We start from the raw sequence: 141,596 nt of genomic DNA on the forward strand, positions 1-141,596 counted from the left end.
AGGCTATTAAGATTTGGGGAACTACTCTTCCTAGCATATTTCCCTTTGTAGATTTCAGAGGTGTTACACACACACACACCCTTCCCCCCAATAGAAAGGCTGGGAGGTCTCCAAGTTCAAAAAGAAAGACAAAAAGAAACAAAACATTATTAAGATTATAAGGGGTTGGATCTCTGCACCTCTCGGTCTTTGGATTCACCTGGAGTAGGAACCGTAGTTGCAGTTTAGGAACCAGGTAACGCAATAGATGGTCCAGCACGTTGGGCTAGCAGGCTTTTCAGGTATAGGGAGACGAGTGAAGGCTGCATAGCCTGTCGACGTTGTGATTCATTCCCCAGAGGGGATCAGTGCTGGGATCCTGGCAGTCAGTCTCTCTGAGGCTACATCTACACGGGCAGACTTACAGAGCTCAAAGAGCACTAAAGGGAAACTGCTATTGTGTACTCACACTGTCAGCTGCCTGCGCAATAGTGTGTTCACACTTGCGGCACTTACAGCGGTACTTGGAGCGGTGCACTCTGGGCGGCTATCCCACTGAGCACCTCTTTCTCTTCTGCCGCTAAGAGTTGTGGGAAGGTGGAGGGAGGTGTTTCCTGAGCCCAAAAGCGGCATTCCACTGTGGTCAGCACCTCCGTGAATGCCCCGTGATGCATTGCTTCCCATCTCAGCAATCCCTGTGCTTCCGTCCACATTTGGTGCCACCTTTCAATGATTTGTGTACTGCACGCTCTGCAGGAATGGATCCCGAACTTACTAACACGTCACGACTGGCAGAGGAGTTATTCCTTAAACTACAAAGGTAGAGGAGTTAGACATTGATATTGCCATCCGTAGTAACTATGATAAAAGATTCCTTGTGGCATTCATGGAGGTGTTGACCACAGTGGAACGCCGCTTTTGGGCTCGGGAAACAAGCACAGAGTGGTGGGATCACATCGTGATGCACATCTGGGATGACGAGCCGTGGCTGCAGAGCTTTCGGATGAGGAAAGCCACATTCACGGGACTGTGTGATGAGCCTGCCCCAGCCCTGCAGTGCAAGGACACGAGAATGAGAGCTGCCCTGTCATTGGAGAAGCGCGTGGCAACTGCACCGTGGAAGCTGGCTACTCCAGACTCCCACCAATTGGTTGCTGTCAGGGTTCCTTCCCCACTCTGAACTCTAGGGTACAGATGTGGGGACCCACATGAAAGACCCCCTAAGCTTATTCTTACCAGCTTAGCTTAAAAACTTCCCCAAGGTACAAACTTTGCCTTGTCCTTGAACAGTATGCTGCCACCACCAGGTGTTTTAAACAAAGAACAGGGAAAGAGACCACTGGGAGATGTCTTCCCCCAAAATATCCCCACAAGCCCTACACCCCCTTTCCTGGGGAGGCTTGAGAATAATATCCTAACCAATTTGTTACAAAATCATCAAAGACCCAAACCCGTGGATCTTGGAACAATGGAAAAATCAGGCAGGTTCTTAAAAGAAGGATTTTATTTAAAAAAAGAAAAAAGAAAAAAAAGAAAGGTAAAAATCATCTCTGTAAAATCAGGATGGAAAATACTTTACAGGGTATTCAGATTCAAAACACAGAGGATCCCCCTCTGGGCAAAACCTGAAAGTTACAGAAAACAGGAATAAACCTCCCTCTTAACACAGGGAAAATTCACATAAAACAAAAGATAAACTAATCGCTTTGCCTGGCTTACCTATACTGATTGCAATATTGGAGACTTGGATTAGGATGGGTTGGAGAAGATGGATTTCTGTCTGGCCTCTCTCAGTCCCGAGTGAGAACAAAATGTAAACAAAGAGCACAAAACAAAAGCCTTTCCACCCTCCCACCCCCAAGATTTGAAAGTATCTTCTCCCCTTATTGGTCCTTTGGGTCAAGTGCCAGCCAGGTTAGCTGAGCTTCTTAACCCTTTACAGGTAACAGGATGTTGCCTCTGGCCAGGAGGGATTTTATAGCACTGTATACAGAAAGGTGGTTACCTTTCCCTTCATATTTATGACAGTTGCTAACCAGTTTTGGAGTCAGAAAGTTGACCATTGGATGCATATTGACGAGTGTGCAGGGCAATTAATTGCATCCTGCTCTGAAAGACTGAGGCTCTGGGCAACGTGCATGACATTGTGGATGACTCTGCACAAATATGATTCCCTACCTCCATAGGGGGATAGATGGCATGCATATTCCAATTCTGGCATCTAACTACCTGGCCACCAAGTACATTAATCACAAGGGGTATTTTTGTATGGTTCTCCAGGCACTTGTGGATGACTGTGGGTGTTTCACGGACATTAACGCAGACTGATCTGGAAAGGGGCAAGACACACGTATCTTTCAGGACACTGGCCTATTCAGGAAGCTGAAAGCAGGGACTTTCTTCCCAGACCAGAAGATCACTGTAGGGGAAGTTGAAATACCCATTGTGATCCTGGGAGACCCTGCTTACCCCTTAATGCTGTGGGCAGAGACAGCATTGTAGAAAGAGCCTTATAATCATTCCTGTGCCCACATTTTCCACAAGCTGTGTTCATTATGGAAGATATCTTGCTGCTGAGGGTGAGCAGGGAATCAAGGGAGGATCTTCTCCAAGACTGCGGCGTCCACCCTGGCCCTGAAGTAGCTCGCCTGTGTGAAGCAATTGTCTCCCCCACTCCTTCCCAGTGAAGGCAGTGTTGCACGGGAAAGTTACCCTGATGGGGGAAGAGACAAAGCAGTTCTGCCAAAAAAGCTGTGGCAATGGGTTGTCCAATATCTTCAGGAGAGATTCATGGAGGTCTCTGGGGCAGATTCCAGTGAAGCGAGGGAGTCAATAATCACCCTGTTCCGCCGCTCAGACTAGGCATATGCTGGTACACACATCATACAGACACAAGCCTGCTTTCTGCAACCCTCCTGCCCCGAAGAACTCACTTCAGTGGATTCCCAAAATCGAAGTCACTTACCAGGGGCCTCCTCTCCTGTTTGCACTTCACCAAGCTCCAACAGCTGTGACTGGCTAGCTTCCTCCGGGATAGAGAAGAACTCCTTTCTGCATGCATCTCTGACCCCTGACTCATCATCTGCCTCTGGGTCTCCCTCCCCCTCCTCATCCAAGATTTCCTCCTCCTGGCTCAGTCCACTCTCAACTGGCAAGTGAGCCACCGAAGTATTCACACTGGACTTCGCATTGGAGGTGGGGTCACCACAAAGTATCACATCCAGCTCTTTGTAGAACTGGGAGGTCATGGGTGCAGCACCAGAGTGGTGGTTTGCCTCCCGCGCCATGGAGTAGGCCTTCCACAGCTCCTTCACTTTCACCCTGGATTGCAGTGTGTCCCAGTGATGGCCCCTTTCTCTCATGCATCGTGAAATCTGTCCATACGTACCATAATTCCTATGGCTGGAGCACAGCTGGAAGGAGACAGCCTCCTCTCCCTAAATGCTGATGAGGTCCAGCAGCTCAACATTGCCTCAAGATGGGGATCGCCTGATGCGTGGAGCAGGCGTGGTCATCTGGAAAGATGCACTGAGACCACTGCATGCGTCACTGAGCCAACAGGAAGGGGATTTTCAAAATTCCCAAGGAATTTAAGGTGTGGGGTTCACAGTTGGTCACCTGCGGTCAGTGCAGTAGAGTTCAAACCGATGACCAGAGAGGCGAGAACAGGCATTGTGGGACACCTCCTGGAGGCCAATCGCAGCGCTGTGATCGACCCGGGTGTTTACACTTGCACCACGATGCTGTAGCCTTTGCACAGAAAGCTCTAGGCCTCTCATTGGGGTGGTATTTTTACAGCACTGCAACTTCACAGTTTCTGCTCACTAAGTGGCTTGGCTGTGTGTACACCTTGGGACTTACACCGCAGAAAGCTGCTTTACTGCGCAGAAACTTGCCAGTGTAGACAAGGCCCTAGATGGCTTACATAAGAACGCAAGACTGGCCATACTGGGTCAGACCAATGATCCATCTAGCCCAGCGTGCTGCATGAGAGTGACCAGTGCCAGATGCGTCGGAGGGAACGAACAGAACAGGCTTGTTAACCTGCAAGGTGAAGGTCTGTCACCCTTACCTTTAACATTATTAAATTGTTGATTCCTACTTATCCTATCTTACCACACCTCCCCTGAGGTCTCTGGACAAATCAGGTGTGAACCACTCCTTTGATACAGACGTGTCCCAATCCAACTGAATTGAGGCAGACTTTGGGCCAATGTCAGTTTGGAAAAGGCCTGCTTCACCCAGCAGGTTCCTCAAAGTACCTGTTGCTGTGAACCGCATGTAGTGTGAATGTGTGAACCCCAAAGATATCAAACATAAAAGACACACAAGGCCAGCTTTGGGGAGGTTTCCAAAGTCAGGCCTGAGGGTTTAACAGTTGTGCTCAACACCTATAAAAATAACTCGTTGAAAAATTTAAATTAAAAAATGAAACCAAAAAAAAAAATCCACCCTGCAGAAAAGCTCCCATCACATGCCCATCACCATTGTAGATTTCGACATCTCCTGCCTGATGTGACATCTTTGCTTTGCAAACAAGAGCCCTGGGGAACTCTGTGGCTGTTACACTCTAACTCGGTAAAAGGCTCCACATCTTGCCTCAAGTAATTTTCTTCTTCAGGGAAGATTTATTTTAAAATGTATTATAATAAATTCCATTTTAAATAGAAATAATTACAGTCTATACTGGGACTCTATTCTCATACATACTATTTCTCTCACATATTCCCCCACTCTAATTCCTTTGGAGTGAGGTTTTAATTTCAGGATTAGCCATCATTTCCTATGTAGTAGAAGGGGGCAGGGAGAGAACAAGAAGGAAAATTGAATTATATTGTAACTCTGAAAGTTATCACATGATCAGCTTCTTCCATTACACTAAATTACTTCATGTTTAATTTCATTGTCGCTGGTAACAACTTATTCACCAATTACAAAATATAAACAGATAGGGCAGTGTTCTCTTAATTCCCATTTCCACCCAGTCAGCTTTGTGTGAAGTCACATTCTACAATAACCTAGGAGCCTTCCATTTCTGTGAGTTCATTTCTCCCTGGGTCTTCTCCCATGAGTGTGGGTGGAAGGGGTCTCACACTACGCAGGAAGATCGCATCATGAGAAAAACCACCAGTGCTCTATTTTCACACTTTCTAATCTTTCAAAGTAGCAGCAGGAGAAGAAGTGATACAGATGCATTAGACTTAACAGCAAAACTAAGAGACCAAACCACAGATTCTGGACTTAGCATTCATGTATCCTGCAGTCTGAACTGGGAATCCGATACATTCCCTCATTGGCTACCATCATTTGCCCAGCATGGAAGTGCTTCTTGTCCAACAAGGCAGCCAGATTGGGACCAATAAGCATGGAATGGCTCTGAAGGAATCAGCTGTTTCTTTCTGTGCTTCATGAAACTTTGGATCCAAATGGTAAAAGACAGCTGTGCCCAGTGTAATGATGGCATCCTGTAGGAGTGTGATCAGTGCCACTTAACTAGGGAGCAGCGTTCTAAAAATAGTTTACCTGGGCCACAGGTCACCATAGCGTCCATCTCTGGGGTGAAAATCAACCACTAGCACGTGCAATTTCTACCTGAGTTCCTGTCAAATCCTTGACCTTCCTTGGAGTAATTTTACACTTCTCTGGTGCAGAATTCTTCACCAACCACACAACATATCAGTAGCGATAGTGAGGTATAACTCCCCGAAATATGTCCTTTTATTCCTTTAATCTGGTGGCACAGACTTAAATTAGGGACTAAATTTAGGTGCTACTTAGAATCCCTGTAAGACACCAAATGTCAGGTATCTATTAACAATAGGTGTCTTTCTGCAGGTATATCCCATTCAACATGGATTTCATTTTCTACACATTTGCAGGATCTCCCAGGGGTGAGCTGAACAGAAACGTCACTTCCATTTTTCCCATCCCGACCTAGATAGGGATTGCATTTCCCAAATAATAGGCAACATGCATCTGATTAGGAAGGAGATAGCTTCAGGAGCAACCTCCTGCAGGACCTGGGCCACAACTGCTTTAGGAGCCAAGTGCATGGGTATTTTGCTTAGTTACAAGTCATTTTTACTAGGGAATCCTCTTCCCAGCCCTTTAGAAAAGAAATTAACTTAAGCAATTGAACAACAGGGGGGATTGGGATGGTGATGGGGAATAAGGGAATCCCTCTGACTGACCCTATCTGTTGTTACAGAGGGGAAATGACATTTTCCCCTATCCCTGCCCTGTTCCTTTTTTATTATTTTATATATATATTATATTTTCTTTATTATAGTTCAATATATTTTAAGGGAGGAAAAAAAAATCTGCTCTCCAACACAACCTGAAGCAACATCAGAGCAACTGGGAATGAAATCATTTGTTCCCGAAGGGGGAACTTGATGACTAACAATTGCTTTGAAATGGGGGAACAGTATAACTGTGATGCTCAGAGTTTGTTTATACTAGGAAAAGTGATGGAGTTTAGGTCAGGTCAAGGGGAAAGCTAATGCCAAACACTGCACCTGAGCTGCATCTGCTCTACCACTAGAATTGTCCTTTTACACCAAGATCACGCACTTGAGGAGCCAAAGCCATGTACAGACCTAGTGGATGTAAGGCATGGGTAGTTTTTTGACTCAGTGAAGCTTGTTGGGATCAAACCTCTCTCCCCATCTGGGAGCTGTTGAATGTTCCTGGCTAGAGGGACACACATTCCTATGACTCAAAAGGAAAGCAGTTGAAAAGATCACAGGACTGACCCCAAAGAAGGGTGAGCTGCAAAAGGCAGACGCAGGCAACTGATCTCAGGGAGCTGATAGACCACAGTGAAGATGGTGCACAGATCACTATGTGAGAATTAGCAAATGTGATTTAAAAAAAAAATCTTTGCCCAGCCCTAATCAAGGCATTTGTCACAGTTCTCTCTCACGTGGATTTTCTGATGTCTAATAAGGTATGAGCTGTTTTTGAAGCTTTTCCCGCACTCAGAGCATGTGTAGGGCCTCTCTCCTGTGTGGATTCGCGGATGTGTGACGAGGGTTGAGCTCTGAATGAAGCATTTCCCACGCTCAGAGCATCCATAAGGTTTCTCATGCATGTGGATTCTCCGATGTGTAATCAGGTCAGAGCTCCGACTGAAGCTTTTCCCACACTCAGAGCATATGTAGGGCCTCTCTCTTGTGTGGATTCGTTGATGTATGATGAGGGTTGAGCTCTGAATGAAGCATTTCCCACACTCAGAGCATCCATAAGGTTTCTCACCCGTGTGAATTCTCCCATGTATAATTAGCTTAGAGCTCCGACTGAAGGTTTTCCCACACTCAGAGCACGTGTAGGGTGTCTCTCCTGTTTGGATTCTACGATGTCTGCTAAACTGTGATTGCTGACTAAAGCTTTTCCCACACTCAGAGTATGTGAAGGGCGTCTCTCCTGTGTGCTTTTTAAAATGTAAGATAAGGTGTGAGTGCTGACTAAAGCTTTTCCCACACTCAGAGCATGTGTAGGGCTTCTCTCCTGTGTGGATTCTACGATGTCTGATAAGGTTTGAGCTCTGATTGAAGCTTTTCCCGCAGTCAGAGCATGTGTAGGGCGTCTCTCCTGTGTGGATTCTCTCATGTGTGATAAGGTTTGAGCTCCGATTGAAGCTTTTCCCACACTCAGAGCATGTGTAGGGTTTCTCTCCAGTGTGGGTTCTCCAATGTGTGATAAGGGTTGAGCGCTGACTAAAGCTTTTTCCACATTCAGAGCACGTGTAGGGTTTCTCTCCAGAGTGGGTTCTCCAATGTGTGAGAAGGTCTGAGCTCCGGTTTAAGCTTTTCCCACATTCATGGCAAGTGTAGCGTGTCTCTTCCAAGTTGATTCTCTCACATGTAATAAGGTCTGAGTGGCTACTCAAGTTTTCCTCTGGCCTCTGCCGAGCCTCACAGGCTTTTGCTTTTTCTGGGAGTGCACAACTCCTGGAACCATTCCCTTTGGATCTTCCTGATAACGTTCCATGTGGTTCTACTTCCTCAGCATCTTCCTGCTGGGGTGTCTCCTCCTCATTCTCACTCAACATCCCATCACTTGATAGGAGACAGAGAGAATCCAGCCATAGGTCACTCCCTGCACCGGAAAGAAAGGAAATCTCAGAGAGAGGAATGGAAAAAGGGATGAACAAACCAAAATATGTGTGGGAGAGATCAAACCTATCAGGAGCTGATTTTCCCCAAACCCTTTCCTAGAGGAGAGAAGAAGGGATCAGTTTTGGTCTGCATCTCCCCAGAACACTCAGGGGAAAGCGAGATCGGGGAGGGACCTGCTGCCAGTCGGCAGTCAGAATAGGTGGGAGGCCATGAGTGACATCTGCCATAATGATTCCATTCTGCAGGGAACTATCCTGAAGTTGGAGAGCTCACAAGGTCTTTGTAGGGCATCCCATATGTTTCCTGCATTCCCAAACAGTTTTTGAGTTGGTTTAACCAATTCCTCACCTGCGCAGGCAGCTCTCAGGAGCACTTCTTTCTCAGAGCCCTGGAGGTCTGGGACCCATGGCTCTTCCCCTCGTTCCAGCTGCGAGATCACATCAGGTTTGGGAACTGGAAACCCTACTCCAGGGAAAGAAAACAAGGGAGGTCAGTGGAATTTGTGGGATACCTGTTGCAAAGAATATTCCATGGTTTTAATCCCAACTTATTTTTAAGCAGTAACATTCCAAGGCCATCTTCTTTGGCTCAAAGTGGCAGGATAGTTATTATTCTAAATCCTTAGTGCCTAAGGAGCGACTAACAGTGGGTCCCCATTGTTCTAGGCAAAGTACAAATAGACAATAGTAGATGGCCCATGGCCTGAAGAATTTACCATCTAAATAGACAAGACAGACACAGAAGGGGGGTAGAACCTACTGTTAGAATATAGGTATTCAGGACTGCCTGTAAAGCTTATACTTTAAGAACTTAGGTGTATTTTTATCACTTAGCTACTGAAAAGGGGTATAAAAACAAAGAATCAAAATCACAGTCCACCTGTGTGTGGGCATTCTCTCACGAGGATAGTCTTAGGCCTTATTATTAGGCTAAGGCCTTTGGCTAAGCAGCAGGGGCAGCCATAAGCTGGGAAGCATAGGGTCACATCCTCATATCCCAAACCAGTCACACTGACATAAGGTGTTACTGGGCTGTTAGGAACACGATCCTGTCCGGATAGTGCCCATCACCACCAGATAAAGAAACAGATCTTAAGATGGTTAAAGAAAACATAGTTTGATAGCATCCTGTCTGGCAATAAATCACTTATCAATGGTTGTGGTTGTGAAACCCTCATTTCTGTATTGTTTTATCTTTATGGCCACCACTTTTACCTTGTTAATCAGTCTGGTTCTCAAATTGTTTCTGTCTCCTATATAATTAATTTTGCCAGGTGTACGTTAATTAGGGTAATGGGATATAATTGGTTAGAGATTTGTGTTACAACATGTTCAGATTGGTTAGTTAAATTTCAGTACAATGCTTGGTTAAGGTATAGCTGAGAATATTATAAAGTATATATTATATTATAAAGTATAATATTTATATTATATAGTATAAACCTGTGAGCTCTGCCAGCAGGTCCAGCTGAACGACACTCCTCTTCAGAGACTATTCCTCATTAATGCTTCAATGCACCTCATAAGGCACACTGTCATGGATCTGTGCAATGCCTGGGCTTTTAAACAGCCCTTGGGAAGCCTCTGGCTTCAACACTCCTATTTCAACCTGTGAGCTCTCCCAGCAGGTCCAGCTGAACGACACTCCTCTTCAGAGACTGTTCCTTAGTCAATGCACAGAGCAAGTTTGTGCTGTGACACTGGGCAGACTTTTAAAACACAGCAGGGTTTATTAGTCAACTGAAACACAGCACTGGAAAGCCCTTAGATTAGGACAGGCAAGCGAAGAAGACAATATAATCCATACTGGCCAATGCCCTTGAGCCATGCTGCTGAAGAAAACAGTTTGGTTTCTTTTCACTGTGCCTGTCCATTAGTCTTCGCTCCGGCAGAGCTCCCTGTGTCTGCGAGCCCAGTTCTTCCTGCTCCCAAAAACATAACGCGTCCATGTATGCTTCACTCAGCCAAGCAGAGATCCTCCCATGGACAGGTGACAATTATTCCCTTGTCTGTGTCGGGTATTCCATTGATGTAGGTTAGTCCCAGCCAGTCCTTAGTGACCCATTCATATCACCCCATGACAGCTACATGACAAAAAACCTCATGTCTCCTGCTCTTTATAATCATAGCAATACCAATCACAGAGGGAAACTGAGGTGTGTATTGGCATCATACATGTATCACTAAAATACCCACCTCTATCACACACACACACACAGCTCACTGCCCTTGGAGAGAAAGCAAAGCACAGGAGCTGGAGGTTAGTCCAGTGAACACAGTGGAGGACAAGCTGCAATCCCCAAACCCTGGTCAAAAAGGAGAGGCATGTGGGTCCCGACCCATAGAGAAGGGCTGGCTAGAGGCCTGATACCTGAGAGGGCATTCCTTGAGCAGATCATGGAGGCGGGTCAAAGGCTTAGCTACCCCAGAACTGTGACATCGCAAAAGCACATTCTGGGGAATGAGGAAATCTAGTGACTCAGGTGTAATGGGAGGGAGAATGAAACTCTCCCAGTGTGTGGAGAAGGCTGGGGAATTAAACACAAAATTTTGGGAGCAACAGCCTCTAATTCTTCCAGAAAAGGAGAATGTAAGAAACAAGAACTGGGACACGCAAACTCAGGAGGACCAGGTTCAAAAATCCAAGGAGCCTGGAGGGAAGACAGCTTGTGGCTGCTGCAGATGGGGAGAGGGGGGAAAAGACTCTCCAAACTCTCACTCCTGTTGACCCCAACCTGATTTTATGATCTATGACGTAGTCTCTTGTCTTGTGGGCAATTTTATACTCGCTAGAGGTAAAATGTCATGATCAGAGTGTTGCTTATTAGCTTGGAACATGGGTGGAGGGGCAAGGAGGTGAACAGAAATAAATGGAAAAGGAGTACTTGTGGCACCTTAGAGACTAACCAATTTATTTGAGCATGAGCTTTCGTGAGCTACAGCTCACTTCATCAGATGTTTACCGTGGAAACTGCAGCAGACTTTATATACACACAGAAATCATGAAACAATACCTCCTCCCACCCCACTGTCCTGCTGGTAATAGCTTATCTAAAGTGATCAACAGGTGGGCCATTTCCAGCACAAATCCAGGTTTTCTCACCCTCCACCCCCCCACACAAATTCACTCTCCTGCTGGTGCTAGCCCATCCAAAGTGACAACTCTTTACATAATCAAGTCGGGCTATTTCCTGCATAGATCAAGGTTTTCTCACATCCCCCCCACCCCCATACACACACAAACTCACTCTCCTGCTGGTAATAGCTCATCTAAACTGACCATTCTCCAGGTTTAAATCCAAGTTAAACCAGAACATCTGGGGGGGGGGGTAGGAAAAAACAAGAGGAAACAGGCTACCTTGCATAATGACTTAGCCACTCCCAGTCTCTATTTAAGCCTAAATTAATAGTATCCAATTTGCAAATGAATTCCAATTCAGCAGTTTCTCGCTGGAGTCTGGATTTGAAGTTTTTTTGTTTTAAGATAGCGACCTTCATGTCTGTGATTGCGTGACCAGAGAGATTGAAGTGTTCTCCGACTGGTTTATGAATGTTATAATTCTTGACATCTGATTTGTGTCCATTTATTCTTTTACGTAGAGACTGTCCAGTTTGACCAATGTACATGGCAGAGGGGCATTGCTGGCACATGATGGCATAGATCACATTGGTGGATGTGCAGGTGAACGAGCCTCTGATAGTGTGGCTGATGTTATTAGGCCCTGTGATGGTGTCCCCTGAATAGATATGTGGGCACAATTGGCAACGGGCTTTGTTGCAAGGATAAGTTCCTGGGTTAGTGGTTCTGTTGTGTGGTATGTGGTTGTTGGTGAGTATTTGCTTCAGGTTGCGGGGCTGTCTGTAGGCAAGGACTGGCCTGTCTCCCAAGACTTGTGAGAGTGTTGGGTCATCCTTCAGGATAGGTTGTAGATCCTTAATAATGCGTTGGAGGGGTTTTAGTTGGGGGCTGAAGGTGACGGCTGGTGGCGTTCTGTTATTTTCTTTGTTAGGCCTGTCCTGTAGTAGGTGACTTCTGGGAACTCTTCTGGCTCTATCAATCTGTTTCTTTACTTCCGCAGGTGGGTATTGTAGTTGTAAGAAAGCTTGACAGAGATCTTGTAGGTGTTTGTCTCTGTCTGAGGGGTTGGAGCAAATGCGGTTGTATCGCAGAGCTTGGCTGTAGACGATGGATCGTGTGGTGTGGTCAGGGTGAAAGCTGGAGGCATGCAGGTAGGAATAGCGGTCAGTAGGTTTACGGTATAGGGTGGTGTTTATGTGGCCATTGTTTATTAGCACTGTAGTGTCCAGGAAGTGGATCTCTTGTGTGGACTGGACCAGGCTGAGGTTGGTGGTGGGATGGAAATTGTTGAAATCATGGTGGAATTCCTCAAGGGCTTCTTTTCCATGGGTCCAGATGATGAAGATGTCATCAATATAGCGCAAGTAGAGTAGGGGCTTTAGGGGACGAGAGCTGAGGAAGCGTTGTTCTAAATCAGCCATAAAAATGTTGGCATACTGTGGGGCCATGCGGGTACCCATAGCAGTGCCGCTGATCTGAAGGTATACATTGTCCCCAAATGTGAAATAGTTATGGGTAAGGACAAAGTCACAAAGTTCAGCCACCAGGTTAGCCGTGACATTATCGGGGATAGTGTTCTTGACGGCTTGTAGTCCATCTTTGTGTGGAATGTTGGTGTAGAGGGCTTCAAGATCACCTACAAGATCTCTGTCAAGCTTTCTTACAACTACAATACCCACCTGCAGAAGTAAAGAAACAGATTGATAGAGCCAGAAGAGTTCCCAGAAGTTACCTACTACAGGACAGGCCTAACAAAGAAAATAACAGAACGCCACTAGCCGTCACCTTCAGCCCCCAACTAAAACCCCTCCAACGCATTATTAAGGATCTACAACCTATCCTAAAGGATGACCCAACACTCTCACAAGTCTTGGGAGACAGGCCAGTCCTTGCCTACAGACAGCCCCGCAACCTGAAGCAAATACTCACCAACAACCACATACCACACAACAGAACCACTAACCCAGGAACTTATCCTTGCAACAAAGCCCGTTGCCAATTGTGCCCACATATCTATTCAGGGGACACCATCACAGGGCCTAATAACATCAGCCACACTATCAGAGGCTCGTTCACCTGCACATCCACCAATGTGATCTATGCCATCATGTGCCAGCAATGCCCCTCTGCCATGTACATTGGTCAAACTGGACAGTCTCTACGTAAAAGAATAAATGGACACAAATCAGATGTCAAGAATTATAACATTCATAAACCAGTCGGAGAACACTTCAATCTCTCTGGTCACGCAATCACAGACATGAAGGTCGCTATCTTAAAACAAAAAAACTTCAAATCCAGACTCCAGCGAGAAACTGCTGAATTGGAATTCATTTGCAAATTGGATACTATTAATTTAGGCTTAAATAGAGACTGGGAGTGGCTAAGTCATTATGCAAGGTAGCCTGTGTCCTCTTGTTTTTTCCTACCCCCCCCCCCAGATGTTCTGGTTTAACTTGGATTTAAACCTGGAGAATGGTCAGTTTAGATGAGCTATTACCAGCAGGAGAGTGAGTTTGTGTGTGTATGGGGGTGGGGGGGATGTGAGAAAACCTTGATCTATGCAGGAAATAGCCCGACTTGATTATGTAAAGAGTTGTCACTTTGGATGGGCTAGCACCAGCAGGAGAGTGAATTTGTGTGGGGGGGTGGAGGGTGAGAAAACCTGGATTTGTGCTGGAAATGTCCCACCTGTTGATCACTTTAGATAAGCTATTACCAGCAGGACAGTGGGGTGGGAGGAGGTATTGTTTCATGATTTCTGTGTGTATATAAAGTCTGCTGCAGTTTCCACGGTAAACATCTGATGAAGTGAGCTGTAGCTCACGAAAGCTCATGCTCAAATAAATTGGTTAGTCTCTAAGGTGCCACAAGTACTCCTTTTCTTTTTGCGAATACAGACTAACACGGCTGTTCCTCTGAAACCAGAAATAAATGGGTTATTAAGGGCAGGGACTACACTACAGCCGAGATCAAAGTTCGGAGATCGATCCACCGATGGTCGATGTAGAGGGTCTAGTAAAGACCCACCAAAACATCTGCAGAACGCTCTCCAGTCGACCCCTGTACTCTACCCCTGACGAGAAGAGTAAGGTAAGTAGACCCTGCGGCAACTCGACCTAAGGTACATCGACTGCAGCTACATTATTCACGTAGCTGGAGTTGCACAGCGTAGGTCGACTTACCGTGGAAGTGTAGACATAGCCTAAGCTTGCTACAGTTAAGGGCCTTATATTAGGCTGAGGCTTTGTGGGAGTAGTTATGCTGAAGTCTGGGATTTACCTGAACAGGCGTAAGGAGAGAATCCTAGGTCAGATATTTTGCACCCTCGTTTTGAGAGACTAACGAGTAACCACAAACAGGTGCAATACACCACAGGATTCTGAAAGAAGGAAGTTTGGGGCGGGCTTTCACAATTAGGTTGCTATGCAGTATCTCAGCAGTTGTACCGCATTCATATAAATAACTGTGAGTCGCCCTGGACAAGGGCAAGTTGTACCCCAAGACGTAATCTTATGGGTGTAAAAATTGTACAGGCTACACTGCCACCCTGTGACATCATCAACAAAGTGCCCATTAGTGCCTGGGTAGGGGCCCTGCCATGGGAGGGAGGAATGCAGCAAGGACTGAGGATCGGTGACCAGGGTCTCTATGCGTAGACATGAGGAGGGGAGTAATGAGTGGGAGAGAGAGGTCAAGAGTTAAAATAATAGTATCTGGGGGGGGAAATGTAAAATGAAGTAAAACTGAACAGAAATAAAACTGGAGTGTAGGCTCTAAAGCCACAAGGCTTGGGTGGGGATTCGGGGTTAAAGGTCTGGGATCCCCCACAGCTCTAGATCCCTAAACCTCTCCTCCCTCCCACTGACTCACCCAGCCCACTTCCTGGGTGCCCTTCCTCCACACTCCCCTCCCCTTCTTCCTATTACTCTCAGCCGGCACCACCTCCCGGCACCGTGGGAACTTCTTGTGATCCCTCCTCATCTCTCACTACCTCATCCCTCCCTGCTGCTTCTGAGCTCTTACCCTGCACACACCCTCCCCACGTCCTGGCACCCCAGAATTATCTACTCCCCTGCTTCTCCTCCCCTCCCATAGCTCTGTTCTCCCTTCACCCGTGGGGTCCTGAATGGCAATATTATACACTCTCATATGAAAAGAGGAGCTCGTCTGACTGTCACAAAGCCATGCATGAGTCATACACCTATTTACTCAATTTAGAATTCTACAGGTGACATATTTTCCTCTTAAAATGAGGAAAATGCATGAAACCTACAGTTATTAATGTAGTTATTAATGTATCCAATAAGGATACATTAAATGCAATTTTAAAATGACTGACAGCACCAAAAAGCACATGTCCAAAAATTATACTAGTGGGTGGGAGATAAGGCAAAAAAAAGGGGGGCAAGGAAACTTGTCAAAATATCTATGATGAATAAACATATAAAGTTATCACGACTCAGGTTCTTTAGAGACCCCACAGCTTCTAATAACCGAAGGCACAGAACTCCTTACCCAGCAAGACCACCGTCTCATAGTTGTCCTGCATGACATCCCTGTAGAAGGCTCTCTGAGTGGGGTCCAGCAGAGCCCATTCCCCCTTGGTGAAATACACAGCCACTTCCTCGAAACTCACTGGCCCCTGAAAGAGAAAGAGTCCAACACTCAGTATCTGCTGCCCCAGTCACAACTCCACTAGTCACAGAACAGCACCACCAGGTAAATGGAAGCTATGGGAGGCACATGTTAACAGAGTCCCAGCCCAACTTGCTTAGAGCAGCCAGGAGGCATCAGAGGGTAGAAAGAAAGACATTTCTGTTTCCCAGCTGGCAGACAGAGGCAGGGTCTTCGCATTTATCACACAGCTACTAGCCAGAGCTTGATAGAGGAGATGGGGCCGTCTCTGGACCCTGCTGGTGACTCCCTGGTAGGAATCCCAACACTCTCCAAATAAAATATATGGAAGAAAGGGGAAGTCAAGTGTAAAGAATAAAAGTTAGAAGGTCAGAATTGTAGAAAATTGGTAAGTGAAGCTATCAGAAATCAATGATCAATCAATGAAAATAAGAAGGAAGTTTTTAGAAGTATATTAAGTACAAAATTAATCCTAACAATAGTAGTGGTAAATGACTAGACAGAAATGGCAGAATTATCAAAAATAATGCAGAAGAGGTAGAAGTGTTCAATAAATATTTCTGTCCTGGATTCGGAGAAAAACAGATGATCTACTAATATCATAAGATGCTGATACAAACATGACACATGCACACAAATAGGAAAATCATATTCAGCAAATCATAACAATTTCCCCATAGGATTTTTCCCTGCCAATGGATATTTTAGGTTCTCCCACACTGTGAAGCACAGAGTGACCTTATTCCAGTACAGGCCTAGCCCCCTCCCACCAGGGTGTAACCCTCTGACACAGGGTGAAACCCTCCCAGTAACAGAATCTTTCGATTCTACTTATAAAGTTTGCGATGATACCAAGCTGGGAGAGGTTACAAGTGCTTTGGAGGATAGAATTAAAATTCAAAATGTTCTGGACAAACTGGAGAAATCGTCTGAAGTATATAGGATGAAATTCAATAAGGAAAAATCCAAAGTACTTCACTTAGGAAGGAACAATCAGTTGCACACATAGAAAATGGGAGATGACTGCCTAGGAAGGAGTACTGTGGAAAGAGAACTGGGGGTCATAGTGGATCACAAGCTAAATTGTTCTTCTTCACCTCTGAGGATAAGACAAGAAGCAATGGGCTTAAATTGCAGAAAGGACGGTTTTGGTTGGACATCAGGAAAAACTTCCTAACTGTCAGAGTGGTTAAGCACTGGAATAAATTGCTTTGGGAGGTTGTGGAATCTCCATCATTGGGGATTTTTAAGAGCAGGCTGCACAAACACCTCTCAGGGACGGTGAGATAATACTTAGTCCTGCCTTGGGTGAAGGGGACTGGACCTGAGCGACCTCTGGAGATCCCTTCCAGTTTTATGATTCTGTAAACCAAAGGCCAGAGAAAAGCAGAATCGAAGGAGTCACTTTGGGGGATCCTCCCTGTCATTGTCCCCAAGGCAGCTGTCTCAGGTTTACAAAGTCGTTTGATGCTCCAGCCTTTATGCAGTCTCTCCTGGGAGTGCCCCCTTTCATGGGCTGGGCTTAGTTTTAAAGCTTTTGGAAAACATGACCCCACGGGCTTTGAGACAGGACCTTCTTGCCTCAGCACACCTTGTTTCTTTCTGTGGTTCCCCAGTGAGTCCAAATGAGTAGATCCTCCTGATAGAGACTGTGAACATCAGAATGGCCCACCGAGGGAGACCAATGGTCCATCTAGATCTGTGGCCAATGCCAGGTTCATCAGAGGGAATGAACAGAACAGGGAATCATCAAGTGATCCATCAAGTGATCCATCCCCTGTCACCCATTCCCAGCTTCTGGCAAACAGAGGCTAGAGACGCCAACCCTGCCCATCCTGCCTGTGACACTGACAGATGAGGTGTTAACTTTTGAAAAAGCTCCCAAGTCTTAACTGAACATGGACAAACGCAGAGCTGGAATCAGTCTGGCTCACCTGTGTTACTACTGTTAAAACAGGGATGAGAATTATAAGAATGTGTTTAGTGTTTAGACTTTATTGAATGCTTGTGAGTTGCTGCCTGGGTTAATATCTGACTAGCTGCATTGTGAGCCTCTGTGGCTCTGTAAATCACCAGACAGGAGAGAGACTTTACCTCGGGCTGATTGCCAACAGAATGCGTTACACCCTGCCTGGCAGGAAAGGACAATCAACACCAGACTATTATGGAATATTAAAGATGACAAAAGACTGTTGCTGTGCTCTTGACTTTCCATTAGCTGAGTTCCCAGAAGCAAACCGCACATGGCAGGAAGGGGATAAAAAACCCCCTACAGAAGGAACTGATGATGTGTATGCTGTTTGGACTCTGGGGGGCAAAGTTTCTAGGCATAAGCAAGAGATCCCCAGCTCCTTAGCCTGGGTTAGTCCTAAAGAATATGTAGAGCTTGCTTATTAGAGAAGCTTCTATTACCTTTTGAAATTTAAGACTAACTCATCTGCTTTAACCTGCTTTAACTTTGTAAACAACTCTCGTTTTCTTTTAAATAAATCTAAATACAGGTTATTACAGGACTGGCTACAAATGTTGTCTTTGTTGTGAGTTCGAAGATTCTGTTCACCAAAGGAAGTGACTGATCCTTTGGGACTGGCAGTAACATGAACATTGCTCTGATTCGTGGCGTAAGGTAGTGGTTCTCAACCAGGGGTCAGGGGCCCACTGGGGGGCCACTAGCAGGTTTCAGGGGGCTGTCAAGCAAGCCTGTATTAGACTCGCTGAGGCCCAGGGCAGAAAGCTGAAATCCCAGCGCATGAGGCTGAAGTCCAGGGCCCTGAGCCCCACTACCAGGGGCTGAAGCAAAAGCCTAAGAAATGTAGCTTTGTGGGGGCCCCAGGCAGTTGCCCTGCTTGCTACCCCATAATGCCAGCCCTGGCTTTTCTATACAGAAAACCAGTTATTGTGGCCCACGTGGGCCGTGGAGTTTTTATAGCATGTTGGGGGGGCCTCAGAAAGAAAAAGGTGGAGAACCCCTGTGGTAAGGGACCATCTGTCACAAAGGTGAGCTCACCTACATGGTGAGATCTACGGGATGACCCAAGGGGACTGTCTGTGATTCCACGTTAATGCTGTTACAGTGCCTGAAGCCTTTACACCGGATATTTGGCTGGTGAAATCTACAAATCGACCTCACAATCAAGTTGGGGTTTGTGCCCTGCTTCTTACCAGTCTGCCTGAGGCTGGTGCTCATGCTCTCGGGTCGCTGAAGACAGCGTTACAGGGACTTATGGGCGCAATGCCACCAAGGGCAATTTGCAGCAACGCAGAGCAGGCTTTACAGTGACACCGGGTGGGACAAATGGTCCATGGACTCAGTCAAGCCCCAGTTCTCCTCCAGTGCACATCAGCATCCCGGCAACCTTTGAGGAGGCTCAAGACTGCCACTTGTTCAGTGATGATGGATCTCCAGCAGAGCATCACCCGCACCCCATGGCCCGCCTTGTCTCCTGAGACAGAGGTGAGTTACGGAGGGTGCACAATGGATCCTTGGGGGGCGGGGGTGGGGAAAGGGATAACAAAACACACCTTCCGGGGGTCACCCCTCAGGCCTTCAGGAAGTGAAGGTGACAGGCATTGTGGTGGCTGTAAAGGGGGAGGGGAGGGAGTGGGAGCAGGAGGGAGCAGCACCCCCTCAAAGGCAATGTTGCCAGTGGGTCTCCCCACCACATCAGGCATGGGGCTGATAGGGAGTCTTTCCCTCGGCCAAGGTGCCTGTGAAGGGCTATATAAACCCCACACTGTCACAGAAGGGGTTAAACTGCTGCCGTAATCTGGACTGGCCATATCCTCCACACCTGCAAACCATTCCAGGACTGGAGCAGGAGTTAACAGGAGAGACCTACTCTACTCAGAGGGGGACAACCCTGGGAAGGGAACAGTCTGTAGAGGATCTCCAGCCCCAAAGAGAGGGCTGGCAGCATTCAGGGCTCTAGCCTTCACTGAGGGAGGCCCAGCAGTTTGGCACCAGTTCGATGGGCTGGACAGTCTCTCACTGGGGGATGCCAGCAGCCTGGCACATGGAATAGATACGGGGTGGCCTGGGGAGCAGGAAGCGGGGCAGCATCCCAGACAGCACACCGAGAAGGGAAATGGAGAGGGGACGAGGGGCACTGCAGTGAACTCAGCACCCGTCCTGAAAGCCATTGGCAGAAAGTTGTCCTCTCCCTGGCCTACGGGGGTTAGCAGTGACACAGAGATCCCTTGGCAAAGGGTCACTTGGTCTTTGCCAGCAGTTCTCACCTGAGACCTGACAAACCCATCACACCAAACACATCTCTCTGAGGATGGTCATGTGAGGTGTCTCCAGAAAGCTCGTAACTGCTCAAGACTCATAACGACTGAGAGATCAATGTATGGGTCATATGTAACGAAAGAAGTGTTTATATTGAAAATTTACTTTATGGACTTGGAATGGAAAATCAATCACTGAGAGGTAACAGGTCCCGGGACTGGCCCATCCACCCAAGAGGGAGTTGTCACTTCTCACGAGTTAGCTGGCAAGGTAACACAGTGCTCAAGTGACCAGCCTTGCTCCCTCCCAAACTATCAATGGAAAACCATGGGGGCACCACCAAACAACTGAAACTGGGGTCGGGGAGCTCAAGGTAACACAAATTTAATCATCTGAATTCCAAAATATGAATAGTTCAAAGGTAGATGTCACCCGTGTATGGTGTGGAGGGGCAGGCCAGAGTGTATAGGGGAGGGGCAGACTGGGCAGAGCTAGGGCATGGCTGGACCAGGGGCAGGAGGCCCAGCTGGAAGTAGCAGTGAGGGACCCAGCTCAGTGTGCAGATCAGGCTACCTCAGGTCCAAGGTAACTTGCACCACACCATATGCAGCTGTTGCCTGTAATACGTGTGTGCAGCGCCTAGGACAGCTGACAGCTACTGGGTCCTACAGTGCTCAGAGAGGGCTGGAGGGGATGGACAAGAAGGGGAGACAGAGCTGGAAATGGTGGCAGGAGGAGGAGGTGGAGAAGGAGAGAGGCATTGGAAAGCATGACCATTATTCCCATTCCACCATAAGAAAAAGAATAGGAGAGGGAAGCAGCACTTTAGAATCACCCAGCAGCTGTCAGGGTTCCCTCCCCACTCTGAGCTCTAGGGTACAGATGTGGGGACCCGCATGAAAGACCCCCTATTTCTACTAGCTTAGGTTAAAAACTTCCCCAACGTACAAATTCCTTTTGTCCTTGGACGGTATGCTGCCACCACCAAGTGATTTAAACAAACATTCAGGGAGGGCCTAGGGGAATTGCTTGTGTGACTTGTGGTTAGCCAGTGGGGTAAAACCAAAGTCCTCTCTCTCTGGCTGGTTTGGTTTGTGTATTTTCCCTCTGTTTACCAGAGATCAATCTTGGGACCAATCTTATTCAGCATTTTTATTAGTGACCTTGGCACAAAAAGTGGGGGTGACACAAAGTTGGGAGGGATTGCCAACATGGAGGAGGCCAGGAATATCATCCAAGAAGATCTGCATGACCTTGAAGAAAGCTGGAGTAATAGAAATGGGATGAAAATTAATAGTGCAAAATTATTCACTTAGAGACCAATAACAAGAATTTTTGCAATTAGCTGGGGACTTATCAGTTGGAAGTGACAGAGGAGGAAAAAGACCTAGGTGTATTGGTTGACCACAGGATAATTATAAGCTGCCAATGGGACGCGGGCGTGAAATAGGTTAATGCAGTCCTAGGATGCATCAGGCGAGGTATTTCCAGTAGACACAGGGAAGGGTTAGTCTTGTTATACAAGGCACTGATGAGACCTCATCTGAAATACTGTGGGCCATTCTGGTCTCCCATGTTTAAGAAGGATGAATTCAAAGTGGAACTGGTGCAGAGAAGAGCTACTAGGATGACCCGAGGAATGGAAAACCTGCCTTATGAGAGGAGACTCAAAGAGCTTGGCTTGTTTAGCCGAACCAAAAGAAGGCTGAGGGGAGATAGGATTGCTCTCTATAAATACATCACAAGGATAAATACCAGGGAAGGAGAGGAGTTATTTAGGTTAAGCACCAATGTTGGCCCTAGAACAAATGGATACTGGCCGTCAGTAAGTTTTGGCTTGAAATCAGGCAAAGGTTTCTAACCATCAGAGTGAAGTTTTGGAACAGCCTCCCAAGAGGAGCAGTGGGGGCAAAAAACCCCACTGGTTTCCAGACTGAGCTGGATACCTTTATGGAGGGGATGGTACGATGGGACTGCCTACAATGCCATGTAGCCGATCTGCAACTGCTAGCAGCAAATATCTCCAAAGTTTCTCCCCAAATCCTCTAAGAAAAATTGAGGAAATTACTTCAGCTCTCTGAGCTTCAGTTTCCCCATCTGTAAAATGGGGAGCAGACGCCCACCATTTCCCGATTTAGCCTTTGGGGTTTTTGTGGCAAGGACCCTCGGTCGCTGTGGGCACGTCTACCCTGCAGGTGGGCACCGGCGGCCGGCCCGTGCCCGCGGACAGGGGCTCACAGGGCTCAGGCTGCGGGGCTGTTGAATGGGGGTGTCCATGGTCCGGCTTGGGCTGCAGCCCAAGGCCCGGCCCCCTCCCACCTCGCAGGGTCCTCCAGCCCGAGCCCAGACCCCTGCCCTGCCACGAACCAGCCCCTTCGCCCGAGCCCTGGGCGCCCGAGCCGGCGGCATGGGCCAGCGGCGGGCGTCGAATGGCAGGTGGGGGTACCCGGGGGGTCTGCGCAGCCCCTGTCCCAAGGGGGCCCCGACCTCGGTCAGGGTCTGTGCAGAGCCCGGCGCGACAGGGGCCCGACCTCAGCCGGGGGCTCCGCCGCTCCCGGACCCCGGATTTTGTGGGGGGCCCTGCAGCACCTGGGGGGGCTCCCCCGTGCTCCCCCTCGCTGCTGTGGGGACAGAAAGGGGGCAGGGCGGGAGCGGGGGGTCCCAGGGGAGGGGGCAGCGGTAAATCCGAGCGGATCTCGGCCTCCCCCCGCTGCTCCCCTCTCCCGGAGGGCCCCGGCTCCTCCCCCCACCGGCCATGTCCGGGCTGCGCCGAGATTTCCCCCGGTCTCCCCCCGCCCCTTCTCCTGCCCCCCCCGGTCTCCCCCCTCCCCCCCATCTCCTGCCCCCCCGGTCTCCCCCCTCCCCCCCTCCTCCTGCCCTCCCCCGGTCTCCCCCCTCCCCCCCTTCTCCTGCCCTCCCCCGGTCTCCCCCCTCCCCCCCTTCTCCTGCCCTCCCCCGGTCTCCCCCCTTCTCCTGCCCTCCCCCGGTCTCCCCCCTCCCCCCCTTCTCCTGCCCTCCCCCGGTCTCCCCCCTCCCCCTGCCCCCCCCGGTCTCCCCCCTCCCCCCCTTCTCCTGCCCTCCCCCGGTCTCCCCCCGCCCCCCCTTCTCCTGCCCTCCCCCGGTCTCCCCCCGCCCCCCCTTCTCCTGCCCTCCCCCGGTCTCCCCCCTCCCCCCCTTCTCCTGCCCTCCCCCGGTCTCCCCCCGCCCCCCCTTCTCCTGCCCTCCCCCGGTCTCCCCCCTCCCCCCCTTCTCCTGCCCCCCCCGGTCTCCCCCCCTTCTCCTGCCCCCCCCGGTCTCCCCCCGCCCCCCTTCTCCTGCTCCCCCCGGTCTCCCCCCCTTCTCCTGCCCCCCCCGGTCTCCCCCCCTTCTCCTGCCCCCCCCGGTCACCCCCCACCCCCCCTCTCCTGCCCCCCCCGGTCTCCCCCCGCCCCCCCTTCTCCTGCCCCCCCCGGTCTCCTCCCGCCCGGCCCCCCCCGGGGGCAGATCCCGGCGCTGCGGGAGGCCGGGTCCCCCCCCGGACCCGGGGCAGAGTCACCGCCCGGCCCCCCCGGGGCTCGCTCCGGTACCTGGAGGCTGCAGCGCCGCAGCGGGGCGGGCGGAGCCCGGGGCGGCCCCAGGGCGGCTCCGGCGGGAGCGGGGCCCGGGCCGGGCACGGGGGGGTTAACGAAGCTCTCGCGCCCCGCCGCGATCTGCGCATGCCCAGAGCTCCAACGGCCCCAACCGCTCCCCGGCCCCGCGCGAGCCCAGCCCGGCTCCGGCTCCGCCTCCCCCCTCCGACGTCACTTCCGCTCCCGGGGGAGTCAGGCACTACATCTCCCAGCCTGCCCCGGGCGCCGCTTCCGCCTCAGTCCCCAGTTTCAATGCCCGTCTCCTCCCAGAGCCTGTGTTACCGCCCCGCCCCCACCCCTGATTTTGGGGCCTTTCTCTTCAATAGGGTCCTATTACCCCCCCACCCCCCACCCCTGATTTTGGGGCCTTTCTCTTCAATAGGGTCCTATTACCCCCCCACCCCTGATTTTGGGGCCTTTCTCTTCAATAGGGTCCTATTACCCCCCCACCCCGGATTTTGGGGTCTTTCTCTTCTATAGGGTCCTATTACCCCCCCACACCCCTGATTTTGGGGCCTTTCTCTTCAATAGGGTCCTATTACCCCCCCACCCCTGATTTTGGGGCCTTTCTCTTCAATAGGGTCCTATTACCCCCCCACCCCTGATTTTGGGGCCTTTCTCTTCAATAGGGTCCTATTACCCCCCCACCCCCCACCCCGGATTTTGGGGTCTTTCTCTTCTATAGGGTCCTATTACCCCCACACTCCCCATCCCTGATTTTGGGGCCTTTCTCTTCAATAGGGTCCTATTACACCCCACTCCCCACCCCTGATTTTGGGGCCTTTCTCTTCTATAGGGTCCTATTACCCCCCCACCCCGGATTTTGGGGTCTTTCTCTTCTATAGGGTCCTATTACCCCCCCACCCCGGATTTTGGGGTCTTTCTCTTCTATAGGGTCCTATTACCCCCCCACCCCCCACCCCTGATTTTGGGGCCTTTCTCTTCAATAGGGTCCTATTACCCCCCCACCCCTGATTTTGGGGTCTTTCTCTTCTATAGGGTCCTATTACCCCCCCACTCCCCACCCCTGATTTTGGGGCCTTTCTCTTCTATAGGGTCCTATTACCCCCCCACTCCCCACCCCTGATTTTGGGGCCTTTCTCTTCAATAGGGTCCTATTACCCCCCCACCCCTGATTTTGGGGCCTTTCTCTTCAATAGGGTCCTATTACCCCCCCACCCCCCACCCCGGATTTTGGGGTCTTTCTCTTCTATAGGGTCCTATTACCCCCACACTCCCCATCCCTGATTTTGGGGCCTTTCTCTTCAATAGGGTCCTATTACCCCCCCACTCCCCACCCCTGATTTTGGGGCCTTTCTCTTCTATAGGGTCCTATTACCCCCCCACCCCGGATTTTGGGGTCTTTCTCTTCTATAGGGTCCTATTACCCCCCCACCCCCCACCCCGGATTTTGGGGCCTTTCTCTTCAATAGGGTCCTATTACCTCCCCCACTCCCCACCCCTGATTTTGGGGCCTTTCTCTTCAATAGGGTCCTATTACCCCCCCCACCCCTGATTTTGGGGTCTTTCTCTTCAATAGGGTCCTATTACCCCCCCACCCCCCACCCCTGATTTTGGGGCCTTTCTCTTCAATAGGGTCCTATTACCCCCCCCACCCCTGATTTTGGGGTCTTTCTCTTCTATAGGGTCCTATTACCCCCCCCCCACTCCCCACCCCTGATTTTGGGGTCTTTCTCTTCTATAGGGTCCTATTACCCACCCCCTACCCCCACCCCCCCGTCCCGATTTTTCAGTTTGATGCCTGGTCACCCTGCCCTGCCCCGTCTCTCTGCGGGGATGGGGGGCATGTGGGACTGTTCTCCCTGCCCTGCCCCCTGGCTGCTGGGTTGGGGGGGGGTGGGACTGTGCCGACCCCCCTACCTGCCTCCCCCGTGACCGGCCCCCCTCCCCCGGGAACGATGGGGCTGTCAGCAGGCCGTTGCTCTTCCAGGGGCTGGTGACCGTCGAGGCGGTGGCTGTGGATGTGGCTGCATCAGAGGGGGCCGAGCTGGACGTCCTGCAGGAGAGCTACGAGACCGTGACCTCGCTGGGTAAGGGATTCCCGGCCCCTCTGTTCTTATCAGGGGACATGCAGCGTCAAGGTTCACCTCGCCCCCACAATGCAACCTTAACTCTGCCCTGTTTCAGCATCACCCCGACATGCCAACGACCAACATTGCCCTGCCCGCCACAGAACACTTTGTGCTACACACTTGCGCTCGGTTCCCAACGTCTAACAGCTTCTCTTTGCTAAGGCAAATCTTGGGGTTCGGTCCAGTGCCGTGTTAAAGGGGGAGAGGACTGAAAGGCAAAGGAGGCGTGTGTGTGTGTGTGGTAAGACGAGACCCTTCGGCTTTCTGTGTCCCTAGGTTCGGCCTCCCTGTCCAACGTCTGTCATCAGGTAGGATCCCTTCTCCTGCAAAGAGGACCCCTCCCACCCTAAGTAATCAGGAATCAATCAGTAAAGGTAAAATCAAATCAAGTTTATTTATAGTTTATAACAAAGAGTCCCTGGATGTTCCTTCGGGACCACGGGAAGCAGAACAGAGGGTATGCTCAGGAGACCAGCAACGGATGGTGACAAAGGTAAGGGTTGTTTCTTCTCCTTCTCTCTTCTCTTTACAGGTGAGGAAGCTGTTGGAGGAAAATCCCTTGCCCTTCTATCATTAGGATGCATAGACATCTGCAAGTAAGACCCGTGACCGTCCCTGGCTGCCACTCAGATGGACAGCCCTGAGGCCATGTTCAGGGCAGCTTTTTATACACTTGCTCAGGAAACCCCTTAGAAAAGGCGGGAAGCCCCTTCTGGGTTCTGACTGGAAGTGGTTTACAACTCCAGGAGAAATGAAAGAGCAGGAAAATGGACCTACATTTCATGTGGGCATAAAATTCCGTTTTGAAACCAACATGGATTCCTGTAGTCACAAAACATATAGGAAAATGAACCCAACCTAACAAGAGGGGGGAGGGATAGCTCAGTGGTTTGAGCTTTGGCCTGCTAAACCCAGGGCTGCGAGCTCAATCCTTGAGGGGGCCATTTAGGGATATGGGGCAAAAATTGGGGATTGGTCCTGCTTTGAGCAGGGGGTTGGACTAGATGACCTCCTGAGGTCCCTTCCAACCCTGATATTCTATGATTCTAAGAGGGAACAGAAGTTACCTACCCCTGGCCTGCACTCAAACACAGAGCCTACTGATCACAATCTAGCTCAGACTTTTACGATGGTACCACCCATGAGCCTTGCACTGAGGATTCCTTCTGCGTCGTTGCCTTCACTTACCCCTCACTGAGTCCTGGAGACCAGTAGCATGCATGGCACCAGCCTGCTGACAGTTCTTGTGGCAAGAACACACCCGTGTGCGCCTTTATTGACACCACCTACAACGCTCGGCACGGCAATGAGGAATCCCTGTTCCTTCAAGTTGGACGTGCACCTCTCTTTGTGTCTCAGTCCCAGCTCTGCCCGGCTGCTCCAGCAATTCCCTCCTCCTCCCTTCCGTGAAAGCTACAGCTGACAGGGTGCCCACAGCGGGAGGGTGTGCAGATAAATGCTGGTATTCAAATCTGTACAACACAAACAATGGCATGTTCTTTTCCCCATTCCTCCTCTTGATTATTCCCCAATACATTTTAAGGCCGAGAGATACTATTAGGTCATCTAGTCTGATCTCTTCTATGATACGGGTCATACAGTTTCATCTATTTACCATTCTAATGAGCTGAATACTTCCTGTTTTGATGAAAACATCTTCCAGAAAGGCATCCAGTCCTGCTTCAAAGACTTCAGGAGATGGAAAATTTGCTAATTCCCTGGGTAGATGCTCCAAGAAACGCAGTGTCCGCCGTTTCTAAAGAAGTGCTTGGAGAGGGTTTCTCATGTGACTGAGTGGCCTACCGGCTAAGGCACCTGACTTTGGATCAGGTGATTGAGGGTTCGAGTCTCTTCGAGGTTCTGCTTGTGCAGTTCTCCCTGTGGGCTGGAAGTGCTGCTCTCTTCAGGGCCGGAACCTCTTCTTGGCCACTCAGGCCAATGCTCTGGTTCCGCTAGAGCCCCAGGAAGGAGTTGCGGGTAGGTCTTCCAGTCTAGCCTTTGCTATTCCTGACTTGCCAAAGACAATGGGTGGATGCCCAGGCTAGTGTGTAGAGCAGTTTCCCTCTTCCCAGTGTGTGCCCGTCCCTGTGCTTGAGGGGGCTAAATAGCATCTTTGGAACCTGGGTTTTTTGCTGCTTCTCACCAGCTGGGGAAAAGCCTCTTGGGGAAAAATCTCCTGCCCCACTGCAAAAGTGAGCACCTGGAGTGGGAACAGTCAGAGGCCCCACCAAGGAGGTGGCCCTGCTTTCCTACTGTCTTGATGTTGGCCAGAGAGCATCAGCAGCCACGCCACATGCTGGTCTGCGGGTGGTGTTCAGTGGGTGTTTGGCATTGCCAAGGAGCAGGCTGGCTGGGTTTCTTTGCGGCTGTCAGCTGGCCATGCATAAGCATGGTTCTCCTTGCCCTTGGTCACTCTGTAGCTTTTAAGCCTTCCCTTGGAGCTGTCAGCACCAGCTACCTGTGCTCTAGGTGCCCACAGGAGGAGAGGTGCGCTGGGCACCAGCCTGGGACCCTTCCTCCCTCCTGCCTAGCCCCGACTAGGAAGCCTAGCCCTGGCACTCCTTTCTTTAAGCACCAGGTGGGCAAGAGGAAAAGTGTGGCAGCAAGCAAAAGGGCCAAACTTGTGGGCATCAGGTGAAGCAGCAAGAATCCCAACCATCAGGTCAAACCGCAGGATTGCAGGCATCGGTAGCCAGGGTGGCAAGTTCTAGAGGCCCAACCCACTGCCACCATCCCGTCACGCCATCCCGACCAAAGACCTGGCTCTGGTGGGCGAGAGTCACCCAGCAGGAGGGAAAAGACTCATTCTTTCACAGCTGGAGACAGGGAAGGTGAGCACTTCAAGTGCCAGGGCTTTGCCGCAAGCAAAGAGGAGGTCCCACTGAGATTTGAATTCGGATTGCAGGATTCAGAGTCCTGAGCGTTACACCATGGAACCAGCTTGTGCTGTTTTCTCTGGACATCTGTGACCCTCATGGGGCTGGCTTGCATAAGGGGATTGTTGGCCCCTTACTAAAGCTCAGTGGGTTTTTTTGGTTGGCTAGTTCCTGGTACAAAAGGAAAGGAGAAGGGTTAATGGGAAATCAGGACCCTGAGACTGACAGTCCCCAGGAGCAGTGGGGAGAGGCCAAAGCTCCAAGTTAGCCTGACTTTGTGCGGAGTCTCTGTCCTGCCCACTCAGCACTGGCCCTGGGGTCTCTCTGGCCCCTGGTGCCTGCAGCTCCTGGCCAGGGACTGGGTCCAGCTGGAAAAAGTCCCCACTTTGGATAGTCACAGAGAGTGCTTCTGTGAAAGTCTGTCCCTGGACCAGACCAGAATTAGTTTTCTCCTTAGATTTCACTATTCTGTAGCTAATACTTCAACTCGCCCTCTCGCCCGAAAACACATACAGACCTTAGAGAGACATTAGTAAAAGAAGTTCAAACAGCTCTCGCTGAACAATACATATCTGACAACTCAATTCCTTGCAATGCTTCTGTAGGTGAGGAGCATGCATTCAGTCATTTCATCGGGCAGTGTTTGAAGGCTATTAAGATTTGGGGAACTACTTTTCCTAGCATCTTCCCTTTGTAGATTTCAGAGGTGTTCACACGCTCACACTCTGTTACACCCCAATCTAAAAGAAGGGCTGGGAGGTCTCCACGTTCATAAAAAGAAACAGACAGAAAATAGAAAAAGAAACAAAACATTACTAAGATTATAAGGAGTTGGATCTCTGCACCTCTCGGTCTTTGGATTCACCTGGAGTAGGAACCGTAGCTGCGGTTTAGGAACCAGGTAATGCAATAGATGGTCCAGCACGTGGGGCTAGCAGGCTGTTCAGGTACAGGGAGACGAGTGAAGCCTGCATAGCCTGTCGACGTTGTGATTCATTCCCCAGAGGGGATCAGTGCTGGGATCCTGGCAGTCAGTCTCTCTGAAGCTACGTCTACACGGGCAGATTTACAGAGCTGCTCAAAGAGCACTAAAGGGAAACCGCTATTGTGTATTCACACTGTCAGCTGCCTGCGCAATAGTGTGTTCACACTTGCGGCACTTACAGCGGTACTTGGAGCGGTGCACTCTGGGCGGCTATCCCACTGAGCACCTCTTTCTCTTCTGCCGCTAAGAGTTGTGGGAAGGTGGAGGAGGTGTTTCCTGAGCCCAAAAGCGGCATTCCACTGTGGTCAGCACCTCCGTGAATGCCCCGTGATGCATTGCTTCCCATCTCAGCAATCCCTGTGCTTCCGTCCACATTTGGTGCCACCTTTCAATGATTTGTGTACTGCGCGCTCTGCAGGAATGGATCCCGAACTTACTAACACGTCACGACTGGCAGTGGAGTTATTCCTTAAACTACAAAGGTAGAGGAGTTAGACATTGATATTGCCATCCGTAGTAACTACGATAAAAGATTCCTTGTGGCATTCATGGAGGTGCTGACCACAGTGGAGTGCCGCTTTTGGGCTTGGGAAACAAGCACAGAGTGGTGGGATCACATCGTGATGCACATCTGGGATGACAAGCCGTGGCTGCAGAGCTTTCGGATGAGGAAAGCCACATTCACGGGACTGTGTGATGAGCCTGCCCCAGCCCTGCAGTACAAGGACACGAGAATGAGAGCTGCCCTGTCATCGGAGAAGCGCGTGGCAACTGCACCGTGGAAGCTGGCTACTCCAGACTCCAACCAATTAGTTGCTGTCAGGGTTCCTTCCCCACTCTGAACTCCAGGGTACAGATGTGGGGACCTGCATAAAAGACCCCCTAAACTTATTTTTACCAGCTTAGGTTAAAAACTTCCCAAGGTACAAACTTTGCCTTGTCCTTCAACAGTATGCTACCACCACCAAGCATTTTAAACAAAGAACAGGGAAAGAGACCACTGGGAGACGTCTTCCCCCTAAATATCCCCACAAGCCCTACACTCTCCCTTTCCTGGGGAGGCTTGAGAATAATATCCTAACCAATTGGTTACAAAATCATCAAAGACCCAAACCCCTGGATCTTGGAACAATGGAAAAATCAGGCAGGTTCTTAAAAGAAGGATTTTATTTTAAAAAAAATAGATAAAAATCATCTCTGTAAAATCAGGATGTAAAATACTTTTACAGGGTATTCAGATTCAAAACACAGAGGATCCCCCTCTGGGCAAAACCTGAAAGTTACAGAAAACAGGAATAAACCTCCCTCTTAACACAGGGAAAATTCACATAAAACAAAAGAAAAACTAATCGCCTTGCTTGGCTTACCTATACTGGTTGCAGTATTGGAGACTTGGATTAGGATGGGTTGGAGAAGATGGATTTCTGTCTGGCCTCTCTTAGTCCCAAGAGAGAACAACCACTTAAACAAAGAGCACAAACAAAAGCCTCCCCCCTCCCAAAATCTGAAAGTATCTTCTCCCCTTTTTGCTCCTTTAGGTCACGTGCCAGCCAGGTTAGCTGAGCTTCTTAACCCTTTACAGGTAACAGGATGTTGCCTCTGGCCAGGAGGAATTTTATAGCACTGTATATAGAAAGGTGGTTACCTTTCCCTTTATGACAGTTGGTAACCAGTTTGGAGTCAGAAAGTCGACCATTGGACGCCTGTTGACAAGTGTGCAGGGCCATTAATTGCATCCTGCTCTGAAAGACTGAGACTATGGGCAACGTGCATGACATTGTGGATGGCTTTGCACAAATGGGCTTCCCTAACTGCGGAGGTGGATAGATGGCACTCATATTCCAATTCTGGCACCTGACTACCTAGCCACTGAATACATTAATCACAAGGGATATTTTTCTGTAGTTCTCCAGGCACTTGTGGATGACCGTGGGCGTTTCACGGACATTAACGCAGACTGATCTGGAAAGGGGCAAGACACACCTATCTTTCAGGACACTGGCCTATTCAGGAAGCTGAAAGCAGGGACTTTCTTCCCGAACCAGAAGATCACTGAAGGGGAAGTCGAAATACCCATTGTGATCCTGGGAGACCCTGCTTACCCCTTAATGCTGTGGCTTATGAAGCCATATATGGGGCATCTTGACAGCAGCAAGGAGCGGTTCAAACCAGAACTATTCTTTTATTAAAAATCAACCACCGGAGGAGAGAGGAAAAAAACCACAACAACACATCTGCTCTGCGGGGATGGGGGAAGGGAAAGTCCCATGAGGAGGTGGGGTCCCAGGACCGTTAAAGATTTGTGTATGTCTGCAGAAAAGGACCTAGGGGTTACAGTGGACGAGAAGCTGGATATGAGTCAGCAGGGTGCCCTTGTTGCCAAGAAGGCCAATGGCATTTTGGGATGTATAAGTAGGGGCATTGCCAGCAGATCGAGGGACGTGATCGTTTCCCTCTATTCGACACTGGTGAGGCCTCATCTGGAGTACTGTGTCCAGTTTTGGGCCCCACACGACAAGAAGGTTGTGGAAAAATTGGAAAGAGTCCAGCGGAGGGCAACAAAAATGATGAGGGGACTGGAACACATGACTTATGAGGAGAGGCTGAGGGAACTGGGGATGTTTAGTTTACGGAAGAGAAGAATGAGGGGGGATTTGATAGCTGCTTTCAACTACTTGAAAGGGGGTTCCAAAGAGGATGGATCTAGACTGTTCTCAGTGGTAGCTGATGACAGACCAAGGAGTAATGGTCTCAAGTTGCAGTGGGGGAGGTTTAGGTTGGATATTAGGAAAAACTTTTTCACTCGGAGGGTGGTGAAACACTGGAATGCGTTACCTACGGAGGTGGTGGAATCTCCTTTCTTAGAAGTTTTTAAGGTCAGGCTTGACAAAGCTCTGGCTGGGATGATTTAATTGGGGATCGGACCTGCTTTGAGCAGGGGGTTGGACTAGATGACCTCCTGAGATCCCTTCCAACCCTGATATTCAATGATATTCTATGTCCAGGTATCATATGCAACCTTCTTCTTTGGAGTACAGTGCAGCGGGTACGGTACTTCAGCAGGGCTAAACTGCAGAGGGACGGGTGTTGAGTGCAGTGGGTACTGGGCGTCCGCAGGGCTGGACTGTGATGGGGCAGGAGTGGAAGGCAGCGGGTACAGACTGGAGCCAGGAGGTTGCTAAGAGTGTGTTGGCGGTGTCAGGGGGGTGCATGGGAAAGAGTTTTCCGACAGAGGCTGCAGGTGAGAGCAGGCGCGGAGCTGCTCAGTTTGCAGTGCTAGTAGCACCTGGAGTGTGTCTGCTTGGCGCTCCATAATGTTTAAAAGCCGCTCCATGGCTTCGTTCTGGTGTACCGTGTTCTCCTTTCGGTCCCTCTTCTCACTGTCCAGCCACTCTTTCAATTCTTGTTTTTCGGCCGCAGAGTGCATCATGACCTCATGCAGAAACTTCTCTTTAGTTCTTGATGGCCACTTTCTAATTCTGCGTAGGCATTTGGCTGGCGATAAGAAAGAGGGAGGCTGGGCTCCCAAGGGCGTATCTGTGAAGCCAAAATGCAGCATTTTACAGAAGCAGTATTGTTTGCAACACAGAGACCACTGATGCAGTGATTTGAAACACAGCCACTATTCACATATGTGTCACTAACTGGCTGAACCCAGACAAGCACACATGAGCCACAAGACCCCCAAATGGTGACAGGGGACAGGGACAGGGGAAATCACTGTCCCAGGACAATACTGTACACTGGGCATGTTGCTCTTGGGGAGAGACAGCACTGTAGGAAGGGCCTTATAATCATTCCTGTGCCCACGTTTTCCACAGGCTGTGTTTATTATGGAAGATATCTCGCTGCTAAGGGTGAGCAGGGAATCAAGGGAGGGTCTTCTCCAAGACTGCGGCGTCCACCCTGGCCCTTAAGTGGCTCGCCTGTGTGAAGCAATTGTCTCCCCCACTCCTCCCCAGTGAAGGCAGAGTGGCACGGGAAAGTTACCCTTAATGGGGCAAGAGACTAAGCAGTTCTGCCAAAAAAGCTGTGGCAATGGGTTGCCCAGTATCTTCAGGAGAGATTCATGGAGATCTCGGGTAGATTCCAGGGAAGTGAGGGAGTCAATCATCACCCTGTTCCGCCGCTCAGACTGGGCATGTGGAGGTACACACATCATACAGACACAAGCCTGCTTTCTGCAACCCTCCTGACCCCAAGAACTCACTTCAGCGATTCCCAAAATCAAACCCACTTACCAGGCGCCTCCTCTTCTGTTTGCGCTTCACCAAGCTCCGACAGCTGTGACTGGCTAGCTTCCTCCGGGATAGAGAAGAACTCCTGGCTACATGCATCTCTGACCTTTGACTCGTCATCTGCCTCTGGGTCTCCCTCCCTCCAGTCACACAAATGAGGGTCATTCTTGTCAGTTGCCAGCCTCATCCAAGATTTCCTCCTCCTGGCTCAGTCCACTCTTGACTGGCACGTGAGCCACCGAAGTATCCACAATGGACTTCACGGTGGAGGTGGGGTCACCACCGAGTATCACATCCAGCTCTTTGTAGAATCGGGAGCTTGTGGGTGCAGCACCAGAGTGGTGGTTTGCCTCCTGTGCCATGGAGTAGGCGTTCCACAGCTCCTTCACTTTCACCCTGGATTGCAGTGTGTCCCGGTCATGGCCCCTTTCTCTCATGCATCGTGAAATCTGTCCATATGTATCCTACGGCTGGAGAACAGCTGGGACTGGACAGCCTCCTCTCCCAAAATGCTGACGAGGTCCAGCAGCTCAGCATTGCTCCAAGCGGGGGATCGCCAGATGCGTGGAGCAGGTGGGTCACCTGGAAAGATGTGCTGAGACCACTGCATGTGTCACCAAGCAAACAGGAAGGGGATTTTCAAAATTCCCAAGAAATTTAAGGGGTGGGCTTCACAGTAGGTCACCTGCAGGCGGTGCAGTACACCTCAGGAATTACACTGCAGAAAGCTGCTTTACTGAGCAGAAACTTGCCAGTGTACACCCGGTGTAGATGGCTTACATAAGAACGCAAGGCTGGCCATACTGGGTCAGACCAATGGTCCTTCTAGCCCAGCGTGCTGCCTAGTGCCAGACCAGTGCCAGGTGTGTCAGAGGGAATGAACAGAACAGGCTTGTTGACCTGCAAGGTGAAGGTCTGTCACCCTTACCTTTAACATTATTGTTGTTGATTCCTACTTATCCTATCTTACCACACCTCCCTTGAGGTCTCTGGACAAATCAGGTGTGAACCACTCCTTTGATACAGACCTGTCCCAATCCAGCTGAATTGAGGCAGACTTTGGGCCAATGTCATTTTGGAAAAGGCCTGCTTCACCCAGCAGATTTCTCAAAGTATCTGTTGCTGTGAACCGCACTTAGTGTGGATGTGTGAACCCCAAAGATATCAAACATAAAAGAAACACAAATCCAGCTTTGGGGAGGTTTCCAGAGCCAGGTCTCAGAGTTTAACAGCTGTACTCAAAAGGCAAAAGGTCCTCAGCACCTATAAAAATAACTGGTTGAAAAATTTAAATTAAATAAAAAAACCAAACCAAAAAACAAAACAAAAAAAACCAACCCAGAAAAGCTCACATCACACGTTCATCACCATTGTAGATTTTGACATCTCCTGCCTAATGTGACATCTTTGCTTTGCAAACAAGAGACCTGGGGAACTTCTCTGGAGTAGAATTCTTCACCAACCACACAACATATCAGTAGCGATAGTGAGGTATAACTCCCCGAAATATGTCCTTTTATTCCTTTAATCTGGTGGCACAGACTTAAATTAGGGACTAAATTCAGGTGCTGCTTAGAATCCCTGTAAGACACCAAATGTCAGGTATCTATTAAAAATAGGTGTCTTTCTGCAGGTATATCCCATTCAACATGGATTTCATTTTCTACACATTTGCAGCATCTCCCAGGGGTGAGCTGAACAGAAACGTCACTTCCATTTTTCCCCATCTCTACCTAGATAGGGATTGCATTTCCCAAATAATAGACAACATGCATCTGATTAGGAAGGAGATAGCTTCAGGAGCGACCTCCTGCAGGACCTGGGCCACAACTGCTTTAGGAGCCAAGTGCATGGGTATTTTGCTTAGTTACAAGTCATTTTACTAGGGAATCCTCTTCCCAGCCCTTTAGAAAAAATATTAACTTAAGCAGTTGAACAACAGGGGGGATTGGGATGGTGATGGGGAATAAGGGAATCCCTCTGACTGACCCTATCTTCTTCTGTTGTTACAGAGGGGAAATGACATTTTCCCCTATCCCTGCCCTGTTCCTGCTCTTTATTATAGTTCAATATGTTTTAAGTAAGGAAAATGGTAGTAAAAATATCTGCTCTCCAACACAACCTGAAGCAACATCAGAGCAACTGGGAATGAAACCATTTGTTCCCGAAGGGGGAACTTGATGAGTAACAATTGCTTTGAAACAGTTGCTTTGAAACAGGGGGAACAGTATAACCGTGATGCTCAGGGTTTGTTTAGACTAGGAAAAGTGATGGAGTTTAGGTCAGGTCAAGGGGAAAGCCAATGACAACCATGGCACCTGAGCTGCATCTGCACAACATTTAAAATTGCCTTTTCACACCAAGATCCCTAACTTGAGCAGCAACTGCCATGTACAGCCCTAGTGGATGTAAAGCACAGGTAGATTTTGCCTTAGTGAAGCTTGTTGGGATCAAACCTCTCTCCCCATCCGGGAGCTGTTGAACATTCCTGGCTGGAGGGACACACATTCGTACGACTCAAAAGGAAAGCAGTTGATAGAAAAGATCAGAGGACTGACCCCAAAGAAGGGTGAGCTGCAAAAGGTAGACGCAGGCAACTGATCTCGGGGAGCTGACAGACCACAGTGAAGATGGTGCACAGATCAGTGTGTGAGAATTAGCAAATGTGATTTAAAAAAAAAAAATAAAAATCTTTGCCCAGCCCTAATCAAGGCATTTGTTGCAGTTCTCTCTCATGTGGATTTTCTGATGTCTAATAAGGTGGGAGCTGCTTTTGAAGCTTTTCCCGCACTCAGAGCATGTGTAGGGCCTCTCTCCTGTGTGGATTCGCTGATGTGTGATGAGGGTTGAGCTCTGAATGAAGCGTTTCCCACACTCAGAGCATCCAAAAGGTTTCTCACCCGTGTGGATTCTCCGATGTATAATCAGGTCAGAGCTCCGATTAAAGCTTTTCCCACACTCAGAGCATGTGTAGGGCCTCTCCCCTGTGTGGATTCGCTGATGTGTGATGAGGGTTGAGCTCTGAATGAAGCGTTTCCCACACTCAGAGCATCCAAAAGGTTTCTCACCCGTGTGGATTCTCCGATGTATAATCAGGTCAGAGCTTCGACTGAAGGTTTTCCCGCACTCAGAACACGTGTAGGGCGTCTCTCCTGTTTGGATTCTGCGATGTCTGATAAGGTGGGATTGCTGACTAAAGCTTTTCCCACACTCAGAACATGTGAAGGGCATCTCTCCTGTGTGGTTTCTACAATGTGAGATAAGTTCTGAGTGCCAACTAAAGCTTTTCCCACACTCAGAGCATGTGTAGGGCTTCTCTCCTGTGTGGATTTTAAAATGTATGATAAGGTGTGAGTGCTGACTAAAGCTTTTCCCACACTCAGAGCATGTGTAGGGCTTCTCTCCTGTGTGAATTCTCTGATGCCGGATAAGGTTTGAGCTCTGATTGAAGCTTTTCCCGCACTCAGAGCATGTGTAAGGCTTCTCTCCAGTGTGGACTCTCTCATGTGTGATAAGGTTTGAGCGATCATTGAAGCTTTTCCCGCACTCAGAGCATGCGTAGGGCTTCTCTCCTGTGTGGATTCTACCATGTGTGATAAGGGTTGAGTGCTGACTAAAGCTTTTTCCACACTCAGAGCATATGTAGGGCTTCTCTCCTGTGTGGATTCTCTGATGTGTGACAAGGTTTGAACTCTCATTGAAGCTTTTCCCACACTCAGAGCACGTGAAGGGCGTCTCTCCTGTGTGGATTCGACAATGTGAGATAAGTTGTGAGTGCTGACTAAAGCTTTTCCCACAATCCAAGCATGTATAGGGCTTCTCTCCTGTGTGGATTTTAGAATGTATGATAAGGGTTGAGTGCCGACTAAAGCTTTTCCCACACTCAGAGCATATGTAGGGCTTCTCTCCTGTGTGGATTCTCTTATGTGTGATAAGGGTTGAGTGCTGACTAAAGCTTTTCCCACATTCGGAGCAGGTGTAGGGCTTCTCTCCTGTGTGGATTCTACGATGTGCGATAAGGTTTGAGCTTTCCTTGAAGCTTTTCTCACACTCTGAGCACGTGTAAGGCGTCTCCCCTGTGTGGATTCTCTGATGTGTGATGAGGTTTGAGCTCTCGTTGAAGCGTTTCCCGCAGTCAGCGCATGTGTAGGGTTTCTCTCCTGTGTGGATTCTACCATGCGTGATAAGGTGTGAGTGCTGACTAAAGCTTTTCCCACACTCGGAGCATGCGTAGGGCTTCTCTCCTGTGTGGATTCTCTGATGTGAGATGAGAGCTGAACTACGAATGAAGTGTGTCCCACACTCAGAGCATCCAAAAGGTTTCTCACCCGTGTGGATTCTCCTGTGTGCGCTCAGGGTAGAGCTGTGATTAAAGCTTTTCCCACACTCAAAGCATGTGTATGGTCTCTCTCCTGTGTGGATTCGCTGATGTGAGATGAGGGTTGAACGATCAATGAAGCTTTTCCCACACTCAGAGCACGTGTAGGGTTTCTCTCCAGTGTGGGTTCTCCAATGTGTGAGAAGGTCTGAGCTGCGATTGAAGCTTTTCCCACACTCATGGCATGTGTAGCGTGTCTCTTCCAAGTTGATTCTCTCACATGTAATAAGGTCTGTGTGGCTACTCAAGTTTTCCTCTGGCATCTGCTGAGTCTCACAGGCTTTTGCTTTTTCTGGGAGTGCACAACTCCTGGAAACATTCCCTTTGGATCTTCCTGATAACGTTCCATGTGGTTCTACTTCCTCAGCATCTTCCTGCTGGGGTGTCTCCTCCTCATTCTCACTCACCATCCCATCACCTGATGGGAGACAAAGAGAATCCAGACATAGGTCACTCCCTGTACCGGAAAGAAAGGAAATGTCAGACAGAGGAACGGAAAAAGAGATGAACAAACCAAAATATGTGTGGGAGAGATCAAACCTATCAGGAGCTGATTTTCCCCTAACCCTTTCCCAGAGGAGAGAAGAAGGGATCAGTTTTGGCCTGCATCTCACCAGAACACTCAGGGGAAAGTGAAATCGGGGAGGGACCTGCTGCCAGTTGTCGGTCAGAATAGGAGGGAAGCCATGAGTGACATCTGCCATAACGATTCCATTCTGCAGAGAACAATCCTAAACTTGGAGAGCTCACAAGGTCTTTGTAGGGCATCCCAAATATTTTCTGCATTCCCAAACAGTTTTTGAGTTGGTTTAACCAATTCCTCACCTGTGCAGGCAGCTCTCCGGAGCACTTCTTTCTCAGAGCCCTGGAGGTCTGGGACCCATGGCTCTTCCCCTCCTTCCAGCTGCGAGATCACATCAGGTTTGGAAACTGGAAACCCTACTCCAGGGAAAGAAAACAAGGGAGGTCAGTGGAATTTGTGGGATACTTGTCACAAAGAATATTCCATGGTTTTAATCCCAACTTATTTTTAAGCAGCAACATTTCAAGGCCATCTTCTTTGGCGCAAAGTGGCAGGACAGTTATTATTATTCTAAATCACAGTCATTACCTTAGTGCCTAAGGACCAACTAATAGTGAGTCCCCATTGTGCTAGACAAAGTACAAAACACAGAATAATAGGTGGCCCATGCCCTGAAGAATTTACCATCTAAATAGACAAGACAGACACAGAAGGGGGAAGGGGTAGAACCTACTGTTAGAATATAGGTATTCAGGACTGCCTGTAAAGCTTATACTTTAAGAACTTAGGTGTATTTTTATCACTTAGCTACTGAAAAGGGGTATAAAAACAAAGAATCAAAATCACAGTCCGCTGTGTGCGGGCATTCTCTCACTAGGATAGCCTCACACTTATTCTTAGGCTAAGGCCGTTTGCTAAGCAGCAGGGGCAGCCATAAGCTGGGAAGCATAGGGTCACATCCTCACATCCCAAACCAGTCACATGGACATAAGGTGGTACTGGGCTGTTAGGAAGACGATCCTGTCTGGATAGTCCCCATCACCACCAGATAAAGAAACAGATCTTAAGATGCTTAAAGAAAACGTAGTTTGATAGCATCCTGTCTGGCAAGAAATCACTTTTCAATGCTTGTGAAACCCTCATTTCTGTATTGTTCTATCTTTATGGCCACCACTTTTACCTTGTTAATCAGTCTGCTTCTCTAATTGTTTCTGTCTGCTATATAATTAATTTTGCTAGGTGTACGTTAATTAGGGTAGTGGGACATAATTGGTTAGAGAATTATGTTACAATATGTTAGAACTGGTTAGTTAAATTTCAGTACAATCATTGGTTAAGGTATAGCTGAGAATATTACTATATAAACCTGTGAGCTCTGCCTGTTCAGAGACTGTTCCTCGTTCAATGCACAGAGCAAGTTTTTGCTGGGACATTGGGCAGACTTCTAAAACACAGCAGGGTTTATTAGTCAGCTGAAACACAGCATTGGAAAGCCCTTAGATTAGCACCGGGAAGCAAAGAAGACAATACAGTCCATGCTGGCCAATGCCCTTGAGCCATGCTGCTGTAGAAAACAGTTTGGTTTCCTTTCACTGTGCCTGTCCATTAGTCTTCGCTCCGGCAGAGCTCCCTGCGTCTGCGAGCCCAGTTCTTCCTGCTCCCAAAAACATAACGAGTCCATGTATGCTTCATCAGCCAAGCAGAGATCCTCCCATGGACAGGTGTCAATTATTCCCTTGTCTCTGTCGGGTATTCCATTGATGTAGGTTGGTCCCAGCCAGTCCTTAATGACCCATTCATATCACCCCATGACAGCTATATGACACCTCATGTCTCCTTCTCTTTATAATCATAGCAATACCAATCACAGAGGGAAACTGAGGTGTGTATTGGCATCATACAAGTATCACCAAAATTCCTACCTCTGTCTCTCACACACACACACACACACTGCTCACAGCCCTTGGAGAGAAAGCAAAGCACAGGAGCTGGAGATTAGTCCAGTGAACACAGTGGAGGACAAGCTGCAATCCTCAAACTCCGGTCAAAAAGGAGAGGTATGTGGGTCCTCAACCATAGAGAGGGGCTGGCTGGAGGCCTGATACCTGAGAGGGCATTCCTTGAGCCGACAATGGAGGCTTGTCAAACTGTGACATTGCAGAAGCACATTTTGGGGAATTAGGAAATCTAGTGACTCAGGTATAATGGAAGGGAGAATGAAACTCCCCCACTGTGTAGAGAAGGCTGGGGAATTAACCACTAAAATTGAGGAGCAACAGCCTCTAATTCTTCCAGAAAAGGAGAATGTAAGAAACAAGAACTGGGCCACGCAACCTCAGGAGGGCCAGGCTCAAAGATCCAAGGAGCCTGGAGGGAAGACAGCTTGTGGCAGCTGCAGATGGGGAGAGCGGGGAAAAGACACTTTCCAAACTCTCACTCCTGTTGACCCAGACCTGATTTTCTGATCTATGACCTAGTCTCATGTCTTGTGGGCAATTTTATACTCGCTAGAGGTAAAATGTCATGTTCAGAGTATTGCTTATTAGCTTGGAACATGGGTGGAGGGGCAAGGAGGTGAACGGAAATAAATGGGTTATTAAGGGCAGGGACTACACTACAGCCAAGATCAAAGCTCTGAGATGGATCCACTGATGGTCGATGTAGCAGGTCAAGTAAAGACTCGCCAACTCAACTGCAGATCTCTCTCTCCAGTGGACCCCTGCACTCCACCCCTGACGAGAAGAGTAAGGTAAGTAGACCCTGCGGCAACTTGACCTAAGGTACAACGACTCCAGCTACATTATTCACGTAGCTGGAGCTGCACAGCGTAGGTCGACTTACCGCGGTAGTGTAGACATAGCGTAAGCTTGCAACAGTTAAGGGCCTTATATTACGTTCAGATTTTGTGGTTATGCAGTTATGCTGAAGTCTGGCCTAAGGAGAGAACCCCAGGTCAGATATTTTGCACCCTCATTTTGAGAGACAAACGAGTAACCACAAACAGGTGCAATGCACCACAGGATTCTGAAAGAAGGAAGTTTGGGGCGGGCTTTCACAATTAGGTTGCTATGCAGTGTCTCAGCAGTTGTACCGCATTCATATAAATAACTGTGAGTCGCCATGGACAAGGGCAAGTTGTACCCCAAGACGTAATCTTATGGGTGTAAAAATGGTTCAGGCTACACTACCACCCTGTGACATCACCAACAAAGTGCCCATTTGTGCCTGGGTAGCGGCCCTGCCATGGGAGGGAGGAATGCAGCAAGGACTGAGGATCGGTGACCAGGGTCTCTGTGCATAGACATGGGGAGGTTATATGGGGAAGGGGGTAATAAGTTAAAATAATATTTGGCTGGAAAAATGTTTAATGAAGTGAAACTGAACAAAAATAAAACTGGAGTATAGGCTCTAAAGCAATAAGGCTTGGGTGGGGATTCGGGGTTAAAGGTCTGGGATCCCCCACAGCTCTAGATCCCCAAACCTTTCGTCCCTCCCACTGACTCACCCAGCCCACTTCCTGGGTGCCCTTCCTCCACACTCCCCTCCCCTTCTTCCCATTACTCTCAGCCGACACCACTTCCCGGCACCGTGGGAACTTCTTGTGTTCCCTCCTCATCTCTCACTATCTCATTCCTCCCTGCTGCTTCTGAACTCTAACCCTGCACACACCCTCCCCATGTCCTGGCACCCCAGAATTATCTACTCCCCTGCTTCTCCTCCCCTCCCACAGCTCTGTTCTCCCTTCACCCGTGGGGTCCTGAAGGGCAAGATTATTCGCTCTCCTATTAATAGAGGAGCTCATCTGACTGTCACACAAGCCATCCATGAGTCATACACCTATTTACTCAATTTAGAATTCTACAGGCGACATATTTTCCTCTTAAAATGAGCAAAAGGCATGAAAGCTACAGTTATTAATGTAATTATTAATGTAGCCAATAAGGATATATTAAATGCAATTTTAAAATGACTGACAGCACCAAAAAACACATGTCCAAAAATTATACTAGTGTGTGGGAGATAAGGCAAAAAAAGGGGGGGCAAGGAAACTTCTCAAAACTTCTATGATGAATAAACGTGTGAAGTTATTACAACTCAGGTTCTTTAGAGACCCCACAGCTTCTAATAACCGAGGGGGCAGGACTCCTTACCCAGAAAGGCCACCGTCTCATAGTTCTCCTGCATGACATCTCTGTAGAGGGTTCTCTGAATGGGGTCCAGCAGAACCCCCTCTTCCCTGGTGAAATACACAGCCACTTCCTCGAAACTCACCGGCCCCTGAAAGAGCAAGAGTCCAACACTCAGTACCTGCTGCCCCAGTCACAACCCCACTAGTCACAGAACAGCACCACCAGGTAAATGGAAGCTACGAGGCACATGTTAACAGAGTCCCAGCCCAACTTGCTTAGAGCAGCCAGGAGGCATCAGAGGGTAGAAAGAAAGACATTTCTGTTTCCCAGCTGGCAGACAGAGGCAGGTTCTTCACATTTATCACATAGCTACTAGCCAGAGCTTGATAGAGGAGATGGGGCCGTCTCTGGACCCTGCTGGTGACTCCCTGGTAGGAATCCCAACACTCTCCAAATAAAATATATGGAAGAAAGGGGAAGTCAAGAGTAAAGAATATAAGTTAGAAGGTCAGAATTGTAGAAAATTGGTAAGTGAAGCTATCAGAAATCAATGATCAATCAATGAAAATAAGAAGGAAGTTTTTAGAAGTATACTAAGTACAAAATTAATCCTAACAATAGTAGTGGTAAATGACTAGACAGAAATGGCAGAATTATCAAAAATAATGCAGAAGAGGTAGAAGTGTTCAATAAATATTTCTGTCCTGGATTTGGAGAAAAACAGATGATCTACTAATATCATAAGATGCTGATACAAACATGACACATGCACACAAATAGGAAAATCATATTCAGCAAATCATAACAATTTCCCCATAGGATTTTTCCCTGCTAATGGACATTTTAGGTTCTGCCACACTGTGAAGCACAGAGTGAGCTTATTCCAGTACAGGCCTAGCCCCCTCCCACCAGTGTGTAACCCTCTGAGACAGGATGAAACCCTCCCAGTAACAGAATCTCTGTATTACTCTTATAAAGTTTGCGGACGATGCAAGCTGGGAGGGGTTGCAAGTGCTTTGGAGGATAGTATTAAAATTCAAAATGTTCTGGACAAACTGGAGAAATGGTCTGAAGTAAATAGGATGGCATTCAATACGGACAAATCCAAAGTACTTCACATAGGAAGGAACAGTCAGTTGCACACATACAACATGGGAAATGACTGCCTTGGAAGGAGTACTACTGGGGGTCATAGTGGATCAAAAGCTAAATATGAGCAACAGCATTACACTACTGCAATGTAAAATCAATCGCTGAGAGGTAACGGGCCCTGGGATTGGCCCATCCACCCAAGACGGAGTCGTCACTTCTCACTAGTCAGCTGGCAAGGTAACGCAAGGCTCAAGTGACCAGCCTTGCTCCATCCCAAACTATCAGTGGAAAACTATTGGGGCACCACCAAACAACTGAAACTGGGGTTGGGGGGAGCTGACGGTAACACAAATTTAATCATCCGAAATCCCAGATATGAATAGTTTAAAGGTACACGTTACACATTGTATGGGGTGGAGGGGCAGGCCACAGTGTATAGGGGAGGGGACTTGTTTGGAGGAGGGGCAGACTGGGCACAGCTAGGGCATGGCTGGACTAGGAGCAGAAGGCCCAGCTGGGGCACGACCATGTCAGAGATTTCTCTCATTGGCTCTGTTACAAACTGCCCATGACAAACACTTGAAAGAAGGGGAGACGGAGCTGAAAATGGTGGCAGAGGAAGAAGGTGGCGAAGGAGAGACATTTGAAAGCATGACCATTATTCCCATTCCGCCATAGCAAATAAAAGTACAAGAGAAGGGAGCTGCACTTCAGAATCACCCAGCACCTATGTGGAAAGAGCACTGGACAGGGACTATTCCTGGCTCTGGCACAGGCCTGCTGGGTGACCTTGGGTAAGTCATTGCACTTCTCTGTGCCTCTGATTGCAAACTTGTGTGAGACCCAAAACTGCCTATAGGGCTTCTAACTCCTCCTGCCAACATCGCTCTGTGCAAAAAAGCTAGAAAATTCACTTACAAAAAACATTATGAACGCAGGATTTGAGGTTGCCTGGAGCTGTCTGCCCCTCCAGAAGAGAGATCAGCAAAACTCAAACTTGTAATAATCAGGAAATGCAGAGATAAGGTACACACCAGCGTAATTCTAATTCTGACCCATGGGAGCAGTGACCCTTTCTTTAGTCCTACAACACACTTATGTGCACCCGGCCATTTGAAATAGTGCCTGTCACTAAAGTACGAGGGAAAACAACAACCAGGGCACACAATAAAGCTCTTTATCTTTGCTAAGACGGAATTTGGTTTTAAGTGAGCTGCACCATACAGGAGCTACCGACACCTGTTCTACACTCAGACACTGAGCCTGCTCCCCAGAAACAGCCGCACACTTGGTCAATTGAACTCCTCTTCACCCCTTTTTACAAGTGTTTCATCCTTACTCACACAAGTTCCAGCTGACATTCCACATTCACTTACCCATCGTTAAGCACACAGACTGCTCTCAGATCCCACCTCGCTGCTGATCATTTCCATGGTAAACAGTCCCCTGTTTCCTCCTGACAACATGCCCAGCTCAGTGCAGAAATGATACAGACTGGAAGCTCAAAGTACACCTACACCTCTTTCCTTTCATCGCACACATGGGGGGGGACTCAGACCCAGATCGCCTCATATCACAATCTCACCTCCACCAAGCTGTTCTAACTAATGTCTCTACCTTTCAGTGCAGCCACACCTAACAGAGTGGTGAGTGCAGGCAGCTACCTCCCCGTGGCTGTTGCCAGCTCCAGGGGGCAGAGTTAAGGTTGCACTGGCATGCATGTTAGCTCTGTACTTCCAAGTTTTTGGAGGTTTGACTTTTGCTGAACTTGACATTCTGGCAGGGCCCAACATACTGCGGGGCAACCTTACCTCTGCATTAATGAAGGGGTCAGTGACAGGATGAATGTTCAGTACATTCCCAGAAAGTGATAACTCCTCATCCCTGCCTGCCATTCACACAGGCAGAAAAGCCCTGGGCAAGCCAAGCCTCTGTGGGGAAAGAGAAGGGGATAGAGCTTAGAGTTTCTCTGCCAGTCAGGAAGGGGTAGCAGCGCGGGAAGACTGGCAGCGGATAGTTGGAGGGGTGAAGAGGTTTGGGGTAGGGTGGGGGCAGAAGCAGCTGGGGCTGAGCAGTCACCATGGGGGACACTTGCTCCTCCTGTGCCCCTTCCACACCCTCTTGCGAGTAGAGAATGACCACCCTCTCCCCACCCCCAGGGGCAGCCGTGTCTCAGGACTCTCCCAAGTTGCACCCACTAACTCTCTTCCCATTTGGGGTGTAGCTCAGGGCAACAATTTCCCACCAAGATGAACCCAGCCGGCCGCAGCCGTTCTGGTGCCACAGGGGCCTCTGGTGGGTGAAGGGCAGAACCGCAGCACTTCTCGGGCAGAATGGATCTCCTGCATGCCAAAAAAAAAAAAAGAAAAGAAAAGAAATTCCGTGCTGGACGTGAATTCTGTGCGTACGCAGCGGTGCAGAATTCCCACATGAGTAACTCACACCCTGCACAAACATCACCTGCTCACTCCCATCTCTTCTCCCTGTGTCTCCGAGCTGCCGCTGTCATTAATGCACACAGGCTTTCTCTCCCGTTAGTGCTGGCAAGACCCAATCCAGTGACAGGACTGAACCCTTGTTTTCCCATCACATGGGACAGTCTCAGCTGAGGGGGAGGTGAGATCGGAAGGGGGTACAAAGGGAAAAGAGTTGTTGTAGCCATGTTGGTCCCAGGATATCAAAGAGAGGGATTTTTAATTGGTTCTAAAAGAAATTACCTCCAAGAGATCGGAAAGTGGCAGAAGGAGACATAAACAGGAAGAGAGAGCTCAGGATGCTAAAGCAAACATTTTCAAGCCCCTGGAAGGAATTACATTTCCCATCTGCCCTTCTGTGTGTTTGTGTCTTATATGAAGGACCACTCCATTCCTCTCACAGCAGCAAGGGGAGACTGCAGCCAGCCCCTGAGGGTCCTTCCCCATCCTGGGATGTGAAGGATCCTTGTCCCTTAGGTTCCACAGTGGCCAAAGGAGTTTACTAGTACTCCCTCCCCAGACTCCCGGGGGCAGCCAGGGATAATTAGTGGGTTATGAGAGTTAGAAGATGAAAATTCATGAAGAACAATGATATTTGTATGTTTATTACTAAATCCCCAGACACCCATGAATCCCCGTCCTTTTTCCGATGAGCTATAAATACCTAAGGGACTCAGCTACTGATCCTGCAGTGAGTTTCCGCCCCTCCCCACATTCTATAGCAGTACTTTTAAGAACAGGCCAGGGAAACGGAAATACTTTGAACCAAATTCCAGAAGCTGCTGAGCATGCACAAGTTAAAATGACACCAAGACTCCGTTTCTCCAAGGACCTGGCTCCTAGTGCAAAAGTACAGCCATTCCCCAGAAATCTGAAATGGCAACTTCATAACCGATAGAATGTTATTTATCTATTGACTTCTGGGAATTACCAATAAAAGAAACAACCAGTGAAGGTGATACCATGAGGGAAAGATCTGATGTGTCTTTACAAATCAGTATAATCTAATCTGGGACTTTATACGCTAAAATGCCTTAGTCGTAGCCCTATGACCATTGCCTGGTGTCACTATGGGGCAGAATTAAGGTTGGGTGTCTTAGCTATGAATTTCCATCCCACAGCACATTGTGATTGCTGTTAAGTGGGTTTGGCAAAATTCATTCTGTCTATTTCTTTTTTTAATTTCAATAGATGATATAGATATTTATTTTTAAGCCCTTTTTTCAATGTTTACAATTTCAATGTTCAGATCTGTGGGAAGTTATGGGGGTGGTCAGACAACAATTATTTAATTACAGTAAATGTTGAGATTCAAAAAGCCAAATCTTTATAACTATTCAAACACAAATTGTCAATGTCACATGCAAAATATACAGTGTAAATATCCATAAATCAAACTCTACTTTCTCCAGAAGCATTTCTATATTTTACCTATTTAAACATTTTTTCATCTCTGTGTGTACAGTGAAATCAACATTTACTGCAATTTATTCATAAAAATCCAATCCTTTCAAGCGTACTTTCAAGTAATGAAGTATTTTAATTCTTTCACTTCCTAGACTGTAATGCTTCCTTTGAGGATAATTACATCCTCCCTGTGATGTATTTTACTCTCAGTACCGTAACCCCATCGTGATGTAGCTCCTGTCTGGGAGCTCTGCTGAGGCCAGTGGCATTATGATCAGAAGGGGACACTCTCACACATGAGCAGAGACACATGGGGGAGGGTGGAGGATGAGGTAACATGGAGACTACCAGGGTTGAACATGGCCCAGCAGAGTGTGGGGAACAAACTCCCTCTCAGTCTCTCCTCTCTCCCACCTCCCAGAGTCAGTAACTCTGATAAATCATTCCCTGAAATCTAAATAGCCCCAGTATGCGAGACAGTGACTGATGCAGGTGTCTAAGGGGCTGCAGCGCCAACCCCCTGCCTGGACGAGGGGGATGAAGAACTGCGGTAGAAACGGGTTAGGCTAGGAGAGGGCACAGCTGATGTGGGACTGGGAGCTCAGTTGACCAATAGACAGAACTCGTGGTGGGTTGGGACAAGAAGTTAACAGGACTCAGTAGAGGCACTTCTGTGTATTTTCCCCGTTTACCATCCTGACATGTATTTAATTTTGAAACTTTTCATTCAGATTTAAATGCATTGGAGCGAAGCTCTGTTGAGGCATTTCCACTTACAGTGGTACAGTTTTAATTAGGTGCTTAATCAGATGCAAATGGAACACAAAGCAGGCAATAATTGGTGTGCTTTCCTTCATTAACTTGACTGTGTGCGGTACATAGCTTTTAAAAAGAAAAGATGCTGTGAGAGAGTGTCAAAATTTCAGGCATTAAGACATGGAAATTAGGTGTCAGTTCAGTTCTCATGCGTTTATCTCATAATTTTAATTTCGGTTTTGAATCAGTATTAATACTACATTGTTTTCATAGTATTAGAGTCTATTTGTATAATCGTTTGGAAGATTTCATTGGATATTGTGAACCAACCATCTTAACCTTTTATTTTGAGATTACTAAATACAATCCAGCGCCCCACTCCTGAAAGTCTGCAACCCCTGGCCGGTGACATGCTCCCTAGAGAGCAAACACCTAACAAGCCCTTTTACCCTAAAAAGTGCTTTTGGCTCTTTGACATTGTTTTGACGCCACCTGAAAATGCTATAGGTAACCAGGTAATTACAGGTTTCAGAGGAGCAGCCGTGTTAGTCTGTATCCGCAAAAAGAAAAAGGAGGACTTGTGGCACCTTAGAGACTTGTTAGTCTCTAAGGTGCCCCAAGTCCTCCTTTTCTTTTTGCAGGTAATTACAGCGTACCTTCACTAGGTATAGTTCTACTAGCTATGTGCCAAAATTCAAATGGTTCTGTTTGGTTTATCTTTCATTCAGCTTTGCAATTATTAGATCTCATTTAACAACTGGAACTGAAATAACCAAAGCAAGTTAAGAAGAGAGTGGCCTCGGGCACAGGCAGGGGGAAAACAATAAAGAGAAAGAACTGACTATGCAAAAAGGAACATCCCAAACTATCAGAGCCCCAGACCCCCGTCCAACTGGATCCACCCCAGCCAGGCATATCAAGCTGGGCCCCTGAAAAATCGCCCATCCCGTCTGGCAGTGAACGCCGCGTGTTCCAGATGGAGCTATGGTGTGTGCGTCTGCTCTGCTGACATGCTGCTTTGGTACGGAAGCCACCACGGCCACAGGGAGCAGAGACATGGACTCCTACAAAACAAAATCCAACACCGTGTCCCCTCCCACCTCCGCACGGTCTGCCATCCCTTCCCCCACCTCCACATGGCCACTCTCAGCCTATTGCTAACAGTTCCTTCCAGCCTTCAGCAGTGTAAATAAATAAAACATGATGTTACAACAGGTAGATCATGCCAGAGCAACTTGATCTCCTTCTGTGAGAAGGTCACTTTTTTTTGGACAAAGGAAATGCAGTAGCTCTAATCTATGTGGATGTCAGTAGGTATTCGATACAGTTCCATATGGGAAACTATTCGTTAAATTGGAGAAGATGGGGATTAAGATGAGCACTGAAAGGTCGATAAGGAATTGGTTACAGGGGAGATTACAAGGGGTCATGGTGAACGGTGAGTTGTCAGGCTGGAGGGAGGTTACTAGTGGCGTTCCTCAGAGGTCAGTCTTGGGAACGATCTTATTCCACATTTTTATTAGTAACCTTGGCACAAAAAGTGGGGGTGTGACACAAAGCTGGGAGGGATTGCTAACATGGAGGAGGCCAGGAATATCATCCAAGATCTGCATGACCTTGAAAGCTGGAGTAATAGAAAATGGGATGAAAATCAGTAGTGCAAAATTATGCACTTAGGGACTAACAACAAGAATTTTGCAAATCAACTGAGGACTTATCAGTTGGAAGTCACGGAGGAGGAGAAAGACCTAGGTGTATTGGTTGATCACAAGATAATTATAAGCTGCCAATGGGACGCGGGCGTGAAATAGGTTAATGCAGTCCTAGGATGCATCAGGCGAGGTATTTCCAGTAGACACAGGGAAGGGTTAGTCCTGTTATACAAGGTACCGATGAGACCTCATCTGAAATACTGTGGGCCATTCTGGTCTCCCATGTTTAAGAAGGATGAATTCAAAGTGGAACTGGTGCAGAGAAGAGCTACTAGGATGACCCGAGGAATGGAAAACCTGCCTTATGAGAAGAGACTCAAAGACCTTGGCTTGTTTAGCCGAACCAAAAGAAGGCTGAGGGGAGATAGGATTGCTCTCTATACATACATCACAAGGATAAATACCAGGGAAGGAGAGGAGTTATTTAGGTTAAGCACCAATGTTGACCCTAGAACAAATGGATACTGGCCATCAGTAAGTTTTGGCTTGAAATTAGGCGAAGGTTTCTAACCATCGAAGTGAAGTTTTGGAACAGCCTCCCAAGGGGAGCAGTGGGGGCAAAAGAACCAACTGGTTTCCAGACTGAGCTCAATACCTTTATGGAGGGGATGGTACGATGGGACTGCCTACAATGCCATGTAGCTGATCTGCGACTGCTAGCAGCAAATATCTCCAAAGGCCGGTGATGGGACACTAGATGGGGAGCGCTCTGAGTTACTACAGAGACTTCTTTCCCAGGTGTCTGGCTGCTGGCTCTTGCCCATATGCTCAGGGTCTAACTGATTGCCATATTTGGGGATGGGAAGGAATTTTGCACAGACTTAGATTGGCAGAGACCCAGGGGGTTGGGGTTTTTTCCCTTCCTCTTCAGCATGGGGCATGGCATGGGTCATTTGCAGGTTTAAACTAGGGTAAATGGTGGATTTTTTTGTAATTTAAGGTCTTTAAATAATGATTTGAGGATACACTGATGGCGATCAGGGACCCATTGTGCTGCACTTTGCAGAGAGCCTGACTGAGATCAGCACCCCCATTGTGCTGGGCACTGCACAGACAGAGAGGGACAGTCCTTCCCCCAAAGCAATCACAATCCAAGTAGACAATGGGTAGGAGGAAAACAGAGAGGGGCTGGGACTCCCCAAAGTCACCAAGCAGATCAGTGACAGAGCCAGGAACAGACTGTGCAAACTCCAGAGCCCCATCACCTGCAGCTTGGAAAGGTCCCCAGACCCCACTGTATTAGGCTGCGGGAAGAGGTGGTTTGTCCATGGAGGCACAGGCTGTCCTGGCAGGGCAGCTCAGCTGCCGTCCCTGCACACAGCTGGGGGGGGGGTGTCCCCCGGGTCAGGAGAAGTCAGTGTCCAGTCCTGTGGGGCTGTGCTCCTGGCTCGTACCTCCAGCACTCACTGCTGCCCCTCCGTTACCAGCTGCACCGTTCAGCCAGCCCCAGGCCTCAGTGAGGTCACTGTCCCCCTCCCCACCCCAAACCGTCCGACTGGGACATGGTGCACCCGTGCCAATCAGACTGCACTAGTGTAAATTGTGTCTGTACTAAGGGTTTGCACCAGTGCCTAAAACACCGGCGTGGCAGAGACCTTCAGCACCCAAAACAGCACTAGAACTGGGATCTCTTTCTAGCTCTGTCACGGACAGCCTGCGTGACCTTGGGCACGTCAATGTTTCTCCTCCCAACTTTCGTCTATTTACCCAGCTGCCCACTCACTGGGGTCTCCTCTCTCTCTCTCCAGAGCTGCTCACCCCTAAGGTCTGTGTGGGTGGCCCCAGGGCCAAGGTAGCTCAGCTCTGGAAGAGTCTCACAAGGGCGGCTGTGGAGTCTCTCTCTCTGGAAGTTTTTAAGAGCCGGGAGGACAAAGCTCTGTCGGAGATAATCTACCTGCACTTGGTCCTGCCTCGGCAGAGAGAGCTGGGCTTGCTGACGTCTTGAGGTCCTGGCCAGCCCTACGTTTCTATGGTGCGATGCAATCTATACGTAGAAAAACACAACCCACAGAATAAAACCCACCGCCGCCAGGCCAGGCAAGTGGGGGGAAAACCCCCAAGCCCCCCAGACCTCCTCGGCGCCGCGCGGGCCAGGTGTGGGTCAGCGGGGAAACCCGAGGGCGTTTCCCGTCGCCGTTGGGCCGAGGGACCGAGCGAGAAGAGGCCGCGCTGGCAGGGAAACGCACCCCCCGGCTGGCGCGCGGGGGGCAAGGGCGAAGTCGCAGGCGGGGGTCGTACGTTACCGCTGGCGGGACGGGGCCCAACGCTCGGGGCCCAGCCCGGTCGAGCGGACGAGGAGGGAGCAAGTGGGGGGGGGGATTTGGGGGATATTTTCTAGCCATCAGTTGGGGGGGGGGGACGGGTCACAAACCCCCCCTTTGACAAGAGGCGAGAAACCCCCCCGGAGCGGGCGGGGGGGGGATTTCACGGGGCCGCGGGGGGGGCCGTTTGAAGGGATTTTATGGGACTGCCCAGCACAGACAGGCACAAAGTGGCCCCCCCCCTTCACACGGGCCGCGGGGGGGGCAGTTTGAAGGGGCCCGGGGGGGGGCGGTGCCTGGACCAGGGAAGGGGGCAGCAGCGGGGGATGGGCGGGGGCAGCAGCGGGGGATGGGCGGGTGCCCCCCCCCCGCTTCTCCCAGGGACCAGAGACACTTCAACCCCCCCCCGCCCCCGCCCACTACGGAGGCCGAACCGGGACCAACCAGCGCAGGCCCCGCCCCCGGCCCGGCGGGGGGGTCTCGGCCCAGTTCCCCCCCCCCCCGAGGTGCGGCTCGGACCCCGCCCGGCTCTTACCGGCTCTGCGCCGCTGCAGCGGGCCCCGGAAGTGACGTACCCAGGGGGGCGGGCGGGCGGGGGGGGGAGGGGAGGGGAGGGGGGAAGGAGGAGGCACGTGACGGTTGCGGCCGTTAGGGCCGTTGGAGCGCGGCGCGCGCGCGCGGGGCTGTGAGGCGGCGCCGCCCCTTCCCCCCCCCCCGTTGGGGGCGGGGTTCTCCACAGCCCCGCCCCTTGCCCCGCCCGCCGCTCCCGGCCCCGCCCCTTGCCCCGCCCGCCGCTCCCGGGGAGCTCGGGGGACCCCTCCCCCCCACCGGGGCAGGGGGCGAACCGGGCCCGGCCCCTCCCCCACCCCCGGCAGGAGCCGCGGGGGCGGGGGGGGCGGGGACAGGCTCCTGCCCCTCCCCCCCCGCGGGGGGGCCGGCATTAACCCCTCCCTGCCCGGGGGGGGGAGGGGCAGCCCCTGGGCCGGAGCCCCCCCCCCGCCGCCCGAGGGGGGGGGAATTCCCAGACCCCGTTTCCTGGGAAGAAGGGGAGGAGAAGCCAGTTCCCACCTCTCCCTATTCCCGCCCGGGGCTGGGGGTGGGGGTGGGGCTGGGCTGCCCCCCCCCCGCCCGGGGACCAGCCCTGGGGGGTCCCCCCGCCCCCCATGACTCCTTCGGCTGGGCTCTGCCAAAGGGGGACCCGGCCTGGCCCCTGCGGGGGGACTCAGCCCTGCCCCCCCTTGCCCCCCGCGCCGGCTGCCGAGCCCTGGCCATGGCTTGCTCCCCGGGGACAGGGGCCCCGGAGCCCGCTCGGGAAGGGATCCTGGGCGGGAGAGAGGAGCAGAAACTCCCCAGGAGGGAGGGAACTTGGGGGGAGCTCGGTCTGGAGGTGGGAGAGGGCGGGAAACAGCCAGGGGGGACAAAAAGGAGGGGGCCCTTGCGCTTTCAGGGGCCGGTGGCTTTCGAGGCGGTGTATTTCACCGAGGAAGAGGGGGGCTCTGCTGGACCCCGCTCAGAGACGTCACGCAGGAGACCTGTGAGACGGTGGCCTCGCTGGGTAAGGGTTCCCGTCCCCGCGGTTCTTGGAAGGGGGAATGAGGAGTTCAGGTTCATGTCACCCCCACAATGCCACCTTAACTCTGCCCTGTCTCAGCAACGCCCCGCCACGGACACACGCACCCCAGCCCGGTGCCCTGCCCTGCCCCACAGCACTGGGAACAGAGCCCAGGCGCCGAGCAGCACAAAAGTCTCACACCTTGCTTGTTGCTGGGGTAACATCTGGGTGCGTGTGTGACGTGGGGAACAGAGGCAGCTTTCACTCAAACACGGAGCCTGTTCCACACGAACCACCACAGACGTGCAAAATATCCCTGTGTTCGAGAGAGCTTGGAGCCCTGGGCCTGGTGCAAGACCGGAGGCCTGAATCAAAGTGAGCAAAAGCCCGTGCTGTGAACCAAAGTCAGGCCCCGTCACAAAGCAGGTGCTTGCTTATGAGTTCACTGTCCGGTACGTGAGCTTGGCCAAGGCATGGCTAGCATTGCAAAAACCCAGGCATTCCTAAGTAGTATTAGGTACTGGCTATTCATGTAGCGACATCCTGTTCTCTCACCTTGAGCAACGCAGTCTGGCCCTGCTCATATCCATTCAGAAGTAAACCGCCACAAAGCTGCCTCGTTCTCCTCAGACATGCCCAGTTTGATTCAACCTTTCCACATAGGTCATGTTTAGTCATGGGAAAAGAAGGCCGAGAGGGAACCTGATATTAGTCTTCCTAGATGTTAAGGGCTGTTACAAAGAGGACGGTGATCAATTGCTGTCCATGTTCACAGGGGGAGGACAAGAAGTAATTGGCTTAATCTGCAGCCAGGGAGATTTAGGTTGAATATTAGGGAACAAAATTCTAACAATGAGGATAGATAAGTACTGGAATAGGTTACCAAGTAAACGATGGGATCCTCATCATTGAAGATGTTTTAGAACAGGTTAGGCCAAATTGTGAGGGATGGTCTAGGTATAATGGTCCTGCCTCAGCACAGAGGGATGGACTAGATGGCCTCTCAAGGTCCTTTCCAGCACCACGTTTCTGTGATTCGTAATCCTAGCCCTTCACTTGGAACATGTCACCCTGTGGAGAATCTGGGAATTTTTTTAGTAATACTGTTTTCTTAATAATATGCACAACTCAGCTTCCCATCTCCCTTTGCTTTGTTACCTATGGTGCAGATGTTGTCTGGAGTTTGGTGCCATGCAGGGCTAGCAGTAATGAGAAGGAGTTGGATCAGGAGCTCACGGAGCTGGACAAGTTGTTGGTGAAAGTAAAGGAAGGGTGGGTGTAGGGTAGTGGGTGCTCCAGGAAATTGGGATGGTTGCAATGGAAGGGAGGCAAGGGACTCTTTTTTTTGGCAGGGGCTCCTAGGAGTTAGGAGCAAGTTACACTTGGCATAGTTGCAGGGTGGGGTGCAAAGTGGTTGGGGAACAGGAAATTTGGGGAAACTGGTAGTGAGGAGGGATTTGGCAAGGGGCAGGAAGGAACGAACACAAGGAACGGGTACTCCTCAGGTTGCGTAAGGTGGGAAGAGCTGAGATTGGTGGGAAGGAGGAGGACTGGGTATCATAGCTACACCTCTGTCCCCTCCCAGGTCTCTCTAAGTACCTCCACCACCGTCCCCTAAGCTGTCAGGCCTCGTGCATCTCCTCTCCTGGAGTGGAATTCTGGAATACTCTTGCTCCGAGACAGGGCCCTGGGAGACAATAACCCATGTGTGAACTGTGCTTACCCAGCAGGCCAAGTTGAGTGCAAAGACCTTCAGGAGTCTGGGATCAGGAGTGCACAGTGACAAAACAGCCTTCTTCAAACGGCAGTCATGTTTGTTTTGCATAGGGAAAAAGCAAAAGAGAAATAAGGATTTTAAAAATTAGTTTTCACACATGCTTGTCTTACCTAAAGGCCCGCTATCCCCAGTGATCATCTAGGCAGACCTTCCTTCTTCACACACCCCTGCTCAGTCCACAAGTCTCTGTCTCACTTCTCCAACTAATTATCTGAGCAGCCATCCCTCTTTGTAGCGGGAGTCCCTTTTTAAACTGCCCCAATCCTTTTGATTTTCTTGGTCCCAGGCCTTGCCCTGGCTCGTCAAACCCCGTTCTGTAAGTGGCTTGGAGACAGGAGCTAGAATATTCAAAGCTAATAGTTCAGGCCTTGTCTCTTAACAAGGGACCACCAAGGTGTATCTCATCATGAACCATTTGCCTTTCCTTTCTGCTTGTTTTCCTTACAGCCCCCGCATTAAACTAAACCGAATTATTCACACAGTAAATATCCCAATATCCAGGTGATCATAAAATATTCACCAACACTGCAGAGCAGCTCCAACTCTGTCATGGGGGGGTTGGAGAAATTGGACCAAGGGACACCTGGGAAGCATGTGGAATGGGTCAGTGGGACATAGGGGAAGGGAGGTTTAGGGGATGTGGAGCTATGGGGGATCCCAGAACATAAACACAGAATCCCTGCCCGGACCATATTGATATAGAGCCTGCAGCCCCTTCTTACAACAGTCCAGTGTCACTTTATTTTACATATTTTTCATATTTTATTATTTTCACTCTTCTCCTCTCTCTATTGCTCAGTGCCTTCCCCCCGGCTCCTATGCATACGTCTCTTCCCTAAGACCTGTGAGGCAGCCACTTTTGATGCAATCTTATGTTCCTTGCACCGAAAATACGCTCCATCCCTGCCACAAATGTGTGCTTCCCTGTGATGTCCTAGGTTGGTAGGGAAATTTCTGGGTACTAAAAGGGTCTCACTTTTTCCACTCTCCATCTGCAGCATCCACAATCTGTCTTCCCTGCAGGTTCCTGGGATCTTTGACTTGGTCCCTCCTGAAGTCCCAGGGCCTGATTCTTTTTTTTCACATTCTCCTTTCCCAGAGGAATTAAAGGCTGTTGAGCCTTGTTGCAGGGCAAGCACTCCCTGTCCCCATTTGGGGCGGGATAAGGGCCGCTATAGGCAGAGTTTGCCTGACCACCCTTAGCTTCAGGGCATTGCGGCCTAGAAGTCAAGGTAACACGTCTCCTTGCTGGTGCCTCCCCGACTATCGTTGGTCTAGGTTGGAGGCTCGGACACCCTGGCTCGTGTCTGCGGGTAACTCGCTCCAGCAGTCAGCCCAGGTCCCTGAGGATCTCGGTCCCTGAGGATCTCAGTCCTTCAGCCTCATACCTCCAACTCATCGTTGGCCATGAGGGGAGTCCTCCATGAGGGAGATGGCTTCCGTGAGCGAGGTCAGGGGATGATGTTTTACCCACTCCTTCCCCCCAGTGGGGAGGATTTGTGCAATTTTTTCCAGCACCACCACCTTCTCCACCTGGGCCCCCGCAAGCTTCTCTGGCTCCAACCAGCATCAGCAGTAACCCTGGAGGTTCTGGGATTGTTTAGTCTGCAGAAGAGAAGAATGAGGGGGGATTTGATAGCTGCTTTCAGCTACCTGAAAGGGGGTTCCAAAGAGGATGGAGCTCGGCTGTTCTCAGTGGTAGTGGATGACAGAACGAGGACTAATGGTCTCAAGTTGCAGTGTGGGAGGTTTAGGTTGGATATTAGGAAAAACTTTTTCACTAGGAGGGTGGTGAAACACTGGAATGGGTTACCTAGGGAGATGGTTGAATCGCCTTCCTTAGAAGTTTTTAAGGTCAGGCTTGACAAAGCCCTGGCTGGGATGATTTAGTTGGGGTTGGTCCTGCTTTGAGCAGGGGGTTGGACTAGATGACCTCCTGAGGTCCCTTCCAACCCTGATATTCTATGATTCTATGAATCTAGGGTGACCCGATTTTATAGGGACAGTCCCGATATTTGGGGTTTTGTCTTTTATAGGCACCTATTTCTCTCCCCCACCCCCCATCCTGATTCTTCACACTTTCTATCTGGTTACCCTAGGTGAATCCCATGTTCCTTTCTGTAAACTCTGTAGTCCTATGACTCATGGGAATGTGTGTCCCTCGTACCGGGAGTGTCAGTCAGCTCAGGGTGTGGGGGATACTGGTGACCTCAGCTAACTATATCAGCGTAAAATCTACCCGGGCCTCATCCCCAGTAGGATTTTCTATGGAGTTAGGTAGCTCGCATTAGCTATCCGGATGTAAAAGCCCAACTATTCTTACAGTAACTACATTTCCCATGTCTAGTGTCCAGGGTTATCAAGCACATTTCCTTATGCCCTGACCCAGCCTCCATCTCCTAGTCAAAGCCAATCTGGAGCATCACATTTATACTCTTCCTCCCACTGCAAAGTGATTGTTAGAGCCGCAGAGTTCACCCTGTGGAACAGATCGTCTCATTCCCAGTTGCTCACGCGGTGCCCTGGGGTGTGCTGAGGATGTTTTGTACCTTTTTCCTCATTTAAAATATATTTAAATAAAAAGCAGGAGCAAGGTGGGGAAAAGTGTCGCTTCAGCCTCTGTGAAACCCGAAGGCGATGGGGTGATTCACAGGGATTCCCTCCTGCAGCATCGCCCCAGCAGCGTTCCCTTCTGTCTGACCCACTCAGAGTTTATCTTTTTCACATTCTGCCTCTCCACCTCCCAAACTGTCCCATGATGCAGTGTCCTTAGCTCTCAGAGGCTAATAGACTTAAAGTCGAGAAAGGACCATCATGATCATCTCGTAAGCCTCCTGCCCATTGCAGGCCACAGAACCTCCCCCACCCACTCCTGTATGCAACCTCTGGCTGAGCTCCTGAAGTCCTCAACCCATGATTTAAAGATTTCAAGTTACAGAGATTCCACAGTTAACTCTCATCCAAACCAGAAAGTTACCTATGCCCCATGCTACAGAGGAAGGCAACTCCACACCCCTAACCAGGGTCTCCACCACCAAACATGATGATCAGTTAGACCATGGACATGTGAGCAAGACCCACCAGCCAGAGAGCTGGGGAAAAATTCTCCACAGGAACTCAGAGTCGTCCCCCTCTAGTGTCCCATCTCTGGCCACTGGAAATGTTTGTAACAACAATCATGCGGGGGCCATGTGCCATTGTAGGCAATCTCATCATGCCATCTCCTCCATAAAAGTAGCAAGATCAGTCTTGAAACAAGTTAGGTTTTTTGCCCCCACTACTCCCCTTGTGAGGTTGTTTTACAACGTCACTCCTCTGGTGGTTAGAAATCTTGTAATTTCAAGCCTAAGTTTGTTGAGGGCCAGTTTATATCCATTTGTTCTTATTCCCACATTGGGCCCTAACTTAAATAGCTCCCTCCCTGGTGTTTATGCCTCTGATGTATTTATAGAGAGCAATCATCTTTCCAATCAGCCTTTGTTTTCTTAGGCTAAACAAGGCAAGCTCCTTTAGCTTCCTCTCATAAGGAAGGTTCTCCATTTCTCTGATCATCCTAGTAGCCTACCTTTATGCTTCAGAATCATGTTTTTATTTCTTTGATCCTAAATCAGACTACTTAGGGCTAGAGATGAAAATGGCACAGAGCTGGAAGGGGAATTTGAATGGATCCCAAACACAGTATGATCGTTCAGAGTTTAAATCCCAGTTCCCAACTAGTCACAAAGCCACTTCTGGGCTTTTGCCTGCTGAATTGGGATTGTTTGCAGGTGGAAATGTGGACTATTCCCATTATGATGATTCTAAGCCATACTAATAATGCTAATTAATCATGAGACTTTGCTGAGTGAAGCAGATTAGAGGAGAATTCAATGGGGCGATCTCCTGTCCTGATTCTGGGACATCAGATGTAACCTGCTCTGGAATTTCACTTTACATAAAACAAAGTGTCTTCTACCACTTCTTTATGGGTTTTTCCCCTTTTTGCTGAAGGCCACCTCATCACAGAATTGGATATTAGTTTGCCAGAATGTAGCTGAGATACACTGGAGACTTTGAGATGAATGACCATTTGCTGAAAGAGAGACAAGGTGGTTGAGTAATATTTTCTATTGGAGCAACTTCTGTTGGTCAGATAGACAAGCTTTTGCTCTTAGCCCTGGTCTAGATTACAGCGTTAGGTCGACTTAAGGCAGCTTACATCAACCTAACTCTGTAAATGTCTACACTAAAATGCAGCTCTTAGGTAAACTTAGGCTATGTCTATATTGGTCAATGATCAAAAAGCATTACAAGAAAATCATTGTTGCAGTGTTCACACTGTCTTCCTCTGTCAGCATAGCATGTCCACATGCAGGGCAGTCGTATCCACAGTGAGAGCAGTGCATCCCACAGTTCAGCTCTCCACCTTCTGCTGCTAGGTCCTGTGGGAAGGTGGAGTGGATTGCAGCACATTATGGGTCCAGGCTTAATGTCCCACGATGCATTGCTTTTCAGCCCAGCAGTCCATGTGCTTCCATCTTTGGTTTGGGGCATTTTTCAATGTCCCTTGTTTCTGCTCACCACGCTGTCTCTGTCTGAAGGAATAGGCCCTGCACTGCTCTCCAGTGCTCTCCTAGCTGTCAGTTGCATATCGTGAATGGCAGCGGAGTTAATCTTGAAGTTCTGAAATCAATGGGAATCTCAGTTGCCGGACGTGCTGTCTGACATGGATAGGATCAACATTAGATTACTTTTGGCATTCACAGAACAGCTGAACAAGGTGGAACATAGCTTCTGGGCTCGGGAAACTAGCATTGAGTGGTGGGATCGCATCATTTTGCAGGTCTGGGATGACGAGCAATGGCTGCAGAACTTTCAGATGAGGAAAGCCACCTTCCTGTGCTGAGCTCAACCCAGCCCTGCTGTGCAGTGAAGCCTAAATGAGAGCTGCCCTCTCCGTGGAGAAATGCATGGCAATCGCAGCGTGGAAGCTGACCACTCCAGACTGCTACCAGTCAGTCATGAATCAGTTTGGAGTCAGGAAGTCGACCATTGGGTCTGTGTTAACACAAGTATGCAGGGCCATTAATCACATCCTGCTGCAAAGGAATGTGACTCTGTCAACTACAGAAGGGTTAGAGCTCTGGTTGCTCTGCTTTTATTGACTGAGCATCCTTGGTGCCAACCAGAGCCACGTCTGGTCTCTCTCTTAGGCTAAGTCTACACTTAAAACACTACAATGGCACCAGACTTCAGAATAGACACACAGCACAGAAATGGGAGGGGTGATCTTGTCACTGTAGTTAATCCACCTCGCCGAGAGGTGGTAGCGAGGTAACAGAAGAACTCTTCCATTGATCTAACACTGTCTACACAATGGCATAGGTCGGCTTAACTATGTTGCTGCAGGGTGTGTGTGTGGGGTGTGTGGATTTTTCACATCCTGAGAGACATAGCTATGCCAGAGTAAATTCCCAGTGTAGACCAGCCCGTCTATCTCTCTTAGCATTTCAATGTATTCAGGAAACTGTGAGGGTAAAACACTGAATTCCACAAAGTTAATCTCTGCGCGCTTTCCAGAAGACCACAACATTCAGTTCACTGTCACAAGAGAGGGAGAATAAAGGCAACACTATGTTTATGATTGATTAAATAAAGTTTTAGAGATTAATTGTGTACATTAAAATTAATTACGGATTCCTCTAAAGAACGGCATACCATGAAATAAGAGAGACAAATCTGGTCAGTAAAGGCCAATTTCCAAAATGATTTCTAAAAACATTAATTTTCAACCTACCCTCGTAGGACATCTAGGCCTCTGCAGTGTACCTGCTCTGCATCCACCTTCCCACTGGATATGTTGTTCTTGGACATTCCCAGGCTCGGAAATCTGTGAAATTCAGACTATGAGCAGCAAACCTGGTTCCCCGCACCAGGAAGGATTTGGGAGTTTTCTTCCTTTCACTTTACAGTCACACGGAGACAGTTTTACAAAAAGCCAAACCCTCCCCTCCTCAGCCAGCCAAGGAGCTGGGGGAGATGTTACAGGCAGTAGAGACCTTGGAAACAAAAAACATCAGAGATAGCTTGTGCCTCCCCTTACGATGGGGGCATAGTCTAAAGGGGACGACACGTGACACCCCTATGTCACCCCAGTGACCTCCCCCCACCCTGTAATGCTGAGCTGTCCTCACCCCATGTTACCTGTGTGTGTGGCAGGGGGCCCTGTCCTCTCCCTGTGTCTCACACACACACACACACACACACGTTTGGCCTCTCGCTGGCAGCTGGATAGGAAGCATGATGGAGCCGCTTCTGCCTGAGACCTGAGAGCCTGGCTGGGAGGCGGCAGCAACCTGTTCCCTGCCCGGGCTCGGCTCCCAAGCACAGGGGCCGAGTATGCTGGGGGGGGCAGGTGCCCACTGCCATCCCAGCTGCTGGGGATAGGGGCAGAGCGAACCAGAGCCCCTGACAGCTGGGATGGTGGTGGTGGTGGGCCACCCCCGCCTGGGCCCTGCTGCTGGGACAAGGGCCAAGCCAGCCACAGGGCCCCATTCACCCACAGCGTGCTCATCCCCTGTCCCTGGCAGCCAAGCCCATAAAGGGAGCAGGCTGCCACTGACTCTCAGGCAGACGTGGCTCTGTCCCGTTCCCTGCCTGGCGGCTCGGGAGAGCTGCTGCCCATGCCGGATGGGAGGCTCAGGGAGAGGACAGAGCCCCGCTCCCTCTCTGCCCCTGGAAAGCCAATCTGGGTGGGACGGGCACTTGACCCTCTAGACCACCCCTGCACGCATCGCCTCTGAATAACCCGTCCGCAATGTAGCCAAGTAGTTGAAGCGATGATCTGCTAATTTAGTGCCATACTGGCTGGCCACGTTTCTTCTCCCATCTCTCCCCAACAACCATCTCCCTCCTTTAGTTCAGTGACAGCCCCCCACTCATTGCTTCCTTCACACAAAGGGTAGGCCTACCTATAAGCACCTCACCAATGCAGCCATGCCACTGCAGTGCTTCTGTGAAAACTTTTATTGATGGGAGGGCTTCTCCCGCCAGCTTAGCTTCTCCACCTCCCCAAGCTATGTTGATGGGAGAGGCCCTCCTGCTGGCACAGCACTATCTACACCAGGGGGTAGGTCAGTCTCGCTGCATTGCCCAGGAGGGGGTACATTTTTCACACCCCTCAGCAAAGTAGTTACACCGACCTAATTTTGTAGCGTAGACCAGTCCAAAGATTCACACACACACCTTGGGAGTAAAACTTCACCTGCTTCTCGGCGTTCCAGAATTCAAACGCAAGGAAAGTGGCTCTTTTGTTTACACTGGGGTTTGAGTCCTCCTTTGTTCTCCATGTCTGAGAACGAAAATCGTAAACCAGCCTTTGAAATAACAAATGCAGCAGGGCGTGTTATTGCCACTGTTCCAAAGCAGACAGACCAATGGAAAAATGCCACTGAGTCCAGGGGAATACTTCACTGCATTTTTACCATTTCCACTTACTAACCTTCCTCCCCAGCTTGCAGGGTCCCAGAGTCCAGTACTGAGCCTGAGCCGAGACAAATACCTGTAACTTTACAGCCCAAGCCGTATGACCCTGATTCATCTGACATGGGCCAGCCGTGGGTGTTTCATTACAGTGTAGACGTACCCTAACATTATGTCTACGCTGCGATTAAAACACCCAGGGCACCTGACTCAAAGCCCGGGGCAGCTGACTCAGGCTTATGGGGCTGCAGGGCTATAAAATTATCGTGCAGACGTATGGGCTTGAGCCCAACCTCTGAGACCCCACGAGGGGTGAAGGTTTCCGAACCCAGGCTTCAGCAGGAACACCAATATCTGCACCCCAGTTTTGAGCCCCACAGCTTGAGCTCTAGGAGCCCACGTCAGGTGACCCAGGCCAGCCCTGCTGCCATCTTTATCCCGGGAGAGAGGGACTCTACGGGTACGTCTCCATTGCAATGCTCAAATGCTCCATTGCAATGCTCAATGCTCAAAGCAGCACCGTGGAAGCCCCCTATTCACCACTGTCGTATAAGGATGACATGGTTTGTACGAAGTCGGCCTGGTGAGGTATCAGTTCAAAAGTCGTGATCTGTTGAACGTTAATACCTGGTTGGATGGTGTGTGCTAGCCTTGTCTGGGAAGTGATGAAGTTTTGCTCTGGGTGCGTTACTGAAATAAGTTATGAGGTTGGGAAATGCCCACCACCAGCCTTTCACGTGCAACAGTGGAGAAGCCAGGCTCACTGCTGGCCCATCCAAGGTATCCACGCTCCCAAGGACTCTCCCAGGAACCGTATACAATGCAGACTTCTCCGAGATAGCCCGAGACAATGGACACTGTTTGACTCATAACGTAGCAAAGCAGCTTCCTAGCAAGTTGGAAGAAACTATGAAAGAGGGGAAGAGACATCATGACTTGGCCTCTCTCCCCCACAACTCAACACTTGGAGGACAAAGACTGAACTAAAATAATTCAGAGATCAGAAGAGAATAATAATAATACATTCAAATCAAAGTCCCCAAACAGACTAGTATTGGTTTTCCAGCAGAAAATTTTCCATCTGGGGAATTTTGTTTTCCCAGTCAGACCTTGCCAAGGGAAGCGGAGAGAAAATGTTTGACTTGCCTCCTTCAGAACAGCTTGGCCTAGACACTCTAGCTTTGGGTCACTGTTGTGGTCTTGCTGAGGATGGGGGCATTTTAATAATTTGAGGAGGCCACAAGGTGTTTGGGGGAGATTATGAGGATGTTACCTTTTGAGATAAAAACTAAGAAATAGAGGACTAAAGAATTCTTTTAGAAATCTGGTATTTAGACATTTTATTTAAACCCCGGGGGGGGGGGGGGGCAGAAGAGGGCAGGGTCTGAGTTCCTGAAACAGTTTTTGTTTGCAGGAAGCAACTTGGTTTGGTCTGTCATTGAACCAAAGGGGGATGTTTGTTTGTTAAGGAGGGGAGAAGACTAAATGCATCCGATGAGGATGGGATTCGAACCCATGCGTGCAGAGCACAATGGATTAGCAGTCCATCGCCTTAACCACTCGGCCACCTCATCTGAGCTGAGGAAGGGACAGGAGGAGAAATCGAAGGCCAGCAGAGTCTTTAAATACTAAGTGGAAGCAGGGTCTGAATGAGCTCCCCCCTCACATCTAGTGAGGAGCTGGGGGAAAGACTTCAGGAACAGACCGAGTTTGCAGAGACCCGCTTACTCCGCCTAGGTACACAGCATGATGCGGCGGCTTTGCCAAAAGGACCAGTTTTGGCTGGGGCTGGGTTACAAACCACATGAGTTGAGTGAAATGTTATTATCTTTCCTGGATGAGTAAAGGGCGGCAGAACACACCTAGTCCTTCCTGATGGAGGGGCTACGTGGGTGAGGAATACCTTTTATTGGACTGCATAGAAGTGATTGAGGGCGTCACCCTAAACCAGTGGTCCTCAAACTTTTCACATTGTGCCCTCTTATCCGTGTCTGCAGCCCCTCAGCAGCCACGGTCGAGAACCGGGGCTGGGAGTGGGGCCGTGGCTTCCTGCAGAGAGGGGTGTGGACAGGGATAAGGGAGTCGAGGCAGGGCCAGGAGTCTGGGGGCAGGGTTTGGGCAGAGCTGGGGGCAGAGTGGGGCTGCTCTCCACGCTCCATGGGGGCTGGCTAGTGCTCAGAGGTGCCCCCATGAACGTTCCTCTGTGCCTCCCTAGGAGGCATGCCCCACATTTTGGGGACCACTGCCCTAAACTGAACCCAACTCGCTAAGCAGGGGCTAGTGATGCGGAAGCCACACCCCTTCTGCCTGCGACCTGCCCCCTTCCACGTCTTCCACCCACGGCCTCATCCACTGTGTGATAATGTGGAAGCTCTTGAAGCCCCCAAACCACTTCTGCCACCAAGATCAGGCATGGAGTCCATTCCCCCCCCCCCAGTGCCTTATGCTATTAGCTGTATTGGTGGGGGGGTAGCTCAGTGTTGGGCACACGCTTTGCACATATGCCTTAGTGTAATAATTCTGCAGATGAACTGTTCTAAGATTATCACTATTTTTGGGCAAGGCTCCCTGACATTTATGGGATGGGATCTTATCTAGCGAGGGAAATCTTAAGATGGGATCTTATCCAGCTAGGGAAATCTAAGATGTTTATACCACAATCAGCTACATGGTCAGTGGACGTTCATCGCCTGATACACGGGACATCAAGAGCCTTGTGATGCTCTTGGGAAAGGAGTTTTATGAATATTTTTAAAAGGTTCCCCTCACCCAAAAATTGCGCTAGACTCTCCAGTTAGGTCATATTGAAAATGGTTATTAATGGGGGGCCTCTAAAGTGAGTGTCAGACTCATGCTACCGCAATAGCTGAACCGTGGTACGCAGGGGAATGGTGTGGAGGGTCCCTGGGGACAGAGAGGAGCTGAAGTCCCTCAGCGTTAGGGGAAGTAGGCAATGTGGAGTGAAAAGGCTTCACACCCTGCACAGATGGGGCTGCGGGAATCGGCGTCTACCGGGGGCTGAGGGCTGGGATGGGGCTGCATGGGCAGTAGAGCGGGAGGCAGGTTGGGACCGAGGAACCCGGGGAACATTTCAATCCTTAACAACACAAAAGAGAGAAATGCTCCCGAGTCTCTCCTGGGGAATTAACATTTCTTTGCAGAATGCTCAAGGTTTTAACAGACATGAGTGAACCCAAAGGGCCACACGATGGTGCCAGAAGCTAAATATGTGTAATGACCCAGCCACTCCCAGTCTCGTTACACATATTGACTCTATTTCCCCAAGTATCCTCACACCTTCTTGTCAACTGTCTAAATGGAACATCTTGATTATCACGACAAAAGTTTTTTTCTCCAGCTGATAATAGCTCATCTTAATTAATTTGCCTCTTACAGTTTGTATGGCAACTTCCTCCTTCTCTGTTTGTGTCTATCTCTCTCTTCTTACTATATGTTCCATTCTGTGCATCCGATGAAATGAGCTGTAGCCCACGAAAGCTGATGCTCAAATAAATGTGTTAGTCTCTAAGATGCCACAAGTCCTCCTGTTCTTTTTGCGGATACAGACTAACACGGCTGCTGCTCTGAAACATGCCCCCACGGTTAATGAACTAATGGATATAAACCGGCCAGCAACCAGTTTAACCTTGAAATGAGATGAAGGTTTCTAACCACCAGAGGAATGAAGTTCTGGAACAGCCTCCCAAGGGGAGCAGTGGGGGCAAAAAAACCTAACTGGCTTCAAGCCTGAGCTTGGTAAGTTTATGGAGGGGATGGTATGAGGGGACTGCCTACAGCGGTGTGTGGCTGATCTGTGATTGCTAGCAGCAAATATCTCCAACAGCCAGATGGGACAATAGGTGGGGAGGGCTCAGAGTTACTGCAGAGACGTCTTTCCCAGGTGCCTTCCCCGTGTGTCTTGTCCGCATGCTTAGGGTCTAACTGATCGCCATATTTGGGGCTGGGAAGGAGTTTTCCCCAAGAGTAGATTGACAGAGACCCTGGGGGGGTTTCGCCTTCCTCTGCAGCATGGGGCATGGGTCACTTGCACATTTAAACCAGTGTAAATGGTGGATTCTCTGTAACTTCATGTCTTTAAACCATGATTTGAGGATGTCAGTAACTCAAGCAGAGTTTAGGGGTCTATTACAGGAGTGGGTGGGTGGGGTCCTTTGGCCTGCATGGTGCAGGAGGTTGGACCAGATGATCATGCTGGTTCCTTCTGACCTTAAAGGCTCTAAGTCTAAACAGGAGAGGGAAGTAAAGGAAAAATTAAAAAAAAATAAACCAAACATTGTAATACAAGGATGACTTCAACAGCCCCTTTCTTCCTCCACTGGGGGTCGAATGACCTGCTGGGATTTGGGACATTAATTCTCTCTTTCCATTGATAAACTGATACAATGTGACAGAAATTAAACCAATTCCCGGCCAAGAAAAGAGCATGTCCTTGCATTGGCCGGGAATTGAACCTGGGTCAACTGCTTGGAAGGCAGCTATGCTCACCACTATACCACCAATGCCTCTGGGGAGAGTGTCTCCTACATGCCACTTATGCCAAATGACTCACGCCCGCAGCACTCAGGAGCTGGCCGGACAGGCTGGAGGCGGCCTGTCAGCTGGGAGCGGAGACGGGCTCCCAGCGTGACGGACAGATGGGGACACGGGGTCCACACCCCAGCCTGCGGTAGCGTCCACCCCACCTCTGCCCTCTGAGACGGGCGATGAAAATCCAGGACCAGAATGGCAAATTTCACCGCAGAAGGAAGGAGAGAGCTCTTTCTAAAGCACCTTGGGAGTTGGTTCCTGCTACGCACAGGAGGGTTTGCTGCTGCTGACGATTCCCGGGTGGCGGGGCTCAGGCTTTTGGCTTCAGCCCCAGGCCCCAGCAAGTCTAACGCCAGCCCTGGTGACCCCCTGATAACAGGGTCACGACCTACGTTCCCTCTAAACTGCACAGCGGCCTATTAAGCCCCGCACAGGGGCTCAGGGCTGCGGCAGGGAGAGAGGCCTTTCCCCCAGCGCGGACCTGCCGCAGTGGGGAGAGGTGTCCCTCCCCAGCGGCCACAGTGTGGCCCTGCCCCGGACATGCCACTGACGAGGGAGAGGAGCCCTTCCCCAGCCTGGCCCAGCCCCGCGGGAGCTCCCACCCCCCCGGAAGAATCATAGAAGATCAGGGTTGGAAGGGCCCTCAGGAGGCATCTAGTCCCACCCCCTGCTCAAAGCAGGACCAATCCCCAATTTTTGCCCCAGATCCCTAAATGGCCCCCTCGAGGATTGAACTCACAACCCTGGGTTTAGCAGGCCAATGCAGGCACCTCTCCCCTGGCCCCGAGCTGCTGAAGTGAGAGATGGCTGTTGGGGCGGGGGGGGGCGGGGGGAGGAGAGTCTGCGGCCTGCATCCCAAACCCCTCATCCCTAGCCCCACCCCAGCCCAGCCCTCAGCCCCCTCCTGCACCCTGAACCTCTCATCCCTGGCTCCACCCCAGAGCCCACCCCCCAAACCAGAGCCCTCACATCCCTGTACGCCAACCCTCTGCCCCAGCCCTGAGCCCCCTCCCACACTGCGAAGCCCTCGGCCCCAGCGCCGCCCTATGGCTTTTGTTAGGTGCACCACTATGACGCTCATCTGTCACACATCCCCTCCACACTGGTGCACCTAACAAAAATTCATGGAGGTAAAAAATTAGCAGGAACGCTGGTCCTGACCCACTTTGGGGTCCTGACCCACCGTGTGAGAACCGCTGCTCTGTGCTGATGGGAGAGAGCTTTCCTGTCCGTGTAGTTCATCCACTTCCCCAAGAGACGGTAGCTATGTCAGTGGGAGAAGCCATGTCGGTGGGCGTGTAAGTGGTGGTGTTTACCAACTTCTATGAAGTTTCCTCAAACCCCATTTTTAAAACCACTTGTGGCCTGGGAATGGCAAAGGGGCTCGCTGAAGCAGGGTCTGTCCTTCAAACTCCTGGAGCTCACTGACTCCGGCATAGCATTGTTGTGGGGGGATAGCTCCGTGGTAAGGTGTTTGATGGCAGATCAAGTGGTCCTTGATTCAAATCCAAGTGCCCTTTGATAAGCCTTAACAAAAGTTCTGGGGTGGGCAAGCTGTCCATCTTTTCCTTTGGCTTGTACCTTTGCCGCTGTTTCCAAATGTCCACCTGCCGGGGATCCTGTCCTTTTCCCCCTTTGGCCCTTGGCTTCCTTTACAATCTTACCTGGCAGAGCGGTTGCTTTAAATGGGGTTGCTTCACGCGGAGCCACAGATCCCCTTATGGTCACAAAAATGAATGGCAATTTTTTAGCCCCCCCCTTTTTTAATTGACTCTTTATTTAAACCTGTTCTTCCAGCAGTCATTAGGATCAGCAGCAGAGTCAACATTCCTACTGCTTGTCAACCAGATCTTTAAGGACAGTAGAAATACTTTCAGCTCCGGCATTAACCCTTAACTTATAAAACAAAACAAAAAACACACAAAAGAAAAAAAAGAACTGGAGGGGGCGGGGGAAGTTAGGGGAACGTGGAGAAAGAAGTGGAAGGAGAACACCAGAGTGGCCATACTGGGTCAGACCAAAGGTCCATCGCGCCCGGCCTCCTGTCTTCCGACAGCGACCAATGCCAGGTGCCCCAGAGGGAATGAACAGAGAGTGGGAGAGAGGTTGGGGGTGTGGAGAAAGAAGAAGCGGAAGGAAGAGAAACCTAGGCCAATTTCCCTGCTAACCTAGCCTGGGGTGAAGAGTCTGACCTCTACCCGTTCTTCCCCTCCTTGATTACCCCCTCGGGGACCAATCTTCTCATCCTGGTGTTTATTATGGGGGTTTCTGCAACTCTTCCAGTGTGCCAAGCAAGGGACCATTCGGGGACTGCCCGGAAGAGCCCATGATACAAGGAAGCTCATGGGGATAATTCCTTTCAGAATGATAATAAGGATACAAGTTGGGATCCTCCTCTGATGCATCCCCTCCCTTCCCAGTTTATGACTTTCTCTAATCACTGCCACTATTCCCTTCTGACCTCCTAACATGGCTTTGAAAGCACAATTTTGTCTTTTACATCTCCTGTGCTCTTTCGTGGGAATCCTTCCGTCAGGCTCCATCCACTGTTTCGCTCTCAATTCTCTGCTGTTTCAATGCAGATACTTCCTGTTCCAACCGATTTACTTTCTCGCTCCCTGTTACACATTTGCTTCTGCACGGCCAGAATCTGCACTGTCTTTAGGGTAGACGGGGTGGGGGTGGGGCCGGTAAAGTTTCCAGGCTTCCAAAAGACCATTACCATGTTCCTGTCCAAAATCACTCAAGCTGTTTCCCAAAATCATTTCCAGCTGTTCTTTCTTTCCAGATGTTCCCTTTCCTCCTGACATAATTTCTTACCCAACCAGGCTACCCGACCTGGGCCCTGTCTCCCAGTAATGGAATGTATCCATACACTGACTTGTGGACTCTGAAACGGGGAAATTACAGGTTGCAACCCTGCCCCACCAGCCTCCCTTCTTGCACAGCAAACCAATAAACAGTTGGTACCAATCGTCCCCTCCTCTCCACCACTCCTGGCAACTGGCTTGCCAAATCTGTTACCCAGGTTTTCCAGAACCCAAAGAAATGGTAACTTACCTGTTTCTCTTCAGGTGATGTCGGAAATAAATCAGTGGGGACACATCTCCTCCGTTTGATAAGTGCTTTTATTTAAAACTGCTTTTTATTAGCTTTGAAGCACACACACACATATACATGCTGTAGCAGTAGAGTTCGAGCATTCAACACATTTATATTTACCTAAAGTTTGAAATGCTTTTGAGGAATCCACAACCAGCCTTCCAGGGGCCCTCCTTCTGTCCAGCTGCTGAGCACTTTAGGTGCCAGGCCCTTGCCCAAAGAAAAGCTCCTTGGACTGCTTCCATGCACACTTTCTCACTAAACTTTTTATAGATTTTCTTTTGACAAAACACATAAACTTATAATAGCCCCTAATAGGCTATCGATTTTTCTAGCAATAATTCATTATTCTCCTTAACAGCAAAGCAGGTTTAGCAAAAGAACTTACCAACACAGACAATCAGATTCAAGGTCAGTTTTTTACATTTCCTCCCTTCTTATGAATTTGTCCCTTCACTTTATTATTTTTACTTAGTAAAACTGCAGCTTGCCGCTGTTTTTGTTCTGTCTGCCTAAGCAAGGCCAAATTATTCCTATGTGGTGTTCTTGCTTCCAGCTTCTGGTGGGCTAAGTGCACAAGATGGCTACGAATTATGTCAAATCCAGTCCCTTTACGCCAAAGGCACCGGCTTCTCTGTAAGCCTCATGAAACTTGGGATCCAAGTGGTAGAGGATACTTGTTTCCGGTTTAATCATGGCATCCTTTGGGACCACAATACATTCCACTGAACTAGGGAGCTGTGTTATGAAAGCAGTTTTATCAGGGCCTATATCAGCCTGGTCTCCTTCTCTGGGGTGAAAACCACCCACGGTGTACCTGCTATTAATACTGGACTTGTTGCCAAATCTTTGGCCTTTGTGAAGGAAAATGTACACTTCACTGAAGTAAACTCCTTTACCAAACCAGGCACTTTTCAGTAGCCATGAGGAATATTCCCCAAACATGCCCAATTTGTGTCTTTAATATGGTGGCACGGGTCTTAATTAGGGACTAGAAACAGACCTGGATCTGAATCCCTGTAAGCCACCAAAGGTGGGGCATCTATTCAAAAACAGACGTACTGCAGCGATCTCACATTCAACCCTGATTTCATTTTACACACATTTGAAGCATCTCCAAAAGATGTGTTCAGCAAAAATGCCATTTCTACGTCCTCCCCATCTACATAGATGGGGACAACGTTATCCATATCATAGGTTTAGCTAGGAGATATATTGAGACCTAGACCGTAACTACTTTGGGAATCAAATACAAGGGTATTTTGCCAACTTCCAAATCTCTTACTGAGGAATTCTCTCCTTGGGGCATCTGAGACAACATTTACCTAAAGAACCGAACAACACTGTAATCATATGCAGTTTCCTTTTGTTAGTTGCACAATTTGGGGTGTGCTGTTCACCATTTCAGAATGGAGACTTCCTTGGTAGCATGCCCAATAGCATGCCGTATTCTCTCCTGTTGACTGAACAGCACTTGACTTTCCTCCATGTCATCATGGAGGTGCAGGAGAAGAGCAAAAATAACATAAGAAATTGTTATTTTAGTAAACGGTTATTGGTTAAAGTCCCTAATAAATCTGAGCTTCACTCAGTCAAACAAAACTAATATCCAATTATGTGAGCAAATAGACTTCAGAAAAAAAGAGGAAAACCCACAGCACAGAGAGGTATAAGACACTTTCAGTTTCATATAAAATGAAGTTCCGGAGCAGGTTATATATATGGCTCAGAATCAGGAACACATTCTCCCATAGCATTCTCCTCTGATCCATTCAAAACTACTTCTCTCAGCACTTATTGAATCATCTTATTTACAAAAGTTAGCAGCATTGGAGTGGAGAAAAAACTCCCAACCTGCCCATCTGCAACCTTCCTGTCAGCAGTAAAAAGCCCAGAAGTGGCTTTGCCAGTAGATAGACAGAGGGATTTATACTCTGAATGATCACTGAGATTGGGATCCATTCAAATTTGTCTCCCAGGTCTGTGACACCTTCATCTCCCGCCTTAATGAGCCCAAGGTCTGGTCTACAGTAGGAAATTAGGTCAGTATAACTCCATCACTCAGGGGTGTGGATTTTTCCACACCCTTGAGAGAAGCAGTTCAACCAATCTGACTCCTAGTGTAGATCGCACTAGGTCAAGGGAAGAATTTCCCTGTCAACCTACCTGCCACCTCTTAGGGCTTGTCTGCACTGGCAAGTTTCTGCACAGTAAAGCACGCTCAAACTGCCAACGGGTCCACACTGCCAAAGCGACTCTGTGTGCGGAAACACCGCAAAAACCCCACCCCGAGGAGAGTCGCCCGGCTGTCGGCACAGGGGCTCCAGCGCTCTGTTGCCAGTGTAGACACTTGATTGCTCCCCGTGCTGTAACTGGCCTCCAGAGCGGTCCTGCAATGCCTCAAGGGACCGCTCTGCCGCTCCCGGTTTTGAACTCAGCTGCCCTGGAGACGTGTGGCCCCTTCCCTGGCAGAGCACCGCTTCTGACAGCTGTTGCGTGCGGATCTGCTCCGGGACACAAAGCAAACCGTTCATGTGGAAGGCTCGCGCCGTTGAACACAGAGGCAGGTGTGTGTGAGAGAGAGAGCGAAAGAGACCGCGGTGCAGAGAGCCCAGGGAGGGAGGCGGGGGCTGATGTCGGGGTTTCCCCCTCCCCCTGCCTCAGGACTGGTTGCTTCCTGCCCCTGTCTGAACTTACAAGACAGCATGCTGGTACACACTCTGTCCCCCAAAACACACGGTCTCTCTCTCCCCTCACACGCACACACTCCCCCCGCCCCACTTCGGCTGAAAAGCAGCTGGCAACGTAGTCGGATGCCCGAGAGTGGGACAGCGACCGCAATGCACTGCTGTGGCAAGAGCTGCTAACCTGGATGTGACGGGGTGGCCACGCAACGGCTGTTCAATTCCAGCGTTTTAATGAAAGGGGTGTAACTCGCGGCGCGGAAACCTGCCAGTGTAGACGTACCCTAAGGGCGGTGAAGAGCTACATCAGTGTTTTAAGTGTACGCAAGCCCGAATTTAGTAGCAAAGTGCAACTGCCCAGCAGCGAGAGCGGAGAACGCTGCATCATGTGACACTTAGGGAGATGGCTGGGGCGGACGTGAAAAAGATAAACTCAGCACGGCCCAGAAAGAAGGTAACACGCCTGGGGTGTTAGGGAAGGAGGTAATCTCTAGGAGCCACCACATCTCTTTCTTGTGTCACAGAGGCTGAAACAACACTTCCTTTCCTGCTCCTGTTCTGTGTTATATTTAAATAAGAAAAGCAATACCCCCCTCCCCCCATTCAGCACAACCCAAGGCAACATGAGAACAACTGGGAATGAGACAATCTATCCCCAAAGGGGGAATGAGGCGACTGTAACAATTCCTTTGCAGTGAGAGGAACAGTATAAACATGCCTGCATCATGAGACATGGCAAACGCTTTCCAAAGCACCCTGCGACCAGGTGCAGCTGAAGAAGTGGGATTTTTACCCACGAAAGCTCAGGCCCAAATAAATCCGTTAGTCCCTAGGGTGCCACCGGACTCCTCGTTGTTTTAGTATCAGTGTGATGCTCCAGGATTGTTTAGACGAGGAGAACGGATCGAGGTTAGGTCAGGCCATGAGGAAATGTGCTAGATAATCGCAGCCAGTATACACAGGCTTTGTTTTTACTGAAAGAAGAGTTATGTTTTTACATGGCAAGATCAGGGAGCTTTGATGTCAGTGTAGTTCACTTCTGCTAGCTTTACCACCCCAACCTGGGGCTGCGGGACATTCCTGGTAGGAGGGGGACACACTCCCATGACTCATAACACAAAGGAGTTGATACAGCAACAGGACTCACCCCAAAGAACGGCAAGTTTTAAAAGGCACAAGAGGGCAACTCACTGGCAGATCTGAGAGACCGCGGCGATGCAAATGATTCAAACAGCCTGAAAGGCCGCTGTGTGGGAATTAGCCACAGTATTAAAGGAAAGCAATGTTTTGTCGGCTCTAGACAAGAGGTTTGTAATGTTGATCTCCCTTAGCCATTCTCTGATGATAAACAAGGGCTGAGCGCGGACGGAAGCTTTTCTCCCAAGAAGCGTCTCTGGGGTCTCTCTCCTGTGTGGACCCTCCGATGTGCAGCAAGGGCTGAGTGCTGCGAGAAGCTTCCCGTGCACTAGGAGCATTGATAGGGGCACTCACCTGTATGGATTCTCTGATGTGCAATAGGCCATGTGAAGGTGTTCCCACGCCCACAGCGCTCATAGGGTCTCTCTCCTGTGTGGACCCTCTCGTGCCTAATAAGTGTTGAGCTCCGAGTGAAGCTTTTCCCACGCTCACAGGATCACTCCCCTGTGTGGATTCTCTGACGCGGGGTAATAAGGGATGAACTCGGACTGAAGGTTTCCCCGCACTCGTCACATTCATAAGGTCGCTCTCCCATGTGGATCCTCTGATGCGTAATAAGGGGTGAGCACCGAGTGAAGGTTTTCCAGCATTCATAAGGTTGCTCTCCCAGGTGGACTCTCTCAGGTTTAATAAGGGTTGAGTTCCGAGTGAAGCGTTTCCCACACTCACAGCACTCATAAGGGGGTGCTCTCCCGCATGCGTGCTTTGATGTGTAACAAGAGCGGAGATTCGAGCGAAGCTTTTCCCGCACTCGTGGCATTCGTAGGGTCTCTCCCCCGTATGGATTCTCTGGTGTGTAATAAGGGATGAGCTCTGCGTGAAGCTTTTCCCACACTCGCAGCATTCATAGGGTCTCTCTCCCGTGTGGGTTCTCTTATGTCTGATCAGGACTGAGAGCTGAGAGAAGTTTTTCCCGCACTCACGGCATTCATAGGGGCGCTCTCCCGTGTGGATTCGCTGATGTGTAACCAGGTGTGAGCGCCGAGTGAAGGTTTTCCCACATTCCCAGCATTCATAGGGTCTTTCCCCGCTGTGGCTTCTCTTATGGTCAAAAAGGCCCGATCGGCTACTGAAGGTTTTCCCACACTCACGGCATTCATAGGGTCTCTCCCCCGTGTGGATCCTCTGATGGGCAATAAGGGACGAACTCCGAGTGAAGGTTTTCCCGCATGCGCAGCATTCAGAGGGTCTCTCCCCTGTGGGGAGCCTCTGATGGGCAATAAGCCGTGAGCTCAGTGGGAAGGTTTTCCTGCACTCATAGGGTCTCTCCGCTGTGTGAATTCTCTGGTGTTCTTTAAGGTGTGGGTGGCTACTGAAGGTTTTCCCACACTCAGGGCATGTGTTGTTTCTTTCTCCTGTTGGGATTCTCTTCTGGGCTGTGGTTTCCTTCTGGTCCTTGGGAGTTTCCCAGTAATTAATGGATATACTCATGTTCTCTCCTGTCTGGTTTCTCTGCTCTCTCTCTGGCCTGTGCTCACTCTCACCGTCTTTTCCCTGCTCGTGACTCCTGGACACATTCCCTTTGGAGCGTTGGGATAACCCCACGTAGGGTCCCACTTGCTCAGCATCTTCCTCCTGTGGATTCTGCTCCTCGTTCTTACTCACTGTCCCATGACCTGCTGAGAAACAGAGAGAAACCTCAGAAACAGGGATGAAAAAGGCGAGGGCAAACCAAAATAAGTGGTAGTGAGACAGAAAAAAAACAGGATCTGAATTCCACCAAACTCTTTCCCACACAGCAAAGAAAAGGGCATAAAATCTTACTTCTACAGCCCATGGGAGGGGAGGTCAAGGCAGGAGCCACTGCCAGGGGTCAATCAGGATGGGTAGGAAGCCATGAGCGATATCTGCCATGAGGCTATGACAGCTGCTTGGAACAATCCTGAACTCAGAGAGCTCACAAGGTCCTTGTAGGGAATCCCAGCTGTTTCCTTGAGGCACTCCCAGCTTTTGAACTGGTTTAATGATTCCTCACCTGGGCAGGCATCCCTCCAGATCTTTCTTTCCTCTGAGCCCTGGACATCTGGGACCTCTGGCTTTATCTCTCCTTCCAGCTGGGAGATCACAGCAGACTTGGGAACTGGAAACTCTGCTTAGAGAAAAGATCAGGGGAGTTCATGGGACATTTGTCACAATAAAATGTTCCATTCTTTTAACTCCAGACCATTTTAAAGAAGTAATATGCTGGGGCCACCTCCCAGGTGCACAAATCACAGAATCATAGATGATCAGGGTTGGAAGGGACCTCAGGAGGTCATCTAGTCCAACCCCCTGCTCAAAGCAGGACCAATTCCCAGTTAAATCATCCCAGCCAGGGCTTTGTCAAGCCGGGCCTTAAAAACCTCTAAGGAAGGAGATTCCACCACCTCCCTAGGGAACCCGTTCCAGTGCTTCACCACCCTCCTAGTGAAATAGTGTTTCCTAATATCCATCCTAGACCTCCCCCACTGCAACTTGAGACCATTACTCCTTGTTCTGTCATCTGCCCCCACTGAGAACAGCCGAGCTCCTTCCTCTTTGGAACCCCCTCTTCAGGTAGTTGAAGGCTCCTATCAAATCCCCCCTCATTCTTCTCTTCCGTAGACTAAACAATCCCAGTTCCCTCAGCCTCTCCTCATAAGTCATGTGTTCCAGTCCCCTAATCATTTTTGTTGCCCTTCGCTGGACTCTCTCCAATTTGTCCACAATCCCTTCTGTAGTGGGGGGCCCAAAACCGGACGCAATGCTCCAACTGTGGCTTCACCAGTGCCGAATAGAGGGGAATAATCACGTCCCTCGATCTGCTGGCAATGCCCCTACTCATACAACGTGTAGGGCACTGCTTAATGAGGGATTTAACCATCCCCATTTCTGCTGTGAACACACACAGCCAGACAATCATCATTAAACGGTCCCAAAGGACAGAGAAGGTAACTCCACATCCGAGAAAGTGAAGGTTGCAGCCAGTGGGAAACCACTTGGAACTGCTTCTTACTGACAAAGAGAGGCCCAGAGACAATGAGTGAGTCACAGGGAAGCTGGGAGACATCAGTATGGGATGTGGGGTTCAGTGAAGAAAGGAACAGGAGGGAGTGAGGATGTCCCTGAACACAGTATCGTAGCGGTGGAGATGTAAGGAAAGCACATTCTGAGGAATTAGGAAATATTGCAACTCTGGTGTAATAGGCGGGAGTATGAAAATCCCACAGCGTGTGGAGAAGGCTGGGGAATCAGATGCTATAATTTAGGAGCAACAGACTCTAATTCCTCTGGAAAAAGAGAATATGAGGAACAGGAATTGGGCCACGTGACCTCAGGAGGGACTGACTCAAAGACCCCGAAGAGCTTGCAGTGAAGAAAGACTGCAGCTGGTATAGATGGGGAGGGAAATCAAGACCTTCCGAGTCCCCAGAAGTTGCATTACCACGGTGACAGAATGCACCCCTGTGTTCATATCCTGCACATTACTGTAATAATCTTAGCACAAAATATGCCTTGTAAGGTATAATTTGAAAACTAATAACTTGGTCAACAATAGCAGGGCAAAATGTATGTAACAACATCATATGTAAAGTTATGAACATAAGATGAAATGATGAAACATGCTAAAGTGTGTTTACCAGACAAGTCTGTGGAGAAGGTAAACATGTTTCTCCAAGACAAATTAATGCCCGGCCAGATGTCATCAACGCCGACGGGCCATCAACTATCAAGGGGCCTTTCTTTGGAAAGGAAAGGGGGCCAGAACAAACAGAACTGCATCTTAGCAAACAACTTAGCTAACCTCCCCTCTCAGCTAGAGAGAATGTTATCTAGGGGTCATTTCCAGGAAGATGCATTTCAAAGGGTGACCAGTATAAAAATGAGGGCAAACACCAGAAGGGGTCTCTCACCCTGTCTCCCTCCTCCCACTGGAGATGTCAAAAGAAAGAGCTGCTGGACTTTGGGGGAGGGATCCTGCCCGGAAAAGTTTCTTCAGTAACGCTGTCAGAAGCATGAGGTAAGGTCATCACTTTGGGGGGGGGGGGGGGCAGGGCCAGCCTTACAGATGGGCACTGTGCGTGACCACCCAGGACACTGCAGTCAGGGGGGCACTGGGATCACCCCCCCCCCCACCCACACCCACAAACAGCCAGCCCAAGACCTCTTTAACCCCCGCAAGCACTGGGCCCAGAGCCGGGGAGTGGCAGGGCTGTGGGTGCCCCAGCTCGGGGGGGGGGGTCCTACCATGCGCTGAGCTCCAACTACTCCTCCAGGCTGGGCTGGGGAGGGATGGGACTTCTTCTTCCCCTGCACGGGCCACTCCCTGAGCTGGGTGAGACCCACCTTTGGGAACCTCGCCCGGCTGCAGAAAACTCCGTGCGGCTGCTGCTGGAAACCCAAGTCTCAAGGCAATGCCACGGCCAGCAGCAGCATAGGCGTGAGGGTGGCTCGGTATGGTATCGCCCCCCTTACTTCTGTGCTGCCCTCAGACCTGGGCTCCCCGCCAGCAGGGCAGAAGAAAGGGTGGCAATACCATGACCCCCCCTACACTAGCCTTGCGATTCTCCCCTGGCCCCCTTTTCGATCGGGACACCCCTGATTACACCACCACGAAAGTCCAGATTTAAATATCTGAATCTAGGACACGGAAAATGTTTAAAATCCTACGACCACGAAATTGACCAAAGTGGATCATGAATTTGGCAGGGCCCTAATTATTGATGTTGACTTGGTTATTGGGATATTTGCTGGATGAATTATTTGTTTTCGTTTAAAAGGAAGGCTGTAAGGAAAACGTATAGGAAGGGAAGGTGTTGTTAAGAGACAAGGTCCACACTATTAGCTTTGAGCCTCTCTACCTGTTGGGTCAAGCCAGTTTATAGAACTGGGTTAAATGCCGAGGGCCAAAGCCCTGGGATCTAGGAGATCGAAAGGTCTGGAGCAGTTTGAAAAGGGATTCTCTCTCAAAAGGAGCCTGGCTGTTCAGATGGTTGTTTGGAAGAAAGAAACAGAAATACATGGAACCTACTGGGGTGTCTGAAGAAGACAGATCTGCCTAGCTGAGCATTTAGAGAAGGCAGGCATGTGTCAAGAGTGGTTGTTATGACAAAATCCCTTTTTTCTGTCTTCCTTTTTTCCTACTGCAAAAAACCACTGACCCCAGACCTTCCCAAGGTACAGGGTATTGCAGCCCTGGGCCTGGTCTAAGAGTAGAAGAATTAAAGTATCCCACTACGGGAGAGGGAAAGGCCCCAGGCAGGGCACTTATATAGACCGTGAAAGGGACACAGGAACGGCTAATCCTCTCACTCACTATGACACCCACTTCCCTTCCACCCACTGCTCTCAGCTCTCCCCACCTCCTGGGACTCCAACACCCACTTCTTGTGTTCTCACCTTCCCTCCTATTGCCCACAGCTCTCCTTGATGGCTGTTTCCCCAAAATTCCTGCTCCCCCAAACACTTTCCACCATGCCCTCCCACTGTCCCAAGTGTTCCCTGAAGGCTGGATACCTGTGTGATTAATAAGACTGGGACTTTTCAGCTTGGAAAAGAGATGGCTAAGGGGAGACATGATTGAGGTCTATAAAATCATGACTGGTGTAGAGAAAGTAGATAAGGAAGTGTTGTTTACTACTTCTCATAACACAAGAACTAGGGGTCACCCAATGAAATTAATAGGCAGCAGGTTTAAAACAAATAAAAGGAAGTATTTCTTCACACAAGGCACAGTCAACCGGTGGAACTCCTTGCCAGAGGATGTTGTAAAGGCCAAGACTATAACAGGGTTCAAAAAAGAACTAGATAAGTTCATGGAAGATAGGTCCATCAATGACTATTAGCCAGGATGGACAGGGATGGATGGTGTCCCTAGCCTCTGTTTGCCAGAAGCTGGGAATGGGTGACGGGGGATGGACACTTGGTGATTCCCTGTTCTGTTCATCCCCTCTGGGGCACCTACCATTGGCCACTATCAGAGGACAGGACACTGGGCTAGATGCACCTTTGGTCTGACCCAGTATGGCCGTTCTTATGTTCTTGTGTGTGTCTGGGGTGGCTTAGACACAACAAATCCTGCATCTTCGCGGCGGGGGGGGGGGGAGGGAGGGGTAGATGAGATGACCCTTGTGGTCCCTTTTAGCTCTGTGGCTCTAGAATTCCTTGCTCCTAACTCCCAGAAGCTCCTCCCCAAAAAATTATCCCTTCCCTCCCTCCCATTACTAGTTCCCCCACTTCCCAGAGCATCCACCCTTCCCTTTACTCCCACCAACATCAACCCTCCCAGCCCCGTGCAGTATTGATCCAATGCCCTCCCATTGCTTCCAACCCTGCATGGCACCCCCAAACTCCCTAGGGCATCTGCACACCCCCTCTGCCCCGCATTGCTCCTGTGAGCCAGGAGGGCTCAGGACAGTAGGACTTTGCCCCCAACCATACCCTCCCCAGTCCACTACCCCCAGCCCCTTCCCACCTCTCCGACATCCTCCTTTCCACTCCTTGGTGCCTCCGCATTATTCTTATTTCTATTATTAATTATTGTTATTAATTACTGTTATGCCTAGCAACCCCAGCCAGGGACCAGGACCGCCACGTGCGGGTCGTTCTACTGACACAGAACAAACAAACAGTCCCTGCCCCAAGGCGCTGACAATCGAAGAATCAGACAAGAGACAGATGTCCTGATGGCAGCAGTCCCAGCATCTTAGCCATTACCATGTAGGAGAGGATACGTAAGGGGGAGACAGGCCGTGAAAGGTCTTGAAAGCGAAGAGAGGTGGGTGATGTTTGACGCAATAGAGACGGGGAGCCAGTGGAGGGATTCAAAGACTGGGCAGCGTCACGGATTTACAGGCTGTTCGACGAGACAGCCTTTGATACCGTCTCCCTCCTGGGACTGCCTTCTTTCGGGTGCGACCGCAGCCGGGAGCGAGAGGCCTTCTAGCCTGGGTCTACAGACCCCGTGCAAGCGGGTCTCACACTAGTGTGTTAAAAATAGCTTGTGGGAACACTGCTTTGATGCGGCCGCTCGGCCTGGAGCCCAGGGATCTCGAGCCCACCCACCCCCACAGCTTGAGAACCCCAAGCTACAATCCAGTTTCTCACTGAGGTTCTTCAGGGAAGTCACACGAGTTCAGGCTCCCGGCAGAGACGCTCGCTCTTGCGGCGTGATGCAATCAGTCGGTATCTGCAGCCATGCAAGACAGCCGTTCCAAAACAAGCCACCATTTACGAGGCGTGGGATTCAAACACCCTTAGGCCAAGCTGGTAAAGCAAAACTTAACTCAAGGTTCATGTTGTCGGAATCATCTGCTCAGGTTTTCCCAAAGCTGCTCCATTTCATCTCGGTCTTCCTGCCTCAGGCAGTCTGCCCAGTCCAGTCTGTCTCTGCCTACTCCCTTTGTCCCATGTAGCAACCCTGGTGCGTTCCCATGTTCTGAGTCCCTCGGCTCCCACTCATACAAGCCATTGAGTCTTCCAATGTCTCTGCAGGGAGCTCCATTCAGTTCTGAACAGTGTATCCCTGCCAACCCAGACAGGCCTATGTTACGCCAACAGCCAGTACATTCCCTGTCCCAGAAGAGGAATTCACACCCACTGGGCAACAAAGGAAAGTGAGAGGGGAGATTTAGTCACGCATGTTTTTCATTTTAAAAACACAACAAAAACCCTACAGAAATGCCCATATTCTCTGCAGGGAGATGTGGTCAATGTGAAGGGCTAGGATAATGAATCATCAAAATTATAGAAATGTACGGCTGGAAAAGACCTCAGGATGTCATCTAATCCACCCCACCCCCAATCTCAGGCAAGATAAAGTACACCTAGACCATCCCTTACAGGTGTTTGCCGAACTTGTTTTTAAAAACCCCAGTGACAGGAATTCCACAACCCCCATTGGTAACCTATTCCAATATTTATCTATCTTTATAGTTGGGAAACTTTTCCTAGTATCGGACCCAAATGTCCCTTGCTTCAGATCAAGCCAACTACTTCTTGTCTCACCCAGGTGGACATGGAAACCAACTGATCCCCATCGTCTTTAAAATGACTCTGAACACACTGGAAAATGATTATCCCGTCTCTCCTCCGTCTTCTTTTCTAAGAAACATCCCCAATTCTTTCCTCCTTTCCTCCTCGGTGTTTGAGGGGAACAAGGCAGCTTTGCGGAGGTTTCCTCCTGAACGAATACGAGCAGGGGAAGACTGCATTTGTCAAGATCAGAGGAAAGGATGCTGCAGTATTTGAGAGAGGAGAGGTGAACCTGGGCAAAAGTTCCTTAGGGCCCATATGCAGAATGAAAATGCAAGCTGTAGACAGAGCCTGGATGTGAGGACCTATAGCGACGTCCACGTCAAAGGTGTTTCCCAGTTTAGGGGCCGGAGTGACAAGGATGGTGGTGCTGTCTGCAGGGACAGAGAGAGGAGCGTCAGGATGGCTTGGGGAACATTTTGAGATCTCTGTTTCAGTCTTTTTAGCTGTTCTGCTGACGTTGATGGTTAGACACCCGCAAGGAGATGTCACAGAGACAGGCTGAGATTTTAACGTGGACAGAAGGAGGCGGGCCGGGAGCAGAGAGGTAGATCTGTGTGTCATCGGCATGGAGGTGGTAGAAGAATTTGTGTTTGTGGAGGAGATTGCCCAGAGATTAGGTGTAGAAGGAGGAAGAGGAGAAGGGACCGAGGATGCAGCCCTGTGGAACACACACAGCAAGCTGGAGTGGGGATGGAGGGGATCCTCCAGAGGACACGATGAAGGAGAGATGAGAGAGGTAGGAAGAGAATCAGGGGACCACAGGAGAAGACAAGATTTCAAGAAGAACAGCGTGGCCGGTGGTGTCAAAGGCAGCTGTCAGGCCAAGGAGGGGGAGGATGGAGCACTGGTTCTCAGCTTCGCCTAGGGCGAAGTCATTAGAGACTTTGGCAAAAAAAGTGCCTCAGTGAAGTGCTCTAAATCTCTGCTTCCCTGAAACTTTCCCTTCCCACCAGACCCTCCCTACTGCAACCCCTTCCCTCTCCTCCCATTGCCCCAGTCTTTCTCACTCCCTAATAGCCACTGATAGACCTATCTTCCATGAATCTATCTAGCTCCCTTTTGAACGCCGTTATAGTCTTGGCCTTCACAACACCCTCTGGCAAGGAGTTCCAGAGGTTGACAGTGCTTTGCATGAAAAAAATACTTTCTTGTGTTTGTTTTAAACCCGCTACCTATTGATTTCATTTGGTGGCCCCTCGTTCTTGTGTTATGAGAAGGAGTAAATAACACTTCCTTCTTTACTTTCTCTATACCACTCATGAGTTTATAGACCTCACTCGACGCTCCTAGCAAGTTCCCGGCATATAGGAGGAGGAGCAATACCTGTGAAGATGCAGAGGCTGTTGACATGGGTGGGGTTGGGGATGAGGAGTTTGGGGTGTAGGAGGGTGCTCTGGGACCGAGGGGTTCAGATGGGGATCAGGGAAGGGATGGGGATCAGGGCCCGACCCATCGCCCCACCGGGAGCTCGCGGGCTGACTTAAAATGGCTCCGGCCCGTGGGCCGTAGTTTGCCCATCCCTGCTCTAAAGGAAAGTCTGTGGTCAAGCATAACACAATGCCTCTGATGCTGAGTTTGCATTTGGCCTCTCCATTTTCGAGACACAATGCACTGATTTGCTGAATTTTGCATGCAGTTGGCTGGCTGCATAGTGAATGCACCAGAGTACTCCCTAATATACCAAAGTCCTTGTGCGGTGTGGTTAATCACAGATCATCTGAGTAGATAAACCAGTTTGTGCTGGGGTAACTTGGCTCATGGTTTGTGTAGAGTTTGAATAATGGAGGGGCCAAGACACTACCTAGTGGAAGGCCATTTTCCTGTCAATGCCACCGGCTCTGTTTGCCACAAAAGTTTATGAAGAATCTTTCATTCTCCAGCATGGTCAGTATTAGCTTCATGACGTGGTGGTTCTTAGTTACCATTAGTACATTGAGAAGGAGCCCCCGACGACTGACTGTCTCATAGATAGATGAGACATCAACAAACATCACTGCCATAATCGACCCCATTTTAGATCCATCTTTGCTATGTTATGTCAAATTCAGAAGCTGTCCAGTACCCGACAGCCCTAGGGGAAAGCCAGCCTGTTCGCTGATAAGAAGTGGAGTGGTAAAGTTGTGTAAAGGCAAGTATAAAAGCAGCTGCTCAAACAATTTTAAAATATTGGACAGGAGTGTGACAGGTCAAATGTGTTTTGGGTCTGATGGTTCCTTAACAAGGGCTATTCTCTTGGCTTGCTGACAGGTTTTCAATATCTTGAGCTGGATGCCACAGATACTGAACTTACTTAGGAGCCAATTCTGCCTGTGTGGGCCGAAAGTTTGGAGGGCATCGAGGCCTGCTGATTTCCCTGTTCTCATGGCATTGAGGCCAGCACTGGATGATTGCCCTGTTCTGTTCATTCCCTCGGGGGCACCTGGCACTGGCCACTGTCGGAAGACAGGACACTGGGCTAGATGGACCTTTGGTCTGACCCAGTGTGGCCGTTCTTACGTTCATCCAATATGGATGTATCCGGGGATATTTGCCAAAGTGATGACCAGTTGGCAGTGGTCCCCTTAACCCTCCCATTGCATAGCAATCGGATCAGCCAAGATGTTGAAACGTCCACCCACCTTTGCACTGTCAGAAGGTCTACGTACGATCGACCACGCTGTTTGGCTGTATGGATCATATCCATGCATTCTAACAAGTTCTGCCAAGATTTTAGGCATTCTTGAGCAGTTGCTGTGACGAAGTGGGAATGTTCTTAATGTTTTCTCTGAATACTGTGTGGGTGCCTCAGTTTCCCCTGTGCCCTTCTTAAGTATCTAGGTGGTGGGATAAGGGGGTGTGATTGTTGCAGAGCCCTAGAGGGAAGGTGTGATGTGGTCTGCACAGAGAATGGCCGACACCCTGTCTCCTGGCATCTTATGGCCTGAGACCCTCCCCTGCAAGGTGCCAGCTGAAGGGGTTGGAGAACAAAGAGATCCAGTGGCCTCCTGGCTCGGAGAAACAGACAAAGGCCAGAGGAGGGACTGGAGGGGGCTTCAGTTTGGAGCTGGCCAGGGAAATGGAGGGAGGCCCAGAACCGAGGTCTGGGGTCCCTGGCCCCCAGAATGAGCCTGTCTGAGGGGTCCTGTTTCCTGAACCTACAAGCTCTGTTTTGGACTGTGCTCCTGTCGTCTAATAAACCTTCTGTGTTACTGGCTGGCTGAGAGGCACAGTGAATCGCAGGAATTGAGGGTTCAGGGCCCTGACTCCCCCACACCCTGTGACAGCTGCCAACAGGAGATGTTGACCAGCGGTGATTGTGTAATCTCCAAATGGCTCGTCTTGGAATTTTTGCCTGTATAGCTCATACAGCATGGCTGAGCAGGATGCTAGGCCCTGGGTACACTCTCTCCAAAATCCGCGAGGAGACTTTAGCCTAGCAGACAGACAGACAGAGAGACCGAACTGAAAAAGCAGCCACAGTCCCTGGGTATCCATGCCCCAGGTCCGAAAGCTAGGTCAAAAAAATCTCCGGAGAACGCTGGCGGGTTTGCTCTCTGGAAGCTGAAGCAACGTCGGAATGGAACAAAGGGAACAACCGAGCCGTTTACCTCCACTCAGATAGGGTGGTGGTGTGATCTCAGAACTGGGTCTAACTCCAATTTCCTACCTGGATGAGCTACCAAGGGCTCGGTCAGGGTTATACCCACACTGCCAACGGCCACCGCGAAAGGGACTTGGTAGCTTTGGGTCACGAATTGGGCTCTTAAGCCTATGTCTTGAGCAAGGTTCCATCATCCTTGTTCTCTGTATTGCCCCACGAACTGCTGTGGCTGTTGAAATCCCCAGTATGTACTTCATTGTACGGGTGGGTTGATGGAATTGAAAAGCATCTCTGGTGGCTTGTAGATGGAGGTCATGGAGGTCTTGTTGAGCTCAATGGTGAGAAGCTCAATGGGATTCTCTTCTGTTTTATAGATGGAGGCAATCCTGATGCCTGGCTTCACAAATTATTACTGGTTGCCATATTGGCTGTGTGTTCTCTCCAGCCAACATAAATCCTAGTGACCTGGTCGGTCTTGTAACCCTCAGTGAATCTCCTGGAGGCAGAGAACACGGCCCCAGGGTTTTGTGCAAATATCTACAATCGTTTCCTGTGTAGGAGCTGGCAGTCCATCTTCTATGCAGAGACAAGAAAGACTCTTGTGTCCGGACTTGGATGAAAGTTCTGGTCGCTGAGGTCTCCCTCCGTTTTATAGCATCATCGTAATAAGAAGTGGAAAAGCGATAGTCGGAGGGGACAGGGATTGCCACAGCAAAGCTCCAGCTGTGTCCCCTGTTCCAAAGCTGAACACACTGCCAAGGGAAGTGGCAGATTCTCCATCACTTCAAACAGGAGGATGATTTAGTCATACACAAGCCATTCATCTCGATACCACAGTAACTGCATGAAATTCTATGGCTTGTTACACATGAGGTCAGACTTGATGAATTTATAGTCCCTTCTTGCCATAAAACCTATGAATTTATCATCAATATGAGGAAGGACTAAGGGAACATGCTACTGGTTGTGTTGTGTTGTGTTCCAGAGACGGGAATCCCAGCATTTCTCCGCATGCCCTCCAGCTGCGTGCACTGGGTCAGCTGTAGCTGTAATCGGACGGTGGAGGGATTAGTTGGAGCAGCTTGGCAGAGCTGTGACTGTGATATGAAGAGAGGTCCATGTGAACCTAGAGCAGTGGTTCCCAAACTGGGGTTCAGGAAATGTTACAGGGGGTACTCGGGAAAAAAATCCCTAATGGTGGACAGAGCTGTCCCCAGAGACCCCGGGCAACACGGGGCTAGCAGCCCGGAGCCCCTGGACTTCCAAGAGCTGAGCAGATCCAAGCAAGCATCTCTATCACACTGAGGAGATTTAAACTTCAAGACTCCTCATAAGAAATGGAAAGGGAGGTGGATATTTTTTGCTGTTTTTAAAATTAAATAGGCAGCTAGTGTTGTTTTTAAAATTATGATGAAGAACAAGTTTAAGCTTCGTTGTAACGTGCGTTGTTTGCCTGGACTGCTCAAGACCTGAACGTTTGTGTCGGAGGAACTCTTTGAGCTGGCTTCTTAAAGCCCTTCACGCGGTTTCACATCCGATACTCCTGGAGGAAATCTAGGAGCCTCGTCTTACAACAGGCTTATTCAAAGTGATACAAGCCACGAAAGGGAGATCTTGGAAGAGTGCTGCCATTTTCATAATGTATTTATTATCATTACAGTATTTTTAGTGGTGTGTAATAAGCATGTCATGAAAACAAATGTTATATTTCCAAGATCACCGCTTTATAATTTTTGCTCAGGTAAAGGAGAAAATCCCTGGAAATATCCATTTTTAGGTTCGCGAGACTTGACATTTTAGTGAAAGGGGTTCACAGGTTGTTAACGTTTGGGAACCACTGACCTAGCAGGACCAAGCGTGCCTCATTTCAGTGCCGAGTGTTGGGGGTCGCGTCACGAAAGGTGCACAAGGGTGTGCTCCAGCCACGGGTTTGTCAGCAGTTTGGTGGCCTTCGTGTTACTGGTCCCCAGGGCTCAGTGAGGGGTAAGCAAAGGCGACGACTCAGAAGGAATCCTCGGGGTGACGGTAAAGAGAGGGTAACAAGCAGCTTCTGTTTGCAAGGATGGAACTAAACCCAAGTTTTGCCTTAGTGAAGAGACGACGTCAGACTTTGTGGTGTACTGCCCCTGTGCCCTGTTCCCGGAGCGTTGTGTAGCAGGGCAGGGCACAGCGCTGGTGTGTGTGTGTCACTGGCATGCCGGGGTGTTGCTGAAACAGGGCAGAGTTAAGGTTACATGAACCTTAACTCTTCACTTCCCCTTCTAGTAACCGCGGGGACGGGAACCCTTACCCAGCGAGGTCACATTCTCATAGGTCTCCTGCATGACGTCTCTGTAGAGGGCTCTCTGAGCGGAGTCCAGCAGAGCCCACTCTTCCTCGGTGAAATACACAGCCACCTCCTCGAAGGTCACCGGCCCCTGAAAGAGCAAGAGCCCCCCGCTCAGGACCTGCTGCCCCACTCACAGCCCCACTCTTCGTGATGCACCAAGGCCCGTCAATGAGAAGCTCTGGGAGGCCCAGGGGCCCTCCCTGTTCAGAGCACCCAGGAAGCATCAGGGTGAGGGGAGAAAGAGAGAGACCCTCACCCCCCAAAGCAAAGAGAGGGGGCAGGGGGTCCTCACACTCATCACCCCCCTACTAGCCAGAGGCTGATACAGGAGATGGAGCCTCCCCAGCAGGAACCAGGGGCAACTCCCTGGTGGGAATGAGAACACTCTCCCCATGGCCAGCAGCTGGATGGGAGCGGATGGGGTGTCTTCCCTGAGTCCCTCTCACTGGTGCCTCCTCCTTATCTCCGCTTACTAGGTTCGTGCTCCAGCACTGAGAGTCTGGTCATTTTTCCCAGCCCAGGTCGGCGGGGCTTGGGGGGTGGTGGTGGGGTTGTCTCCTGTGTCTCCTGTTCCACAAATAAGGACTTTCCACCATAACCCCCAAGGGGTCTGTTCCTAGAATCAAGTCCCCAAATAAAACAAGCCCCAGCAGGTTTGTCACCCCCTGCCCCCCTCCCTTTCTCCAGCCTGTGGATTTCCTGCCCCCACCCACCTCCAGACTCAACTCCGCAGAAGCCCCAAACGCCTCGGTGTTTGCTGCCCCTCTCCCTCCAGCAGGAAAACACCAACAACTCCCTTGCGATCCCTACCTGAGCCTGCTCTTCCCGCTCAGCCATGTCCCTTCCCCCTCGCCTGGGAGGATGAAGCAATCTGGCCCTAAATGTAGACGTTATTCTAGAGCCTGTCGGGGTGAGAGGGAGAACAGGTGAGAGTTCAGAAGGGACCTCAGTGCATTTCACGTCTTGATTCCCCCTAGCTCTTTTCCTGGGAAAATAAAGAGCCATTCTATTATTTTATTACAGAACATACACAACCCTTCCCACCAGGGCTAAACCCACTGAGACCTTGTACAACCATGACCTGGTCCCTGAGTTAATCAGCTGACTTAACTGCAATTAAACGACAGCCCTACTTAATATTCATTTAAAACGTTCACCTCTTAAATTCTAAGGAGGGCAATGCTTTTGTTGTAGGCATCCTCCATTGTAAAGGTCCTGCACAGTTTAACGGATACAGTGTTTCCTTCCACATGGAAATGACAAAACTTTGTCCCATCAGTCACCACAATTGGCATAATCCCAAAACTAAACCCTGAAAATTTTATTAGAGAGGCTGTGTGTTATCTTGAACCTTACCTTCAGTTTGACTGCTTCAAAAAAATTACAAAAATTCTCCCCAGGCCTTGCTAATTAAACAGCAAACATTAATTTTAAATTAAAAAAAAAAAAAGAAATCCTATTTAATTTTCTTACAATACCAGCTCAACAATCAAAAAAATCCTCCCTCAAAAGCGGCCCATAATTTCTCACATGTGAAAAAATTAACAAAATTGCTAATCGTGAAAACTTACAAAAGGAATTGAAAAATATTCAAAAGTAATTGTTTTTGAAAACCAGCCTGAATTGCATGTGCGAAAGAGAGAGAGTGAAAAAGGCATAACTACTTATGTAAATACTGTTTTAATGCTTAGTACAGTTTTAATGCTTAGTACTGTTTTAATGCTTACGAAAGCACGTAGAAACCAACAAATGTGTGCTAAAATACCTAAAAATCCTCAGGCAAAAGTCAATGATCCAAAGAAGGGTAACTATTCTGGCTTTAAAATTTGCTAAGGGTCTAAGACCCCAGAACACAAAGTGCAAACTCTAATTAATTTAAACCCCCCCGCAATGTTTGAGAAATCTGTAGTTTTCTGGGAATCTACGGTTACTGCAGGGAATTCATCCCAACATATGCCAAAATTACCAGACCCCTGAGTAAATTACTACACGGACATCGGGACTGGGACCCTGCACAAAATCAGGCCATACAAACGTTAAAAACAACTCGAACCCCTTGCTTACTTTACCCTCAAAAAGGAAAAAATGTGTGCTTAAAAATTGCATGGATAGAACACAGTGTAAGTCCTGAGTGGCATGCAAAAATAAACTCAACCCCCCCAAGCTACTGCTTATGTAAACAACCAAGTACTGCCAAAACACCCCTCAAACTACAAAAAGGTACGAGTAACAGAGTAAGATCTACGACACTTCAGTTACATCATTAATTAAAATGTCATTCTTTCAAAATCTAAACAAAACACATTAAAAAAAAAATCAAAACCTATAATCTGAACCAAAAATCTAAACAAATAAAGAAAGAGTAAAGTGCCAAGTGCCAAACGAACCTCCTAAATTCCAACGATGAAATAAAAAAGGTAAAAAATAAGTCTGTTAAAACTAAACAGTTCTTAAAAGCAAAAAAAATTAACCCAACTGCATCAGTGTCAGGACACTAATCTTAAGGCAATAATTAATGGAAAAGTCATCAGTATTTGTCCACAAAAATTGCAATAACTGTCTTATAAAGGAAATGTTTGTGCCAATTTTCCCTTGGCGTATATAAATAGCGAATCCTTCCTTCCTTCAAAAACAGGAGCCAGCATTCTGATGCAAATATATATATCTATGAATAAGAGAAAAAAATCTGAAAAATTAAACTAAATTCTGTCGCCAGCTGGTATCCTGACGTGGCTGCTGTATTGTTAGCCTTAAAATCAGCTATAAAAATGGATGTGTCAACTTTCGTATCATGTACAAATTCGAACGATGTGAGGCCTAGTTGCCTGTTTTATCTTCATACCTGGCCTAACAATAAATTCTAAAATGCCAAAAGAAAACAAAGCAGACACGTTAAACTAACTCAATTTGTTCAAAAAAATAAATGAACCATCTCTTTAAAAAATAGGGGAAAAAAACCCCCCAAAACCCACACGTGCAAATAAACCAAATCGTCTAAACAATTATAAAACTCACACACCTGCCAAGCACGAAACAGAGTGGCAAGTGAAAATATTAACTCACTCTCAGTCATGACCATTTCAACGAAAAATAAATGTTTTTTAAGAGTTTACCAAAAGAAAAGTAAAAGCAAAGCCTCTGTGAAAGAAAGAAAGAAAGAAAGAAAGAAAGAAAGAAAGAAAGAAAGAAAGAAAGAAAGAAAGAAAGAAAGAAAAGGTTTTCTTTCTATCACTGTCTTAATATTAAACAGTACAAAAGTTTATAAACACATTTAACCCGTTAAGCTTTGAAAAATCAATACAACAGCTCACCGCCGGGAAAAGTGTGAGAAATACAGATATACACTATAGCACCTTCCTTTTCGTTCAAAATTAGACCACGCGCTCTCTTCCCCTTCACAGCCCATCTGTACACCTGCTAGCAGCCCCATTTCTCATTCGAAGTCAGTCTATACAGCTGGGTTCCACCTAAGACTTCCCTGCCCCGCACCTTCCTGGGTCCATCTTCAGTCACTCGTTAAAAGCTGCCGGACTGCTCAGCATATGGATGGTTCGTCCTGCCTCACCCTTTCTCGTACCTTTCAGATGGTTGTTCCCTGCTGCCCCTAAGGGAAACACCCCCCTGAGCTCCGGATTCGCTCTGAATCCCCATCGGACGCACAGCAGGAGCGAACCAGTCCCGGGGCTCACCCGGCGTCACGTCGTTCCACCCTTTCCAGGGGCACATGGGGGCTGGAGGCCGTGATGCCCTGTCGCGAACATGGTTATTGGTGTGAAATCTCCCCCCGGCCCGTCAGAAACGGACACGTACCTGCGTCGCTCCCCAGCTCCCGTCGCAGCGTCTCTAGGGGAAGGAGAGGACGGGAGAGGTGAGGATTCAGTCCCTCGCGTTCATAGAGAAATCCCCATTGGTTATTAATGGAACCGCTTTAAACTATGGGACGGGGACACAGACCGAGGCCCACAACGCAGCCGCTGCGGACAGAGCCAGCCCCACAGGGCGACTCCCATGGGGAAGGGCGACTCGCGGAGCTGGGGCTGCGAGATGGAGCCCGGGGTCAGTGACATCCCGAGAGTCCCCGACTCCTCCCCAGGGCCGGGGTCGCTCTAACCAGAGGAGACGCCACCCCCAGACTCCCACTCACCTTTGAATCCCCGCAGGACCTGCTGCAGGACGGCACTTGTCAGAGAGAAATCGCTGAGCCTCCTCTCCAGCTCCGCAAATGTCCCATCCTCCCTGCTAGGGAAAGGAGGGGAGAGAAATGGGCCTGGATCCCCACACCAACAATTCGTTACCGTTATTTATTAAGTCCTCGATTGTCACGATCAGCATCACGCAGGGGGAAAATAGCCCCCTCCTGCTCCTACGGCTCCTGCTATTTCCACCTCTTGTTCCCCTCCTTTCTCCGTTTCTCGCTCTTCACGGTCTTTGTGTCTCTCCTCCCTACAGGAACTCCCTATTCCCACCCCTCCAGGGCTTCACTCCCGCCCTCTCCCCGTTCCACCCACGACCAGCCAAGGAACATTGAAGTGTCATCATCTCAGCTGACCCTCCAATGAGATGAACTGAGGACAGGGGAGTTCACGCCCGTCCGAGCCATGGCGTTGGCTGACTCCGAGAGGCGACGTGTCTCCGTCTGCATTTGGGAGGGTTTCTTTGAAACCAGGAGGGATAGAAACTTCCTTTAAAAAAAAAATGGAAAGCCGAGATTCTGCACACTGTGAATACGTGATGCTGCCACAACAATACGACAGACAGCCCAGGTCCGGCCCACGGGCCATATGTCAGACAGCCCTGGCGGGACCTCATTAGCTGCCAGAGACAGCTGCTAGGGGAGACGGCTCGTCTCATATTGCAAGGACGGGGGAAAGGCAATATTAAGTGCAGTTTCCAAGCGTAAGGCAGCACGAGGTGGAGTGAAATGGAGCCGGGGACTTACCTGCTCCCAGGGTTTCCAGCATCCTGAGAGGGAGAGAAAGGAGAGGCTGTCAGGGGGGCGCCGCAGGCTGGGGAGGCCTCCTGCTCGGCAGGGCAGCCATCCTGGGCGTCTCGGGTGTTTGGGGCATTTCAGACTCTCAGGTTCCCGTTCAGAGAGCAGCTGCCGCCCCCCGCCCCGGCCCCCCAGCAGGGCTGTTTGTTCTCAGCAGCCCCAGGAAGCCTGGCTGGGAGGACACCACTGGAGAAAGTTTCTCCCCAGGCACTTTACAGGAAGAAAATATTTCTCCGCCTTGAGAGTGAAAGTCCCGCTAGGGCTGAGAGCCCCACAAGCCCCCTGGCCCCATTAAACCCGTTCATCTGGGGTGAGAGGGGCCTTAGGCCTGGCTCGGGGCCTCGGCATGGGGGAGGGGATTTCACCCTGCAAGTGCAAATGTAGACACACATTGACAGGGCAGGAGAGAAGGTTTTGGGGTTGTAGCATCCAGGACTCATCTCTGGCTCTGCCACAGACTCAGCGTGTGGCCTTGGGCAGGGCTCTGCCCCGCTTTCCCCCTTTCTCCCATAGGGACAATGCCCCTGTCCCCCCTTTGTAAAGTGCTTTGGGGCCTGGGGCGGAGACGCTCCTACAGGAACGCTGCGTGTGGTCATTGCAACGACAGCCTGACCTGCAGGGGTGGGCTCAGCAGCTGCCCCTTCTCTCCTCCCCGCTCCCCGAGCAGGGAAATCTCCCGGGACCCTCGGCAGGCGCCCGCATCCCTTCTCTGGACAACGGCTCTCTCGAGCTCTTCCAGCCGGGACAGCAGCCGCTGCTCCTGCTCCGCCAGAAACCCTCGCAGCTCCCGCCACTCCCAGACCATCTTCTGCCTCTCGGCTGCCGTCCGGCTCTGCAGCCACAGGGAGAGGGCGGGTGGGTACCGGGGGAGACCCACAAATGCCCCTCCCGGCGGGTGGGGGAGTTATTTCCCAGAGCGCGGGATCTCTTGCGCTGGGGGACGGGAAGGTTATTTACCCCAGCAAGGGGGACGGATCAGGGCAGGGGTGAGCTGTACATCGCTCATGGGGGGGGACTGTTCTCCCCAAAACCTCATCCAATTGCCCTGGGCCAAACCCTCCATCTCCGCAGCCGGCATTTCCTCCCCATCCCCCCAGGTGCGGGAAAGGCTCCCCGGTCACTGTGACACGCAGACAGCCCGTGGGCAGGGGCTCTGGGCTCACACAGACTGACCCGCTCCTGCCCAGCGGCCTCCCGCACCCCACGGGCACCATGCCACCCCCGTGTCGGACCCTGGGCTCCGGTGGGGACGGGTCCCTGGATGAGGCTGGCAGGCTGGGCCCTGCATTCGCCGTCACTCGGGGCACCGGGATCCCTGGCGAACCTGGGCCCTGGGCACCTACCAGCAGCTCCTGGCTTTGCCGCGGCTCCTCGGCTTCTCTCTCTTTTCCCAGAGGGGCCCGACGCTCTCGGGGGGGCTCCTGGAAGAAGCGGGGGGGGGGGTTTACAAACCGCTGCAAACGGCCTCCCATCCGGGCCTGCAGATGTCCATGCAGAGTCCCTGGGACTCAGACTTTTAACCAGGTCTTCTTTAGCCTCAGCAAGGAAGACCCGGGAGGGGGCAATGAAAGGGGGCCCAAGTTTCCCAGAGAAATCCCAGGACCCCGTGGTGAAGGGACGGGGGTGCAGCCCAAGCCCCCAGCTCCCAACATCCCCTGGCCCCACGCGCCTCCCAAGCAACCAGCTTCAGACATTGCCCCAGTCTCCCCAGCTCCAACGCCCCCCCCCTCCAGAACATGGACCCACCCCCGCAAGTCAAGGACACCCCAAACTCCCAGCTCTACCCCTGGCATCCCCCAAACTCCCAGCTCTACCCCACACCCTGACACCCCTCAAACTCCCAGCTCTGCCCCCCGAAATCCCTCAAACTCCCCATTCTGCCCCCCACTCTGACACCCCAAACTCCCCGCTCTGCTCCCTGCCACTGACACCTCCCCAAACCCCCAGCTCTGCCCCCCCCAGGACACCCCCAAGCCCCCAGCTCCAAACAGCCCCCAACCCCCAGCGCTGCCCCCCACTGACACCCCCCAAACTCCCCGCTCTGCCCCCCCCGGGACACCCCCAAGCCCCCAGCTCCAAACAGCCCCCAACCCCCAGCGCTGCCCCCCACTGACACCCCCAAACTCCCAGCTGTACCCCCCCGACACCCCAAACCCCCAGCTCTGCCCCCTGATATCCCCCAAACTCCCAGCTGTACCCCCCCGACACCCCAAACCCCAGCTCTGCCCCCCCGGGATGCCCCCAGCTCCAAACAGCCCCCAACCCCCAGCGCTGCCCCCCACTGACACCCCCCAAACTCCCCGCTCTGCCCCCCCGGGACACCCCCAAGCCCCCAGCTCCAAACAGCCCCCAACCCCCAGCGCTGCCCCCCACTGACACCCCCCAAACTCCCAGCTGTACCCCCCCGACACCCCAAACCCCCAGCTCTGCCCCCCCGGGACACCCCCAAACTCCCCGCTCTGCCCCCCCGGGACACCCCCAAGCCCCCAACTCCAAACAGCCCCCAACCCCCAGCCGTTCCCCCCAGCCCAGCTCTGCCCCCCACTGACACGCCCCAAACCCCCAGCTATACCCCCCCGGGACACCCCCAAACTCCCCGCTCTGCCCCCCCGGGACACCCCCAAACCCCCAGCTCCAAACAGCCCCCAACCCAGCTCTGACCCCCACTGACACGCCCCAAACCCCCAGCTATACCCCCCCGGGACACCCCCAAACCCCCCGCTCTGCCCCCCCGGGACACCCCCAAACTCCCCGCTCTGCCCCCCCGGGACACCCCCAAGCCCCCAGCTCCAAACAGCCCCCAACCCCCAGCGCTGCCCCCCACTGACACCCCCCAAACTCCCAGCTGTACCCCCCCGACACCCCAAACCCCCAGCTCTGCCCCCCGGGACACCCCCAAACTCCCCGCTCTGCCCCCCCGGGACACCCCCAAGCCCCCAGCTCCAAACAGCCCCCAACCCCCAGCCGTTCCCCCCAGCCCAGCTCTGCCCCCCACTGACACGCCCCAAACCCCCAGCTATACCCCCCCGGGACACCCCCAAACTCCCCGCTCTGCCCCCCCGGGACACCCCCAAACCCCCAGCTCCAAACAGCCCCCAACCCCCAGCCCCAGCCGTTCCCCCCAGCCCAGCTCTGCCCCCCACTGACACGCCCCAAACCCCCAGCTATACCCCCCCGGGACACCCCCAAACTCCCCGCTCTGCCCCCCCGGGACACCCCCAAACCCCCAGCTCCAAACAGCCCCCAACCCCCAGCCCCAGCCGTGCCCAGCTCTGCCCCCCAGACCCCCGCTGCGCTGCGCTCCCCTCCCGCGCCCCGCCGGGCTCCGCGCCCCGCGTGTCCGCCCCACGCGTGTCCCCGCCCGGCCCCACCGCGCGGCTCCCGGCCCCGGCCCCGGCCATGGCCCCGCCGCGGCGGCCGCACGAAGGGCTCCCGGGCCCGGGGGGGGCAGGAAGGGGCGGCTCCTGCCCGGGCCTGGCCCTGCCCCTCCGGGCCCCACGCAGGGTGTTTGCGAGGCTCCGGGAATGGGGCGGCCTGGGGGGGGCAGAGGAGACCCCCCAGAGGGGGGCAGGCACCCGCTGGGGTGGGGTGGGGTGGGGTGGGGGGGTGACTGTAAAAGCCAAAGCCCCAGATATGGGGACACGGCTCCCAGGGGGCGGCCTGGGGGGGGGCAGAGGAGACCCCAGAGGGGGGCAGGCACCCGCTGGGGTGGGGTGGGGGGGTGACTGTAAAAGCCAAAGCCCCAGATATGGGGACACGGCTCCCAGGGGGCGGCCTGGGGGGGGGCAGAGGAGACCCCCCAGAGGGGGGCAGGCACCCGCTGGGGTGGGGTGGGGTGGGGGGGTGACTGTAAAAGCCAAAGCCCCAGATATGGGGACACGGCTCCCAGGGGGCGGCCTGGGGGGGGGCAGAGGAGACCCCAGAGGGGGGCAGGCACCCACTGGGGTGGGGTGGGCTGGGGTGGGGTGGGGTGACTGTAAAAGCCAAAGCCCCAGATATGGGGACACGGCTCCCAGGGGGCGGCCTGGGGGGGGGCAGAGGAGACCCCCCAGAGGGGGGCAGGCACCCACTGGGGTGGGGGGGGCTGGGGTGGGGTGGGGGGGTGACTGTAAAAGCCAAAGCCCCAGATATGGGGACACGGCTCCCAGGGGGCGGCCTGGGGGGGGGCAGAGGAGACCCCCCAGAGGGGGGCAGGCACCCGCTGGGGTGGGGTGGGGGGGTGACTGTAAAAGCCAAAGCCCCAGATATGGGGACACGGCTCCCAGGGGGCGGCCTGGGGGGGGGCAGAGGAGACCCCAGAGGGGGGCAGGCACCCACTGGGGTGGGGGGGGCTGGGGTGGGGTGACTGTAAAAGCCAAAGCCCCAGATATGGGGACACGGCTCCCAGGGGGCGGCCTGGGGGGGGGCAGAGGAGACCCCCCAGAGGGGGGCAGGCACCCACTGGGGTGGGGGGGGCTGGGGTGGGGTGGGGGGGTGACTGTAAAAGCCAAAGCCCCAGATATGGGGACACGGCTCCCAGGGGGCGGCCTGGGGGGGGGCAGAGGAGACCCCCCAGAGGGGGGCAGGCACCCACTGGGGTGGGGGGGTGACTGTAAAAGCCAAAGCCCCAGATATGGGGACACGGCTCCCAGGGGGCGGCCTGGGGGGGGGCAGAGGAGACCCCCCAGAGGGGGGCAGGCACCCACTGGGGTGGGGGGGGCTGGGGTGGGGGGGTGACTGTAAAAGCCAAAGCCCCAGATATGGGGACACGGCTCCCAGGGGGCGGCCTGGGGGGGGGCAGAGGAGACCCCCCAGAGGGGGGCAGGCACCCACTGGGGTGGGGGGGGCTGGGGTGGGGGGGTGACTGTAAAAGCCAAAGCCCCAGATATGGGGACACGGCTCCCAGGGGGCGGCCTGGGGGGGGGCAGAGGAGACCCCAGAGGGGGGCAGGCACCCACTGGGGTGGGGGGGGCTGGGGTGGGGTGGGGGGGTGACTGTAAAAGCCAAAGCCCCAGATATGGGGACACGGCTCCCAGGGGGCGGCCTGGGGGGGGGCAGAGGAGACCCCCCAGAGGGGGGCAGGCACCCACTGGGGTGGGGGGGGCTGGGGGGGGGTGACTGTAAAAGCCAAAGCCCCAGATATGGGGACACGGCTCCCAGGGGGCGGCCGGCGAGGGCTGACGCCCAAATAAACGTGGGTTCGCCCGGGGGGGGTGCCAGGAGGCCTCGGGTTCCTTCTGCGGCTACAGACTAACAGGGCTGCTCCCCTGAAAGCCTCCCGCTAAAGGCCGGGGTCGTTCCCCGGAAGAGCGGGACCATCCCCCTGCTTCCATAATGCTGGGATTTAGGTGCCCAAGGAGCTTCTACAATGGGGGGGGGTCTCAAACGGGGAACAGGTCCCCCCCCCACATAGGGGATGCACAGAGATCTTCCCCGGGGCTAACGTTCGCCTTGATTTATGTCAGGCTGCATAAACCGCCCGAGCAAAGTAAAAGGTCAAACAGTGAAGCTGTAGCCCGAACCCCGCTTTGCCTCCGGCATTTATAAAGACGTTAAAGATATTAAAGAGGCTTTCTGTGTGAAGGGGGGCACCAGGAGAAAAGTCTGAGAACCCCTGCTGCACACGGACATGGAAGCAGGGTACCGATGGTCCAGCCGATTTATTTTACAATTGCACGATAACAACGAGAAAGCCGGCAGGGACTCGGTAATCACGCGCAGTGACGCTGCCGAAAGCTCAGGCTCAAATAAATTGGTTCGTCTCGAAGGTGCCATAAGTCCTCCTGTTCTTTTCATATTTGTGCAGGAGGTTTCCACTCCCTTTCTTTTGGTGGTTTCTGCGTCCGATTTTGTAAGCCAGCTGTTCTTAAGCGAGGTGAGGCTTGGGCGGGGGGGGGGGTACGTGAGACCAATCCGCCTCCTGAACGGGGCCCAGCCGCCTGGCAAGGGGGAGACCCGCGGCCCTGCAATGGGGCCGTAATACGCAGCGTACACGTCACGGGGCAGAATTCAGTTATTTTTTCCTAATGGTGACAGTTAATAGCCATGGTTATTTTTTAGATTTTTTTTTCTTCTCTTTTTCATTTTTTATTTTCGAAGGGGGGATGGGGGGGGGGGCAGGGAAGGCTGCATGCTTACCTGTTACCCATGGTGGTGTTTTTCATTAATTTCAGTACACCAGCTGAAGTCATCATTTTCTGCCATCTACTGTAAATCCTGCCACGCCTAGTGTCACAGACTCACTCTTGGCCCCGTGCGGTCCCTGGGGGGAACCCCCTTCAGGGCGACAGCCCTTCTCGGGGGTCCACTCTCTCTCGGGGCTGAAGCCCGTCCACCTCCTGGAACCGCACCTCTCTGAGCCTTAGCCCGCCTGTCTCGGCCGTGGGCCCCCTCAGGGAGTCCCCTCGCTCGGGACCCCTGGGGCCTCCACTCCCAGAGGAAACAATGCCCCCCTGTTCTCTACCCCGGGGCGACTCTCGTAGAACAAGAGGGTTTATTGAGCATTTGAACACGGCATAGGAAACCCCCAGGACTGGCCTCCCTCAGCACTGCACATCCAAGTCTCCCCTGCATCCAGGGGGGCTCTGCCTGCTCCCTCTGTCCAGCCCCCACTTCCCAGCTGGGCACCTGATCTCACCGGCGCCAAGCCCCACCTCTGTCCATTGTCTTCTGTCCAGGTAAACCGAGTCACCTGGGCCTCCTCTCCCCTCTCCTGTCCTCTGGCCCCCTTTGGCTGGAACTGGCTGGTCCGGTCACCAGGGTCCTCTCTCCGCAGCCCATTGTCCTCCCACTGGCCAGACCCGGCTGGGACTCCTGAGCTGGGCCTCCCGGTCGCCAGGTCACCAGTCACTGGGGTCTCCATTCTCCAGGCCATTGGCCGGGGTCCCAAGTTCCCTCGCCGGTCCTGTGTAACAACAAACTCCCTCTTCCATGATCTCATTAAACCAGTAACACCCAGGGAAACTGAGTCCCATCCCCTCTGCGTGCAAACCATTGGAAAACCCAAGGAAAACCCAAGAACCCCCCCCCACCTTCGTCACACCTATAACATTTCCCCCCTTGCTCTCTGATTTACTTCGTGATCAGGTGAGTCAAGAGATTAGCGCCCCTGCCTGCAATGAAAACATCTTATACAGCTTCAGGAGCAAATGCCGAGCATGCCTCGTAAGCCTCGCGGCCTCTTTTGGGGTCTTTCTGGGCCAGGGGACCAGCCCCGCCCCCTGCGCCAGAGCTGAAAGAGCATCAGGTTGCTCAAAATATTTTTGTTGCAGCCTGCCAAGCGGTGTCCTCCCCCCTTTGTGGCTACGGCAGTCACAGACCCAGCGACATTACCCCCGGCCTGCTACGCAGCAGTGCTGTGTGGGTAAGCTGCAAGGTCCTGCGCGCACAGGGAGGGAACGCTAAGGTTTGCTAGTCCAGCCCCCTGCACTCAACGCAGGACTGAATATTACCTAGACCATCCCTGACAGCTGTTTGTCCGACCTGCTTTTAAAAATCCCCAGTGATCGACATTACACAACCTCCGTGGGAAATTTATCCCCGTGCTTAACCACCCTAAGAGTTGGGAAGTTTTTCCTAATGTCCAACCTAAACCGCCCTGGCTGTAATTGAAGCCCATTGCTTCTTGTCCTGTCCTCAGAGGTTAAGAAGGACAATTCTTCGCCCTCCTCCTTGGAACCACCTTTTATGTCCTTGAAAACTGTGATCATGCCCCCTCTCGGCCTTCTCTTCTCCAGACTAAACAAACCCAGTTCTTTCAATCTTCCCTCATAGGTCATGTTTTCTAGACCTTTCATCATTTTTGTTGCTCTCTTCTGGAGTGTCTCTAATTTGTCCACATCTTTCCTGAAATGTGGAGCCCAGAACTGGACAGAGTACTCCAGTTGAGGCCTAATCAGCAGGGAGTAGAGCGGAAGAATTACTCCTTGTGCCTTGCTTACAACACTCCCGCTAATACAACCCAGAAGGATGTTTGCTTTTTTTGCAATAGCGTTACACTGTTGACTCATATTTAGCTTGTGATCCACTCTGACCCCCAGATCCCTTCCCGCAGGGCTCCTTCCTAGGCAGTCATTGCCCATTTTGAATGTGTGCACCTGGTCGTTCCTTCCTAAGTGGAGAACTTTGCGTTCGTCCTTGTTGAATTTCATGCCACTGACTTCAGACCATTTCTCCAGTTTGTCCAGAGCCTTTTGAATTTTAATCCTCTCCTCCGAAGCACTTGCCCCCCCTCCTCACATTTTAACCTTGAACCATCTGCAGCGTTAATGAAGGTAAATGAAGACGTGCTAAAAGTAAGAAAAATAACAGTTTAAAAAGTAAATAATGTAATGGGGTGGGACTGTCTTCACAGGGGATTACCAGGAAAAGGCCGAGTTCAGTTCAGGGAATCAGCGCGGCGGATAAGACAAACCTGGGACCTGCTAGGAGGCTTTATGCAGACAGCCAAACTGATGAGATTCTTTTAAAAACTAAAAACATGTCTGACCATTATAGCTCTTTGGGAGGGGGGATAAGGTAAAATATTCCACTGCATCAAGTCTCCTGCATCGGGGCGCATGGTACCCTTAATAGCACCGCCCCGGGAATCCAGCTGTACTGTCCTGGCAAGAGGAAGGAGGGGAAAGCCCCTCTGCTTCCCCAACCTGTTGGGGGTTTGTTTTTTTCTTCAAACTGCAGATGGTGCCCCCCCCTTTTGTGGGAACTGTGATCCCCCCCCTCCCTATTCCGGGTCTCTCCTCAGCCACTGTCTGGCCGCGCATCGCCCCCCAACCCTGGCTCCTACACCTTGATGCTGCCCCTCGGGCTCTCTCCTTCCCTGCCTCGAACTCTTTGAACCCCCCTGCCCCCCTGCAGTCAGCGTGGCCCCTGCCTCCCCCTGCTGTCGCCTCCCAAGCAGCAGGGAGCACAGCCCCCCCCCGGCCCCCCAAGGGAGCCGGCGCCAGCAGATGTTACTTGGGCATCTTCCCCCCCCTGCACGAGCAGGTTCAGACCCAGGCAGGCAGCGCATCCCACTGCTCTCTGCCTTAAATTGCTAATCTCTTCTCGGAGGCCACTTCGCTTGGACTGAGCGTGCTCAGTAACATCGGCCAAAGCCACTGCCCTTCACCCTGCCCTCCCTTGGCACCAGATTCTGCAGACTGCTATTTACCGGGGCTAAAAAGGAGCAAAGGGGGCAAATCGGAGCATGGCCAGGGTCTGAGCAGGGGGTGGAAGTTGGCTGGTCAGGGGCGTCCAGCAGCTGGAGACAGGGTTAAGATAGGGGCTGAGGGGCAAAATCAGGGATGGGGGGAGGAGCCGGGGTTAAGTCCAAGGGGGAGGCCCTGGCAGAGGGTGACAGAGGGAAAAACCCCGGCACAGGCCGGGGCAGAGAGGGTAACAGCTACCCCGGTGGCCTGAGACACCTGTGTTTGCAATAGCAGATTGGGGGTGGGGGTGTGTGCAGGGGGGCTTTTTTCTTTCCTCGCCCAGAGGACAGCACTATCCCAGGGCAGGGTTCTTAAAGGTGTAGTAGACAGAGGACCTGAGACTTAGGGCCTTGTCTCAGAGGCATGGTGCGAGGCTGTGGCCTGGACTAAAGTGGTGGTCAAACCTTTGCTGATACAAAGCAAAGTTAAGTTCTGAGCCAGAGGCAGGTCCTGCTCCCAGAATCTGGCAAGACCAGGGCTGATATGGCAGAAACACACGTTCCTAGGTAGTGCTAGGCACAAGAAAACACGCATCAATACATTCCAGACAGGTGGTACCAGGCCACCCCGATACCAGCACGTTCCCCAAAGAGAACAGGAACACGCCGACCCATCTTAAGGATAAGGTCAGGATGACAGCATGACGGATAGAGAGGTTTTGATCAAACCAAACAGGTGCAAGGTACTGGGTGGGGGTTAGCTCCATCAGAGGGGGGGCAGTAGCTAACCACACCAGAGGGTGGCACCTAACTACGTCAGAGGGGCGGTACATAATCTGTTTGTATCGGAGGATAAAGACGTATCTCAGAAGATGTGTCTTTGTCTATCCTAGGGAGGAACGAAAAGTCCTGCCATTCACTGGGCTGTTCCATTGTTACGGGGATACCTGTATTAACGGTCCGGTAGAGTCTGCGGGATACTAGTACCGTGCTTCGTCGACAATAAACCTGGCTGGGTGCCTTTGTACCTTAACAGATCCTGTGGTCATTGGGCGGTTCGCTTGAGCTCTGCCCTGCCAGCTGTCTGCACAGAGCTGGGATGGCACACAGAAGGAACACACACACGCAGCCAAACATCTAACCACAAAAGGCACAGGCCCAATGCCTAGTTACCACAGCTCCTCTCTATCTGATATAACCTACTGAGGTGCGGCAGGAGACTTGATTCAGTGAAATATTTTACACCCCCCCCCTCAGAAACAAAGAATCCCTGATCAGTGCGTCTGACTGTATAGCGTCTCCTAGCAGGTCACCAATTTGTCTTATCTGCGGCTGGGATTCCCTGAATTACATTCCCTTCCTTGGAATCCAGTTTTTATATACTTTTGCTCCTTTCAACGTATTACTTTTTAAAATGTTATTTTCATGACTCTTAGCACTTCATCTTGACCTTTGTTCTTGTGCTATCGAATTTATATTTTAATAACAAATACTCGTCGAAAGTCTGTACAAGTAAGTAAGTAGTGGTTTTAGCAACGACAGCCGTGTTTCTTGTATTGCACTGGCGATGGTTTTTCCTGTGGTTCCTGATTTGGACTTTTTCATTCTGACTTTCTCATCTTATTTTTCAAGCACAAGTTTATTCTATTGCATCATGTTGGAAAGTTGAGAGGAGAAAACTGGAGGCCCAGAAGGTGCCGTGACTTGCCCAAGTTACGCAGCAAGTCAGTGGAAATCCTGGCTCTCAGTTCCCTGTAGTTTTCTGCAGAATCCCAACTCATAAACTTTCTGGATTCCCCTTGTAAATTCTCCAAAGGCCCGGTGACTTTAATCTGTCTGGTATAGTCCCCTGCTGTATTTCCAGCAACAGCAGCAGCTCTTAACTGGCAGGTTCATCAGCTGAAACGATCTTTCCAAGTTTCAGAGTAGCAGCCGTGCTAGTCTGTATTCGCAAAAAGAAAAGGAGGACTTGTGGCACCTTAGAGACTAACCCATTTATCTGAGCCTGAGCTTTCGTGAGCTACAGCTCACTTCATCGGATGCATACTGTGGAAAGTATAGATCTTTTTATACACACAAACCATGAAAAAATGGGTGTTTACCACTACAAAAGGTTTTCTCATACACATTGTAAGGAGAGTGATCACTTTAGATAAGCTATTACCAGCAGGAGAGTGGGGTGGGGGGAGAGAAAACCTTTTGTAGTGGTAAACACCCATTTTTTCATGGTTTGTGTGTATAAAAAGATCTTGTGTATTTTCCACAGTATGCATCCGATGAAGTGAGCTGTAGCTCACGAAAGCTTCTGCTCAAATAAATTGGTTCGTCTCTAAGGTGCCACAAGTCCTCCTCATCTTTCCAAGTGTCATCTTGAGTGCCTTTGGTTTTGTGCTGAGTGAGGGAAGCCAGATGAAAGGAGCGGGGTGTGACCAGGCTGGGCCTGTGCAGACCTGAGCCGAAAGCTCGGGACCTAGAGAGAGATCTGTGTGATACTTGCTCATATCAGATTCTGTCAGCGGCAGGATTCAGCATCGGTCCTCCTCCTCATGTAAACAGCAGGGTAGGTTTGTTCCTTTCGCTAGGCTGCTTTGCTGGCTCCTGTGTTGGTCCGTGGGTGAACCCTGAACCTCTAAAGAGCTATTCACTGCGCCTCAGTTTCCCACTAGAACTCTCCGCCTCCCCACTAAGCTTGGTCTGAGTTCGAGAGTCTCCATCGCAAGAGTTATAACCCTCCTGTGTCGTGTTTCCTAGAGATCATGGAGCACTTTACCAACTGCAGGCTTGGTTACGGTGCTAAAGCTCGAGCCATGGGGTGGAGGAGGAGAAGGGGGTACATCTTCAAGCCGCGGTGGTAGGAGGGGCGTTTGTGCTGGTGGAAGTCCGGGGAATCCCTGGGGCCACCGGGAGCCCTGGGGAGTGAGGGTTGCCCTCACCAGTACAGGAGAGATGAAGGAGCACCCAGGCCTGGCTCCTCTGGGGTGCTCAGGACAGCTGGCAGTGCCTTCTGCCCCTCCCCGTTTGCCATCAGGGCATTTAGGCTGCAGCAATCTTATGGCTTCCATGTGCACGGGTGCGTTTGGTGGAGGGAAAGGACTTCTTGGCCCTCTTCTCACCTCAGCCACCGCTAATGCCTCTGTGTGATGGCAGCCACATTTTGACCCTGTGATAAACAGATTGGAACGGCTTCTGCCAGGAAAAATGTCAGGTGAGCCTAGATGGCCCTCAGGCGGGGAAATAGGAAATCCAAAATACTTTGCTCTCATTTCTACCTACCAGAGACTAAAATACACCTGCCTGGAGACAAACCCATCTGGCTCCTCTTTAGAGGCATTGGTGGTATAGTGGTGAGCATAGCTGCCTTCCAAGCAGTTGACCCGGGTTCGATTCCCGGCCAATGCAGGGATGTGATGTTTTGGGGGAGGGATAGCTCAGTGGTTTGAGCATTGGCCTGCTAAACCCCGGGTTGCGAGTTCCATCCTTGAGGGGGCCATTTAGGGATCTGGGGCAAAAATTGGGGATTGGTCCTGCTTTGAGCAGGGGGTTGGACTAGATGACCTCCTGAGGTCCCTTCCAACCCTGATCTTCTATGATTCTATATTCTATGATACCCTACAGACGTCAAAATCTCTTTCTGAACAAGCCCTTCCATCTCCAATGAGATATTACCCCAGGAGCTGGCTGGCATCTACCCTCCCTTTGATCAGAAACCTCTCTCGGTCAAGGCCACAGGACAAGTGCCTTGCTGTCCTGCCGAGTTGATGAACTGTAATGGTCAGAGATCGCTCCAGCATCCAAGTATATTGAAGGCGAACCCTAAGGAAATGAAGAGTTTAAATGATCCCCTGCCCCACGACAATGAATCCGACCCACAGGTCACTTGGGCAGACGTATCAGTGTCAGGATGCTCCATTGTGAGCACAGTAAAGGAAGCTGCAAAATACGTCATGTTTCAATGACCTCACTGGTCATTTAAAGGCTGTGATTGATACAGACGTACCCCAGGCAGTAGCAAATTAAGACAGAGCAGGTTTTCACACCACAGCTTGGAGATTACGGATTGCAACCCCTGGGCTCTGCAGAGATAAGACAAGATCCAGGATGTCCCTTAACGGAAGAAGGAAGAGGATTTTTGAGAGGGACGGAGGCCCCATCGGATGGGTGATTTTCGGTCACTTGCTAGTGATTGTTCAGTACATGAATGCAGCCTTCACACACACACGCACCCTGCCGAGGAAATATTGTTACAGTGCAAAATACCGGCGCTTTGCACGGCAAAGAGGGGAAGGAAATGGCCACACAACGGCACCAGAACCTAAGAAATGAAAGACAACAGCCCGCTTCGGCGCACAGGGACTCTGAACAGTGAACGAACCTGGCTCCCGTATCACGAAAAAAGCCCAAAAGCCGTTTCTTTCTACGGCCGGGACCGTTACGAGAAAAGAGTCCCGAGAATTACTTCTGAATTCTTTTATATTATAAATAAAATTGTAACAAAATTAGTCTGAACGTGAGCTGCCTGCCATTAAAAGCTGGTTCCCCAGTTCAGTTCCTGCTAGAAACCCCCCCAGTGCTCTGTTAGAAACCCCCCCAGGTCCCTGATATCTCAGGGGTGGGGGGGAATTGGTTGTTTGCAGCTGAGGAGGGAGCCAGGCCAGGCCTCTGGCGCTTTGCTCCTCGCATCTGCCCATCACAGGCTGTCTGCTGGCCTCACCTCCTGCCCCCGCCACGCTCTCGAGTCAAACACGCAGGGCCCCCAGGGGAACAGAGGCTGGGGCAGGGCAGCAGGCTGGGCTGGGCTGGGCAGATGCTGGGAGTTCTCGGCCCCTGAGAACTGGCCTGGCTCCCTTTTCAACAGCCAACAAGTCGACTCCACGTCCCCTCCCCGGATAAATCAGCCTGGAGCCAAGGGCAGCACGGGACGACTCCCTTTAGTTCCCACCGAGGCGTGAGAGAACCCAGGGCATCTCTAGAAGAACTTTTGGCGCAGACCTGGGGAAACCAGCCTTTGAGAACAGGCAGCTCAAGTGTTTTTTTAACGTTTTTTGCAACACAAAATAACCCTTGAATCCTAGTGTCACCATCCATAAAATTGCTTCAGCCTTGTAGTTTCCCAAGTGCAAAACTAAACATCTCTTCCAACCCAAGGGTGTGGAGATCAGCCAGTGTTCAGAGTCATCCCACATAAAAGAACCAGGTTGTGGTTCATACTGGCCCCATCATGTGGCCATCGCCTTTCCCTCCTCTCTGTTAAAAGTTTTGGTATTTTGCACTGAAATTTTCTTCCCTCAGGAGAGACCTGGGAACCAGGGCTGCCAGCCAGACAAACACCTTTAAGAGGAGGCCTCCCTCTCCCTGTCAAAAAATGATCTCCCTCCTTCAGTTCAGAGACAGCCTGAATTGTTCCTTATCCCGGCAGAGCCAGAGGATTGAAAGCAGCAACCTCAAACCCCTGTGTAGCTCGCAGGAATGAGCACAAACAGCCCCTGGTATCTGAAGAGATGTTTAGTTTCACCCTTGGTCAACTACAAGGCTAAAGGGAAGGGCGGAGGTGACGGATCTAAGGAATGAAACACGACACAATCATAATTGTTATGCCCATCGTGACTGCAAAATCCTTTTCCGATTATCATCAGCGTATTATTTTCTCTGGCGTCTAGACCTTGACAAGACCTTGACCAAGAAATTTGGATCTGGATAAAAGGAATCGACTACCCCGGGTTAACGCCATGGACTTGACACCCACCGGGGTGCCCCTACGTAGGTTCAAGTGCTAACAGCAATGGCAGCCTTTTAGCTGTTAACTTTTACTCAGGCCAATAAATTGATACAGACCCCTGTTAAATCATTTCTCAGCCCCAGCCCTTCACCCACACTCTTTAGGGCACTTGGTCACCACGTGGATGATTCATTTGCTGTTTCAATTTCACACAGAGACACAATTTCCTTTGCACGGATCCATGAACAGCAAAACCTCCCTGGTCATTCAATACCATCGAACCCTTCTCTCCCGCAAGGGCAACGGTCAGACAGGGGGGACGGGGCCACCTGCGTCCCTGACAGTGAGACACTGGCGCTGCTCTTTCCTTACAAAGAAAAGGAGGACTTTTTGCACCTTAGAGACTAACCAATTTATCTGAGCATGAGCTTTCGTGAGCTACAGCTCACTTCATCGGATGCAGTGCCGTGGAAACTGCAGCAGACTTTATTTATACACAGAGAATAGGAACCAATACCTCCTCCCACCCCACTCTCCTGCTGGTGATAGCTTACGCGGCTGTGGTCAGTCCGTGAAACCCCACGGACTGAGTTCACTCACCAGGCCCCCGAAAAGTTTCCGTGCCCCAGAGAAATCCTGACCCCGGCTGTTGGAATGATGTGCTGGAGATCTGCACAGGAAAGGGACCGTCTGAACTGTCGAGGACGTGGGGGATGAATAACCATCCACAGCCAGGTCATTAGCACAAACACACGCTCAGCACGCTGCAGCCGGAAGGGAGACGGGCAGGGATTCTCGCGGCTCAAGCACAGACACGCTTACGCGAACGCCCAGCCACGCGGGGGCTGGGGAAGCCGGTCCGGGCAAACAATTTGAAGGGACAATTCAGCGAGAACAGAACCATTGTGTTGCGAAACAAACCTTCGTCCGGTAGTCGTGGCCGAGGGGTTAAGGCGACGGGCTAGAAACCCGTTGGGGTCTCCCTGCGCAGGTTCGAATCCTGCCGACTACGGACGCCCTAGGGTGCTGTTAGCGTCCGAGCAGTCACAGTGTGAACGGGAGCTGAGGCTGCTGCGGCATTTTGGAGTAGACAGGAGGGGTTTTCCCTTTGCTGTAATAGCTACGTGGACACCAGAGTGCTTCCCCTGGCCTAGGACTATCTACCCAGACCCGGACATTGACCAGCTACAGAATGGGAAGAGTAATCCTGGCTCCCCGCACCAGCAGGGATTTGGGAGCCTTGTTCCTGTCACTTAGTCTTTTTCAGTAGACCAGACCCTCCCGTGCCTAGCCAGTCAGTGAAGGGGGGCAAGGTTACAGGGTGCAGAGACCTTAGAAACAGTAAAACGACAGCCAGGACACCAGTCCGGGTGGCCTAGTAGTTAAAGCAAAGGTCTGATAATCTGAGGACATTCGCGTTGCTCCTCTTATTCTTCTCCCATCTCCAGCGGTGCAAGTAGAAATCATTTCTCGCCCGTACTGCACTCATGGGAGGGACACAAGGGGGAGGGAACGTGACCTCCCCACCCTGCCCCCAGCCTGGGTCCCCCCCACGCTCTCCCCATCCCCTCCGACAGCCCCCTTACCTGTCTAAAATTTTACAGCTGCATCTGTTAAATCCCCTTTCCCACTTCTCCACCTCCTCCCCCCCTCAGCCTCCTGCCCGCGCGTCCCTCCCCTCCTCTGCCCCCTCCCCTGCTCAGCCCCCCGCCCACCCTGTCCCTCCTCTCATCCACCCCCACTCCCTTGCAAGGCCCCCCACCGCTCGCTGTGTCCCTGGGGGCTGCAGGGGCTGTGTGGGGGAGGAGAGGAGGGACATGGTGAGCGGCAGGTGGTGGGGGGGGCCCTCGTGCGGGAGCGGGGAAGGAGACGAGGGATGCATTGAGTGATGCTTGGGGGGGGGGGGCGAGTGGGGAGGGGGCCGAGCAGGAACAGGGGCGGAGCCTGGTTGGAGCAGGTGTGGAGAATGGGCGGGGCCATGGGCGGAGGCGGTGGGGAGGAGGCAGGAGAGGGAGCGAGCCTCCCGCAGGCGAAGCGTGACCCGCTCCCCGTGAGTGGAAGCCTGAACGTCTGTTCCAGCCGGTGGAGGCAGCCGTCTGGGTACGCTACGGAGATATTTCGGCATCGAGGGACTGAGCCGAACGTCGCCCAAAAGAGAACTGACGTGCTACAGGGCCAGGCCCGGCGCGTATGCTCTGCCCCCAGGCATGCTGGACGTGAGACGCTCATCACCAGCCAGCAACAGGGGAAAATTCATGGGAAAACCGACCAGCTGCTGAGTTGGCCTGCAGACGCGGTGAAGCCTCCTTCCGTACAGCCTAGACCCGACTTACTGCCAGCCATGGGGGCTCCTAACACAGACATTAGGACTCCGCTATTCCAGCCCGCTATGGCCCCAATACCCCCTCCTGTTTTGTTCGGACTCATAATGGTTTTTTTTCACTCTGTTTACAGCTGGTCCGGGACAGGGCGGGGGGTGGCTGATTTATAAGGTGCGCTGTATCACGGAGGAGGGATACGTGAGGTGGTTAATTGTGGAGTCCCAGCTCATACTTCTAACAGTCAGCAAATAACTAGCAAAAATGTCATGGGAACGACTTGTTCAACTCTTTTCACAGTGGCCGCTTGGACTCCCACATGGCATCAGAGGCTAAGGAGGGACGCGACTGGAAGGGTCTGGGTTTCGCCCTGAATGGAAGCACACACAAAAAAAACCTCGGGCTAGTACCAGCGCCAGAAATGCCTCCTATCGAGATACTGATCACAACAAACCCCGAACCGCCCCTTATCTGGCCACGCCGGCCGGCCGGCCCGCCCTCCCCAGCCACTCTGGACCTGCCCGCACACAGTAGAGTTCCCTTGGTATTCTACTGTTGAGAAGGGCCCACTTCCACTTTAATTGAATTGTCTCGTTAGCCCGGACCCCCGACTTGAACTCCCTTCTTTTCATGTGCGGTGTATTTATACCTGCCTGTTGTATTTTCCACTCCATGCATCTGATGCAGTGGGCTCTAGCCCACGAAAGCTTATGCCCAGATAAATGTGTTAGTCTCTAAGGTGCCACAAGGACTTGTTGGGAGGTGGATGTTCAGGCCTCTCTGTAAGGGCCTATGCTCTAAGAGTTTGGGTGTGTTCTTGTCACTTAGCTAGTTCTAGAGGTGTAGAGGAGAGAATCAAAATCACTGTCTGACTGTATAGGGCCTTTGGCTGGGCAGCGGAGGCAGCCGTGGGCTGGGGGGTGGTCGGTCGCATCCTCACGTTCCAGGCTGGTCGCATTGAAATAAGGTGCTGTTGGGCGGTTAGGAATACAGTCCTGTCCTGATAATGCCTATCGCCTCCAGAGAAAGGGAAGTGCCTAGAAGATGTCAAAGGAAACTTAGTTTGAGAGCATCCTGTCTGGCAAGAACTCACCTATCAATAGCTGGGATGTGAAATCCTCACTTCTATATTGTCTTGTCATTATAGTTCCCACTTTGCTATTGTTTCTGTATAATCTCTGTCTGGTTCTGTGATTGTTCCTGTCTGCTGTATAATTAATTTTGCTGGGTGTAAACTAATTAAGGTGGTGGGATATAATTGGTTACATAATCATGTTACAATATGTTAGGATTGGTTAGTTAAATTTCAGGAAAATGATTGGTTAAGGTATAGCTAAGCAGAACTCAAGTTTTACTATATAATCTGTAGTCAATGAGGAAGTGACGGGGGTGTGGGTGGGGGTGGGCATGTGGGTGTGTGAGATGGGAACAGGGAATGGGGGTAAGAAAATTGGAATCATGTTTTGCTAAAGGGGGAAATGGGAACAGGGAATGGGAGTAAGGAAGTTGGAATCATGCTTGGCTAAGGGCAGGAATGGGAACAGGGACACAGCTGTAAGGCTCTGTGGTGTCAGAGCTGGGAAGGGGGACACTAAGGAAGGAAACTGGAATCACGCTTGCTGGAAGTTCACCCCAATAAACATCGAATTGTTTGCACCTTTCGGGTATTGTTGCTCTCTGTTCATGCGAGAAGGACCAGGGAAGTGAGTGGGTGAAGGAATAAGCCCCCTAACTCCTCGTTGTTTTTGCTGATACAGACTAACACGGCTGCCCCGTCTGAAACCAGAGCTGGAATTGTGTTTTCCATGGGGCACGATAAATGGCAGAAGCCATTTGTTTAAAATCTAGCACTCCAGGCGAAGCTTGAATTCACCACCACTCCCCCCAGCACTGCTCTATAAGTCCTGCCTGCTGACCAGTCGCATAACTGGTACCCACATTTAGGTGGCGTTGCCTTGTGGTGGTGGAAGGGGGTTGGGTGAGCCACAACAAACTCATGTTCAAGTCCCCAGGAAGACAGCAGCAGCCGGTCATCCTTCTGTGACAAAACCGGCTCCTCCCACCAGCTGCCTGTGGGAAGGCAGGTGGTTTGCGCCCACCCAGTGCTGGAACTTTTCCAGGGTGAGATTAAAGGTGTCGTTTAAGAAGCGGAAGGAGGAAGTGTCTCTTCCATTCCTGTCTAGCCCCGCCTGTCTCCTGTGGCCCTTCAGCCTCTCTCCTTCCCGGCTGGGGAGATGCAGAGACAAGCCCCCATCTGGGGGAGTCACCGAGAGGCTGCATCCAATGGAGTGTGGGTGAGAGAGGGAGAGGGGGTATGACTCTCTGTGTGTGTGTGTGTGGAGGGTCTGTTAGGGAATGGGTGATGGAAAATGAAGGGGAAGTGAAAGTGAGACCCCGTGCCTGAGTATGAGTGGGAACGCCGTTCACCTTCCCCCCTATGGTCTCATCTTTCAGCCTTTTCTGACCGCTCACCCTCACAGAGGAATTGCACATGCCTCAAATAGCGAGTGTCCCTCTTCGACAGAAGAAGCAGATCACAGACTCACGTAGGAGTTATGGGCAGCTACCTCGTCAGTGTTTCTCTCATCTGGAAGGTGCTTCACAAAACACCGCACCTCCCCTCTGGGAGAGAAACACCCCTTTGCCACCAACTTGCTTTACTCTCCATGGGCTGGCTTGTCCTGGGGGACCTGGCTCTCTCTGGGAGGCCCATGGTGATTCTTAAAAAAGGATTTGGGGGGCAGGAGTTATCCCCATGGGAATCTCTTCCCTTCTTTCTCAGGACCACCTTCTTAGCCCTGGCTTTGGGGTTGGCTTAAGCCTGGCTCTCGCCTGACTTGGTTTTAGGTGGGATGTTGACCACCTTCTGGGTTTGGCAGCTTAGACCCTTTGGGGTCTTTTCTCTGCCATTTTGATCCCTGCTGCAGCCACCACTTTCTTAGGGCTATTCCTGGCCCGGGGCATGGTGGCCTTTCTGGGGATCCTGGCAGCTCTGAGCAGCTTCTTGGTGGCTATTTCCCTGCTCAGAGCCACTGGCTTCTTCTCATGCCTTGTCCTGGGGGCCCAGCTGCTGCTGGATGAATGTGAAGGAGCCAGGGTGCTGGTGACTTTAGCCTGCACCAAGCTGCACCAATCAGACTCCTAGCCCCAACCGGACGTGGGTCTTGTTTTTCTGCCCCTGGAGAACGAGGACCTGCCAGCGCGCATCATGTTATACCTTTGTTCAATCGGTGAAAACACAAACTAGAGCCACAGGGGACTGGAATTGATTTCAGCGGCTGGACAGGTTTGCTAAGTTTGGATACATTTGCATAGGAAAATGTTACGTGCTTAAATTCATTTCAAGCACCCCCCATTCAGTGGAATTCCTGGAGATACTGGAGGTGGCCATGAAAATGTGTTTCCATTAAAAAAAGCAACCACGGCCCAGGGAGCACCTGGATTTGAACCAGGGACCTCTTGATCTGCAGTCAAATGCTCTACCACTGAGCTATACTCCCTGTGATTGAAGAGTGTTGGAGCAAGTTTCCTGAGGATTATGAAGGACTCAAAGAGCTCCAGCCATGGGTGGTTTTGAAAATGGGGTTTCATTAAATTTTATAGATGCACATAAAAACCACACCTCGCACAATCCCCACCCCTGCTCGGTCTCACCAGAGCAAAGCAACTTTTGAGGGACCACACCCAGCTCCCCAGCTCTGCGTCCTTTCACCTCTTCACCATTACTCCAATCCCTTAAAGCCACAGGGCACATGTAACTTGAACCCATTCATTACTGTGTCATTAATGACTTAATTTTCCAAAGAATTCCAGTCGGACCAGAAGCGGAGAGCTCCCGGGAGTGTCGGCCACACCCCTGTGCCCAGAGAGGGGCTCTGGCAGTGGGTAGCAGGTCGCTTTTTCTATTTCGCACTCTTGTGGTTCAGTGGGAGGATTCTTGTCTCCCATCCCGCAGGTCTGGGCTTAATTCGTGGCCAGGGCAGACCTGAGTTTTATGCTAATGTAAGGGGACTGTTGCCCCCTTACTAACATTCAGTGGGGGTGTTTTAGTTGCTAGCTCCCAGTACTCAAAGGGGGAAGGGTCGGTGGGGAATCAGGACCCTGAGCCTGACAGCCCCCAGGAACAATGGGGAGAGGCCAATGCTCCAGGTCAGCCTGAACAACAGGGCGGGCAGGCTAATGAGGGAGTCAGGAGGCCAGGGAGGTCCCGTCCTCCCCGTGAGCTGGATTTGGGTCAGACAGAGTGGGGCCGAGCTAAGGAGAAAGCAGGGGCCCGAGCTGAGCTGGGGAGCAGAGCTGGGCCAGAGCCAGAGGGACCAGAAAAGCAGCCCAGAGAGAGCAGACTTGCCCTGGGAGCGGAGCTGCAGCGACCCGAGCCAGAGGGGCCAGCGAAGCAGCCCAGGGAGCTGGAGGCAGAGCGGAGCTGGGGCTGGGGGCTGGAGCAGTCCTGGGCCGGGTGTGGTGAGCGGCTGGGCAGAGCGAGGGGGGACCCTGGGCAGTGGGCCCAGCACCGGGGGACTCCTCAGCCAGGAGGCTCTGCAGGCCAGACTCGAAGGGGGATTGGTAACCCTGACAGGGCGGGGGCAAAGCTGGGAAGAAGGGAATGCTAATTACTTATGTTAATCTATCCCACCTCGCATTTAGCTGTAACGCTCGGAATACATTTCCCAGACCCGATGAAGAGCTCTGTGCGAGGGCAAGTCTACACTACCCACTTAAATTGACTTAAATTACGTCGACTTCGGCCTTATCTACACCGTGCAGCTTTGGTCGACGAAACAGTGGAGGGGTACGCACTGCAATGCTCCCTCTCGCTGATTTCACTCTCCTGCTTTGCCGAGAAAATAAAACCACCTCAACAAGAGGCCGGGAGCTTTTTGCAGCATCGGCTGCTGTCTGAACAAGTGGTCAGGCTGGTGAGTGCTATACTTAGAGACAGTAGAATCGTAGAAGATCAGGCTTGGAAGGGACCTCAGGAGCTCATCTAGTCCCACCCCCTGCTCAAAGCAGGACCAACCCCAACTAAATCATCCCAGCCAGGGCTTTGTCAAGCTGGGCCTTAAAAACCTCTAAGGATGGAGATTCCACCACCTCCCTAGGAAACCCATTCCAGTGCTTCACCACCCTCCTACTGAAAAAGTTTTTCCTAATATCCAACCTAAACCTCCCCCACTGCAACTTGAGACCATTACTCCTCGTTCTGTTGTAACCCTTCTGCCTGTCAGAGTCGGCGGCAACAAGGGCCGGGTTCAGTATCTAGGGGATCCATTCCAATAACACCATGCAAAACCGGCTTGAGCCCCCACCCAGTGACCTGGGACAAATATATACCACCCCCGCTGGGCGCCTCCAAGAGTCAATACTTCCCCTCTCGCAAGCCCAGAGTCTGAGTGTGGCAAAAAGCCTTTTAATAACAGAGAGAAACACTGTGGCATTATGTTGGGGAAACACCACCAACAGGATCCATAACACAACCCATGAGCAAAAAAAAACCCCACCTCAAGCAAATTGGGTCGTGTCCTTTCCCTTTGGTTCTTGAGTCCAGCCACCCCAAATCACCCAAAGTCCCGAAAGTCCAATGACCCAAAAGTCTCTGTCCCTGGTCAGGGCAGCCCCAGAGTTCAAAAGTTTATTTGCAGAGCTTTACCTCCCAACCTGGGTGGAGATCGGGGGGTGGGGGGGGGGGAAGAGAGGTAAGGGGCACCTTACATGATCTGAAGCTGACTGCCCCACAGCTGCATAGGACTCCACTCCGCTCCACATCCCACCAGCAGCTCCCGCCGTCCCACGAACGGCTCCACCAGCCTGTCCACAAGGCGCTCCGGCCGTCCCGCAAACTGCTCCACAATAGATCTTCAGGCTCCCCCGCTGCTTAACACAACGCTCAGTGATTTCAGCTCTTTGGTGAATTCAGCTTGTAGTAAGGGGAGCCTCAGGGCTGGTCCACCATTAGCCCAAAGCGAGCTCAGCAACCTGTAGCTAGACTCCTAATGGAGTCAAAATCAGCTCTGAGATTCCACGGTGGAGAGAGAAGGAAGTGCAATTAGCATATAAGGCCCTCACCCAGGGGCCCATGCCACCAAGTGTTAATACTTGTCCCCAACCTCTCTCTAGTCACAGAGTTTTGGAACCCATGACCCTTGCCTAGCGAGTGCTACTTAGTTGATGGCGAGTCCCTCCATCATAACAAAAGGCCCAGTACAGTTCCAAGCACAGTTCCCATAATCAGGGTAATAACAATTTATTCTTCCTGCCCCAATAACAGAGACACTGGGGAATCCCACAGCAGCCAAAGTGACCATTTGGGCAGCTATGGCCTCATTCTAGGCGGGGTGGGTGTGCCTATGCAAATGAGATCGGCCCCTGAAGTTCTTTTCCACAACTTGCCACACCTCGCCACCAGATGTCAGGGTGGAGCTCATCCTGACACTGCTTACACTGTCATCTGCTACCACTGAGAACAGTCTAGAGCCATCCTCTTTGGAACCCCCTTTCAGGGAGTTGAAAGCAGCTATCAAATCCCCCCTCACTCTTCTCTTCCGCAGGCTAAACATCCCCAGTTCCCTCAGCCTCTCCTCATAAGTCATGTGTTCCAGTCCCCTCATCATTTTTGTTGCCCTCCGCTGGACTCTTTCCAATTTTTCCACATCCTTCTTGTCGTGTGGGGCCCAAAACTGGACACAGTACTCCAGATGAGGCCTCACCAAAGTCGAATAGAGGGGAACGATCACGTCCCTCGATCTGCTCGCTATGCCCCTACTTATACATCCCAAAATGCCATTGGCCTTCTTGGCAACAAGGGCACACTGCTGACTCATATCCAGCTTCTCGTCCACTGTCACCCCTAGGTCCTTTTCCGCAGAACTGCTGCCGAGCCATTCGGTCCCTAGTCTGTAGCGGTGCCTGGGATTCTTCCGTCCTAAGTGCAGGACTCACTCTACCCTAACACACACACACACGCTCCACCGTGCACACACGCTCACCCAAAACACACTCTGTCTGTCTGTCACACACACTCCTCGCCCCCAACAACTTCTGTGGGCTTCTTGTATTAGGGTTCAGCAATGTCAGTTTGGTCATGTCACCGAGTGCTACTTTAAAAAGTTATTTAAAATGCGTTCCTTTTCGGACACACACACAGCAATCATTACAAGGTTCATAGCACGGTGCAAGCAAACAATGCCAGGCTCCGCACACTACAGCAACCCACGTTCCTGTGGCTCGGTGTCAATAGGCTCCTTCCAAGCGTCCCCCAGCTGAATATCCCCCTGTTGGGCTCCTCGTATTGCCTTGTGTTCACAACACACAGCACAATACTGAACAGCGGAGCGGGATCCAGGCTTTCCGACAGAGATGGATGGGTTGCAGGTTACCGGGGCAGTTGAAAAGCATCTGGCAGTCTCGCAGGATGCCCATGGACGGATGGGATTGAGAAACCATCATCGTGTGACGCTCTCCCTGCCCTGTGAGGCACGACAAACCCTTCCCAAAGCACCCTGCGGCCAGTTTCACGGTGGGATAGAGACCCACGGCACGCTGCTCTGTATCAGAGCAAGAGCTGCTGGAGTGGATGCCGACGCCAGGAGCATGGTGTGGGCACGCAACAGTGGTTTAATTACAGCAGTGGCTGAATATCGACGCATCTGAAAAAGAACAGGAGGACTTGTGGCCCCTTAGAGACTAACCAATTTATCTGAGCATCAGCTTTCGTGAGCCACAGCTCACTTCCACTGGATGCCTCCGATGAAGTGAGCTGTAGCTCACGAAAGCTCATGCTCAAATAAGTTGGTTAGTCTCTAAGGGGCCACAAGTCCTCCTTTTTACGGATACAGACTAACACGGCTGCTACTCCGAGACGTAGCTTAAGTCGACTTACCTCTGTAGTGTGGACACAAGCCTTACCTCCATCGCAGTAATTAAACCGCTTTTGCATGTCCACACTATGTCCCTTGTGTTGACTGTGCGTGTCCTCAGCTTGCCTTGATTTAGCTGTCAGCATGGGGCATTGTGGGATGGCTTCTGAAAGGCAGCAACAGTCAATGTAAGCAACTCAGTGTCTACACCGACACTGTCAACCTGACTACTTTGACTTACACGCTAGGCCTCTCGCAGAGGCGGAGTTGTTATGCCAATGGGACGGCTCTCTCTCCAATCAGCGTAGAGCAGTGGTTCTCAACCAGGGGTGCATGTACAGAGGTCTTCTAGGGGTACATCAACTCATCGAGATATTTGCCTAGTTTTACAACAGGCTACATAAAAAGCACTAGTGAAGTCAGTCCAAACTCAAATGTCATACAATGACTTGCGTATACTGCTCTATATACTATACACTGAACGGAAGTACAATATTTATTATGTATCAGAGGGTAGCTGTGTTAGTCTGTATCCACAAAAATAACGAGGAGTCCGGTGGCACATCAGAACATAAGAGCGGCCATACTGGGTCAGACCAAAGGTCCATCCAGCCCAGTGTCCTGTCTGCCGACAGTGGCCAATGCCAGGTGCCCCAGAGGGAATGAACCTAACAGGGAATGATCACTGATCTCTCTCCTCCTGCCATCCATCTCCACCCTCTGACAAACAGAGGCTGGGGCCACCATTCCTTACCCATCCTGGCTAATAGCCATTCATGGACTTAACCTCCATGAATTTACCCAGTTCTCTTTTAAACCCTGTTATAGTCCTAGCCTTCACAGCCTCCTCAGGCAAGGAGTTCCACAGGTTGACTGTGCGCTGAGTAAAGAAGAACTTCCTTTTATTTGTTTTAAACCTGCTGCCCATTAATTTCAGTTGGTGGCCCCTAGTTCTTATAGTATCGGAACAAGTAAATCACTTTTCCATATTCACTTTCTCCACATCACTCATGACTTTATAGACCTCCATCATATCCCCCCCTTAGTCTCCTCTTTTCCAAGCTGAAAAGTCCTAGACTCTTTAATCTCTCCTCATATGGGGCCCGTTCCAAACCCCTAAATATTTTAGTTGCCCCTCTCTGAACCTTTTCTAATGCCACTATATCTTTTTTGCGATGAGGGGACCCCATCTGTATGCAGTATTCAGGATGTGGGTGTACCATGGATTTATAGACGGGCAATAAGATATTCTCCGTCTTACTCTCTATCCCTTTTCAAATGACTCCTAACATCCCATTTGCTTTTTTGACTGCCGCTGCACACTGCATGGACGTCTTCAGAGAACTATCCACGATGACGCCAAGATCTTTCTCCTGATTAGTTGTAGCTAAATGAGCCCCCATCATATTGTATGTAGGGTATTTTTTCCAATGTGCATTACTTTACATTTATCCACATTCAATTTCATTTGCCATTTTGTTGCCCAATCACTTAGTTTGGTGAGATCTTTCTGAAGTTCTTCACAGTCTGCTTTGGTCTTAACTATCTTGAGCAGTTTAGTATCGTCTGCAGACTTGGCCACCTCACCGTTTACCCCTTTCTCCAGATCATTTATGAATAAGTTGAATAGGACTGGTCCCAGGACTGACCCTTGGGGACCACCACTAGTTACCCCTCTCCATTCTGAAAATTTACCATTTATTCTTACCCTTTGTTCCCTGTCTTTTAACCAGTTCTCAATCCATGAAAGGATCTTCCCTCTTATCCCATGACAACTTAACTTACCTAAGAGCCTTCGGAGAGGGACCTTGCCAAAGGCTTTCTGGAAATCTAAGTACACTGTGTCCACGGGATCCCCCTGGTCCACATGTTGGCCTCCTCAAAGAACGCTAATCGATTGGTAAGACACGATCTCCCTTTACAGGCACCTTAAAGACTAACAGATTTATTTGGGCATCAGCTTTCGTAGGTAAAAAAAACCCCCCCACTTCTTCAGATGCATGGAGTGAAAATTACAGATAGAGGCATAAATATATATCATATTATACATATATATTTATGCCTCTATCTGTAGTTTTCACTCCATGCATCTGAAGAAGGGGGTTTTCACCCATGAAAGCTGATGCCCAAATAAATCTGTTCACCTTTAAGGAGCCACCGGACTCCTCGGCGTTTTAGTACAATATTCACATGCCGGTTGACTAATTTTATAACGATAGGGTAAAATTGAGAAAGTCCGTAATTTTTCAGTAATCGCATGGCTGTAACACTTCTGTATTTTTATGCCTGGTTTTGTAAGCGAGCAGTTTTTAAGTGAGATGACACTTGGCTGTATGCAAGACAAATCAGCCTCCTGAAAGGGGTACAGTCGTCCGGAAAGGCTGACAGCCGCTGGCATGGAGCATTTTCACTAGTTGCACTACGGTGGTGCAAATGCACCAATCAATGCCCGCAGCCAGTCATAGAAGATCAGGGTTGGAAGGGACCTCAGGAGGTATCTAGTCCAACCCCCTGCTCAAAGCAGGACCAAGCCCCAATTTTTGCCCCAGATCCCTAAATGGCCCCCTCAAGGATTGAACTCACAACCCTGGGTTTAGCAGGCCAATGCTCAAACCACTGAGCTATCCCTCCCCCCCGGTCTAGTGGGCATTAGAAGAAGGTGCATTTAATGTAGACACTGGCAGAATACGGTCAATGTAAACGGCCTTACATCGATCTAACTCTGTAGTGTACACCACAGCTAAGATCACATCATGTCTAGCTCACCAACAGAAGTTGGTCCAATAAAAAAAAAAAATTGCTTACCGTGTCTCTCTATTTTAGCAAATGGCCATTTGTCTCAAAGTCCGCAATGCATCTTAGCAACGTTCTGGCAATCTCATATCTAGTTATGTGGCCACCCGGCCTTCAGGAAAAAAATCCACATCAAACAGATGTGCAAGACACTTTCAGTTTCATGTAAAGTGAAATTCCAGAGCATGTGTGTGTTTGATGACCCAGAATCAGGACAAGAGATTCATCCACTGCATTCTCCTCTAATCTTTTCAAATCTGCTTCCCAGAGAAGTCTCATTATTATTATTAGTTATTTTATTTAAGGGTTAGAATCATCATAACGGGAACAACAGTCCACATTTTCACCGGCAAACAATCCAAACTCAGCAGGAAAAAGTCCAGAAGTGGCTTTGTAAATACACGGAATCTGGGATCACACTGTGTTTGGGATCCACTCAAATTCCCCTTCCAGCTCTGAGACATTTTCATCTCCAGCCCTAGTGAGTCTGATTTAGGATCAAAGAAATCAAAACACGATTCCAAAACCCAGAGGAGGGCTATTAGGATGATCAGAGGAATGGAGAACCTACCTGACGAGAGGAAACTGAAGATAGGATTGCTTTCTTTAAATAAATCAGAGGCATAAAACCCCAGGCAGGGAGAGGAGGTATTTAAGTTGGGCCCTGCATGAGACTGAGCACAAATGGATATTATCTGGCCCTCAAGAAATTTAGGCTTGAAATTACAAGAAGGTTTCTAACCCCCAGAGGAGAGAGATTCCAGAACAGCTCGGTCGGCAGTGGGGGCAAAAAACCTAGCTTGTTTCAAGGCTGACCTTGAAAAGTTTACGGAGGGGACAGCATGATGAGACTGCCTACAATGGCATATGCACCCCTGCATGACTGCTGTTACAAATATCTCCAGTGGCCAGAGATGGGACACTAGGGGGAGAAGACTCCGAGTTCCTACAGAGAATTTCCCCCCCACATGCTCACAGTCTAACTAATCACCATATCTGGGGTAGGGAAAAAATTCTCCCCCAGCTCAGATTAGTAGAGACCCTCCGAGAGGAGTTGGAGGGGGGGAAGGGAGGGAGCGGGGACTTACCTTCGTCTGCAGTGTGGGAAACAGGTAGCTTGCTGGTTTGAACTAGAGTAAATTGTGGAGTCTTTGTAACTTGAAATCTTTAAGTTATGATTTGGAGACTTCAGGAGCTCAGCCAGAAGTTGAGTACAGGAATGGGTGGGGGAGGTTCTGTGGCCTGCCATGGGCAGGAGGTTAGACGAGATGCTCATGATGGTCCTTTCTAGGCTTCAAATCTATTAGCCCCTGAGAGCGGAGGACACTGCATCATGGGACAGTTTGGGAGGTGGAGAGGCAGAATGTGAAAAAGATAAACTCCGCGTGGGTCAGACACACGGGAACACTGCAGGGGTGACGCAGCGGGAGGGAATCCCTGCGAATCACCCCATCGCCTTAGGATGTCACAGAGGCTGAAATGACGTGTTTTGCCCCACCGTGTTCCTGCTTTTTATTTAAATATATTTGAAATGAGGAAAAAGGTACAAAACATCCTCAGCCCACCCCAGGGCAATGTGTGAGCAACTGGGAACGAGGCGATCTGTTCCAGAGGGTGAACTCCGCGGCTCTAACAATCACTTTGCAGTGGGAGGAACAGTATAAATGTGATGCTCCAGGTTGGCTTTGACCAGGAGATGGAGGTTAAGGCACGCGATGAGGCCGTGTGCTAGATAACAATGGACACGATACAGAGTTTGTCATTACAAGACAAGAGTAGTTGGGCTTTTACATCCGGATAGCTAACGCGAGCTACCTAACTCCATAGAAAATCCTACTGGGGATGAGGCCCAAGCAGATTTTACACTGATATCGCTCAGTGGCTCCCAAACTGGGGTTCGTGAACCCCTGGGGGTTTGCAGAACGTTACAGGGGGTTCACCAGAAAAATTTCACTAATGGCGGCCAGAGGACCCCGGGCATTGGCGGCGATGGGTGGGCAGGGCGGACAGTTGCAGGGCAGACAGCCCGTGCCCCAGGGAGAGCGGGGCAGGGCAGCTGGGGCTGGTAGCCTGAGCCCTGCCCACTGAGCGGGGGAGCCAGCAGCCCAAACCCCAGCGTTATGCGTGGGGCTGGCAGCCCGAGCCCCAGGGAGAGCGGGGCCGGGCAGTTGGGGCTGGCAGCCCAAGCCCCAGCGGTCAGCGGGACCTGCAGCCCGAGCTCAGTGGAGCTCAGTTGACCGGGGCGGAGTGCAGAGGAAATTTAAACTTAAATCCTGGGAAATATTCATTCTTAGGAGGCGGTTCACGAGATTTCACAATTTAGTGAAAGGGGTTCATGGGCTGTTAAAGTTTGGGAACCATTGATACAGCTAATGGAGACCACCCACACCTTGCACCGATGGGCGTCCCCGGTAGGAGGGGCACACGTTCTCATGACGGATATAGGGTTATAGACTTTACAGAAAGGACCGTGGGATTCACCCCAAAGAAGGCCTAGCTGCGAAAGACAATAGTGGGCAACCACGTGGGGATCCGAGGGCCCACAGTGAAGCAAATGGTGCAAAGAGCCTTAAAAGTCTTGACGTCGGAATTAGGAAAAACATGAAAGAAAAAAAACCCAATCTGTCAGCCCCTAGATACAGTTTTTATTGTTTGTTAGGCGTGCTCGTGACAACGTAGGATTCAGGCCTGTATTCTTGCCTGAGATAGCGTTTTAGGTCTCGTTTGCCCCTTTGATTCTTGATACACCTCTGTTCTTACTTAATGTGTGTGAACAAAGGGATCCGTACTAGTGTGTGTGAACAAAAGACAGAAACACTGTGTCCGTGGCCTCTGCCTAGCCAGAGGGGTTCCTTAGTATAACGGGAGCAGATAAGAATAGTTAAAGTGTTACTGGGCAGGGTACAATTGAAGACTGCCTCAACTGCTATTTCGAGGCAAGGTCAAGCAACCAGGTGGGAGGGGCAAAGTGGGGGGTCTGGGGAGGGGCAGGTATAAAACACTAAAAGGCCACAGAAATGCCGGTCCCTGCCCGTAGCACAACCTCACTCCTCACCCCTCCCATGGGGTACAAAAGAGGTGGGATGAAGACCCCAGACCCATGGCCCCCCCATAATGGAACATGACCATAAGTTGTAAGCGGTGGGACTGTGGGCCTGTATTTCAGGTATAGTTATGCTTGCTGAGGAGGGGGGGAAGAGGACACTGGGAAACAGGCTCTGCAGCGTCAGAGTTAAGGACATGCTTGCTGGAAACTAACCCCAATAAACATCGCATTGCCTGCATTTTGGACTTCTGGGATGCTTTGTGTCTGCGTGACAAGAACCAAGGGAAGGGGTGAAGGGAAAGCCTTCTAACATGATTGAGGATTTCCCTTGTGGATTTTCTGATGTGTGATCAGGTTTGAACGCCGAGTGAAGGATTTCCCACACTCAGAGCGTGCGTAGGGTCTCTCTGCCGTATGGATTCTCTCATGATTAATAAGGTATGAGCGTCTACGGAAGTTTTTCCCACCCTCAGCGCCGGTGTTTTTTCTCTCTCCGGTGAGGATTCTGGGCTGGCCTGTGGTTCCCTTGAGGTCTTTGTGAGTTGCCCGACAATTAACGGATTTACCCGCCTTCTCCCCTGGCTGCTGCCTCGCTGGCCGGTGCTGACTCTCACGAGATTTTCCTTGCTCAAGACGTCTGGACACACGCCCTTTGGCTCGTTGCAATACCGTCCTGTGCGGGTCCCCTTGCTCCGCGTCCGTCTGCTGAAGAGTCTGCTCCCCGTTCTCACTCACCATCCCACCACCTGCTGGGATAGAGAGAGAAACCTCAGGAACAGGAACGGACAACCCACGTAAGTCCTGGGGAGATGGAAACAATCAGGAACTGAATTCCCCAACGTTCTCCCCATAGGGGAGAGAAAAGGGGGTCAATTCTCCTTCCAAATCCAATCCAAACACTCAGGATGACAAGAGGTCAGGGAAGGAGCTACTGCCAGGTGTCAGTCAGGATGGGTAAGAAGCCATGAACAACATCTGTCCTGAGGGTATCACACAAGCTGGGGACAATCCTGAAGAGAGAGAGTTCACAAGGTCTTTTCAGGGAATCCCAGCTCCTTCCTTCAGGCACTGACAGCTTTTGAGTTGGTTTAATTGTTCCTTACCTGGGCAGGCACCTCTCAGGATCCTTTGGTTTTCTGAGTCCTGTATATCTAGGACCCAGGGCTCTTCCCCTTTCTCCAGCTGGGAGATCACATCAGGTTTGGAAACTGGATACCCTGCTCGGGGGAAAGAAAACAAGGGACATCAGGTGAATTCATGGGACACTTGCGAGAAAAAATATTGTTTTAACCCCAGGCCATTTTAAGGCAGTAAAAAATCAGGCCCAGCTCCCAAGTTACACAAAGGTGCTGGACACTCTGCCTTTGGGGGATTTAAGCATCCCCATCTCTCCTGTGACCACACAGGGCCAGACACTCATCCAACTCCTAAAACACAGCAAAGCTAATTCCATGTCCCAGGCAGTGATGACTCCAGATTGTGGGTAGGTCCCCCCTAGAAATGCTTTTTTCTGACATAGAGAGGACCAGAGACTAGGAGAGCTGGCAGAGGTGAGCATTGGCTGGTGGGGTTCAGCACAGTGAGGAAGAAGAGGGAGCGCAGAGGCCCCAGAATGCCGTATCTCAGAGATATTGTTTGTCAGGAAAGCTCATTTTGAGGAAATAGGGGCTCTAGTAAGTCAGGGGTAATGGAAGGGAGTATATGAATATCCCTCAGTGTGTGGATAACTCCAGTGAATTAGATTCTATATTTTAGGAGCAACAGACCCGGATTCCTCTGGAAAGGAGAAAGCGAGAAAGAAGAATCAGGCCCTGCGGCTTCAGGAGGGACCGACTCAGAGATGCCAGGAACCTGCCGGGAAGACAGACTGTGGCTGCTGCAGATGGAGAGGGGGTGAAGTGAGACCCTTTCGGTCCCCAGAAGTTTCCCTACCAACCGAGGACATCACAAGAAAGCACACGTGTGTGGCAGGGCAGGATGGTGGGGTCGCTGTGAGAAACATAACGTTTCAGCGAAGGTGGCTGAGTGACAGGGCATACGAAAGAGATGTGTGCGTGTGGTGAGCGGGGAAAGGCACTGAGAATCGTCGGACCGGAAGGGATCTCGAGAGGTCTTCTATTCCAGTCCCCTGCACTCAAGCCGGGAATAAAAATTAGCTAGACCATCCCTGTAACGAAAGAGGTGCCAGGGCTCAAGCTGGGCGGCTGGAAAGTGGCAACGTTTGTATGGTTCCTAGTATCACTTTTCGGCAGCTGTCTGGGAGGCTGAGAAAAGTGATATTAACAAACATACAAGTGCTATGTTGGCGGGAGACATGGCTGGGTTTATTATGCAGACGGTACAGCTGTGCCGATCTCAGGTCTGCCGTGTAGACGTAGCCATGTAAGTCTGCTGTGAAAAGTGAAACTTCTTTGTTTGTCGATATCAAATTCACAGCAAGCGCCGGGGCAAATTAAGCCCTGGATAACAGGTTAGAGGGGAGGCAGTGGGGGCCAGGGGTGATGGGGGTGAGCCCCACTGCCCCGTGGCCAGAGCTGGGGCCCCTGCAGACAAGCCCCCCACGTCCCGCTGCCGGAGCCTGCCTGAAATCTGAGCCCCACCACTCCCCTCAAAGGTGGGTCTAGGACTTACCTTGGTCCTCCTGTGTCGTACCCCACCTGTCTCCTGCAGGGCGGAGGGGGAAGGGCCGCGGCTTTGTTCCTCCGCCTCCATCACCATCCAGGAGGCTGCTGGTGGCCACATTTGAGAAACGCTGCCCTGGACCCTTGCTGACAGATTTTGGCCTAACCTGGGCTGAAAATGCCTTCAGTGATGGGGATCCCACCGTCTACTCGTAACCTGTTCCAGTACTTCTCTATCCTCATCGTTAGAAGTTTGTTCCCCAATATTCAACCTAAATCTCCCTGGCTGCAGAGTAAGCCACTTACTTCTTGTCCTCCCCCTGTGAAGGTGGAGAATAATTGATCACCGTCCTCTTTGTAACAGCCCTTAATATATAGGAAGCCTGATATCAGGTTCCCTCTCGGCCTTCTTCTCTCATGACTAAATATACCAGATCTTGTCACCCTTTCCTTTTCGGTCACGTCTGAGGAGAACGAGGCAGCTTTGCGGCGGTTTACTTCTGAATGGATATGAGCAGGGCCAGACTGCGTTGGTCAAGGTGAGAGAACAGGATGTTGCGGTATTTGAAATGGGGACGATCTCCTGCCCAAGAGCTTTAGCTGTGTGGATGGGTAGCAAAAGCCCTATTTGAGCGACATTATGCAGAAAGAAAACACAAGATCTAGACACGGCCTGGATGTGAGGCACTGCAGGGGAGTCCGTGGTGAGGGCGATGCCGAAATTACAGGCCCGAGTGACGGGCAGGATAGTGATGCTTTCCACAACGATAGAGAAAAAAGAGATGGTGGGATGGCTGGGGGGATTTATTAAGAGCTCTGCTTTAGCCGTTTTAACTGTTGAGCTTGAAGTCATGGACAGACATTTCAAGGAGAGGTTAGAGAAACCGGCTGGGATTTTAGTTTGGACAGAAGGAGACGGGTCTGGAGTAGAGAGGTAGATCGGTGAGTCACCAGCTGCATTTGAGTGTGTGGAGGAGATTCCCCAGAGATCAGGTGTAGAGGAAGAAGAGACCAAGGAATCCCCACAGAAAGTTGGAGGGGGGATGCGGAGGATCCTCCTAAGGACACGCTGATGGAGAGATAGGGGAGAACCAGGAGAGGACAAAGGAAGACAAGATTTCAGGAAGAGGGGTATGGTCCGTGGTGTCGAGGGTGACAGGCCAAGGAGGATGAGGACGGAGGGATGGTTCTGAGCTTTGCCTTGGGACAGGGCATTACAGACTTTGGAAAAAGCAGTCCCAGTGGAGTGCCCTAAATCTCTGCCTCCTTGAAACCTTCCCTTCCCACCCCCACCAGACCCTCCTCACCAGGGCTGGCTTTAGGGGAAACGGCACCCTGGGTGAACTTGTATTTTGGCGTCCCCCCGCCCCGTCATCCCAGGCCCCCCGCGGGTTTCCCAGCACCTCCAGACCCCACTGCCTCCCCCCAGTGCTTCATTTCAGCCTCGGCACAAACTAAGCCCTGGCAGGCAGCCTGATCGCAGCCGGGGCTGGCTGGGCGCCCAGCTCTGAAGGCAACGCCACCGCCAGCAGCCACGCGGAAGTAAAGGTGGCCTGGTCTATGGTGCATTGCCACCCTGACCTCTGCGCAGCTGCCGTGGCTTGCAACGCCTGGCACTTGGCCTGTGGCTCCGGGCGAGCTTTGTTCTGTCACACGGGGCTGCATCTTGCCAGAGCCCACGGCCTCCCGCAGCCCTCTGGCCACTCCTGACTCACTGGGGCACCGTTTCTGATTTTGGGGAGTGGGGGGCAACTTTAACTGTGATTCCAGGGGCTCCTTAGGCACCTGAAAACTCTAGGGTTCTGTTGCAGATAACGACTTAGGAATTAGCTGACAGAAGCACTGTATCTAATTGTTGTATAAAGAAAGAACAATATATACAAACTCCAGTTAAAGCCACATTTTAAATTGCCATGTCAATTTAGAGCAATCAGAAGCTAATACAGCAAGATATTCCCAATCCCAAACCTTGGAGTATCAGTCCTGGAGCTTTAGCGCAGATCTCAGAAACACACGTTTGCTACGTTGTACGCTGTCTTTCGTAGAGATAAATAAAAATAAATAAAATCTGCTTACTTTCTCTAACAGGCACATTATCCCCTCTGTTGTAGTCAATTGTTTTTCACTCCACTAAAAATGCATTTCCTTAATTTTAACATACGTGATTAAGGTGTTTTTTTCTCTCTCGCACTAAGAACAGGAATTTATTTGTCTAATTATTCTGGCGTTTATGTTTATCGAACACCACCGTGTACGTGACTCACTGACGTTAGACTCCATCGTTGCTGTTAATATATTTGGAGCTGCCTTTGTTTTCACAGGAATTTTAAGTTACTTTACAGCTGTAACTAAAAATACAATTTGAAAATAAGCGACCTTCATCTGCAGAGCGTCTACAGTTATGGGCTTAGCTAATGTTTTTTAACCCAGCACTGTTAAGGGGATACAAGCTCAATTTACACTCTAGGAGGGTACTGTTATTTGATGGTACCGTTTTAAATAATGAATGACAAAGCACAACACGGTAATCACAGTAATGACGATAATTACTCCAGCCAGGACAGGCTGGGCATGTTAGCCCCCACCCCTCAAAGAATTAAACTGAAGCATAAGAGAGAAATAAAATGATGAAACGCACAGACCGGGCGAAAACCGAAAATAACGGCCCTGCCATCCTTCGCGAACGTTAAAAGAATCAAAATTACCAAAAGAGAACGTTTGTGCCTTGAGCATTTCGAGAGGAACTACCCAGAATAACAACAACAGCAACAACACAAGTGCGTGCTGTGGGGAGGGGGGGTGTGTTGGGGGAGTGAGAGAGATGGAGTGTGTGTGTGTGTGTGAGTGTGTGTGTGTGTAAGAGAGAGCGAGCGCAGCTCGGCCGGGGCGGCTCCAAGTCGGGGGAGGAGGCAGGACCGGGGGGCCAGACTGGGGGAACCAGGGGGGCCAGAGCACCATCACTTTTTACTGGCTGTAAGGGTGAGCAAAGAGGGAAAGGGGGTGGAGAGGAGCGAGTGGGGGGGTCTTTGGGGGGAAGAGGAGGTGCGAGGGTGGGGACTTGGGGTAAAGGGGCGGGGCGAGGGTGGGGGCCATGGTTCGGATGCTGGTGGGCCCCCCCCCACTTTTAGGGAGCTTCCGTCACTCCCGGGCATTTGCAGCAGTGGTTTCAGGTGGCCGAAGAGCCGCAGGGGGAGGAGGGGGAGGACACCCCTGCTCCGGAGGCGCCCGGCCCTGCTCCTCACTCCCGAGAGCGACCCCCCCTGAAAACCCTCCCCGCAAGCGTTCCCCGTGCCCGGCTACCCCTTGATTATTTGATCAAGTCATGGAGGCATAGCCTCCCCCCGCTCCCCTCAACACAACCTTAACTCTGCCCCCAGCTGCAGAGCAGACAATAGCGCCGGGGAATCGTTCACGCCGGGTGATGCAAAGGGTCACAAACTGCCACGGGAAGCAGAGGAATCACCCAGGCTGGGCGCCTTTCTGGGAGATGATGTCGTCCCGCACAAGGCTTTCATCTCAGTCCAGCAGGAACTTGCCCCTCCGGGCCTTAAAAATCTCTGAATCTAGGAATTATCCTGGGACGGAGTGCTCCCCTGCACTCAAACCCTGCACACCACTGCGATAATCTGTGTGCAAATTACATCAGGTGAGGGATCGTTTGAGAACTCTTAACAGGCTGGTCAGTGTTCTCGTAATTAAATATATGTAGCAACGTCGTGTGTAAAGTTATGAAATTCCCCCCTACGACGTTAGCCCATGTTCAAAACCCCACAGCCCTGCCCCGGACAGAAGCTGGTAAATAGGTCTGACCCAAAGAAAAGCAATGTGTGTTTGACTTAATTTGCATATAAGCAGTAAACAGGGTCATCCAACAGCAAAAGGGAGAAGGCAGACAGGCAGGAAAATCTCAACAGACACAGACGAGAAGAAACAGCATGACCCTTCTTTCACCAGCGGACTTCATGTCCCCTCTCTCTCAGCTGAGAAGAACTTTTACCAAGGGGTCACTCTGAGGAAAATGCCAGTCCGAGGGCGATGGAACGAGGGCTGTCAATCCCACTGAATTTAAGCGATGAACTCAACTCCAAAAAGTTAATCCCAAGTAATCGCAACGTTACACAATAACAGCATACCAATTTAAATTTATTGTAAATATTTTTGGATGTTTTTCAAATATATCGTTTTCAGTTACAACACAGAATACAAAGCCTGCCCCCCGGCTCTGTGCCCTGCACCAGCGACGCTTGGAGCAGCTTGGCAGAGTTGTGACGAGGAGATGCAGAGAGGTGCCTGGACGCTTGCTGGCCCCCGTCTGCCTCGTGTCACCGCTGAGCGTTGCAGGTTGTGCCCAGGAAGGAGCACAAGGATGTGGTCTCACCAGGGGGACGGTCAGCCGTCGGGTGGCAGACATCCTCGGGGGCTCCAGGGCTCAGCGAGGGGGAGTGAAGGAATGACTCAGAAGGAATCCTTAGGGAGCGGGTGAAGGGCTGGTAACCGTTGTCGGCTGGCGTGTGCGTGTCTCTCTCTCCATACGCTGCACCAGCCCCGCACAGATCGCTGGCCCAGCAGAGCCCAGGAGCACTACCCAGAAAGACCACAGGCTCCGTTCAGTGACGAAGGCGCTCGGAGAGGTTTACTGCCATCTGTCCCCACACCCTTGTCTTACTCGGGGTCGGTGTGTTCCTGACCCATCCCCCAGGAACGTGTTCACATGAATAGCCAGTACCTAATACTACTTAGGAATGCCTGGGTTTTTGCAATGCTAGCCATGCCTTGGCCAAGCTCACGTACCGGACAGTGAACTCATAAGCAAGCACCTGCTTTGTGACGGGGCCTGACTTTGGTTCACAGCACGGGCTTTTGCTCACTTTGATTCAGGCCTCCGGTCTTGCACCAGGCCCAGGGCTCCAAGCTCTCTCGAACACAGGGATATTTTGCACGTCTGTGGTGGTTCGTGTGGAACAGGCTCCGTGTCAGAGCGAAGGCAGCTTCCGTTCCCCACGCCAGACGCGAGCCCGGGCGTGAGACTTTGTGCTGCTCGGCGCCTGGGCTCTGTTCCCAGTGCTGTGGGGCAGGGCAGGGCACCGGGCTGGGGTGCATGTGTCCCTGGCATGGCGGGGCGTTGCTGAGACAGGGCAGAGTTAAGGTGGCATTGTGGGGGTGACGTGAACCTGAACTCCTCATTTCCGCCTTCCAAGAACCGCGGGGACAGGAACCTTTACCCAGCGAGGTCACCGTCTCACAGGTCTCCTGCATGACGTCTCTGTAGAGGGCTCTCTGAGCGGGGTCCAGCAGAGCCCACTCCCCCTTGGTGAAATACACGGCCACCGCCTCGAAGGTCACCGGCCCCTGAAAGAGCAAGAGCCCCCCGCTCAGGACCTGCTGCCCCACTCGCAGCCCCACTAGTCACCGGGGAGCAGGGCCAACTCAGTGCAAACTCTGGGAGGCTCACAGTCAGCAGAGTCCCACCCCCAGCCTGCTCAGAGCAGCCAGGAGGCATCGGGGTGAGGGGAGAAAGAGAGAGACCCTCACCCCTCCAAGAAGAGAAAGGGAAAGAGGGGTCTTCACATTTGCCACACTCCTGCTAGCCAGAGGCCAGTACAGGACGTGGAGCCCCCAGCAACGCTCTCCCCGTAGGAATCCCCGTGGCCAGCAGCTGGAAGGGAGGGAAGGGGGCAGCTCCCCTTATCCTCACTGGTGGGTGCCCCCTTCGTAGCAGTCTCTCTGGGATGGGGTGTCCACCCCACACACGCCCTGTGGGGGTTACCGTGGGCCAGAAGGGGCCAATTCACCATATGGGCTGCCCCTGGAGGCGAGCCAGGGATTATAAAGCCTAACCGCAGCTGGGAGAGGGGCTGGCAAGGAGTCGAAACCAGGACGAGCTCCGCAGTCCCTCCCTGGAGGGAGAGGGAGTTGGCCAGGGACAAGTAAGAGAGCCGGGGAAGGGTGAAGCCTGGGGTCCTGCCCTGCACTGGGGAGTCCAACAGGAGCCTGCGAAGGGTGAAGGAGCTGGGGGGGAAGAGAGGAAGCTCTGGAGGGAAACCAGGGCGAGACAAGGAGACAGAGAGGTAGGGTAGGAAGGAGCCTGGGACACAGCACCAGGGTCCGACGCTGAGCAGACCGGGATTGCTGGTCAGAGGGCCCCGGGCTAGAAGCCAGACCAGCAGGACAAGTGGGGTCCCCTAGCAGCCACGGGGACAACCCTGGCCCCCTCCTTTTATCCCCCCTGGCTGTTTCCTGCCCTCTCCCACCTCCAGACCAAACTCCCCACAAGTTCCTCCCTCCTGGGGAGTTTCTGCTCCTCTCCCTCGACCAGGATCCCTACCTGAGCGGGCTCCATGGCCCCTGTTTCCGCTCCCTGTCCCCGGGGAGGCTGGGACCAGCCGGAGCAAGCCCTGGCCAGGGCTCGGCAGCCTGGGAGGGGGAAAGGGGAGGCAGTCAGAGCAGGGCTGAGTTCACCTCACAGCACAGTTCCCCCCCAGGGGCTTTTCCCTGCAGACAAACCTTGTAGCTGGGGCCAGGCTGAGAAAACGCTTGGTCCCGTTTCTATTACCCGGCCCCAGCCCCCTCCCAGCAGCACGAAACTGAGGGAGATTTTGAAACTCTCCCAGTGACACAGACTCTGACCCAAAGGGCAGAAGAGAGCAGAACCGCAGGAGTCATTTGGGGGGATTTCCCCAGGGCCGCCCACACCCCAGCGGGGGCAATAGGGAGAGGAGGGAACTGGCTTCTCCTCTTTCTGCCCCTCACCTTGTTCACCGGGAAGGGAATCTGCCCAGAGATGCTGCAACCAATGTGTCTGGGCGGGTTCGAGTCCTGGGAGTCTCTCTCCCTCTTTCCCCATCTCTCCCCTTCCCTCTGGCCCTTCTCCCTCCCGCTCTGGCTGGGAGAGTCTGATCCGTTGGCTCCCTCCGGGCTGGACCAGCTCCTGCCATCGTTAACAGGAGGGGAAATGGGGGGCCGGAGGGGCTGCATGTGACTTTGCCTGTCCCCAGCCCTTTCCCTGAGGCCTCTCTGAATTATCTGGAGTCTGGCTCAGGAATTGATGTTGGCAGAGCCTGGGGCGGCCCTAGGGGTCTAGTACCAGGGGCAGGGGTGGCAGCAGATTCTTCCCGGTGGGGGGAAATGGGGTGCTAAGGTGAGCGAGACAGAAAATTGGGGGTGGGGGGTCCTGCACTATACATCTTGTGGGCCCGCCTTTATTTTCTTAACCATAAGCACTTAAACGTGTGTTTTATCGATGTTCTGCTCCAAAGGTGAATAAAAAGATACACAGACAGATGGGTTTTAAACTTAGACTAGCAGGGTTGGCAGGAGGTATCTAGTCCAACCCCCTGCTCAAAGCAGGGCTAATCCCCAGCTCCCCCGATCCCCAAATGGCCCCCTCCAGGATTGAACTCACAACCCTGGGTTTAAGCAGGCCAATGCTCAAACCACTGAGCTCTCCCTCCCCAGCTTCAGCTCAGGCACCTCACTGTTGTGACCCTGATTCCCAGAAAATCAACAGGAAAAAACCTAAGGCAATAAATAAATGAACAAACAAATACGAACTTAGGGGAAAACCTACTGGTTAAACCCTAGTAATAGCTAGTTACTTAAAATCAGAGAATGCCCCCGGATGCTATTTTAAAATTAGTCATTTACACATGATCACACCTCCCCATTCTCCGCCTCCCCCCGTTGCTCTTGAGCCGTTCAAGTCGGAGACGTTTCGGCCGGGGAGGGCGTTGGAACGGGCCCGTCTCAAAAGCAACCGGGGCTGCGACTGGAGGCCGGACCAGATGCTCTCCGGCCTTTGTTCGTCTGCGCCATGTGCATGAAAGTCCTGGATCCTTTGCCATATCTCTGGGTCCCCCCCAGAGCGCGGGTGGGGGGTGGGGGGTCGGGGGGGGCCCAGTAGGTTGCACGTACCAGCCCCTATCGCTGCCGGCAGCAGCAGACAATGAAGGGTGCCAACCCCGTACCAGGCCACCCTCACTTCTGCGTCATGTCTGACCTTTGCATTGGGAGTGGTGGCTATGGGGGGCGGGGGGAGGCTGAGGCAAATTTTGGGGAGGGGCTACCCCCCCCCCAGCCACCCCAGTGCCCTTCCAGTCAGCTGGAGAAGGCCCGCACCTTGGCGAGCGCGGAGGAAGCTTTAGTTAAGGTCACTCCCCAGCACAGACCCTGCTCAGCGCCGGCTCCCCGATCAGCTGCGGCTGAACCGGGAAGCTGAACCCCAATATCCTGAGCGGAGAGAGAGAGAAGCTCTCCCTGCTTTAGCAACAACCAGAGGTAATGACACCCCCCCACCCCGCCGCCTCCAGGGGCAGCTGCTGATCTCATTCACTCCCATGTTAATCCGGAGTCACTCCTTGTCCTTCCTCGCGGTGACTCTGGATTAACACGGGTCTCAATGAGACAAGAAACGTGGTGGCTCGGGAGGGATGAGGCCAGAATCCTTTTCAACAGCTGATTGCAGAGGGGTGTGTGTGTCGGGGCGGGGGGGGGGTTGAATCCTCTTCCCACCTCCCTGCATCTGGGATGAGAACTCAGGGAAACAGTTTCCCCCCCACAGCCCAAGCTTCCTGCAGCCGGGAAGGGGGGAGAGAAGCAAAACCTGGGGGGATTTCCTATCACTGTTTGACAGACAGATAGAAAGTTACCGCCAGCCCCTGCCGGCCACCCACACCGGCAGAGGGAGCCCTGGGGGATGCTTCTTGAACAGTTGAATGCAGGGCACAAAGACAACCAAATAGTTAAGAAATTTCCAGCCCCTGTCACTGGCAGGCAATGGCCACTGATCCACCCCAGAGGTGGCTGCATCTCAGCGCTGGGGGGAAGGAACTGCTCATGGAGGCCATTCGTCGCAGGGTTTGGGGATAGTTCTGGTCATAATCACCAAGACCAAGGCCAGAAAGGACCAGATCATCTGGTCTGGTTTCCTGTATCTCACAGGACTGTAGCTAATAGCTTGACTATGTAGATGTGACCTGGTAAAAGGTAAGCAGGGAGGCACTCCAGGGGTGTGGACGGACAGGTCCGTATCACAGATGAGTGTGAATTTGGAGTACGGGTAAGATAAGGCTGTAAAGACAGGCCTGCCGGCTTAAGGCCTGTAAGATCCGGAGCTTAGCCAGACAAGGCCTTAGGCCCAAGATAGGTTGACATGATCCATTACCCAAGGAATGACCCTGCCCCCCGCACATTGCAGTGTTACAGCAAAAATGTGTTAATTGCTGACGCTTAGGAAAGTCTGCCGCAGCCCCCCCGTTAACACCGCAATCACAGTCACGAATATTTTGGGGAATCCTAAAATAGCCACAAGTTCCCTTAGTAACTGATTGATGTCAATGTTAACGAGGGTAAGAGGAACGAAAGAATTTGCCTATGGAAAACGGGCACCCCACATTCAGTGGGGTGTGGAAATACAGATAAGGAAAAGGGGGTGATGCCCGTACACACATCTATCAGCCTTAGTGGGCGTAAACACCCAGCTTGTGCATGGCGGGGGGGGTGGAGGATGACACGTCGGGGAACGTCCAACAGACGACCACCTGACGATCCCCTTCCTATTCCAGCGTTCCCCAAGGGGATGTGAGTGGGAACCTATCGATGCTGGACGTTACGTACTTTCCCTCCATCTTCTGTTACGTTCCTACGCTTTGGCCTTTCTTTACCTGCTCGGGGAAATGACGAGCAAACAGACGCGGGATGACCTGTGATTGTATCCCCTCTAAGAGTGGTTCCTCGTGTCCCTCCAGCTAGTGATGTGCCCAGCAGTGGTTTTCACCCTGCCCCAATGGGGAGGCCAAATCCTTAGCGCAAATCACTGCTGTTTGAAATGCCAGTTCGTTATTCCCGTCAATCACACGAGGCTACACAACCAACACCGCCCAGCACCCGCACATTAAACCCAACAGCCAAACATTAGACCCAAGGGCAACAGCCCGAGGGAGACGAGACGATGCTGGGGCACCTGCAGGGGCAGGGAAAGGGTTAAGTGAGAGAGATGCAGACAGACAATCCTGGCAAGTGACCCAGACCCCATGCTGCAGACCCAGGTGACCTCCCCCCTCCACCAAGGTGCCAATCTCACCCGGGGGGAAATGTCTTCCCGACCCCACAGATGGCAAACCCTTTACACCCAGAGCATGTGAGCAAGAACCAGCCAGCCTGAGAGAGAGAAAGCTCGGAGCCACGTCAGGGCACTGGCCCTCCCTGTCCAGTGTCCCGTCTCCAGCCATGGCCGAATCGGACGCTTCAGTGGAAAGAGATGAAAAACAAACCGCCCACAAACTACAGTGTGCGTGTTCCTGACCCCGCAGCTGGCCGATAAAGCTCTGAAAGCGGGAGCTTTTAGGGACACCAGACATGAACTGGAAGGGAGCCGGGGGGCTGCCGAGCCCTGCCCCCACGGTCACAAGCAATTCCAATCATGCGTCACCCTCGGAAATGTGTCCAGCTCTCTCTTAAAACAAACGGAGTTGTTTGCCCACGGAGGGGAGTGAACCCTCATCCCACGGCATCTGGGGGAAAGGGTCCAGCCGACTTCCCGTTAGCCGCTAGGAGACACCGTTCCCCTTAACACGGGGCAGCCCCTAGCTTTGGTGTGTAGCAAATATGGGGCCAGCCACTTTCATCAGTAAACATTTTAGCTGAGACAGAGGGGAAACAAATGATTCTCATATGAGGGGAAAGGTGATTATGGGGGAATTTATCCCCCTGGCAATTTCCAATATAGAGAATGACTCAGGGCAACAGGTTCCCCCCAATCAAAGGAGAAGTTATGGCAATTAAACCGGGGGACACACGCCCAGACTTGAAGGGGACTTTTAATTCATATTTAATAATTACATAGAAAAAAGCAAAATCCGAGATTTGGTATTCATGTCCAGTCCTGACAGAGAAGGGTGGAAATCGGAGGTGTTTGGGCTCAGTGGTCACATATTTGGAAGGAAAGCTAAAAAACGCGAGGGGTTTTAGATAAGACAAAAACACCACGATCGGAGGGAAATTCAGTCATTAGCGGGGAAAGGATTGTATCGGATTGTACAATAAACCTCCAGAAAGTAACGGTCCCGCCCCGTCACCTCCGCCATTCCCAGGGGAGGGGGCAGCGGGATGGGAGGGGCAGGGGACAGGCAGCTGGTGGCTGTGGGGAGCTGCACTGGGCAGATGGGGGGGTTGGGGGGGCGGCAGCAGGGCCTGGTTACGCCACTGAGAAAAATCACTTCTCCCTTCCCCCCCGTGTCCCTCCCATGCCCTGTTGCTGGCAGAGACCGGCCGCCCCATCCCACCCCAGAGCCAGCCGCGTCTCCAGGCTCCCCTAAGCTGCTCCCACTAACCCCCTTCCGGTTCGGGGGAATGACTCGGGGCGACGATTTCCCACCTGAACAAGGACAATTGGCTGCAGATAAAATGGGTGGGGAAATAGCTCACAACTGAGACTTCAAACTGTGACCTTTGGGAATTAGAAAATGGGGCAAAATCGGAGGACGACTGAGACAGGGACAATCATTGGAGAGAAAAGGGGGGGGCGGGATCGACATGGATTTTATCCCCATATTTTATAATTGGAGGGGAAAGGGGAAGAATTCAGGGGAAATGAATCAGTCTTTGAGACTGAAGTGACAAACCCAGAGAGAAACCCCCCTGCCCCCCCATCTCCGGCCTGTCCAGAGCCAGGTCCAACCTCCCCACCCCCGTTCACACGGTCTGTCCCCTCCCTCCATCTCTGGCTCATTTCTCATCCCTCCCTTCCCGGCCCCTGCACCCCCAGACACACGAAGGGGAACCCCACTGGGGCCCGGTCTCTTGCCCCATCTGACCCCCTCTCCCCTGGGGCAGCCCCTGGCTGGAGCCAGGGGCAGGGGGGGGCAGCAGGGTCACTGGTGTGAACGCAGCTCGGGGCCCGCCCCAGGTGCGGGAACAACCCGGGGGCCGGTTCCCAGGGGTGGGGGGACCGGGGCCCCCTTGTGCAGAGGCGTCTCCCCCCCCGGCCCTTGGTTAATTACCTGCAGGCTCCAGCCCGGGGCTGCCCAGGGGGCTGGTCCCAGCTGGGGAACGTCCCCCCCGGCCGGGCGGGGGGGGTTAATGACCCCCCAGCACAGACCCCATGGGGGGAGCAGCGCCTTGCATTGCCCAGCCCGGAGCTGCCGCAGGATTTTCCTACCTCTGCCCCCAGCTGCTCCAGCCCCTTCCCGGGTCTCCTGCAAACACCAGCCCGTGCGGCCGCGTTTGCAAACAGCCAGTGGGGTGGGGGGGGGGGGTTATTTCCCCTCTCAGAGGACGGGGCATCTTAGCACCCGCTTCCCAGGGCTGGGTCCTGAAAGGCCGCAGGGCACCCCAATGCCCGGACACTGGCTGCCCCTCCCTGTCCGCCGGATCACCCCAAACCCCCGGGTCACACACCGGGGTGGCCCCTTTTGTGGGGTGAGGTGTCTGCATGAAGTCTCCCAGCCGGTCACACACCTGCCCCCCCCCCCCAGCCCGCTGCTGGGGTTCCCTGACCCCCTCCCCGGGCACTAAGATACTTTGACTCCTTCTGTTCACTTTGTCAAATGTTGTTTGCAGGACTCTCGGCACCTCATCCATGAGCCTTGGCCAGCGCCCTGCCGCGGGGTGTCGCTGGGCTGTCTACACTTGTATTGGACTAGCAAAGACGCGTAAGAAAATAGCGGCTCGACGTTTTGGCCGTGACCTCTGTTTTTCTAATATAGCACGTCCTGCGTTCTCATTGTGATTTTTGAATTCGGAATTTTTCATTCTACATTTTAATTCTTATTTTTATGGCACACGTTGAGTCTGTTGGATCATGTCACTTCCTCTCTGACTCATTTCCTGGCCTGGTGTCAAAATTTCATTTGCATTTGATGCACCAATGCGGGTTGCCTCTCCCGGCTGTTACTTTGCCTTTCAATCCAGCCCTTTGTCCTTTTCCACGTCACTGCTTGTGTGTGGGACTTGGTTCCCAAATATTCACTAAGGCCCGTGTACGATCTCCTATTAAATCCTTCTCAAAGGCAAAAATACACTGTGATTTCTACTGAGCAGAAGATCGGCCGTACTGCGTCAGACCAAGGGTCCAGCTAACCCAGCGTCCTGGCTTCCAAGAGTGGCCAGGGCCAGGTGCTTCGGAGGGAATGAACAGAACAGGGAATCATCAAGTGATCCATCCCCTGGGATGCACTCCCCAGCTTCTGGGAGTCAGAGCTTAGGGACACCCAAATCACGGGGTTGCATCCCGGATCATCCTGGCTCATCACCATTGATGGACCGATCCTTAGAACTTATTTAATTCTTTTTTGAACCCAGTTATAGTTTTGGCCTTCACAGCCTAATGGACACACATCTACCATCGCAAGATTGCGTGGTGACCACAAGAGTTCAAAACTCATGAATTCAAAACGCACCCTCAAGTCATGAAATTAAAAAAAGAAAGAAAAAAATGATACTGGGCTCTTTTTAGGTGCTTTTTTGCTCCCGAGCCTTTAGGGTGCGGGAGGCCCAGATCCGCAAAAATAGGAACCTCCGCCCCTGAGTGCCCAGCCTCGTACCTGTCACGGAGCAGCTGCAGATGGCGACGCTCCGGTTGTGGGCCCGAGCAACAAGCACCCGCTGGTGGGATCGCATCGTAGCGCAGGTGTGGGTTGAGGACCAGGGGCTGCAGAGATTTTGGATGCACAAGGCCACATTCCTGGCTCCGCGTGCCGAGCTCGCCCCAGCCCTCCGGTGCAGGGACACCGAAATGAGGCCGGCACTGACAGTCGAGAAGGGAGCGTCGATCGCACTTTTCCTTTAAAGGGAGCTGTCTCCGCTGAGGTTCGTCATTCTGGTGATTTATCTTCATTTCCCTTCTCCGAGGGGAGGGGTGGGTGACCCCTGGCCCAGGGACGTAGCAGCTCCCTCCCCATCTTTCAGCCACTCTGGGAACCTGTCTCTGCTCAGAGCTGACAGGTTGCCTCCTTCCCATTCATCCTGCTCCTTAGCTGTGCAGGAGCGAGTCCTTTCGCTTGCACCAGTGGCCCCTCGGAGGATGCTTCTCCCCAGCTGCATTGGGGGTATAGCGGTGAGCGTAGCTGCCTTCCAAGCAGTTGCCCCGGGTTCGATTCCCGGCCAACGCAACGGTGTACTTTCCCCCTTGGCTGGAACTGGTTTAATTTCAGCCACGTCGTGCGATAGTCCCATTCTCAACACAAGTATCAGAGAATTTACGTCCTAAATTCCAGCAGCTGATTAAAGACACCGGGTGTGGGGGATGCAGGGAACCGGACTAGAGAGGGAGCCGTAGGAATGGATCAGAGCCCTGCACGGATACCACCGCATCCCGTCCGCAAACATTGTCCACAGATTTGCAACGCTGCGCGAACA

The 141,596-nt window shown here is 51.4% G+C and overlaps 2 protein-coding genes and 5 non-coding genes across 17 annotated transcripts; 2 read left to right on the forward strand and 5 right to left on the reverse strand.

Annotated features, from left to right (window-relative positions):
• Positions 1–4,852: 4,852 nt before the first annotated feature.
• On the reverse strand, positions 4,853–53,160 carry LOC140904195 (uncharacterized). Of its 6 annotated transcripts, none has more exons than XM_078850900.1 (5): positions 45,778–45,796; positions 42,896–43,022; positions 39,047–39,160; positions 36,580–38,678; positions 4,853–7,828 (listed from the first exon to the last, which is right to left on the reverse strand). In XM_078850900.1, exons 2-5 carry the CDS (start codon positions 42,927–42,929, stop codon positions 6,872–6,874), a joined length of 3,204 nt encoding a protein of 1,067 aa, XP_078707026.1. In that variant the 5' UTR covers positions 42,930–43,022; positions 45,778–45,796; the 3' UTR covers positions 4,853–6,871. The 6 variants fall into 6 exon arrangements, 5 of the variants coding, with proteins under 5 accessions (XP_078707026.1, XP_073182651.1, XP_073182650.1 ...); XR_013635099.1 differs by lacking the exon at positions 4,853–7,828 and adding an exon at positions 26,114–33,142 and having other exon boundaries at positions 33,847–38,678; positions 45,778–46,194; XM_073326550.2 differs by lacking the exons at positions 4,853–7,828; positions 45,778–45,796 and adding exons at positions 52,210–52,299; positions 53,112–53,160 and having other exon boundaries at positions 26,114–38,678.
• An 11,698-nt stretch (positions 53,161–64,858) lies between these two features.
• Positions 64,859–64,940, reverse strand: TRNAS-GCU (transfer RNA serine (anticodon GCU)). The gene has a single exon. It is a non-coding gene; the product is annotated as a tRNA-Ser (tRNA).
• Positions 64,941–67,817: 2,877 nt separating this feature from the next.
• Positions 67,818–67,889, reverse strand: TRNAG-UCC (transfer RNA glycine (anticodon UCC)). Its single transcript has one exon. It is a non-coding gene; the product is annotated as a tRNA-Gly (tRNA).
• A 3,135-nt stretch (positions 67,890–71,024) lies between these two features.
• Positions 71,025–97,226, reverse strand: LOC140904204 (uncharacterized). 6 transcript variants are annotated; one of them, XM_078850909.1, is made up of 10 exons: positions 97,163–97,226; positions 95,135–95,212; positions 94,405–94,623; positions 93,741–93,763; positions 92,946–93,040; positions 92,612–92,644; positions 89,612–89,703; positions 88,763–88,889; positions 76,873–76,986; positions 71,025–76,516 (listed from the first exon to the last, which is right to left on the reverse strand). In XM_078850909.1, exons 1-10 carry the CDS (start codon positions 97,190–97,192, stop codon positions 74,997–74,999), a joined length of 2,331 nt encoding a protein of 776 aa, XP_078707035.1. In that variant the 5' UTR covers positions 97,193–97,226; the 3' UTR covers positions 71,025–74,996. The 6 variants fall into 6 exon arrangements, with proteins under 6 accessions (XP_078707035.1, XP_073182696.2, XP_073182697.2 ...); XM_073326595.2 differs by lacking the exon at positions 97,163–97,226 and having other exon boundaries at positions 92,946–93,037; positions 95,135–95,470; XM_073326596.2 differs by lacking the exon at positions 97,163–97,226 and having other exon boundaries at positions 71,025–76,513; positions 95,135–95,470.
• Positions 97,227–106,224: 8,998 nt separating this feature from the next.
• Positions 106,225–106,296, forward strand: TRNAG-UCC (transfer RNA glycine (anticodon UCC)). The gene has a single exon. It is a non-coding gene; the product is annotated as a tRNA-Gly (tRNA).
• A 3,247-nt stretch (positions 106,297–109,543) lies between these two features.
• Positions 109,544–109,625, forward strand: TRNAS-AGA (transfer RNA serine (anticodon AGA)). The gene has a single exon. It is a non-coding gene; the product is annotated as a tRNA-Ser (tRNA).
• Positions 109,626–114,359: 4,734 nt separating this feature from the next.
• Positions 114,360–114,431, reverse strand: TRNAC-GCA (transfer RNA cysteine (anticodon GCA)). The gene has a single exon. It is a non-coding gene; the product is annotated as a tRNA-Cys (tRNA).
• Positions 114,432–141,596: the final 27,165 nt, after the last annotated feature.

Source organism: Lepidochelys kempii, chromosome 28 (assembly GCF_965140285.1).
Source record: "Lepidochelys kempii isolate rLepKem1 chromosome 28, rLepKem1.hap1, whole genome shotgun sequence".
NCBI classification, from domain to species: Eukaryota; Metazoa; Chordata; order Testudines; family Cheloniidae; genus Lepidochelys; species Lepidochelys kempii.

Bases quoted from the DNA above. Each gene is read 5' to 3' on its own strand.
- LOC140904195 (XM_078850900.1), bottom strand. From the start codon at position 42,929: ATGCAGGAGAACTATGAGACGGTGGCCTTTCTGG. The intron at 39,161-42,895 runs GTAAGGAGTCCT...TCCCTGGAGTAG, and splicing joins TGAGACGGTGGCCTTTCTGG to GGTTTCCAGTTTCCAAACCT. The intron at 38,679-39,046 runs GTGAGGAATTGG...TTTCCGGTACAG, and splicing joins CCGGAGAGCTGCCTGCACAG to GGAGTGACCTATGTCTGGAT.
- LOC140904204 (XM_073326595.2), bottom strand. From the start codon at position 95,263: ATGGGAGGCCGTTTGCAGCGGTTTGTAAACCCCCCCCCCCGCTTCTTC. The intron at 89,704-92,611 runs GTACGTGTCCGT...TCACCCCGACAG, and splicing joins GGAGCTGGGGAGCGACGCAG to GCTCTAGAATAACGTCTACA. The intron at 76,987-88,762 runs GTAAGGGTTCCC...TTCTCTAAGCAG, and splicing joins TGAGAATGTGACCTCGCTGG to AGTTTCCAGTTCCCAAGTCT.